At 38.7% G+C, this 144,179-nt stretch overlaps 3 protein-coding genes across 11 annotated transcripts in view; 2 read left to right on the forward strand and 1 right to left on the reverse strand.

Moving 5' to 3' along the window:
* LOC134375689 (V(D)J recombination-activating protein 1) overlaps nt 1-2,168 on the forward strand; it is a 3,132-nt gene extending 964 nt beyond the window's left edge. Inside the window, exon 1 of the mRNA XM_063094349.1 lies at nt 1-2,168. This exon is cut by the window's left edge and continues 964 nt beyond it. Coding sequence (XP_062950419.1) covers nt 1-2,168 — 2,168 coding nt within the window.
* A 12,204-nt stretch (nt 2,169-14,372) lies between these two features.
* On the reverse strand, nt 14,373-15,956 carry LOC134375673 (V(D)J recombination-activating protein 2). The gene has a single exon (XM_063094331.1). It carries the CDS (start codon nt 15,954-15,956, stop codon nt 14,373-14,375), a length of 1,584 nt encoding a protein of 527 aa, XP_062950401.1.
* Nucleotides 15,957-16,312: 356 nt separating this feature from the next.
* LOC134376958 (intraflagellar transport-associated protein-like) lies at nt 16,313-78,650 on the forward strand. 9 transcript variants are annotated; one of them, XM_063095553.1, is made up of 9 exons: nt 16,313-16,434; nt 18,041-18,136; nt 19,585-19,656; nt 31,583-31,738; nt 52,007-52,164; nt 53,287-53,358; nt 54,730-54,796; nt 67,881-68,065; nt 78,392-78,650. In XM_063095553.1, the coding sequence occupies exons 4-9, from the start codon at nt 31,606-31,608 to the stop codon at nt 78,554-78,556; spliced, it is 780 nt and encodes a 259-aa protein (XP_062951623.1). In that variant the 5' UTR covers nt 16,313-16,434; nt 18,041-18,136; nt 19,585-19,656; nt 31,583-31,605; the 3' UTR covers nt 78,557-78,650. The 9 variants fall into 9 exon arrangements, with proteins under 9 accessions (XP_062951623.1, XP_062951624.1, XP_062951618.1 ...); XM_063095548.1 differs by lacking the exon at nt 16,313-16,434 and adding an exon at nt 16,465-16,552; XM_063095552.1 differs by lacking the exon at nt 16,313-16,434 and adding an exon at nt 16,556-16,631.
* The last annotated feature ends 65,529 nt before the right edge of the window (nt 78,651-144,179 follow it).

Below are 144,179 nucleotides of genomic sequence, written 5' to 3' on the forward strand. Positions count from 1 at the left end.
AAGTCATGGGCAGCTATTGTCCCTCTTGCCAACATCCATGCTTCCCTACTGACCTGGAGAGTCCGGTGAAGTCCTTTCTGAGCATCTTGAATTCCCTGATGATAAAATGCCCAGCAAAAGAGTGCAATGAGGAGATCAGCTTGGAAAAATATAATCACCACATCTCAAGCCACAAGGAATCAAAAGAGACCTTTGTGCATATTAATAAAGGTGGCCGGCCCCGCCAGCATCTGCTGTCATTGACCCGAAGAGCTCAGAAGCACCGGCTGAGGGAGCTTAAGATGCAAGTCAAGGCATTTGCTGACAAAGAAGAAGGTGGAGATGTAAAGTCAGTGTGCCTGACCTTGTTCCTGCTGGTGCTGAGGGCGAGGAATGAGCACAGACAAGCCGACGAGCTGGAGGCCATCATGCAGGGACGGGGCTCTGACCTGCAGCCAGCTGTCTGCTTGGCCATCCGCGTCAACACATTCCTCAGCTGCAGTCAGTACCACAAGATGTACAGGACCGTGAAAGCCATCACGGGGAGGCAGATTTTTCAGCCTTTGCATGCTCTACGGAATGCTGAGAAAGTCCTTCTGCCAGGCTACCACCCCTTTGAGTGGCAGCCACCTCTGAAGAACGTGTCTTCCAGCACCGATGTTGGTATTATTGATGGACTGTCTGGACTGTCGTCCTCTGTGGATGACTACCCAGTGGGTACCATTGCAAAGAGGTTCCGTTATGATGCAGCTTTGGTGTCTGCTTTGATGGACATGGAAGAAGAGCTCTTGGAAGGCCTGAGATCCCAAGACCTTGACGACTACCTGAATGGCCCCTTCACTGTAGTGGTGAAGGAGTCTTGTGATGGAATGGGAGATGTGAGTGAGAAGCATGGCAGCGGGCCAGCAGTTCCAGAAAAGGCGGTTCGTTTTTCATTTACTGTCATGAAAATCACTATAGCGCATGGCTCACAAAATGTGAAGGTGTTTGAGGAAATCAAGCCTAATTCTGAACTGTGTTGCAAGCCACTGTGCCTTATGCTGGCAGATGAGTCTGACCATGAGACCCTGACTGCCATCCTGAGCCCTCTCATTGCCGAGAGGGAGGCCATGAAGAGCAGTGAATTAATGCTTGAGATGGGAGGTATCCTCAGGACTTTCAAGTTCATCTTCAGAGGCACGGGATATGATGAAAAGCTCGTTCGGGAAGTGGAAGGCCTTGAGGCTTCTGGCTCAGTCTACATTTGTACTCTTTGTGATGCCACCCGCCTGGAAGCCTCTCAAAATCTTGTCTTCCACTCCATAACCAGGAGCCATGCTGAGAACCTGGAACGCTATGAGGTCTGGCGTTCCAACCCGTACCACGAGTCTGTGGAAGAACTTCGTGATCGGGTGAAAGGGGTCTCAGCAAAACCTTTCATTGAGACAGTCCCTTCCATAGATGCGCTCCATTGTGACATTGGCAATGCGGCTGAGTTCTACAAGATCTTCCAGCTAGAGATAGGGGAGGTGTACAAGAATTCCAATGCTTCCAAAGAGGAAAGGAAAAGATGGCAGGCCACACTGGACAAGCATCTCCGGAAGAAGATGAACCTAAAACCAATCATGAGGATGAATGGCAACTTTGCCAGGAAGCTCATGACCAAAGAGACTGTTGATGCTGTTTGCGAGTTAATTCCTTCTGAGGAGAGGCACGAAGCTCTCAGAGAGCTGATGGACCTTTACCTGAAGATGAAGCCTGTATGGCGATCATCATGCCCTGCAAAAGAGTGCCCAGAATCTCTCTGCCAGTACAGTTTCAATTCACAGCGTTTTGCTGAGCTCCTCTCTACCAAGTTCAAGTATAGATATGAGGGCAAAATCACCAATTATTTTCACAAAACCCTGGCACACGTCCCTGAAATTATCGAGAGGGATGGCTCTATTGGGGCGTGGGCAAGTGAAGGAAATGAATCTGGCAACAAACTGTTCAGGCGCTTCCGGAAAATGAATGCCAGGCAGTCCAAGTGCTATGAAATGGAAGATGTCTTGAAACACCACTGGTTGTATACCTCCAAATATCTCCAAAAGTTTATGAATGCTCATAATGCCTTAAAAAACTCTGGGTTTACCGTGAACTCTCAGACAAGCTTAGGGGACCCATTAGGCATAGAGGACTCTCTGGAAACCCAAGATTCAATGGAATTTTAAGTAGGGAAATTGCTTATGAGTTGGTTTTTGCAAATGAGTTTTCCCCTGGGTTGTATTGAGGTCTTCTCCTAGCACCCTTCACTACTGTGTGTGGGGCTTCACCACCCAAGAGATGTTAGGTTGGAGTGAGAGGATGCAGATGCTGAAACCATGTCAGGAATGAATAGCCATGAGCTGATTGCTGGAGCTGTTCAGTGAGTTCAGAAAAGCAACAGGAAAAATCAGTTATTTGAAAGCTCAGTAACTCAGAACAGCAGTAACTGCAGGGGACCAGAGATGAACAAAGATCTGTGTGTGTGCGTGACTGAATGAGTGACGTGAAATTCAAAGCCAAGGCTGTCAAAGAACAGCCAGTGAGACCAGGAAAGGAATTTGTCTTGTGGTTTTCATTTTTCCCCTTGATTTATTATATTTTGTATTGAGATATAAATGTTTTCTATTTCATTTTTGCATCATTCTTTATTTTATAACTTTCACATATTTTGGCTTATTTTACAAGGTTCAAAAGAGCTTTTTGGACTTTTCTAATAATATGTTACATTTGTATGGCACGGTGACCTTTACAAAGTGCTCTCAATGCATTTTCTTATTTGGTACGTTTATGCAGAAATATCCTACATCAAGAAAATTTTTTGGAAAATCAGTCTTTTTCTAGGTTTCAGTGGTATATCTGTTGTAACCATCAGAGTTTAGGAAATCATCTGCTGTCATAGATTTTTCAGTATTGAAGTTAGTTATTAAATCTTCTGACAATATATGCCTACTTAGCTAGTGTAGCCAAGTATGATTCTTCATTTTTACTTTTTAATTTCAAGTAATTTAGAGTTTCCAAATGCTTTTCCATCCAACCCGAAGGCCACAGAGGCTTTAAAAAATCTGGGTTTTCTCACTGTCTAAAAGTAGATTTAATGTCTTGCTGAAAATTTTGAAACCTGGGTCAATTTTACTAAATCCAGATTTTGTAGAGTCCTCCTCTCTTCAATGTGTTATTCTATTATGATCAGTTTACTTTCAGTGTATTCAGAATTTTGTAGCAGGATAACTTTGTACTTTTCCCACCTGCTAAGTTTAAATGGAGAGTACTCCTAGTACAGTGGAAGAGTTAGCATTTGTACAGTGGGTGTTTTGTTTGTTTGTTTTGCCACATTTGGAATGTTTCGCATTCAGTTTGCCTCACAACATCTCTGTGGGGTGGGCATTGTTATTATCCCCATCGATGGAGGGTTAAATGTTTTGCCCAAAGTTACAGGGATAATAAATACCTGATCTAGAATGTGAATGCAGGCCTTTTGTTTCCAAATTTCATGGTTTTTTTTAGCATAGAAATTAATCACTGTCTTTGTTTATAAGGTAGCATAAGAATTTGTGTAGTATTCACAACTAATCACTACAGTTCATAACCTTGGGATTAAATTTTGGGGGGGCAGGAGTGGGTGAGTTTTTAAGTTATTTGTGTGTTTTGGACTTTTTGATAGAAGATAGTAATGCTAAAGCTCCAAAGAGCCCCTAAAACCTCTGGTGGTTCCAGTTATTTGAAAACTAGTCTGCACCCTTAGGAATTTGGGATTTGCCAGTTGCTGGCAATTTAGAGCAGACATGGGATTTTATATGCTAGTGAGTCATAATGATATGTTAGTGTTAATTAGTTTTTTTCTTCCTTTGATTTTATTGGCCATAATTACCACTCTTCATACACAGTATATCAAAGAGCTTTGCAATTTAGTTGTCAAATGTGCATCAGTGACATTATCCTAGATGGTATGCAGTTGGTGCTTTTACAGGGATTGAACTCAGTATTTTCCATTAAAAAATGCAGCAGTTTTCCTTGCTTTTTATATGCAGAATGTCAAAGACATTGTAATTTAGTTATCAAATACACATACATATTTTAATATTATTTTTTTCTTGAAAACTATTAGTTTTGCATTCTGGAAGCTAATGGTCTTTTAAACCACCTCTTCTCTGCGTTCCACTTAATCCTTACGGTATGTCTCTGCACTAATAAACAGCAAAATTTACATAATTATCCTCCTCCTGAAGCATGCTGGTGCTGGTTTGTAGATATTTTCCCCCATTTCTTCTTGTTACTTGATTGGTGGCACTGTAAATACTTCCTAATATTAAATTCTCCTTTTCCAGTATTGTAGAAACTATTTTGAATGCATGTGACCAAGAGCATGATTTATAGTACAACCTTCTCTCAAGTCCCTTAATCAGATCACATTTTGATAAGCCTCAGCAACATCTGGCCACAGGAATTTCAAGATGTAGAAATGCTGCCTATGGTTGTTTTTTGCTCTCATTGTTGAGATTGCAATATCCTCGACCCTGGGTTTATGCTCAAGTTTCATTTTTAACAATGCCCTTTGCCGTTTTTTCGTGACCGGCACTCAGCCAGTGAGTGCACCGGTCAGTCCTATATAGGATCCGAACCCGCGGTGGGAGCGTCGCCGCGCTCCCAGCGCAGCACTCTACCAAGTGCGCCACGGGCTCGGCCCAACAATGCCCTTTGCAAATGAAGTCACACACTCCGGGGAAATTCACCACACTGAATGGAGCATTTTTTTTGAAGGATAGACTGGGACTTCAGAAGTGCAATGCATTTTTCTCCTGTGAAACCCGATTCTACAAGTTTTCCTGCCAACCCACTAAGGTATACTGCAGAGACCGGTGATAATGGCTAGTGAAAATTGATGAATGGTTGGTGAGGTCAAAAAGAGCCTTGGGATTAATAAACATGTACTGAGAAGTGAGAGCAGGAGGAAAAGATCCCTTTTCCTTCCAGGTGAAATGGAATTTAGTTTTGCCTCAATTTGTTTTCACAAAATTTAGATGAAGATAAATATTTTTTTGGTTGGGAGTATGGGTCTTGCATTACATCAAATAGAATTCAAATTCCACATAGCTAGGAAGCAGGATTTGTAAGTGCTAGTGGTGGTTGGGAGAACAAACCTTCATTTGGATTCAAGTGATTTTCGGTTGCTGATATAAGTGTGTCTTCAGTGATTGTATGACAGATGGTCTATTCTTTCAATGTGAAGATATTTTAAATAAGAGTAGATACTTGGTGTCCATTTTACTTTTTTTCTCTTTAACTACAGTAATTTACATAAATATACCTCAGAATTCATTTTTGGTAAAATTTTCTTTTTGTACAATTGCACTTCACTTTAGTTTCTTACAAATAATATTATATTTTGTTTTACAACTTTTGAGAGATCTTTTTTTTTTTTTTTCGTGTTTTAGGGAAAGTTCAGGTTCCAGAATGCAGTGAATTTATTTGATGCAGGGGACCTGTATTTTCATGTCAAATGTTTTCAAATTAAATGAAATATGGGTATCAATACTTTTATATTTTATTAGTTTCACTCTTTAATATTATGGTGATATTAACAATGTTATGTTTAAGTATTTCAAATAAAAATTTGAGATTTGAAAATAAAGTGTATTGTGATTTATATTAAAATAATGGTATTGAGTGCAGCATTTAAAAGTTAACAACTTTTTTCTTGAGGGAAATACAAAATAAATTTGGTGATCTTTGGAATAAAGGGCAATAGTATAATTCATCCTAAAGTAGGAAGACACAGTTTGGTTCTAGATACTTAAGGTAAATAGTAAAACTTTTGTTTTTAACTTTGAGAATCTGATGAAAATAAAGACCTGTTCTCCAGAAAATTCACATATTTATAAACTAAAAATTTTAGTCATGGTTATTGACTTGTCCTGGGCCATTCAGATAATGGCAGAACTAGAGCCCAGATTCCTTTGTCCAGTGCATTTCATAAAAAAAAATATATATATATAATAATAATAATAATAATAATAATAATAATAATAATAATAATAATAGCTACCACGTACCTAACTTTTAAAAATGGTAATCACTTTGCATATATTTTCTTATTTGATCCTTTTGAAGTGGGTGCTACTATTATCTCCATGTTATGCATGAGGTCACAGAAGCTTATCTCAGCCAGAAAATAGCAGAGCCACATCTTCACAATTTTCCCTCTAGCCTTGTCCAAATTCTCTTTGCACTACTCAGCCATCACCTTACCATCCCTTTTCAAGCATCTTAGCCCTCCCTTTGCTGGAGGCTTCCCGGCTCCCTTCCATTCAGGACTGAGATTCAGTCTGGTTGTCTTTGTAAAGCCGTAACAGTTTTTGAAATATTGAAATATGTCTAAACTGGTAAGTAAATAGCCTGTGCCCAAAGGTCCAAGTGCCCTTACACTACCCTAGCAGCCCTAGCCTATTCTTTAAGAATCCTGGGTTGTTCCATAATCCAGTAGGTAACAGGTTAACTTCCAGCACAGCTGGGGACCTTCTAGACCTGACTTTTTGAATATTGCTCCTGCCTTTGAGAATGTAGCATCCCTTTTCCTTCTAAGGCACAGCTAAGGTCTGCATCCTTCCTGATGCCCTTTCTAAATACTTTAGCCTATATTTTAAATAGTTATTGACAGGGTGTGTTCTATGAGCAGGCAATGTGTGCTTGGCACTGGAGATACAGTGGTGAACAACATAAACGGTTTCTGCTCACAAAGTGTTAGAAGGATGCAAACATTAAATCAACAATATGACTACAGTATAAAATGTGTGATGACACTTTCTAGTAGATATCATGAAGGAAAAGCACTAGATGTGACCAGAGTACAATAGGTGTATCGAGAAGTATAATACAATGATACAATTTAAACTGGGGAATCAGAGAAAGCATCTAGGAAATAGGAACATTTAAGTAGAGACTGGCAGAAGGGGTGGGTGAGGTCATGTGAGTTATCCAGGGTGGCAGACCTGGAGCAGGGTTAGTCTGTGAGAAGACTCTGGAAGACTCTAGGGGGAGAGCGATCAGCTGTGTTTAGAAACTGAAGGATGGTCAGTGGAGCAGGAGCAGCCTGAGACTGAGAGAGAGGCTGCACGAATCAGGCAGAGGCTTTATCATGCAGGGTAAATAGCTGGGGTAGCAGTTTCAAGCTTTCTTTGTTTACTTCAGTGATACACTGTCTACTAATTTCTACCTCTTGCTCTCTCAAATGACTTGTCCAACTCCAGGCAGGAGGAGGTGAAGGGAGGTTCCACAGTCCTTGATAGCCTCATCTTTTTATGAAGTCAGCATTTCTCCCCTTGGCTTTTTTTTTTATTTCTCATAGAAATTTCTCCCCACCCCTTCTCCTTTATATAAGCTTTTTACCCTCCCTTCTGATGATAACAACATATCACTACTTATTTTGCATGGCACTTCAAATGGTCTTTTCTACCAAAAGAAACAGAAATATTTTAGTCCAATTTCTTAATTTTACAATATATTCCATGTTGATAGTAGCAATCTGTTATTGCATAGATAGACTGAACTACACAGTTTCAATGTCACCAATTGCTTTGAGTCTATTATTTTATTTCCTATAAGTCTCCTGCCCTGCTCTTCCTCCTTGCCTTTTCTACAGTGAGACTGAAAGTTCCCTAAAGACAGGGCTCATGTTTTATATTTCTTTTGCTGATCCCATAATATTTAATGTGCATTTTGCATTTTCAATAAATGTTTGCTGATGGGTACCCTGAATAAGCCCACTGATAGAGAAACTGAACTGTGGATTCAGGGGATCTTCATTCTTAGTCTTTAAAAAGGAGTGTTATTTATAACTTTTCCTCAATATTCTCAGAAATTATTATGATTTAAATGAATATACATTTATTGAATTGATATCTGGAGACAGGATAAAGAATTAGTTCTCCTAGAAATAAGTGTGCAATGTTAGATGTTTCCTGACAGAATTAGGTCTGGGAAAATTTGATATCATCTACGGTAAATTCCAAGTCAAAAGCAATATTCTCTGCTAAAGTTTGGGAGCATATAAATGATTTGAAATTTTTGTCACTGTGTATTGAAATGGCTGCCTATTCTAAATTTACCATGATATCCATTCCAATCCTCTGTGAACTCTTTTCAACAAAAAAGAGAATAAATTTAATACAAGATCTCATCTTCTTCTGCAAATTTTGCTGTACTTTTATTTTCCAAGTTCTGTGAGATATTTTGATTGATCAAGATATTTAGAACACAAAGAATTTATTTCCACAGCTCATCCTTCATTTATTAAAGAATCATAAAGATAATAAGACAACAACTGCAAAAGTGAATACATTGCAGTCTGTATGTAGTGAACTTAATTCAATTCAGCGAACATTCATCGAGCAACTGTAATGTACTAGGAACTGTGCTTTCATGTTAATGACACGAAGTTAAAGAAGAAACTGTTCCTTCTTTTGAGGAGCCCACCATCAAGAGAGAAGGTAGCCACATAAATAAGTGTTCTATAAGTTGATAGGTGCTGTAAAGAGAAATGGCTTGGGCAGAAAGGCGAGTATTCCCCTCTGTGTAGACTGATGGCTTCAGAGAGAACAAGATTGAACTAAATCTTGAAGGATGATAGTTATTCACCAGGGAGAAGGATTTTTCAGATAGAGGATGTCTGGCATTGATGGAGAATCAAGAACAAGGGGGGATGGGGAAGAGAAGGATGGACCTAGAGAATCATGTCGTGCCATACTGAGGCATTTGGAATGTTTTCCCCATGGGAAATAGGGGATCACTGCAGAGTTGTCATCAATGAAACATCAGATTTTTACTTTTGAATGATTGCTGTGGTCTCAGATAGTCAGAGGATTGGGCAGGGACAGGATGGAGGCAGGGAGGCCAGTTAGGAAGCTGTCTAAATGGTCTAAGCACAAGGTGAAGAGGGCAGTGGCCATGGGTACACAGAGCATGCAGTTTTCTTTCTAGTTTAACAAGCTATGCTAGTACCTTTCACTACTACTTCAAGATAAATGAGCTATTTCATCTAGATGTTTAAATACAGACTGTATCTGATGCTAGCTAGATGCTCACCACATCCGTTTCCCATTTCTGGATACACAGCTAATGGACATTTCCCAGCCCCCTTGCATCTAGGTGTGGCCATCTGACTAGTTTTTGCCCATGGAATGTCAGAGGAAACGGTGTATCTCTTGCAGACTGAAACATGTACAAGTGGGTGTGCCTTCTCCATATCCTCTGTTTCTTTGCTTTGTATCTGAAGTCTTGAGGACACATATTGGACTTAATGATGGCAGAGTTGCCAAGTAGAAAAAAGCCTGGATTTCTGAGACACATTTTGGAGGACGGCCACTCAAGTGAATAACCAGATAAGAATACCTGCACTGGACTTTGCATGAGCAAGAAGTAAACTCTAATTGTGAGAATTAAATAATATAATGTAATTATATATGTAATTTAAAAATTTTTGAACACCAGACACTCTGCTAGACACTGGGGATTCAATAGTGAACAAACAGGTAAGAAGTCTGTCATTACGGAGTTAATAGTCTAGAGGTGAAAAAATAATAAATAAGTAATTATAACAAATTTAACAAAGTGTAACCAGTGTTATGCTAGACAAAGAATAGGTCACTTTGATTACCCAGAGTGGAAAACAGGTGCGGTTCACCAAGGAATTTAATGAAACTCAGTTCCAGGACACTTCGAATACCTACAATGTGCCAGACATTATGCTAAGTACTCAGTATATGGAAATTACAAAGACATCGTTCTAGTCCTCATAGAAATCATAGTTGGTTAGAAGAGTCAGACATTAGCATCCTCAGCAACTGGTACTTCACCGGTTTGTGTGTGACAACAGAAATCACTACAATGTGGTGAAGCAGCACTGAGGTGGGTGTAATAAACTCTCCGTAGCATAATACCGTGCGAAAGTACTTGACGTGTTTTCTTCCTGGTTCTTCCTTTTATCCTGGCTTTGGGTTTCAAAAGTCTGTGCTTCATGAGGGAATGGTAAAAACTGAAAATATTCACATGAAGTTTTAAAGAATGCCTGATGAGTAAGAGCTAGTCTATTATGCTCTCATTCATTCATTCATTCATTCAATATTTATTTGCTGTTTACTATGACCAGGAACTGTTTCCATGACTAGATAAGAATTTCTGAGAAGGGAGTTAGAGAGAATTATGGAGTGAATAGACAATGTAGGTCCCAGAAAAAAGGGATCTTTGAACCCTATACTTTGGGCTGAGCTGTGGAGTTAGGAAGAGCAATGGAAACCTCAGATAAGTCTGGGGGAGTCTGGAACAGACAGAATGTGCATCTTACTTCCCTGATAGAGCCCAGGGAGCCAGTAACATCCAGAAGTGAAATGGTAATGTGGTACGTTTAACCGGTGACAGGCAGGAAGAGAGTGTAATAAAGCAAACTGTGAGAGCAGCAGGATGTGCCTAAGAATGGTACAGAAATAGACAAGTCCTAGATGGTCTCATAGAGAGACGTGTGGTGAAGCTGGGAGAAGAAGAGGAAGAATGATCTTCTCATCATGTGAGCCCACCAGTGGCCTGAAAGCCACTTTAGAGCTAGACCTAATAAAGCCTTGTGGTTAAGACTGCGGAGCAATTCAGGAATCATCTTCAAAGACCGGTAACAGTAGGCTGGATGGGAGTGTGGATGTAGAAGCAGAAGCTAAAGAGGAGGAATGAGGACCGTAAAGGCCAGATATTTCACTCCTTCTCACTCTCACTCCTGACAGCACAGAATTATATTTCTTTCTGAAATTTTGATAAAAAGTTGGGTGAAAAAAGGGAGAGCCCTAAATGTATTGAAATTATATTTTCAACTCACAGGAAATGTAATGCAAAATATAATGTGAGTTATAGGAAAAAAACCAGACAGCTTTATTTCTTGCAACGCTAAATACGTAAACTGAGATTTGTAAGCACTCTAGCTCTCCAGGAGGTAGTGGGGTTCTGAGAAGCCTTCCTTGGGGAGGAAATATCTGAACTGGGATATAAAGACTGGATAGGAATGGGCTAGATGAACTAGGGAATTAGCAGGAGTTGCAAAGGAATGGGTTGCTCAAATCCTGGATTCTGAAACACCTGGGGGTGCTCCCTAGAAGAGTTATCAGTCTGGCATTTTTGGAGATTGTGAACAGAGTGTGAAGAGAGTAGTGAAACTGAGAGGTGAGCCAGAAGGGCACAGATCAAAATGGACCATTCATACTATGCTAAATGAAGGATACATCTTTTCACCAAACATCATGTATTTTGTTTTATCCATCTATATGGTTGATGGAGTTTGGATGTATTGTCCTCCCAGAACTCATGTGGAAAGCTGATCCCCAATGTGGCAGTGTTGGGAGCTGTCTGAGGCACGGGGGAAGATCCCTCATGAATGGATTAGTGCTTGGGGAGGCGGGGTAGCAGTGAGTAAGTTCTCACTCTATTAGTTCTAGTGGTCTTCGATGACGTCTGTTCTAAATTCTGTATTTGTCACTTGGAATTTGTAATTCGTTACAAATGTTTATCATCACAAAATCTCTGGCAAATCGCAAACACCATCGTCTTAAATAATTTTTACCAGAGCATCTGAATTTATTTTACAGTGGTAGAGTGTGGTGAAATCACTTTTTGAACACACAAATAACAGAATATGTTCAGATACGACTTTTCAGTTTATAATAACTTGTTTGACCCTTACAGGTGGAGCAGGATGTGATTTTATTTTGCTGATGAAAAATTGGGGTCCCTGACCTCTGCCTTCCTCTCCAGGCACATGCTACGCACACCCTGCATGTCGACCATGTTATGACCAGACTGATCTTCTTTTAGTTCCTCAAATATTACAAGCTTCATCTTGCCCCAGGGCCTTCAGACTAACTATTCCTCTTTAATTATGCTTTCTCTTCCCCTAACACATTGAACTAACCTGTACTTGTAGATGGGTATAGTCCCTTAAAGTGATCACCTTGGGAAGCCATATATTTATTTTTTGATAATACTCTAGATATTACTCTTGCACTCTTGTGCAAACAATTTCAGGATTTACTTTTAGAACTTATTAATGAGCCATATCAGAAAATCCATTTTTTTAGCTTGTACTAGCATTTTGTTTTTTGACTTAAAGTGGTAATGTAATACGAAGAGTTATACCCTGTTAGGCTTTGAATAACTTTGTGTGCTTCCAGAAATTAAATCCATCTCTAATGGAGGAAGGGCAGCTGTTGAACGTTTTCAAAAAAGTGAACCATAGATTCTGAAAGTGATTGAAATATGAACCTCTGAAATGTTTTAGGCAAAGGAAATATCGCTGAAATAAGTGTGCACTCTTCTGATGTGGCTTATTTGAATGTTTGTGTATGTTTATTAGAAAACAGCCTCATTATCTTAAAGTTACATCTGATGGACTCATTGGTGAGATGACTTAAACAAACCTATTTTTACTCAAATACATGGTCAGTAAAACCAAACCACTTGCTCTTGAAACACCCACAAACACAACAAAAACAGCTGTGCTGGTGAGATCTAAGTTTGCCTGTAGAACTCAGTGATTCAGGCTAGAATCTCTTAGATTATTATATTGTAAGCTCATTGACTACAAAACAAATATGGGACAATTATTCTTTTGCCAATGAGTCACTGTAGATAAATCAAGATAAAGGAATACATACATTCCTTGGGGAAAATCTCTCTTTTGGATTCTGTAAAGGATATTTTAGCTCCAACTTACACTGCTTTCATTTTTTTTTTTGACCAGTAAGGGGATCGCAACCCTTGGCATGGTGTTGTCTGCACCACGCTCAACCAGTGACTGCACCGGCCATCCCTATATAGGATCCGAACCTGCGGCGTTGGCGCTACCAGCGCCGCACTCTTCCGAGTGAGCCACAGGGCCGGCCCAACTTACACTGCTTTCTACTAACAAGTAGAAAAGAAATCAAAATAGAGTGATCCTGAGAAACTCAAACAGTTCAATTTTGCTTTTATTTGGGTAAACATGAATGTTAATAATTTGAATAAATCAATATAAACAAGACATTTTTTGTATTTTATTATTCTTATATAAGTGATAGAAACAACAAAAAAATCAAAATAATGGTACAATCATTTGTTCAAAAGGAATATTCATCAAGCAACATAATTGAAACAGAGTGAACATGATTTAGTTTATCCAAGTTAACTTCAGCGTCTAGGACATTGTACTACTAGCAGAAGAACTTGTGCTCCAGAGTTTCATCTCCTATGTGGTTCATCTTTCCCCTAAACATGGTAATAGGACTTTACACACATAGACTCTGAGTGAAGAATGAAGTATAAGAGGCTATTGCTGAAACTCTCAGGGTAAGGTAAAATGCTTTCCCAGAAAAATACTCCAGGAGGGAAGACATTTGTTTCTCAGGTCATCTAGTTATAAACTGAGGTCTTGAAGCCTCAAAATGAACAGTTCTTTTAACTGCTTTCATTCTAGCAAGTGCCTAATTGGACTTTAGCAAGTTCACTGATGTTGTAATAATTCACTGGCTGCAAACTCCACGTTAACTAGACACACACACACACACGCACACATTTCTTTTTACCCCATTTAAAATTTCCTGCCTGTTAACTTCATAAGATTCTTAAAACTTTAATGATTTGGGGAAATAATATTATTATTCTCCATGAGATTTATTTGGTGGCCCTTTCTTAGCGTATTCTTACTCATCTCCTTTTTTTCCAGAGTGCTAAGTAGCAATAGGCTTCAGTTTTTCATGAAAACTTTCTCAAATAATTGGTTCAAGCGACTGACTTTGGCTCATCATTTGTGCACGATATAATGGAGAGGTGGGATCCTTGAAGAAACTATCCTAGAGATAGTTTTGTTTATATATAACTTGCTCTGATCATGGGCCTAATCCAAGGGGCTGCTTAAAGAGTCCCTTGTGTGGGATACAATTGATCTCGGTTTTAATTTTTGGCCAACTACCAAATTGTTAAACTGCACAAAATAATTAATTTAATTCATTTGGGTGTTAGTTTCTTTATTGGTTAAATCTGTCTTAACTACTCTATAGGTTATTTGTTACCAAAAATCATATTAGGGATATAATCATATCTTGACTGTTATGACTGCTTCTATATTTAAGATTTCTTGAATGAAAAAATTCAGAACAGAAATTCTCATTTAAGATATCTTTGAGTAAAATATTTTCAAAATGTATAGCTTCTAGTATTTAATATCGCATTAAAACACTTTTTCCCAGCACTCAATTCATGTAACTAAAAGAAAACATAAGTATTTCCAACAAACGAAAATAGATATATAATTCTTATCATTGTTATGATTTTAAAAAATAGGTTTAAAAATAGAATGCATTTGATTCTTAAAGGCTTTTGCAAAACTAATCAAACAATCTTCTAAGAAAGGATTTCTTGGCAGGAGTCAAGATTTTCCCAGAACCTTTTTTGCGGAGGGATTTCATTGGAGGCTTTTTTAAGGGTAGGACTCTTTTGGGAGTTTGTAGTGCTCTTGCTATTTCCACATGCTCATTGCAATAATACTTGTTGCTTCCTTCTGACAGATGGATGAGCGTGCGTTCTGCCAGATCCATGCACTGGGCATGGACCCAGTGCCCATCTCCATGAGAGCAGTAGATCATGGCAGGTTTGTTGAGCTCAGTTGAATAGAATGGTACCCAAGTGTTGATATCCACATCACAAGTAGGGCAGCAAGTAATCCAGTAGCCTGTCTCAGACTCATCTTCCTCATCATCTTCATTATAGGTGTCAAATTCATCATTGCCATCAAAACTATTTGCTTCTGTACTGAAACAAAATTCTTCTGAGTCTTCAAAGGGAGTCGAGTCCCCTGGATCATCTGTTGATGTCTGACTGTTTGTAAATGTTTTCTGATTTTCATTCACATCATCTTCAGTGCATTTCAACATATAGAAATAGAATGCTTCTGAAACAGCCTGTTTGTTGTCTCCCGGTATGCCAAGAAAAACAATTCCATTTCCCATGTTGCTTCCAAACCATATCTTGCTGTGCTTAATATCTGGGGTCCAATCTGGGGTCTCCATCTCACGGATTTCTATCTTATTGTCCTCTAAACAGATGATGTTGCAGACCATTCTTTTTTGATTTTCATGCTGATAGCCACCAACAATAACAAATTCGTCATTATTAGTTTGAGTTAGGATTCCACTAGAGACAGAGATTCCCCCTGGCAAGACAGTGCAATTCACAGCTGGGCTACCCAGGGGGAGATCAACCCTTATTCTGTATAGATTGGCAGGGCGGATGTTGTTGGCAAGTGAATGTCCTCCTAAAATATAAATGGTATCATTCCTGGCAATGGAGACATGAAAAGATAGCCCATCTTGAAGTTCTGGAAGAATGTATGACGTAGCACACCCAAATTCAAAATCCACCAGGAAAACATGAGGCAGGCAGTCAGCTACACTATTCCATTTTTCTGTGGTTCTTTGGGTAGGAGGCATGTAAGACCGTCCTCCAAAGAGAACACCCATACTTTTCCCTCGACTATACACCACATCAATGGAATGACCATATCTGGCTTCAGGAACGTCTCCTACCAAGTCTTTCTCCGTGCACTGAAAAGTAACTTTTTTGTTGTTCTTGCAAACAACAGACATGACATAAATCTTATCTGAAAGCTCATTGTTTGGTGTTTTTCCTCCATGGATGATATACTGCTGCTTATCAGACTCCAAGCTGCTTTTGAATGTACAAGTGGCTGGGTAGCGAAGAGGAGGAAGGTAACAGGAATCCTTAGAGAAAGCTGCAGGCTTCAGTCTGAGATTGTTATGCTTTACATCAAAATGAAAAACTCCAGTAGGGCAGGATCTCCTGGGCCAGCCTTTTTGGCCAAAGAAGAAAACTTGCCCATCAAAATTCATCAATGAAAAGCCCGGTTGAATTAAGGCTATGTTATTATTGACTGTTATCATCTGCAGTGACATATTTTCTGATTGTGGGTAGATCTTTTATCTGAAAGAATTACAAAATAAAATAACTTAGATTATCTCGTCATATAAATCACTGTGTTTAGGTTCCCTCACGTGTAAAAAGCATATTAAAAAGTTCTTCTAAAAGTTTGTAGTGGGACCGAATGAGCAAAAGCCAGGGAGTCTGGTAAGCAAAGAGCCACAGAACCTTCTTGTTTAATACAATACAAACCACTGGGACATGTTTTAGACACGGACTGCCCTCCCTTAGATTTCTGGGAATTGTAGTCCTTTTTTTTCCTTAAAGCCTCACCACTCGTCAGCCGAAAGAACTACATTTTCCAGGAAACCGTTCTCTATGGGGATGTGTAGCTACGATAATTTGTCTCTGTTGCGCCAGGAGAAGAAACTCCTAGGATGTCCCTCTGAAAACAGACACCAAAAGTGCGAAGTGACTAGATGGGAGCCAAGGCGGAAGACTAGGGAATGGGAGGTGAGAGATGCTGACACAGACTCAACATCCGGTTTACGGAAGGCTGCAGCTCCGGGAGGGTGTCGGGCAAACCCCTTCCCGGGTATTGCCGGAATCCCGGCCGGGGATTCTTAAACAGGTGACCTCACGGGAAGCAGCCTGCTTCTGGCCAGGGAGTGGTAACCTGGAGACCGCAGTCCGAAGACGCCACGACGGAGGTGTCTTTATGGACTCCTCCCTGGACGCTTTGGAGCTTGGCTTATAATTGCATCTCTGAGGATTCTTGGGTTGCTGTGGCAGGGGATTGAAGGGGGCACCGAGGTTACAAAAGCTGTGACTATTTTACAGAACCAAAAGATGAGTCTCTGAATACCTAGAATGCCGGGGAGAAATCGCCTGTTAGTGATTTTCACCAATTAGTATTGGAAATACAATTGTTAGACGTCAGCGAGTGCCAGTTTAAAGGCCTTTTGTTTTCTTTATTGAGCTTACTCCTGTTTTTGGGGTTCTTTTAGGGAAAAGAAAGTTCCTAAACACATTTTCCCTCTCCCCTTCTGGGAAAATAGTTAGTGGCTGTTATTTCGGATCTCTTTCCAGCTCAGTCACTTTGAGGTAATTCTTTAGTAATTCTGTAGTAGCCGGCACTAAGCAAAGAGGTACTAGAATTATTCAGGATTATGTATCTGTATTATAACAAAAAGGGTGTTTGCCAGATGAAGTAAGCTTGATACATTTTAATTTTATTATTATTATCTGCCGTAGAGAGATAGGAAATACACTCCCTGTTTTGAGAGTGAAGTTTTAGGCACCAAATGTTAAAGGAAACACAATAGTACAGATCCCTTGACTTTCAAGAGTAAATTGTTGATATACTTCTAAAGCAGTATAAAACAGTGGCTAAGAGTATAGACTCTGGCTAGATTCAAATCCTGGCTCTGTCACTTGCTAACTATATGGCTTTGGGCAAGTTATTTAACTTCTCTGTGCTTCAGTTTCCTCATCTGTAAAATGGGTTAATAATAGGTTGTCAGTTATGATTAGTAATTTAATACATGTAAAGCACCTGGAACAGGGCTTTTCACACAGTAAATGATAGTTATTATCATGAATATTCTTATACTTAGCAAAAGTAGAGTTGGTAGTACACAATAACCTGCCAGGAATGGCAGCTGATATTTATAATATTGAAGATGACTAGAAGGGCCTTTAGGATCTGAGAATCTGGTCAGAGGGTTTAGATGGAAAAACTCTGAACTAATAAAAATTGTATATATACATATATATGAAGAAGGTGCTGGTAGTAAATTTAGTGTAATTAACAGGAGATATTTTATTATTCTTGTCACCCTTCCTCTAACCCTTAGTAAATTTGCAGGCTCTAAATTTGGATTCTCTAAATCCAGGTCCAGGCTCTAACACTTAGTTGCTTTGTAACCACCTTGGGCAAGTTATTTTCTCTCTGTTCTTTTTTATCTGCAGAATGGGGATGATATTATTACCTATTCATTGGGTTGTTTTGAGAAATAAATGGGCTAACATATATAAATCGTATAATACAATGCCTGGCACATAAGTACTCAATGAATATTAGTTGATACTATAATTTGTTTTTATCACTCCTGCAAAGGTTCCTTGGACCATTTAGAATCTAATGCCACTCTGATGAGATGTTGGTGGGGTTTTTGGCCTTGAAGCACTTCTGTGGAGCAGATGTAATTAATTGGTAAATAATATCTTGTATTTATGATTTTTAGTTTTCTTGGGGAAGTTCTCAAGGTGTGATCTTTTAATAATCATCTTATATGTTATTAAAACAAGTAAGATAATGGTAACTGAAAAGGATTATTACCAAAGTTAAGAAAGCAAGCCTTTCTCTTTCTCAGACCATGGTGGTTTGTAGATTCAGCAACTTGCCTTGGTTATGAAATAACCTGGACAATTGTTTTATTTATTCATATCCTATCCAAGTATATGTAAGAGAAGGCATCTGAGCAACTAAGAATGCTATCCAAGGGAACTAAAAAGAACTATTGTTGATCCTCAGTTCAGTAAATGAAAACAATTGGTGATTACACTCAGGGTGATGAGTGATTATTCTCAGAGAGTTGTCCCATTTTGGGTGGAGGGAGCACCAAAGCCAAAGCCTGCTTACTGCAAACACCCATGAAGACTGTTTTGGGGGTATGAAGCAAGCCATACAGGGGTCATGGGTTCCAGATTCAAAGGGGTTTTCCAAGAATGCTGCTTTTAAACAGCAAGCTTTTAAAATAACGTTTTCACTGTAGCCCATTAGCTTCATCTTAAGGTTGTTATGGGGATTTTTGCTTTTCATAAGTGAAAACATGATTATTATAGATTAAACAGAAACATTTTCATGAGCAAAACATGAGGAATATTGTCCATTTTTGAATCTAAGTCCAGGTCTCTAAAGATTTTTGAAATAGGGTTTTTGACCTGTTCTCCCTTTGGTGCTATGCTCTGGGCTCACTTCATAATTTCAGGGCCCTAAAAACAGTGGTAAAGTTTATTATTACTGAGATGAGTTACCTCCTCTTGTAACACAGTCCAAATGTGTGTATCTTTAATTTTTAGATTACTCATTTTAGCCAAATGATTTATACATTTAAAGAATAAACAGGAACATTGAAAGTGTTTTTACATTATTTTGCTATATTTATTTGGTTTTCGAAATTTTGCTTTACTGACTTGAACATGCTTTTACTGGAGTAGAATATTGTATCTCCTCCATGGTTTTAATATGACTATGCTAGTCACATCTTAGTTTTTTAAAAAAATTATACCAGATCTAAAATAACCTACCGAAGTGCTTTTCTTAAAATAGGCTAGATAAAAACAGGCAGAGTAAAGAAAATGAGACATTGTTCTTCAACTGAGGGGAGTTTCAAAGTCAACATATTAAAGATTTTTTTTAAAAGACAAATACAGGACCCATAAACATATGTTTTTTCCAACCTCATATTGACAATCCTCAGCAGAGACATTTTCATTTATTCACTCTGAAGCCAGGGCATAGTTAAGTAGCAGGAGAGGCCTAATGGTGTAAGAGGTCTAATTGTGTGAGAGGTCTAATGGTGTAAGAGGTCTAATTGTGTGAGAGGTCTGGGTTTGTAGTTTCCTGTGTCTGAACTGACTTTTTTTTTCTTTCCGAAGATGCTGTTCTCTGAAGTATTAAATCTTACTGATCAGTGTTGCCCCTGTTTCTTCATTGCTCCAGAATCACAGGTAACTGCAGGCATTTAGTGCGTGAATTAATATTATCTTGCATGGTTAAAAAGATTTTAGGCATACAGTATTTGATTTTTTGCTGACAGTAAAACCAGGATTAGATCTTTCTTCCTACACTTATGCCACAGAAGATATGCTAAGTTTAATGATAGTGCTCTGAAGGCATAGGAATTAAATTCTTGCAGCAGCCAGAGAACAGAAAGCCCCACATTTTCAAAATTCTACATCATCCCTTCCCCATCTAGATACCCAGTGCACTTGTAACTGATGTGCTGCCAAAGTATGGTATCATCCAATTCCCTTAATGTTTATAAACATAGGCTCCCATCTTTTAGCTTTGGTAGAAATGAAGGTTTTGGACCTACCTGAAGGCCAGAGGGGCTTCTCACCCCTCTCTGAATCTTTGCCGCTAACCCAGGTATTAAATGTCAGCACTTGGGGAAGATTCACTGACTTCCTGCTGTGACTCTGGTAAGCAGAAGGCTGACAGTAAAGAGAGTGTGTATGTGTGCCTACAGATGTTCTAATGAACGCTGATCTAACTGGGAGTAACTGACTGTGACCTTTTTTTTCCTCTTTGCTTTAGATGGTTGAGGGAGATACCCACCAGGGGGTAATCTCAAGATTTAACTATTTCATTAGTAGCAACAATAGAAACACACAATTTACTATATATTTTTAAAGACACACAAAAAAATCTGGTTGAAACCTGATTGATTAAAATTAAAAACATTTTAGAAAAATGGAAAAGAATGAATATAATTACTATGGTTTAATTAAATACTATTGTAAATCAAGTGGGAAATTATTTGTCCTAAAGCAGAAACCACTAACATCAGTGTTAGTAATTTTAACTTTGAATTGCTCTTCTGTGGTCTCATTTTCTCTAATGCAAGGCTCAGAGGAAGTAGTTCAAGTTATTGGAGGTCCTCTACCAACTTTATGTCAGGCAGCTACTGTGTAATATTGTAATGATTAAGAAACATTAACAGTGTAATGATTAAGAAAATGGGCTTTGGGGTCAAGGTGACCTGCTTTGCTCTGCCAGCTCTGCCATTTTTCCAGGTGGAGTCATCTTAACCTTTCAGCTTTTGCTTCTCCATCTCTGAAATGGGGATAATAGAAATATTTAGTTCAAAAGATTGTTGGGAAAAGAGTAAATGAGGTAATGTATGTAAAGTCCTCAGCCAAGGAAGATATTAAAATTCCACAATGACCTTGATAGTAAAAACCACCTTTATAATTTTCAATAGTTGCATAAAATTCCATTTAGTAAATGTAATATAATTCACCTAACCTCTCACTGCTATTGGTCATTTACTCAGTATCCATGTGCTTAGATGATAGAATGTACTGATCACAGGTAGGCAATATAGGTTTGAGTCTCAGCTCCGCCACTGACTAGCTGAGAGTCCTTTTTGAGCTTCAGTTTTCTTTTCTCTAAAATGGGGATGACACTTAATGTGAGACATTGGTACGTACTTTATAATAATTTGTTAGCCTGGACATCGATGTTTTATGCACTTTTCTGTACATGTGTTATTTTCTACAATTTAAAAACTTTTAAGAATATCATAAAAAAGTACAATAAAATGGGGACAATACCTACCTTGCTGTAAGGATTAATGGATATAAAATGTCTGGTATGTAGCGTGTACACTATAAATCTTACCTAATGATGATGATGCTATAAATATATTTGTATAAGTGATTAATTTTTTTTTTGCAAAATTTTAGGATATATTTTCAGAGTTGACTTTTTTTTAAAAAACAAATGTATAGCTCAGTTGCTTGGTTGGTTCTCGTCGTTTGAAATGTTAATCCATCTTTTGAAAAAGTATCATCTCTTCCAGTTACTTCCATGATGATTTTTTGTTTGTCTGCAAAAGGATATTGGATTATTTCCCTCATCTATTTATGGTGTTATACAATGATTATAATACTTGAAATTACAGCAACGTTAATTTACAGCTCTGGTAAAGTTGATGTATTGGATATCTCCATGGTAAATACAAAATAAGAAAGGTAAAATAAGCCATGGGTAGATTTAGGTAAGGGTTTTACCAACATCAAAAGACAGGCAATTTGTAGTATAACAATTAGTTACTGATTGGGTTAGTTGTCTCCTAAAGAGAGTGGAAATTGATAATGCATTTGGAAATGGGTTCTAAAACTCTGAGTCCTTGCCACACCACTAGGAGAGCATTAGACTTGCAGTGATCCCAGCCAAGGTCCCTGATCTACCAAAGTTCTCAGCACAAAAAACTAATATAAGATAGTATATGTATGAATTCTATGCCTATCCTAATGCTGTAAAAAGTTGCCACTGACCTTATTTCAAACACTCGTTAACTCATTGAGTAACAATGTAGTTTAAATTGTTTCTCCATTTATAAAATAGAGAATTTAGAAAAAAAAAAAATCACAGACACAGGTGTTGCCCATAAAGAACATACATGCTAATAGGATAAAGCAACTTTTGATTGTGCCTTCCATTCTTCCCACATGCAACCTTTCTTAAAAGTTCTTAAAAGTTCATCAAGACATCACAATTATAAGTTACTCAGCCCATTCTTAACCCTTTAGGCAGAATCAAATTCAAACTCCTAGTAGAATATATCGATTTATCTGTTCTTAAAGAAAATACAGTAGACAATCAAAGAATACAAGATAGTGTAATTACAGAATAAAATAAGCTTTATTTCACAGGAGAGGTAAAAGACTTAGTAACATGATGTACTGACATAGTAATTGGACAGAAATGGCAACATAACTGGAAAAATGAAGATGGAAGACAACTTCAAACCTGGACCCTTTGTTTTTACATTCAAACTACTGAAGCCCAGAAAAGTTAAATAACTTGATAAGGGTAACACAGCCTTAGGAGGGGGGATGCAGAGGAGAAACACTGTTTTGTGAACTTAAGACAGTGTGTTTCAAGAAATGCAGTATACCTCTCAAGCACTTCCATCCTCATTTTATAAATGGAGAAACAACTTAAACTACATTGTCGCTCAATAAATTAACAAGTGTTTGAAATAAGATCAGTGGCAACTTTTCATAGCATTAGGATATGCATAGGTAATTATTAGTCTCTTAACAAGTGGCTGACTTTTAAAGAAATAATATAAATAGTATTGGAAAGGGAGATGTTTGGCTTGTTGAATGGATTCCACAATAGGAGCCACAACTGAAATGCAAAGAAGAGAAAAGGGGAAGGAAAAGGAAATGTATAGAAGGAAGCAATCAATCTACATTTAGTATGATGAATTGTCAGGAGAAGAATATGACAAGTGACTTTACATTTTTTATTTAAAGCAATTAATTAAATATGGCCAACTGAATTAAATAGAATTAATTGGAACTTCCTATAGAAGTTCCATGCTCTGTGATTTAAGGTGGATTGTCGGCTTTAAAAAAAAATGAAGAAAAATTTCAGAGGAGTTTTGCAATATTGTGCTCGAAAAAGTTTACTTAAAATTTTAGTTTTGGAGAAGGAGGGAATTTGTGATTCTTAATTTTTACTTTTGAGTATAGGAACCATGTTGGCAGAAGTAAATTATTTATTTGTATGTGTGTGTATATGTTATGTTCTGTACATTGAGGCAAAATTGCAAATAACGTGTTAAGAGAAATGGGAAGCTGGGAAGTCACTGTGTTATCTCTTAAAACATATTATTCCACAGTCATAGGAATTTAGAATTAAAAATAGCTGGGAAACATATCTCTAAAATCTTATTTTGTTTAAGAGAACACCAAACGAAAAGGTCGATTTTATTTGCAAGATCTTGCATTTTGAAACACTTAGAAATGAATTTCTACAGGCAGAGTTGATTTAATTCAGTTGGTCTACACCTGCTCCTAACCAGCTGTGTGGGTTTTGCTTTGAAGTAGGCTTCCTGGTATTGTAAAAGTGCTGTGTGCACTGTGCAGGTGGCTGACAGGCTCAGGAAGTTGGAGAGAAGGGGATAAGTTTAATTAAGAGTGGATGCCTTTGTGTCATAGTTCTTATACAGTACAGATAAAATAAGCATTAATGACATTGTATCTCATGTGAAGGTGGAATTACATTTGAACTAATAAATCTTTTATGATTGAAATATTATTGCATGATTATAGATTTGTAAAAGTTGACTCAGAAACCCTACTGCCTTGTGGATTCACAGCCTTATCAGGGACCTTGAAAACAACATTCACCAAAACACTCACGTTATTGTCCATAACTCAGTAATGTAGTTAATAACATTTCTGATGCTAGTCCATCAGTTCTGAACATTGTTGAAATATGTGTATGGTAAATTTTTCCTATAAATGTACTAGGCTAGAGGTTGGTTAGTGAGTTTTGTTGGGGGGTGAAGGTAGGGTGTTTACATGTGATTACACACAACTCTAAATTTTTTAGAAAAGCAGATAAAGAAACAAAATGATATTGAAGAGACAGTCTTCCTGATTTCAAAAACAATGGATTTTCTGAGATTTGTCTTATGAATATACCCTACAGATTCCATGTATACAGTTAATCTGTTTTTAAAAATGATAGGGAGTGAGTGGGAGAGGAAGTTCAAATGCTTAACTGTTTGCATTTTTATTTGTTTAATGGAATTAGTAACTATGTAATTGGAAACAGTTTAATACTTAGTTGAGTGAGTCAATGCAGACATTTCTGGATTGATTTAAATAGCTGGGAGGAAGAATATATTTTGGGGAAATAAAATTGATTTTATACAATCTGCTGATGAACAGAAAGGCTTAATTTAATTTTTTTTTTCTAAATCTCTTTTGCCTTAATTGGCTTACCTTTTTTTCTCTGCTCCCCTCTCCCCTCTATTAAATGTTTACTTTTGAAATAGTTATAGAGTCACAAGAGGTTACAAAAACATGTACAGGGAGGTCCCATGCATCCTTGGTCTAGCCTTCTTCAGTGTTAACATCTTGCATAACTATAGTATAATATAAAAATTGGTAAATTGATATTGGCACAATCCACAGAGCTTATTCAGATTTTACCAGTTATATATACACTCATTTGTGTGTATGTATAGCCCAATTATATTACATGTGTAGCCTTGCATTACCACCACCACAGTCAAGATACTCAGCTCTACCACCCCTATGAGTCTAATGTTATTCCTTGATAGCCATCCCATCCCCTTCCCCATCCCTAACATCAGCAACCATTAATCTGTTCCCTATCTCTATAATTATGTTATTTCATGAGTAAATGGAATCATGTGGTATGTATGTAGCCAAAAGGTTGGCTTTTTTCACTGAGCATAATTTCGTTGAGAGTCTTCCAAGTTACTGAATAAATCAATAGTTTGCTCCTTTTTATTGCTTAGTAGTACTCCTGGATGTGGATATACCATAGTTTGTTTAACCATTCACCAATTAAAGGACATTTAGGTTGTTTCCAATTTTTGACTTTTACGAATAAAGCTGCTATGAACATTTGTATACAAGTTCTTGCATGAAAGTAAGTCTTTATTTCTCTGGGATAATTGCCCAAGAGTACAATTGCTAGTTTGTATGGTAAGTCCATTTTTAGTTTTGAAAGGAACTACCAAGCTATTTTCCAGAGTGGCTGAATCATTTTATATGGCTACCAGCAACATATAAGTTATCTAGTTTCTCTCCATCCTTGCCAGCATTTGATGTTATCACTGTTTTTCATTTTAGCCAATCTGATGGGCGTGTAGTGGTATGTCATTGTGGTTTTAGTTTGCATTTCTCTAGTGGCTAGTGATATTGAACATCTTTTCTTGAGATTATTTGCCATTTATATATCTTCTTTGGTGAAATGTCTGCATGTCTTTCGTCCTTTTTTAATTGGAGTTTTCAATGTTGAGTTTTGAGATATATATGTTAAATTTTGTATATTCTAGATACTAGTCATTTGTTGGGTATGTGATTTATAAATATTTTCTTCCAGTCTGTAATTTTTCTTTTCATCTTCTTAACAGGGTCTTTTGCAGAAGCAAAATTTTTAATTTTTATGAGGTTCAATTTATCAATAGTACTGCCTATGGACCACGCTTTTGGTGTCAAGTCTAAGAACTCTTTGCCTAGTTTTAGGTCCTAAAGATTTTCTGTGTTTTTTATGTTTCCTTTATAAAATCTGCCATTTTGCCTTGATATATTTTTTTCTTATTCCTATTTCCTTCATTTTAACATACTTTCTCTCAATTCTATATTGCTCTAATTTAAAAATAATCATGCAGTTTTTCATCAGAGTCATTCCTCTTATAAAAATGGAGTCCTGTATAGAATATGTCAGTTATAAACCTCTTTAGGGAAGGAACTAGATCTGTGTTTGTTAAGACAGCATTTGTGATATCTATATTCATGGTAAGCATGTACTGAACTCACATTTTTAAATTACATGAAGTTTTTTGTATGGATGTGTTCTCTTTCTCTTTTCCTTAAAGTGAGATTTTGTCAAAGAAAAATGTATAACTGTTAAGACATACCTTCTTCTAAGGCCTCTATGTGGATGACAATACATTTCTCTTCTGAGGCTTTGTGGTCAACAGTAATTGCAAAGCCTTTCCACCTCCCCCCAAATACTTCCTTTAATATTCATTTCAGAGGATTGTATATAGAAATCTAGATGCTTATGCCATCAAATTTTTTGGTGGTGAGGCTTATTGGTAGAAGTTTGTAACTTGAAGTACAGTGTATTGTTTGATGCTGTTTTTATCTCATCCTGATAAAAAACAGCAGAGGAGTCAAGGTACTTATTAAGTTTTCAAGATATGTTTTATTTTATATTTCTGACTTCATCTTTATTTCTTTTGTCTCTTCCTTTGTTTTCTTGTTTGTATTGGTAGGTCTCTAAAGTAATGGCATATGTATATGCTAAGCCTCAAGGTGTTTTGTATATTATTGCGGTACAGAATGTAGTTGGAGGCATTTATACACTCATCCAGGGTGAGCCTGCTGCTATGTGATTAATTTTCTGCTGGTTTCATGCATGCCTTAAAGTTCATAATCATGTGCATCTCATTGCTGTTTATGATATGAGAACCACATATATTGTTTATCATTAGTTGACAAAAACCCCACCTGAAGTTTCTTTCCCATATTCATTCATTTATTCTCTATGATCAGACTGTAAAAACTTCAGCTTTCTCTCAGAGAGTCTGAATTTCTGTCATTGAATTTCTTTCCGTCCTCTTAATGTGATCTGAAAGACACACACACACACACAAAATTAGAGAATGCAAAATTGTTGTAGTTCAGGCAAGGAAGAAGAAACCAGTTCACACCAGGTCTTTGCTGTCATTTCTGTGCAGTCATATCAAATCTGTGCAGTTAGAGTCTAATTTTGTCTTTTGGACATTTGACCATTTGCACAAATATAAAATGACACCCATCTTGTGAAGTACCCAGGTTGATGGTTTCATTTGCTTAGGCAAGGTGAATTATTTTGATAATATCCCGTCTTACCTTTCAGCACAGTCGTAGATTCTTATTTGAGCAGAGCTTTAAAAATTTAAGAAAGTGGTTTTTGATATATCCTGCATGACTCTTTAAAAATGTGTTATTAGTTTTTTCAAGTAGAAGTGGTAAACCTCACAATTTTTTAAAAACCTGTATGTTGCAGACATATAATCTTCTGTGCTGTTAAAAAAAGCAGTCAATGCACTTTGAGAGAAGACTAGCTTATGGTGATTTGCTTCTTAAAGTTTCACCACTCTTGTCTCAGAGAATTGCATTTTGTTTGGGTAAGTTCATTAACTAGGGATCTGAAGATAAACATTAAAGATATTCTAAGTCAGTGCTGATAATTTCATATACCATATTTTATAATACTATCCTTTCAGAGAGCACATAATATCAATTAGCTTAGGTGGTGGTTAGTTTCATTATTTGATAGTAGAAAACAGGACTTCAGGGAGATGATGTGATTTTTCTGACTCTCTCTCAGTGACTCAGTAACAAGAGAATCCTGTTCTTAACCGAGCCTGTGGTCTTCGAGTGAAATTTAGTAGTCCAAGCAGAGCAATGCATGCTCCCTGCATTTCCTTCTGTAGGCTATGATTGTGAAAGTGTTACTTTGTGATATATATACATTTACATATCATCACAATATGTTCTGGGTCTTTCATGTGGAGCTCAAAGCATGAAAACATAAAAACCAAACCAAAACAAAGACTCCTGTTATCCAGGAAAGTGTCTCTCTCTCTCTTTTTCTTTCAGAAAAATACTTCATGATAAAAACAAAAGTATTTGAATAGTAACTGCAAATGCATTGCTTCCTTCTAGAAAACCACTAGGATTTGCATAAACCACTTGACTGACTGGTAAATGATTATCTGCTCTGTCAGTCTCTGGGGACTTTTAACATTAGATTATTTGTATTTTTATAGATGAAGTTGTGAATTTGAAGATGGATATTGTTAAGCTCTTCAAATAATGACAGTCTGTGAAAATGGATATTCCCAAATTTTAAAAAGTCAATAAAAACATGAGATTGTAATAACCACATGAATAAAATTAAAGGGCTTGAAGAATTTTGAATTTGTGCTGTGTAAAGCCTGTTAATTACTTGCCTTTAGTACTACTGAGATCTTTTAAGGGGAAATACTTAAAACATACCAGTTTGAGAATTGGAAAGGAAGTCTAAAGGAATCTCTATTATCACTCTTAAAGCTTCCATGAGAAAACATTTGCAGCAATAGAAACCCCAACCTGGCTGCTTCTGTTTGGTATTTGTTCACTAATATAGATTACCACAGATGGTTTGAGAAAGAGAGTGAAATAATGCATTGTTGGAATTTTGCTGGGCTCCAATTCTGGGGAAAAGCAGGTTGATGTTGAAATTCTTGTAATTAAGTACATGTTCTACTGATAGTGAAATAATAGCGACCCTTGAGTTTATTTATCATTAGTTATTATCTAGGTACTGCAAGCATAATTTACTAAGCTTTGCATTGCTGAAGCCTGGCAGTGTTATAGATAAATTTGCATAAGCCATAACTGATATCTTTTTTCATATCTAATTTTTCTGGTACAAATGGCCAGAAACAGTTTCTTTCATTTTAAATTGGTATTCAGCTACACTTTTAATTTTTACTTAGTCCTCCACAACCCCAGATAAAATGATCTGGGGTTGCGATGCATGCGGAATTATCTTGATTTATCCTTAGGTAACATAAGTAGAGTGGTCAAAGTATAACAGGTCTTTGAGTAGGCAAAGGACTTCTAAGAGTAACCCATCATCATCATCATCATCATGGCTAACATTTCTTGAGGTGCCATCTATATTCATTTAATCCTCATAGCAATCCTGTGAAGTACGTATAGCTTCGCAATTTTTTATTTAAAACGCTTGGGGTCAGATGTGTTTCAGGATTCAGAAGTTTTTGGAGTTTAGGTAATGAGTGCATATGCGATATATTACATGAAATCGCCACAATGGGTCTTGGAAAGCACCTCATATGCAAGCCTATTAGTATTTCTAAAGGGAAACATATGAATAGTAACACTGAGTAGAAGAAATAAAAGCCAGAAATACTCTCATGTTCAGGCCTTGCCATTAAATGTATTTGGGCATCATCTTATGAAAACATTTTTGTTGTTTTCTGAGCTTTTTGGTATTTTGGAATTGAGGTTAAGGAAATATAGACTTGTACTATTATAATCCCTTTTTATAGATGAGGGGAAACTGAGGTCCAGAGAGGTCAAGTAACTTGTCCCATGTTACACAGTTAGTAAGTGGCAGACCTAGGCTGTGACTGTATAGCTGTTCGAAAGAACAGGCTAGATCTGTATATACTAAAGTCATGATATGTCCATAATAACTTTTAAAATTAAAGTTACAAAGAATAACGGATACAATACAGTCCCATTTTAAAAAAAATTCTGTCATTCTCTATAAACATTATAAAGGAAGATTTAGAAATATATTTACTAAATTCTTAGCAGAGTTTACCTCTGATAGGTGGGATTGACAGGATCAGGAGATCATTGAGTGTCTTTAATTTTACATTTCTATCTTAAAACACCGTGTTATTTGTATTTTTAAAATGAATAAATGGAAAGTGGGAGAAAAAATAAGAGATAACAGATTTTTACTCTGTTTCAGAAAGATAGAAGGTAGCTTAGTGCTGTTTCTTCCTATTATACAATATTGGATGGGAATCTTTCCTTTTTATTGTTCCCCTTGTGTTACACTGGCTACTGAGGTAGTGATTACTCCTCTGTTTTCTGTTGATAGTCAGTTTTCTCAAAACTACGTAAGAAAAATATTTAATACAGATCGAATGGAGTTTAACAAGACAAAATATCATAAGGGAAGACAAAGTTCACAGTGTGCAAGGACTGAGGCGTTGTGTCTTAGCTGACAGGCAAATGCAGTGTGCTAAATAACAGTGTGAAGCAGCCACCAGCAATGCACATGTGATCTTCAGCTCTGTAGCACGAGTGCAATATTTAGAATATTTAGGCGAGAGTTAGTCAAATCTCACCCTATATGGCTGTATCTGGAGTCCTGTCTTCAGTTCTGATTGGCATATTTTAAAGAGATTTGGACAATGTGCAGTCTTTTCCAGGCAGATTTTAAGGAGTTTTAAAGGACTTGAAACCATGTTATATGAGGCACAGGTGAAGTAATTAGGTAAGTTTAGCTGAGCAGTTTGCCATCTTCTAGCAATATTTGACAGAAATATTTTAGCTCAGTATTGATTGACCAGCTCTATGTGACATCCTGAGCTATTAGGCATTTGCGATACAAAGATGAGAAGCTGTAGACTCTGCTTTTCATGGGCTCTGAGTCTAGCAGAGGACACAGAAATGTCCACACCGTTTCCACAGCGTGATAAACGTTAATGGTAGACATTTAGTACAGAGGCAGCACAGAGGAATTATGATTAACTCTTCCTGTGGTCGTGGGAGACGGGAGGGCAAAGCCTTCAGAGAGAAACTGAATTCTCAGCTGGGTTTTGAAAAAGGAATTTGTTTCAATGAATGAAATGAGAAGTTTGAGAAAGAATGTTATGCCCTTGTTCAGATATTTGAAAGGATGTCATGTAAAAGAAAGATTGAAATTATTTTGTACAACCTCAGGGGCTCAGGGACATGTTGGGATAGGGCACAGGGAGACAGATTTAGGCTCAATTTTAGTACTTTTTAATAGATCTGTCCAGAAGCTTTTCTAGAATATTCAGCATTCCCAGTTCCTGGATGTTAAAAAGCACAGGCAAGTCAGTGGTTTGCCGGCAATCGTATGGGTGGGGAGGGTTATGTCACACAGTGGGTAGAGTGAGGCATAGTAATGTGCTTAAGGACATGGGTTCTAGGATCAAACTTCTAGAACTGGCACTTCTACCTACTGGCTCTGTGACCTTAGCTAGGATTGTCATGATAATTAACAGGACATAGTGCTTAGAACAGCATCTGGGGGCGGGCCCTGTGTCTCACTTGGGAAAGTGCGGCACTGGTAGTGCTGAGGCTGCGGGTTCGGATCCTATATAAGGATGGCCGATGCGCTCACTGGCTGAGCGTGGTGCGGATGACACCGTGCCGAGGGTTGCGATCTCCTTACCGGTCAAAAAAAAAAAAAAGAACAGCATCTGGTACATAGCAAGTGCCAAATAAGTCACAAATAAACATTAGCTATAATTGTTGAACTTTGAAGTTCCTCTTGCCTTGAAAGACTTTGAATTTCTAATTGTGTAATTGGGTGATGATATTCTTGTGAATTAAGACGATGATAATGAGGAAACTGAAGCAAAAAATAAAATTGTGATAGTTAACAATTCAACAGCAAAGATATCAATAAAACTCGGATCTCTTTTGAACTAGAGTTCATTGCTCTGGTAACTATCTTGATCTGTCCTTTTGGCCATAGCCCATCCAGAGCATTTTAAGAGCGGTTGGTACTACATGACTCTTTCTAGCTGGTGTTTTCCTTGTCTCATAGGTAAAGTGACCTCGTGAATAGGAATGCTTGCCCAAATATCAGGATTGAAGATAATGGATGAAGATCGATTAATCGAAGAAGTCTTGGATAAGTTTGTTAATTGTCATGAGCAAACATATGAAGAATTTCTGGGCACTTTTACTCATCTTTCTAAAGGTAAAACGGAGGAGTAAAACTTTCTACAGCCGTAGAGATAAAGAATTTTATTATAAGTTTATGTCTTTGCTGCCTTTTCAGAAAGAATATTTAATGAACATTCATTCCATTCTTTTGATTAGGTGGTTCTTAGTAGGGCATTTACAACAGATGCATATAAATGTCAGTGCCTTTATACATCCAAGAATTGTTATGGAGTCAGGGCCTCTGAATTTGATAACAACAAATGACCTGAGAAATCATTTAATGTAATCCCTTCATATTATTTGTGAAGAAAGGCAAGTGCACAGAATGGAGGTTGTTAAAAGTATACTTAAAACTTAGGAAATTCAGCATAGTATAGGCTGTGGAGTTAACGCTGCACGCATTTGGATCCTGGCATCACCACTTACTGGCTATGTGACCTTAGGTGGGGTGTTATTGAGTAAAGGGGGGATAATAATAGTACCTTCCTCAATGGCTGAGGAAAGCTGATTGAGATAATCCATGTAAAACTCTTAGCATAGTGGCTAACACATGATACTTGCTGAGTGCTGGATATTGTTGTTGTCATGCTGCTGCTGCAGTTTCTGTAGGTTGGAAACAACCCTTTAGACATGTTGGTGAAACCAAATGTGAAATCCAGCTTGCATTTTTCGTTATGTGTTTTGTTTGCCTCATACGATGTTGTTGTTTATTAATTGAGGCAACATTTAAAGTTGGATCATTTTACATGAAAATCTTGATTTGTGTTTTTTTCCGGGTCAAGTGAGAAGATCTGTTATCTGTTATTTCCCTCATGGCAATATCCGCTAGAGCTCAGGAGCCCTTACCCTGTGAGCTCCCTAGTTTGTCATGCTCTCTGGCACTCACACAGCCTAAAAATGTGTGCATACGGTCTGCTTTATTCACTTCAGTGGCTCCTGTAGGCAGCTGGGTTTAATCTTCATCCTAGGTTCTGCTTCACATTGCCATCAGTTTGCTCTTGACCTTGGTCCTTTGTGGGTCATCGGTCCACGTTTGTGAAACAATTGGTTCTTTACCTGGCGTTAGACTCACCTGAGGAGCTTTGAGAACATATTGATATCAAAGCCCACTCCAAAGCTCAGCTGGAGCCAAGGAATTAGTATTTTTTAAAAGCTCCTTGGTGATTCTAATGTGTACCCAAGGTTGAGAACAGAGAGTTTTGTAATCACCAAGTTTATGATACTCCTGATACTCTTAAAATACACAACTTCATGATTTTAAGTCATGATTCATGTATCCTAAACAAATGTAAAAGAAAGGTAGTTATAATGAACAAAAGGAAAAGTGATTCTTACCTACTTTTATTATGCAAAATAGAATATCGTGTATATCTGTTTTGTTTACAATGAAAAATGTGGACTTTAATTTTTGTTTACACTTAAGAGAATTTGAGAATTTAGGAAATATCTAGTAAACTTTGGGGCTGTCTGTGAATGATCTCTTTATATTTTGACGTGATATGTAGATCAAATTTATCTTGATAATGGCCAGATTATATTTTGGGTTTAGGAAGATACAGGCTTTCTTTTAGCCTGATGATTTAGTTCCTGCTTTCTGGACCCAAACATGGAAGCATAAATGGCTGGGGTGGGGGTGGTGATGGTAGAAACAAGGGTAAAACTGGCAGATTTAATAAATTTTGGTATCCTGTTTGCATTTTGATAATGCAGATTATATTCGATAATGCATTTGATAATGGAGATTATTTGTAAAGTTGATTTTATTTTTGTACCCTGAAAGAGTAAAAAACTTTTTGTAGGGACTTTGATATTTTCAGAGGGTTACAAGGTATTTTGGGGTGGGCGAGGTATAAGGGGTCTATTCTGTTTTCAGATTCTAGTATAATCATTGTATGCCAAGAAAAAACACTGTTGCAGTTGCGGTGACCTCACTTTGAGTTCAGTTTTGGGCCCCAAGTTGAGCTGAAATAAATGATGACGCAAGTCGCATAAACTGCATTTCCAAGCACACCCGTTTTTTCCTTTCAAAATATCCCTAGGCACTAATTCACATTATAAACTGATGACCTGAAAAAAATCCTGTTAAAGCACAAGGAGTTGTAAATGCAAAGATGTATCTTAAACCAGTAAGTGTCTTTTTTCCCTCTGAAACATTTAAATACCTTCTGAAAAACCAAACAGGACTTAAGGACGTGCCTAAGTGTTGAGTGATAGCCAGGAGAATTGATCAAGGTGAATATGGTTAGTTCTGTTTGAGAAAAGACATTAAAAAGCTGTTTCTGCAAAGTTCCTGTTTTTTCCTCTTCTTTTCAGGCTATAATTTGTCTCAGCGTGTTTGGTTGTTTTGCTGATATGTAGTGAATCTCTACTTTGGTAAAGTGGTTATCACTATGCATACTTATGTATATTTCTTGAGTAAGTTTAGTTTCTCAAGTCTATTACCATTTGCATGGACTGACTGTTCTATTTATTTTTATAATAGTTATATGCCAGAATGCTTACGGGATTCATTTTCTTTCCAAGAGTGTTAAAAGGGTCAGTAATCCTATTAAAAATATTTCCCTGGAAAAAATTAAATTATAGCCTTATTGAAAGAAATTCACATTACTGCTTCAGACTCTCGGAAAACAGTTGGAAACTGTTAATAGTGTAGCATAGTTCTCACTATGGTACATTTATGTTGATATGCTTTGCAGTTTTTTCTTTTTTAAAGTAAATCTAAATTTTTAAGCCATGGTACATATTTGATAATAAATACAATGTTCTATCAAAATGTTTAAAGAGACATTAATTATTAGTTTTAAACAGTTATAATTCAATTCTCAGTAGTGTCATCAGTTCAAGAGAGTAAATAAAGTTGTAAGCTATGTATTTGAAAATCAGCATGCAGATTTTCTTTTTCATTATTGATAAAGACATTATTATGTTGTTGACATTATTGTGGATAAAATAATCAGCTAAGTTTCAATCTTTTGTATCTGAGTTTCTTTGTAAACATAATTAATTTATAGGACTTTCTAGAATGTTTGTCTAGAAGAAAAAAAGGCTTCTTCCTCCTTGTTGGTCATATTTCTATTTTTTTTAGGTTACAAAAACACAGATGTGAATACTTATATTTGATTTTTTGTTAGTGTGTTTATTCATTTATTCATCCATTAATTCTGTGAGTGTCCTGTTATGGTTTAGGTATTATTTTAGGTGCTGAGGATTCAGAAGTAAATATGATATAGTTCGTGTCCTCAAGCACTCATAGTCCAGTGGGAGGGAGAAATAAGCAGGAAATTATACTAATGTATGAAGAAAAGCAGAGTGCTGTGAGAGGTCACAGGACGGCCACCCAGTCTATGGCTGGAGGAAGGGTGATAAAGTCTACCTGTCCGAGAGGATGCCTAGGGTGAGTCTGGAGTAACCACTGACCCAAAATGTGTCTTGGGTCCTAAGGCATTAAGTAGAGCTCAGGGAGGGTTGACAGATAAGAGCCAAAATCAACAGATGTTAAAATGCCTCCATTGGTGATGAAGTACCCTCATCCTTCAGACAATAATTCTTCAAGATGAAGATGTAGACTTGTTTTATAGTAAGGTTTAGAGTTACTTCTAAACTGCTGAGAGCAAAAGGCAATTTCTTTTAATTTCCTTCCACATCAAGATTACCACACGATCCAATTGGGGAAGCATTTGCTTCCGCCTTTTAGAGTGGTAGCTGAGTTACTACTCATGTTGCCGTCACACAGATATTAAGATAATTAAGAATTCAGTGACTCAGAAATTGACATTAAATCTTTTCAACTCCATTTTGTTGCATATGGTAGCCTTAGGGGATTACAGTAGTTATTTCCAATTCTCAATCTCTTTCTCTCATAGCACGCGCGCACACACACACACTCCATTATTGTTTTGTTTGTGTGCTTGTGGCTAATGATTAATTTCCGTGAAAGTTGCCTATTTTACCAACTGTTCAACATGAAATAGCTTGGAAATTGAAATGAATCTACTGTGATTTTATGATTGACTCTTAGATAAGTCTGTTTTTCATTCTCTGATTTCATTTTTGAAATACCTAGGATTCAGTTGCTATATTACCATATAATAACAGATTTCTATTCACTGCCATATTTGTCTACTTTAACCTATTTTAATCTGTGTAGATCAAAGGTTTTGTTTCAGATTTAGTTATGTAATTTGTAGTTTTGTTTATGCTATTCTCACTTCACTTGCAGTACTTTGTGCTTTTAGCATTTTATTGTTCTATTAACATATCTTTGAAAAAAATTCCTGCCAACTAAACCTCCCTTTTTTTCTTCATACTTGTTAATATTTTAATTAAATTCTCCATTAGTTAGAACGTTGTGTGTCTGAATGTTTAGGACAATTGGCCAGGCCTGTGACTTTATAAACTGGTGGTGTTCTGGCCTTTTGATAGTTCTAAACTCTTGGAGTTTCAAAACCACTAAATAGATTTTAATTTTTCTTAGATTTTAACAATCTTGTATAGTTATAGAGGGTTCAATCTATATTTACTTTATTCATATGTAGTTATTTAAGGAGCTATGAACTACCACCATTACAAATTTCAGGAATGTACAGTTACCATATGATTTGTGATCGTATAAGTCCACACTGTCCGATATGGTAGCTACTAGCCATATGTGACCATTGAGTACTTGAAGTGTGGCTAGTGCTACGCAAGAACTGAGTTTTAAATTTTATTTTTAACTAATTTAAATTTAAATTTAAAAACTAATATTAAGTTCAGTTACTGGAAAATTTTTAAAAGTGTTTGGGACAACTTGGGTGCCTGAATCAATGTTTTAAAATGTTAATTTTATGAAATATCATGTATTTCTGATGAACATTTGGCATCTGAATTGTGATATGCTATAAGTATAAAATATGTGGTGAATTTTGAAGACTTAGTATAAAAAAATGTAAATGTCTTAGTTCATTTTGTGCTGCTGTAACAAAATACCTGAGACTGTGTAATTTATAAAGAATAGAAATTTATTTCTCATAGTTCTGGAGGCTGGTGAGAGCCTTCTTGCTGCATCCTCATGGTGGAAGGTGAAAGGGCAAAAGAGCATGCACGAGTGAGGAAAAGAGGGAAGGGGGCTGAACTCATCTCCTTTCATGAGGAATTCACTCCTGTGATAATGGTATTGATTCATTCATGAGTGCAGAGCCCTCATGACCTAATCGCCTTTTAAATGTCCCACCTCTCAACACTGTTGCATTGGGAATTAAGTTTCTGATCTTGGGGGACACATTCAAACCATAGCAGCAAAATTCCCACTAGGGTGGTGGAGGAGGAAAAGGGAAGCAAATGAGATGCTGCAAGCGAAGGAATGAAAGATAGCATTTAGAAACAGTTGACTGACAGAGGGTTAGGGGGAAGAAAGAGACAGGGATGAGTCACGAGTACTTTGGCTGGGAGATACTGAGGCCTACAGAGACCAAGTTACTGGTTCAAAGTTTCACAGTTCTTATTTCAGGAGTTTTAACTTTTTTTCTTATTGAGTGTATGTTCTGTCAAAAGCTTAGAATCTTGGGTTGGGATTTGGTTTATACTTCTGGACTGATAAATTTTGAGTTGTCAGTTCAGCCAAAGGAATATCACTACTCATACTTGACAACTTCTAAAAAAAGTAATTAAAAAAGAAACTGGTGACAGGACATAAAACACGTTTCCAAAGTTGACATACCATTTTGGTCCCTGGAGCGATTTTGCATTTGAGTGTTAGAAATGCATCTTTAAAATTCCGTTGTGGTACAGAGAAAGGCTTTTCCCAATCAGAAGAATGGATTTAAAATCTACTGTAGAAAAACACCACAGAGAAAAATATAGAAAGCAGCTGGCCCTCTTACCAATTTCAGAGCAGGAAAAGAATTTCAGTAGAGCACAAAAACAGCTTTCTTTCATAAAAGAAAACACAACAAGAAAAATAATCCTTGCTGTGTAGCCTTTTGCAGTTATTTTCTGTCGAGTATTAGATAGAGACCAGAGGGCTCAACATTGTTTTGATACCCTTGCAACTGGCAGATTGCCTGCCAGAGGAAGTTGGAAACAAACTGACCAGTTTTGTTCTTCCAGGTGGCACTTAAGCCACATTTTCTGCACTGTTGTTATCATTTAATTCCCTACTGAATATTGAGTGGTGTTTTTAGTTTACAGGCCATTTGCAGTGTCTTTCTGTTTCCTTTTTTTCGTTAGCCACATTAAGAAAAAAAAAAGGCAACTTGGGAAGCACTTTTGCAAATGTGAATTTAACAGGAAAGAGCACAATTGAAAATAACACAGCAAATAGCAATAAACTTAACTTTACCCCAGAACATAGTCCACTGGGATGTTAACCTCAAGGGAAATTTGCAGAAGGCATCATATGAGGACTTGCTAATAAAAGTAACTAGGCAATTTGAAAAAAAACTTAATTAATCCAGCATTCCAAAGGAGAGAGTAAAGAAGCAGTGTTATCTTAAAGCTTTATATTGATGTGTTTTTGGTATTGCTGAAAAGAATAAAAGGGTAAGGAAAAAAGTTGGTACTTTCATATCGATCATAAATTCTGTATGTGACATCTTTATCACAGCCTAACATTAAATATCACATAGAACACTGAAGGAGAAAAACAAAAGTATTGAATGAAGTGAACTAACTTTTATAGCAGAGTCCTATGGAAGAAACAGCATCAGCAGCATTATTCTGTTTTTTCTCTTTGGGGGAATATCTGCAAACTTTAATTAAGCAATTTTCATTTCTTTCTCTATTTTTTTTTTTTTGTCATCACTAAATCATTACACTTAGGGAACAAATTGACAGATTATGAAACACAGAAAACTGCTGGTTCAGTTGCAGAAGGAAATTTCCCCCCCAAATTATGACAGATTTTAAGCTGATTGAGTCATTTTGTTTTAGAGATATTAGCATAAATCTTCAGCTGAGGTTGTTACAATTCGTATTCATTCCAAACACGAATATTTGGTCCATAGATAATCATTTGTTTTTTATGTCTACTGTAGTGTAGGTGTAATTGGATAAGGAAAGAAAATGTATTTAAATTTGTATGACATTTTGAATTATAATCATTATATTTATTTTTGGCGTTGTTTTTAATGCATAGTATTTTGTTACAGTAAATATCTTTTCTAGTGTGCTTTCTTAGTGAAGTAAGATATGAGAAATTTAAAAAATATTTGGTTTGTCTATAAATAAAATAATCATTTTCTTTGATTCTTTATATCTTTTCAATTTATATATATAATATATGGTATATATTATATGACTTATAAATTAGAGAGTTGAACCTCTATAGGCAAATGGGATTCACACTTTTATTAAACAGAAGCAGAGAACTACTAATAGCCAAATAAACTTTTAAGGTGGTCATTATAAACCTTTAAATAGCCGATTTAGTCAATAGTAAGTGGGTGTACGTTTGTTTTGAATGCATTTGTCTTTAACTGGAGACGTTATTTTTACTCATTGTTGTTAAATGTACTGTTACTTGAAGGAAAGGGGTAAATTACTCCACTTGAAACTGAGGCGGTCATAAGACTGTGTCCTTTGATTCAATTGAATGGGCATGTATTCAAATCTTAATGGTTTTAGCATAATGTTTGGTCAGCCATGGAACAATAATATTTTCTTTGAAATGGTCAGCTAAACCCAAAGGGATACAAACAGGAAACTTTATTTTAACCAAACCTGCATCTTATGTGAAAATCAAACCATGATCTGTCTAGTGAGTGATTTTTAGTGTCTTTTTTTTCCTGCTTGGATTTATTCCAGATGAGATAGACAAGTGACACCAGTCAGCTCACTCTTCTTGCAGCCCATTGCTCTCTTAGCACAGGGAAGAGATACCATTTTCATCTGTTTTCCTGATTTAGATTGCCTTGCATTAGATTTTGTAGTGTAAGAGCCACTGATTCGAGAAAAGGGATTGTAGCCAGTCACCTAATTCTGAGTATTAGGTTTAATCACTAATTATAGTGTCAATACAGTTCTTGCTAATATTGAGGTCATTTCAATATTTATTATTCCTGCTGTGTTTTAGGCATTCAGCTAGAATCTGGGAATACAAAGATGAAAGAAACAGAGTCCCTGCTCTAAAAAAACTTACTGGCTGATGTATTGTTTTCATTTATTGCTATCTTTTTATAAAGGACCACGTGATTCCTAAATGCTCTAGATGTGTGAAGGCCAAATAGCAAAATATATATGTTTATAGATTGTATAGTTAAAGGTTGATTCGTAAGGCAATATTAACTACTCTGCATAGTGCTCCTAAAGTAATATCCAGAATATTTCCTTTGGTTTTGGGGTCTCAGTTTTAGATTGAATAAACACTCTATGAGTTAAGAAAAGAGCAATAAGAATGATCAGAATGGTGGATTTTCAGACTGTTTTTGTTTTTTCTTCTTTTTTGACTTCAAGCCTTTTTTTTCCTTTTTTTAAAAAAAATGAGGGCTGTCTTGGAATTACCTGAAAAAATGAGAGAATGTGAAAGACATGTATAATTTAAGTCTACTCTTGAACTGCCCTAATTCCATATTTGAGTCCTTGATTATTATACATATTTACAAAAGATGTTATTTAACCTCAGAAAGTTTGCAAACTCATAAGAAGTATTTGTAAAGAAGAAGGGAAAAATTACTCCCTGTAACTTTCTCCAATCTAGGTGAGTTAAAGAGATTGTCTTAAGTAGATGTGCCTTTGTGCAGGTAGGCAGAAGGGCATGATCTCAGAGTGAAAGAAAATCTTCTGGGTTGAAGATATTTCATTTTATGAAGAACTTACTGTTGCTTTGTCTCCCACGGATTTGTCACCCCTTTTCCCCTGGGTGATGGAGCTGCCAAAGATTACTCAAAGCCCATCTCTTCTGAGCAGTGAGAAGCCCAGAAAAAGGGGTTAATCTCCCAGAACCCTCAAGAAAGAGGCATTCCTTCCATTTGGGAAATTAACCACGAATTGGGGTTCTCTTCCTGCATTTATTCTCCAGACCAAGAAGTTACAGGAAGAGAACATAGGTGAGGTTTTTTCTAAGTACAGTTTAACAAGTTTAACAGTAGAAGCTGGTAACATTCAGTAAGGTGACATTCTGTAATGCAATTTTCAAGAAGTTAAGTCAATCCACTAACAAAAGCTTGATTTTAGCAAATATTCTCTTCTTGCAGCAATTTCCCAGTATCTTTACATATCAATCAGTAACCTGTCTGTCTTTGAGCCAGCAACCTTGCTGTGTTACAATTCCTTATCTTACAACAGAGACTATAGCCTGGGGAAAATTTCCTGTCATTTGCAAGGTCAATATTTGAAACTGCAAGGCTTTGGAAAACCAGGCCCTGTGAAGTAACTTGCTTTATGCATACTCCACAGCTTACTGTACTACCCTTATAATTAAAAAGAAGAATCGATACCTTATCTTTATTTCTCATTTTGTTGTGGGCAGTGCTAGTGTAATGGAAAGGGTACTGTTCCATCTTTGGATTCAGAAGACCTGGGCACTAGTGCAGGCATATGCTAATTCCTTCAGACCACAGGCCTGCCACTTACTCTCTGAATCTGTAAACCAGGGATAATTCTTCTTGCTTGGTATGTCTCATATGGTTGCAGTGAGAATCAGATGAAATATAGGTGAAAGTACTGGATAAGTTTTAAAGACTCAAATGTAAAGTTTTATGATTAGGAGGACTATTTATGTTATAAAAGAGAAACATCAAGGTTAAATATTAAAGAAATCTTGAATCTACAGTATAAAAAAATGTAAAATATTGTCTGGTTAGTTGTTCACACTCTATTCCTTGAAGTAGTTAAAATCTACTGTATGTAGTTTATAGTGTATAGTATATATGTATAGGGTATATTGTGTAGTGTAAGACTACACATTTCAGGGAATTATCCTACACTGGCCTCTGGTGGATGGACTAAATACATGTCTACACATAACGATCAGCCAGGGTATTTACATGCTTTGACAAAGATAAGGTATCAGATTCTTCTTTTTAATTATCAATTTTTAGATTCTACTTTATGAAATTTTTACTTGGGAATCCTACCTTATGAATATGTAAAAATCACCTGGGAGATGCTTATTAAAATGCAGATTCTCAGGGATCTGTCCCCAAATTCTGATTCGGTGGTTCTAGAGTGCAGCCCAGGAACCTTGACTTTCAGACCAGCTTTGAAAAATAAGCCCTAAATGAGATTGAGGAGAGGTTTAGGGAGACATATGAATTACTCAAAATTCTGTGCTCTCTTTTGTATATACTGCATTCCAGGAATAAGGTCTACAGCTTTCATGAAATTGTGACAGCCCTCCTCCCCAAAGGGTAAGAATGATGATTTTAATTTAAATATGACTTTTATGTCACCATTTTATATTATTTAAAAGACATTTTGACTGTGAAAAAGTGACAGGTTATAGGAATAATTTTACTGTGATCTTGCAGATCTCTGACATAGAGGCTAAGATATAATAGTTTCCAGAATTTTAGGGTGGGCTTTGGTTCAGCATGCATCTGCCCCAAGTCTGAAGGATTATAGTGCATGTGTCTGTAGGCCAAAGCTACTGCATTAGAGAGAAATGACCTTTACACTTCTGTCTATTCTTGCCAGAAGAACTGTGTACTTTGTGAGTATTTTGCTATTAGCAAGTGAGTGCACACTCAAGAAAACAAGACCACACAAACTGTGGAGGCATCTTGTTGCCTGTACTTCTAGGAAATGCCCCTCCAATAATTTTGCTGCTTCTCATACTTTTTCTCATACCTTTTCATGTATTTCATACATGAGGGCACCTGGTAAGTTTTAAAGGCTTACTCAAGAGTAGAGTTTTATGATTAGGCTAACTATTTATGATTTAAAAGAGGACATCAAAAATATTAAAAGAATTTGACTTACAATATAAAAATCTAAAATATTATATATTTATATATAATATTTTTCCTTCTCCATTAATTCGAAGAAAGAGTTTTTAAGAAGGAAGAAAATGCATATAAATATTCTCCCTAGATTGAGAAGGAGCTTGGTTGGAGAAAATGCTTTTCATCTAAACCAAAAAATAAGCTTGTTTTTAAATTTTTTTTGTTTATGGTAGAAAAATTAGAAAATACCCAGAGGCCACACACATACAGCAAAATAAAAAACACACTCTTTCTATAGCAGTAGAATTTTTAGCTACTCTATGGCCACCTAGAATAAAGATTACATTTCCCGGTCTCTCTTGCAGCTGGGTATAGCCATTTGACGAAGTTTGTGTCAGGGAGATGTGAGGGGAACTGTTAGGTGCAACTGATGGGTCATATCCTTAAGTCACGTGCCCTGGATTCTTTTTAACCTTTTCTCCCTGGCTAAAAGTTGGCAATCATTAGAGCAACTCCCTTAGACCCATACATGGAATCCATGTGCTGAGGATGGCAGAGCATGCCACCAGCTTGGATCCCTGGATCATCAAGTTAATCAGAGCCTACCCATGTGCCCTAAACTGTTACATGACAGAGAAATAAAATTATTGTTTGAGCTGCTCTATTTTGGTGTTTCCTTGATATAGTAGCTTAAATCATGCCTTAACTAATAGCAGAGAAGTGATGTATGTGCGTTCTTTTTTCCTTTCTTCATCCTTTTGCTTGGAACAAGGGTGTGGTGGTGTGCCATCCTGGACCATGCAGAGAAGGGTGGTGCCCTGGGGATGGCAGACTAGTAGAATGATAAAAGGAGCCTAGGCTCTGAGATGAGTGTGGAAAAGAACAATCATATTCACCCTGGATTGTCTATATCTATACCGTCACATGAGAGAGAAATAAACTTTCATCTTGTTTAAGCTATTGTTACTTTAGGTGTCTCTTCTATGTAGGCAAACCTATAATCAATTAAGTAATAAAACAATAATATTTTGTCTTAGAGATAAATCATGGGTGTATGCATCCTTTCTGAATTTTTCTGTTTATTAATATGTACATATGTATGCAATTACTAGTTAAGAACACAGGAGTTGGAGACAACCAGGATTTGATTCAGCTCTGCTGCTAACTAGGTGGCCTTGGGAAAATTACTTAACATCTCTGAGCTTCAGTTTTAACATCTGTAAAATGGATATAATAACTTCTACCTCATAGACTTGTTATTAGGATTAAACAATTACATATATTTAAAACACACACTTGTACATGTATACTCATATACTTATTTATTTATATTTATAGCACTTGGTTTATAAATAGTAAGGGCTTAACCTAGTATTTTCATTCATTCATATATTCAGCAGATTTATTATAATTATTTTATAAAAGTGGGATTATACTATACATACTCTTTTTGTAACTTGCTTTTTCACATAATATTATATTATGATCTTCCCATGGCAATTAATATTATTATTTAACACTGTTTTTGATGACTGCATAGTAATCAGTTGTACGAATATGCCATAATTTATTTAACCATCCTCTTTTTGTTGGACATTTGAATTATTTTCAATTTATTCAATAAATGTTTATTGTACACTATGTGCTAAGTGCTATTCACATAAGTGAACAAAGTAGACAAAGATCATTGCCTTCAGAGAATTTGCATTCTAGAAGGGGTAACAGACAATAAGAAATAAATATAATAAATAAGAAAAATATCTGTTAGAAGATAGTAATTGCTCTGGGACAGAAAAAAACACAGAATAGCGTATAGGGGCTCATGTGTGCCGGCAGGAGGGTTGAGGGTTGCAGTTTTATGTAGGGTGATCTGGTTAGGCCTCCCTGGAAAGATACAGATGGGAAGAAGATGAGGGAGTTAAGCCTGCAGATATCTGAGGCCCAGGGAACAGCTGGTGCAGAAGCCTGGTAACAGCAGTGGCTGGTCTGGTTCAGGAGCAGTGAAGAGGCCACTGTGGCTGGAGTAGCCTGAGCAAAGGTAAGGAAAGAGGGAGCTGAGGTCAAGGGCATGGAAGTGGGGCAGACCAGGTACTGATAGCCTTCTAGGTCCTTATAAGGATTTTGGCTTTTATTTTTTTATTTTTTTGCACCCTTCGTGTTTATGGCCTTTGGATACATTTTTACACATGGAAGTGCTGGTTCAAAAATATGCAAAAGTGTGTGGCCTTGATTGAGTTAAAATTTTCAAGGGAATAGATTAGACATTTTTGGCTTTGTAGTAAAATCTTTGTCCACATACTTGATTATTTCTTTTGGACAAATTCTCAGATATGGAAATGCTAGCTTGATGATATGCAAAATGTTATGCCTCTGAGTGAGTAAAAGTTTTAAGGGAATAGATTGTATGTTTTTTATAGGCAGAGGCCATGTCATCTAACTTTCTAAACTCCTCTTCTAGGCTGGAAGACTGGTGTTAAGCACAGAGTGAATACTCGGTGCAGAACTTGCCGGTTAAAGGGTTGAGTATCAATCTACGTTCCAGTTCTAATTGTTATGTGTCCTTTGGAGCGTAGAATGAGTATTTTACCTTACAGGAACTGTGAGTGAGTTCTTGATGGTGAGGACCCGCTCTCCTTTGGCTTACATTTTAGTATGAAAAGATAGGCTACGAACAATTTAGAAAGGTAATTTCAGATGACTTCATATAAATATGAAGAAAACAGGGCCCTGAGAGACTGGCCTGATGCTATGTCTGTGAGAATACTGAGGAGATAAAGTGATAGTTGTATTTAGCCACAGTGAACACATGCATTTCTTCCATTGTCTGGGCATGGAGAGAAGCTGAAACTCTACAGTTATCCTTTGGTTTGTTTTCATCATGTTGTGGCACTGCATGGAATAGAATTAACGTTGATTGTCCTCGAATCAAACTAAATATTATAATCAAGGGGGTAAAAATGTGGAAACAATCTAAACGTCCATCAACTGGTGAATGAAAAAATAAAATGTGGTCTTATTCATACAGTGAAATATTATTTGACAATAAAAAAGAGGGAATACTAATATATACCACAGCATGGAGGAACCTCAGTAATGTTATGCTAAGTGAAAGGAGTCAGGTGCTAAAGACCACCTATCATATGATACCATTTATATGGAATATCTAGAAAAGACAAATATAGAGCAATGGAAAGTAGATTAGTGGTTGCCTGTAGTTGGGGGTAGGAGCAGGGAATAACAACTGCACGTGGGCACCAGGCACCTATTTGGGGAGACAGAAATGTTCTAAAAATTGATTTGTGGTGATGGTCATACAGCTCTGATTATTTACTATAAATCATTGAATTGTAGTACACTTAAAAATGAGTGAATTTTATGGTATGTAAATTATATCTCAATAGAGCTGTGGAGAGGTGGATACTTAGATTCTTGCACTGGGTCCTTCACCAGAGGAATGTGTGGCCTTGTGTCTGGGTTTGGCTCAAGAACTAGGAGCGTCCTGCTTGTTTGTAAATATTTCCTATTAAGAAAATAAATCAATTGTGCATAGACTTATGAGTTTTAAGTAGAAAAGGATCGTGGCGCAAATACAAATGAACTTCTTGGGTGCAATAGATTCTACCTTGTGTAGACATGTTGCCGGCAGCTATCACCCTGTTAGGGATTCTGGAGCTACAGGAAGCTGTGGTCACATATGCTGCATCTTCTTCCACCCTGGGCCACCTCCTTCTGTGGCCTGGACTAAATCATTTGGGGAGGTAAGTTCATCTTATGGGTAGATACGTGTGGCCTCTCTGCAACTAACTGTAATCCACTTGACTGGTTGCAAGTATGCTGTATTATCCACTTCCACCGCCACGGAGATTGTTAAAAAAGAAAAAAAGTTATCTAGGGCATGCCAAATTAAACATAAAAGAATGGTCCAAACTGCAGTGGAAAGATAAGGTGAATATTCCGTGATATCTAGAGGGAGAAAACAACCAGTTGGAAATAAGTGTCTTTATTTCTGTTCTTGAAACACACACAAAAAAACTTACTTTGTAAGTTCTTTTTTTCTTTTCTAAATCGCTTCTGTTCTTATCACTCCCATCATAGCTGCGGTTCCCTTTACTTCTCACCTGGATTACTACTGTTGCTCTGTACTTTCTGTCTCTAGTGCCTGAACCACTCTGCTGAATTCTATCCATTTCACCTCCTTAGAGCACTGCTCTGATTGTGACTTTCCAGGACCTAGCTCAAATACAGTTTTTGTCAAGCCCTCCAAATATACCCCATCCATTCTCTGACTTTGTACCTCCTTTATATCATCTACCATAGATACCTTGTATTTTGGTGGTTTGCATACACGACTTAACTTCTTAGTTTGTCAGCTTTGTAAGGGTAGTGACTGGGTCTTACCCATCTTTGTCACTTTGCACATAGTTGATTCCCAGAATATAAATTTTAGATTAAATGAGCTGTATAACTCAACCGTTGCACACATTTTCTTCCTGAAAATAATCTTCCAGCGATGTTACCCTCTTTTGACATTTTTGTCTCTGTAAGTGCCTAATGCTGGACATTTCAGAAATTTCAACCTACTGCTATTGTGTCCCTCACATTTTTCCAGGCCAGGGTTGTGCATTTGTGCCCTGTCAGGTTGATGGCTATGACTGTGAATAATGAGTCAATTATCATTCAACTTCGGGGAAAGCACAATTATTCCTGACCAGTCAGGCTGAGGTAATCCTCTCCTCCCTGTGCCCTTTCAAATGAAGAACATAAAACAGTTGGAATTCAGAGCACTGCAAAGGGAATTTAGACAAAACATTCACCTGCTGAATTTAGCTTCTTTGGATTTATTCTGATTTATGATTGATTGGTTTTTAAATTGCTTATTTAGTCCTAATGACTATTGCTCCAGGGGAGTCCAAGATACCAAGGAGCATGTGACCAAGAAGCAGTGGAATGAAGTAGTTTGACTGGACAAATCAAGAGCAAATATTATTGTCCAGAGAAACATTGCTTTAGGCAAGAAGTATAATATGAAAATCACCCCCTGACTTTCAAAGTACCCAGCCTTGTTATAAGCATGATTGCTTATCCCCTATTCTCTTTGTAGAAGGCTTTTTTGCAATTGCCCAGTGTTGCACAGAATTCTCCCCTCGTGAAGTTTTCTTTCCTTCTAGCAATATATTCAATATCTCATCGTGACTGAGAACGTGCTCTTGATTTATATTGCTATTGACTATAGTGCAGAAGAACAGACTCTCCAAGGTTGCTGGCAGGATTTGGTCATGAATTATCATGTTGGTTGTGCTGATCTGTGAAACCTCTACCACGAATGTGATAATACTTCTTAGCACACAGACATAGTCTGTCTTTTGTTTGGATGAAACTGAATTTTTGAAAACGTTTCTTCCAAAAATTGAATTCTCCAAAAACAATCATTTTTATCTGGAAGATTTATGACCAATATGTAGTGAGTGTCTAATTGATCAAGGCATCAAAAGTTTTAACCTTTTCAAGGAGGGTAACCTTTTTCTCTGGTCTGAAATTAGACACGATAGGTGTAGTGGGGGCCTTGTAAGGGTGATCTGTTGGAAGCTTGACTAGTATAAAAATGAAATTGAAGTTCCATTGTGATGGAGTTTGGATGTGTTGTCCCCTCCAAAACTCGTGGAAATTTGATCTCTAATGTGGCAATGTTGGAAACTAATTGAGTCATGGGGGCAGATCCCTCATGAATGGATTAATGCTCTCCCTGGGGGAGGGGATTAATGAGTGAATTCTCACTCGATTAGTTCCCGCGAGAGCTCGTTGCTTAAAAAAGACCCTGGCACCTTCTCTGTCTCTCTTGCTTCCTCTTGCCATGTGATCTGCTTGTACCTGCCAGCTGCCTGCCACTTTCCCACCATGAGTAGAAGCAGCCTGAGGCCCATGCCAGATGCAGCTGTCCCAGAATCATAAGCCAAATACACCTCTTTCCTTTATAAATTACCCAGTCTCAGGTATTTCTGTTATAGCAACACAAAACGGACTAAAACATGTTGCTTCAGAATAATGAAACCTCTAAAAATCTGAAGAAAAAAACTTTTGTCTCATCTGTATTGAAGTTTTGACTCAGAAATGCCCAAGGAAACATTCTTTCAGGTCTCAATAACCTACTTGTTCTCTGAAATTTTGCTGTTTGATTTCTAAACTGTATTATGTCTGACACTTATTTCAAAGCAAGAAACTTTGGGGATGAGATGAAAAGGTGGTAAGGACTCTGATGAAAAACAGAAACAGAAGAAGAGACGAATGCTCGGGTGGCACGATTGGATCGCCACCAGGATAGCTCTGGGAAGTAGCTCTGGCTCTCTAACCAGGCTTTTGGCCACTTCGGGTCCTGGGCTGTGCCAACATCTGCCATTCTGACATTATTATACTGAAAAATAACCTTTTTCCTATCTCATTGTGCCAAAAGACTTATTATTTGCAGGTTTAAAAAAATTTAAAAGCCTTTATAAGAAGCACTTCTGGGTCTTTGGAGGGATATAGTATGTATGCTTGTGAAACTAATTTCGAAGTTTGGAAAGGAGCTTTAAACTGTGGGTTTAATCAGAGAGGGATCAAGTTCTTTTCTTCATCTTCTGGCATTTTAAAAAATGAAAACTTTATGTTTACAAAGGGAGGGCATTTTAAGAGTGGACAAGGATTTTTGTTAGATCTGAGACCCCGATAATTGTTCAACATCAGCGTCAGAAGCTGGGACTTCATTGTATTTTGCTTTTTATTTCGAAGGAGCTTTATCTGGTTACCTGTGAAGTAACCTGGGTGTTTTATTGAAAATGATAAAGTACATCGAGTGATATTAGAGCAAATAGAACTTGTTCTTGTAGAACATCTGATATCTTCAGACATCACTGTGCTTTTCAAGAACTTAAGTCAATAGACTATTACAATAATGCTGAGCTGGGTACATAGGATTTTCTTAGTCAGTACTAGATTCAGGTTGTGCTTGACTTAAAGGGTAAGGAGGGAGAACTGAAACATTCTGCCTCTTATTAGAACAATGCACTGAGGAATGGTGGTAGCTGCAGGAAGTCTTTTTCCCTTCTAACTTTGATAAAGTTTGAGAAACCCTTTCATTCTCACTTAACTCCTGTTTCCAAGCATCTCTCTGCCTATCTTGCTCTGTCTTGCTACCACTACTTATTGTTGCCCTGGGTCTGATGCAGGACATCTTTGTGGCTATAAAAGAGGAAGAAGTTGGGGAGAGTGAGTCCTAAGACCATTTCTTCCTCACTTATCTGATCCTTCATAGTGCTGGTTACCCCAGCAGTCTTCTTAGCAACCCTCGAAATACCTTACTCAGTAACCCCTCTCCCTAGTCCCTCCACTCCCAGCAGCCAAGACTGGTATTTCACACCAAAGGTTCTAAGGATTTGTTTAGGCAAAAGGCAGGGACCACTTCTCCCTGTAGTAGCTCTTTAGGAGTTATTAGCACTGGTGCAGTAGGCAGTAGTAGAGAGCTGGCCTGAGTTTGCGTTTTTTATGGATATGACCTTTTTGAAGAGAAAGTGATGCATTCAGTATTTGTGTTTTTCTTCCCTGACTTATTAATGATGTATTGTAGACTAGGTCACCTTATCTCTGTTCCCTGATGGTATTTCTGTGTTAATGTCCTGAAGATACCTCCACAAGTCTTAATTCTACCAATGACGGGGTATTTGTAAGCAAACAAGGGATTCCAACTGGACTTGCACCAGGCTGTGATCATTGCTACAACATGAATCTCACTGATTTTGATGTCGTGTAACTGACAGCTCAAGAGAAACAAACATGACCACTTTGATGGATTAGGCTATCTCATAACCTCTTCAGTTAAAAACCTGCCTAAAGAGCCCACAGATTAAACAGTCTGTGCCTCTGGAACATTTTTATGGTGGAGTTTACTAAGGAAATGGAACACGATTCCCCAACTCAACAACTTCTTTCACTTGACTTTTGAATTCCTTTATCACTCTTCTAGTGATCATTGACATAGATTCTTGTATTTGCCATTGTCATTTACAGCAAGCAATTTCCAGTTTTAGAATGTACTCTGCACTTTAAGTTCTTCTGTGACTATTGTAAGCTTTTCTTCTTTGTCTCCTTTCTTTTTTCTTCTTCTAGTTTCTTTATTTGCTATATTTTTTTCTAAGTAGCAAAGAACAGTGATTAGGAGGATAGGTTCTACAGTCAGAAGGCCTGGGTTCAGGTCTCCACTGTGCTATTTAACAGCTCTGTAACCTTGAACAGGTTACTTAATCTCACTGTCGGCCTTGGTTTTCTTATCTATAAAGTGGGGATAGTAACAGTATCTACCTCTAGGGGTGTTGTGAGGCTTAAATGAGATGATTCATGAGATGCTAATAAGGGTTTCTGATACTCAATGAATGTTAACTCTTAATAATTTTAATTGTTACTACTAATATTAAAAGTAATTTTATGGCTTAAACCATTACCTCACAATCAGATGTTAACTTAAGGTGTGATATATCTCTCCCACATTTTAGCCTACATTTGCAGCTGCCTTTGGGTCATTTCCACGATGATTTCCATTGGCACCTCAAATGCAACATGGCCAAAGCTAGATTCATTATCTCTTACCAAATTCATTTCATTTTATTTTTCCCCACAATTCTGTTAATGGCATCACGATATCATAATTTTAATTTAATCTTAATTTAGTCTTAATTTAGGATGAATCTTAGACTCTTTTGTTAGCCTAAGGAGATAATTAAGAATGTGCATGAAATTAGTAGAAAGGTATTTATTGTTTATAATTTTAAATAATTATAATAAGTCAAGAATTAGTTAAATAAACTATTTTAGATTTATATAATGGAGTTTTCTATAGTTATTAAAATTACATAGAGGAATACTCAGTACCATGAAAAGAAAATTTGCTGGCAAGCTGAGTTATAATACATTATGTACAGTATGATTCTATTTTGATATTTAGAAGCACGTGGATGCACAAAAAAGATTAAAAAGATAGCTACTATAAAAATTTTGTTGTGGGTTTTCTGGCAGGTAGGATTATGAGTGGTTGTCACATTTTTCTCTTACAAATTTTCTAAAATTTATACATTGTTTCCATATAAGGAAAAAAAATCCTCAAATTTAGAAAAGCATGGGATAGGTAATATCTGAGAGACTTGCAAATACTATATTAACCTTTTAACAATGGCTAAGAACATAGCAGGCACTCAAATATTTGTTGATTGTTGAATAAAATATTGTTATCTTTCTGTGCATTTTTAGAAATAACTTTTTGAAGAGTGGTTAATGCCTCAAGCATTCAGTTTGCAGAGTTCTTTGAAAAGTAGTCTTTTTTTTTTTTTTTTTTTTTTTTGTGAAAGTTTCTCAATAAACACAAACCAGAATGGTAGTATGGTGGATATTTTCTAATACTATATGACTTATCATTTCAGAGGATGATGTGACCAAAATGGGAGCATTTGGAACCAATTCTTCAGGAAACATATTAACTTCAGCAAAATTTACTCATAAAAATGAATCTAATGACCGTTGTCTTAGAAATAAAACCATCTTTCTTCATACTTCATCACAATGTTCGGAAAAAGAACAGGTAACACTGTGGCACATTTATAGAAATAGTCTGAGGGAAAAAAGCATTCTTCATGAATTAAAAACAGGACAGACTATAAGAAACATTGGACAGTTATTGGATTGGTAACTCCTTATTCTAGGAGGAGTGCCATTGGGGCACTTTGTTGAAAATCACCATTACATTTCGTGATTTCAGCAGCCATTGTTTATGATGGTAACTGGTTTATCTTCAATTTTTGTTAAAAGCCTCTTAAGGATCTGCCATCTATAAATTCTTTTTGAAATTATTTGTATCTTTTAACTTACCCTCTGTTTGGGACCAAAGAGTTTCTTTTTATAATTCTTTGTGTAAAATGGCACTTTTCTTTTACCTGTCCTAGATTTCTTTCAAAGTTGAAGTAGAATCTGTTATCTTGTTTTCTCTAAGGTTTGGTCAGTAAATGTTGGATACTTTCTTCCTAATCTTCAAGATCGTATAGACTCTATTCACATTCTCCTTAGCTATGGTTTTAAATTATCAAGGAATCAGAGTTGAAGCTATTCTACTTTTAAGTCATTTGAGTTAATTTCTGCCTCATCATGTCTTCCCTGCAATATTGTTAACAGAATTGTATAAGAGATTGGGGTTTTATAAAAGGGAACAAAAATCTATATGTTAGAAATGTATTTATAGTAGAGGTCTTTAACTCTTTATTTCCAGAACTTGCTTCCAGTGAACTTTATTCCTAAAGGATTCACTCTTGCTGGCAATTATTGGCCACTGAGACTAGAGGCAAAGAATTGTTGAATGAAGTTGCTTTTCAGTAACTTGAAAACGTTGTATTAACATTCTCTGATTTGTCCATCAGAGGTTCATTGGGATGGGATAGGGGGTTGGAAGTGTTCCTATTTTACATATGAGAACACTGAGGTTTAGTAATGTACTCCAGGTTATACTGTGGATGAGTCTAGGGCATAGAAGTAGAAGTCAGACCTTCTGAAACCGATTCCCTGAGCACTGCTATGGTTTAGTGAATCTGATCTATCATGCATAGCTAATTAAAAACTGGAAGGGGGGTTGTATCATCTGAAGTGCTACAAGATCAGATCCTATTTTTGGTTATTTCATTTTCTCATCAATATGTCCTCACTGTATTTTCAGATAGTGGTGAATGAAGGCCAAAAAGTGGGCAGTTCCTTTCAAGGTGATCTGAATCGGGCAGGAAAAGTGAAGGTAAAGCACAATTCAATTTTCCTTCCGTGGTGAAAAACACAAAAAGACAAAAAAAACCCACAGGACTTATTTGCTGTCCTTTATACAAAGTTGGAGAATTCAGCAGATTTTGTCCTTACAAATTTTTTTTTTTTTAAGTTGATGTTTGGATATCTTAAATTGTTCTTGCTTGGCTGAGTTCTGGATATTTTTCCCTTAAAGCTTAAGAAATGAAAGGGGTGCTTTGATAGAGAAACGTGACTCCAGTCCCCCTTTGCATAAGGCTTTAGGAAAAATAACAATATAACAGATTCTCAAATTTTAGTTCTGAAACAATCACATGGAAGATAAATTTTTGCTGTCACTTTGATGCTAAGTAATAACTGCAGTTATATTCTTATAAGCAATGGAAGCTACCATTTAAAATTCCTATGTAGTAGCCATGGTCTGGGAAGTAGAGTTGGGGCGGGAGGAAGACCCAGCCTGTCTTTTGAATTCCAGTTATGAAATATAAATTTGTAATTTTAAGGTATTTTATTATGCATATGTTTAGATCATGAGCATAAAAGGCATTGCAACCTTATGCCTTTACTCTACCAGGTCTCATTTGTGCTAGTGGTAAAAATATTTTCTTATTTACACTCTGTAATATTCACCTGAGATGAATTAGTTCATGTATGAAATGTTACCATTTTGTTCATCTAAAATGTCTCATTGTCAGCTTGCAGTGGAAAGCAATATTCCACGTGGAATAGTTTTTCATTGAAATGCTGCTATTGTGTCTGTAAAGGTTATTTGCTCTGCTTTTTACCTTTGAAGTAATTTTCAGTTTTATTTGCTTGAAGAGAGAACACTTAATTTTTAGCCCTGCTCACCTCTATTGTGATTTACCCGGGGCAGGATGATTTTGTTTGGAACGAACCTTTCTCTCCTGCTTTTAGTTTCTTCTCTCTGGCTCTTGAGAATGCTATAAAAAAGCAGGCTGTTATGATAATAGCCAGACTTATCACCACCATTTGCTTGAGAAGCCAAGGCAATAAAGCAAAAACACAAAAAAGAGAAATACTATTTTGGATTGTTATGGTGGTGGTATATATTCTGGGATAGGATCTAGAACAAAGTCTCTTTTTGAAAACTCCCAAACCATTTTTTCTCTTTCAGTATAGAGATCAGACTATGGTGCCTACAGAATCTAGACCAACTTCCAAATTTACAACTCATTTCCAATGTCTCTGAGAAAGCACAGTAAACACAAAGGCCTTTGGGACTCAAGAGTTAATGAGAAAAGTGGATTTAGCTGCTCAGTTGAGTGTTGTGGAAGTGGATTCATTGACTCTTCATTGCATTTTTACTTTGTTTAATATGCATAAAATGATGTTAATCCTCTTCTAGGTAAACAATTTCCTAGATTTAGAAGATTTGGACATGGATGAAGAGATTAAGCCCCAAATGAGCAAGGGTATGCTTTCTGTTTCTATACTGCTTGTCCTCTTTCTAGAACTACAAATAAGGCTTTAGACAGCCTATCTTTTTTTTGGCAATCCTTACCTCTACCTCCCCTAAGATAGAAAAAACTAAAGTTGGGAAATTTCTTTTTCAGTAACAAAGATTTCAGCTGAAAGGTCAAAGCCTCTTGAAGATTGTAAAACCTTTGGCCTTAAATGAAATAGAGATGGCTCCTCCCGCCTTACAATTTACCACATGATTGATTCTTGGATAATTGTCTCAAGTAGAACTCTTGTAAACTTGACCCCTTATTTCCTAGAAGCACAATCTTGTAAATTAAGATTATTTTTGAGGGATTCATAAAATATCAATTGATTGTAAAAATTATAAAAATATCGGAATTGATTGCAAAAATAGAAAGAAAAGAAAATCCAAATGTTTACTTTTAAAAATATTTATTACATATGTAAATCAAACACTTAATATATATTGTAAATGTTTCTCCTGGGGCATTTTTTTCATGTGGTCTGGACTGAAAAAGGCTTAATGCTAGTCCATTGATGTTTACGTAGATGATGACTTTTACCTTTCTTGGTTAACATTTCTGTGTAAGCCTAGGTATCCTTTGTTGTTCAAAGGACTTTTGAAATACGTTCAAAAGTAGGGTTATTTATTTTGAGAACACTCATTCCTGATTTAATATTCAAGAATATCTCAAAGTCATTGTTAAATTTTAGGGAACGGAGGGCTGGCCCTGTGGCTCACTCGGGAGAGTGCAGCGCTGGTAGCGCTGAGGCCGCAGGTTGGGATCCTATATAGGGATGGCCGGTGCGCTCACTGGCTGAGTGTGGTGCAGACCACACCGTGCCGAGGGTTGCGATCCCCTTACCAGTCAAATAAAAAAGAAAAAACCAGTTTGTGATATTGTGTGGGTTGATTATAGGTTTGTGAGGATGAATTTGGAAAAAAAAAAAATTTAGGGAACGGACAGTTTCCCTGGAGGTTTCATTGTTGATATTTAGCAGTTGTTTACAGTCTTTTGGTAGTCATAAACATGAATTATGGTCGTTATTGTTGGGGGAGGATGGCTTATTTATAATCAGGCAGGAGTTAAAGTGACTGGGTGTAGTTGGTTAGGGGATGGTGACGATCTGTAAATTTGGTTGTGTAATCCTCTGCTCTAGCTTTTTTGACTGCTCGAATTTGAGAGGCTTTGGTAATAGGAAGCGATTAACCTTTTTATTCTGCTTTCAAACATCACACTACTCCATTAGAGAGATTGTTTCTCAAGCACTCTATCAACCAGTAGACTTTGTAGATTTTTTAGTTACTTGTTTGGTTTAATTGAGATTAGAGAGCTAAAGGAATCACATCCAGGGAGAGGTTCTCTAACTTTCATACCCTGGGTGGCTCTGAATATAATAAGAGCAGCTTTGGGTTCCAGTTGGATTCAAAAGAAGAGCTGAGGACTTGTCAGGAAGCTGTGTTTGTAGAGCAAGCACACAGTTTTGGGTTTTGGGTGATTTAGGGAAGGAAACTTGTTAAAATGCAGATTCCTGGGTCCTGTTCCCAAGAGAGAGTCTAATTTAGAATGTTTTTGGTGTCTAGTGATCTGCATTTTTAACCAATACCTCAGGTAATTCTGATATAGTTAGTGTGAGGATGACACAGGAGACATGGTTCTAGTCTGCAGGTAATATAAAATCAATTTTATAGGAGGGCACAGAAGTGTGTGTATTGAACATTTTTGTGATGGTTTAAATTTCTCACTTCCTGTCAGTAATGAGAAGGTCTGTACTAACATAAACCAACATAGCTAACAAATTTGATTTTTGTTATGTCATTTAAATTAGCGTTTTAATCTTTTGCATCATTTTGTTTTCTTTAAACATTTTTTCAAGTTATGTTTTTTAATTACCAGATTTATTTCTTTATTTTAAAAAACTGGATAAAAATATCTCACTGGTATGATTTTTCTGGAAATCAGATAACAGGCAGTCTTGCATTTGTGTATAAAAGGTTACTGAGGCTGAACCAAGTCTCAGTGGACTTGAATGAAGTAGTCAAGACCTTTCCACATGTAAAATAATGTGCAAAGCCTAGGCTGAAAATCGACCCAGGCTACAGCGATCTGTTCTAATTACTGAGAAGACCACCAGGGCTTCACAATTTTCATAATGCACAATCTGGGTCACTTGAAAGGAGAAAAGAAGTTAAATAGTTTGTGCCAAGGTGAATTTAAGTTTGGGCCTAATTTGTATTACACTTCAGGAATGTGAGCAGAAGGCAAATATTTATATCAGATGGGAAATGTGACAATTTAAATAGTCAAGTTGCTTGTATGATTTTGGCAGCTGGGAGGTTTAGTGATTAGATTCTGTTGCTATTGTTTAAGCAACAGATTTGCCTGGGGGCGATGCTGAAGTGGGTTGCATAGCATATTGTTTTTCTACCACTGACTTTATTTGTCCACCTTATTCACTCTCATAAATATTCTCCAAGATTCAGGAGCATGATTCTTCTCCAGTGTTTGGTTTATCATTTGGGCAGCCCAGGTAGAGAGAGAGTGGAGAGGTTTTTTTTCAGTGGAGCAAACTGTGCAGTGGTATCAAGAAAGTTATCTAAGGGTAACGTTTGCCACAAAATTTGGTGCCCTGTGTTTATTTGACATCAAGTTAGCTACTTTCTTTTCCTTTGAATTTGAGATAAGGTAGTTAACCTGGTGACTCATGCCTCAGACCAGCTGGCTCAAACTGTCATCCAGCAACATTATTATTTGGAGTAGCTATTACTTAATATGTGGAAGCCATCAGAGTAGGAAGGATCTTCTGTTCATCTTTATATTTTTGTCTCCTCAGTTAGCCCAACCTCTTCTCTGGCTGAGTGCAGTAGGCTGAAGAGACATTTTTTAAGGCCCAGTTCCCAGAATTATACTGTCTTACATAAGTCGCTTGGCCAATAGGTGTACTTATGCTGTGGTTGGTTGTCTTGAATGAGAATGGGCACGGATTCCTTCTCAAAAATTGGCAACCTTGTTTGGTTTTTATTTTCAAGTTCTCCAGTACTTCTAGTCATTTTTAGTCAATTAATTGGTGAGTGCATACAAATAAGGGCATCAATCACCTTTTTTGTTTTTAATACTTTCCTTATCTGCAACTTTGAAGCAGTGTTAGGCAGTCTATGAATGACCAAGGACACTTATTCAACAAATATTTAACCACTATGGATGGTGCCTGGAATATAATAAAGAACAAAGCAGACCGGGTTCCTGCCTTCATACAATTCATAATTTATCAGAAGAATCAGACACTAACCACATAAATATATCATTATAAGTTGTTTTAGATCTCATGAGAGCATATGGCAGGGGAACTTAAATTTTGTCTGTGGGATCACAGAAAGCTCTCTGAGAACACGAGATCCAAAGGATGAGTAATTATTAACTAGATGAAACGGTGGGCTGAGGGTCAGGGGCAGATAGAAGAGTATAGAGACAGCATATGTAAAGGTCCAGAATGGCATATGTAAAGGTCCAGAGCTAGGAGAAAATAGCACATTTGTAGGGAAAATATAAGAAAATGGTCAGGAGTCCCTCAGATGTTTAGATTCTTGTTGAGCATTTGATGTAAATATGCACGTGCACCCAGGTTTTCCTTGGCTATTGTCTGATGTACATGCGCATGGGCACCAACGTGTTCCTGGGTTGTCTGACTTGCACCCAGGTGTCCTGGGTTGTCAGACTTAAGTATAAGTGCTCTGATGCATGGGGGCCCCTGGCCCCTGGGATGCCCCAGGCAGGGGACCATGGGGAGGCCACTTCTGCTGCTGGAGGCTGTTGCTGCCGCTGCCAAAGCCCCTGGGATGTTCTGGGAGGCTGTCGCTGCCACCGCCGCTGCCGACTATTGCTGTATGCTGCTGCTGCTGTTGCTGTTGCTGAGGAAACTGAGGACTGAGCTTGTATCATCTGCCAACAGCTCCCAGAATCATTCCCAATTACCTAGTGTGGACTTGCGTGTGAAGAGTCTGGTGACCCAGCCAGGCGTGTGAGGGGTCTGTGACCCAGTCTGTACAATGGGTTTGAAGGGTCTTTGAGCCCAAGCCCTAGCAAGACAGTTGGCTACGTCAGCAGGATTCCGACAATTGCCTTTAGTTGCCTAATCAGGCAATTAGCATAACCATACAACATTTCAGCCAACTTACAGTTTAGATGTTTTGTTTGTTTTATACTTTGGACTGTTACAAATCATTCTTTCATTGCTTCAATGATCACTAAAAACACTGAGAGGGGAAAAAAAAAATCCTTGCTTCAAAATGTTCCTCTATTCCCACTCTTCCAATTTCTATATATGCTAATTTACCCATTTACTAATGTTCAACTGGAAAGCCATGTTAACTAGAGAGGCAAAGCTACTATCCCATGCTCATGTCCTCATGATTGCAGGAGGAGATTTCTATTCCATTCTTTTTTTTTTTAAGGGCACAATCAATAATTATAATTTATTTTAAATCAAGCACTCAGAGATTAAACACACATTTTCATGATATATTTTAGCCACAAGAATTAATCTCTTTCTCTCTTTATCCCTCTCCCTTCCTTTCTCTCTCTCCTCATTTCATTTTTTTAATTGGTTATGAATATTCATGGAGTACAAAGCTGACTGTCACCACTCGAGCCCAAGATCCATTCCATTCTTGAGAAGAGAACAGAATTGGGAAGATAATTCTGCCCTTTCACAATTTACACCTATTTCTCCCCAAGGGTAAGGACAGGTTTTGTCTAATTGGGGAGACTGGGAAAAGAAACTGTGTATATATGGGTCAGTCCCTTTGTTTTTGCTTTTAGGTTCATGCCATTTGCAAGTTGTGTGTCTTCTCTTCTGGGCCTGCACTTCCTTTCTCAGAGTACACACACTTTAGATAGGGCCCAGCCCTGCCTTAATAGAGTGGTTTTCAACCTTAGGGACACATTTTAATCACCTGAGGGGCTTTAAAAGTGTACTAATGTCTGGTCCTCTTTGGTGATTCTGTTTTAGTGGTCTGATGTGTGTCCTGGGCATTGGTGATTTTGAAAGCTCCCCAAGGGATTCTAATGTTCATTTGCGGCTGAGAACCATCTCCAGAGGGAAGACTGGAGGTACTGTTCTCTGAGCCCCTACTCTAAGGGCTCTAGGGGTGCAAAGCAGTTCTCATTACACCTGCTGGATAAATGGCAGCTGTGCAGACTTTCCCTCAGCTAGGATGGTCCAACAACTAGACTTGGAAGGAAGGCTACTAAATAGGAAGCCCAGTTGTGACTGTGGGGCAAGCCCTATTTTCATATTCACCTTTACCAGTGAGATGCTCATATTTTGATTCCCATCTTTCTGACTCCTGTATACATTTCTCTTTTATTTTATTTTTTACTTGGAGAGTGATATGATTTATTGTTGCTGCCAAATGCCTCATCCATGAAGCAAGTCTTCCCTGATCTTCCTCACCTTCTCCTTGGATGAGCAGTAACCTTTCTCCTTTTGCATTTCCACTTTCATTTATTCTGCATTTTTCCTCAAAGTGCTTTTTAGTTAATGTGTCTCTTGTAAGCAGCATGTAATTTATACATATGCATTTATACAAACATACACACACCTATATACATAACATATATATGAGAGTACTTCAAAGCGGTCACGGAAAATAGAATTAAAAGATAATACAAATATTTCCATGAACTTTTTGAAGACCCTTTGTGCATATATTCTAAAACCTTTGTCTTTAATTGAAGTGTGTTAGTCTATTTATATTTAATGTGGTTGCTGATACATTTGGCTTTAAATATCTTACTATTTTGTTTTCTACTTGTTCTTATGTTATTTCTGTTCTTTTCTGGTGTTTATTGTTGAAAGCTGTTGAAAATCATATATCTATCTGGTTGTTTTTCATTTGAAGATTACATATTTTCTTCCTTATTTGGCTGCTTTTAATGTTTTCTCATTGCTTTTCAGTAATTTCTTTCTTTTTTTTTTTTTTTCTGTCTTTTTCGTGACCTGGGTACTCAGCCAGTGAGCACACCGGCCATTCCTATATAGGATCCGAACCTGCAGCGGGAGTGTCGCTGCACTCCCAGCGCCGCACTCTCCCGAGTGCGCCACGGGATTGGCCCTTCAGTAATTTCATTATGATGTGCCTTGGTGGTTTTTGTTTGCAGTTCTGTTGCTCAGGGTTTGAAAAGATTCCTGTAAGTGTTAGGGAATTCTCAGCTAATTCAACATTACCTGTGCACGGATCTTTTCACAATGCCCTATACTTGTATATTTATCTCTCTTGCTCTTTTCTGTATTTTCCATAATTTTTTATTTCCTTTCTTGCTTTAGTCTAAATATTTTCCACTGTCTATATTCTAGCCCATTGATCCTTTGACTTATATCTAATTTGCTGTTAAAGTCATCAATATTTTAGTTGTAGTTTTAAAAAGAGAGCTGGAATATCTATTTTTATAGATGTCAATTCTCTGCTGAAAATCTCCATTTTTGTAATGTATTTTAAATATATTAATCAGTTATTTTAAAGTTCATGTGTCATAACTCAAATACCTGAGATCTCCTGTGGGTCATTTCTATTTTTAGTTTTCCCTTTTAATCTGATGTCTTTGTATACCTGGTAATTTTTGTTTGAACATTGTGTGTGACATATTGTTTATGCTCCAGATGATGTGATCTTCTAACACTTTCAGTATGCTTTCTTTGTCTTTGGTTTTTGATAATTAGATTATGATGTGCCTTGGAGTGCTCTTCTTTGGATTGAATTTGACTGGCAACCAGTGATCTTCCTGTACCTGGATGCTGTCATCTTTCTCCATATTGGGACATTTTCAGCCATAATTTCCTTGCATATGCTTGCTACATCTCTTCCTTTTTTTTCTCCTTTGGGTATGCCAAACCTGTGGAGGTTATTTCACTTGAAGGAGTCCCATGTTTGCTGTATTTCTGTTTTATTTTTTCTTATTCTTTTTGCCCCTCTGATTTGATTTTACATGTTTTATCTTCAAGCCCACTAATTCTTTCCTCAGTTTGATTAAGTCTCATGTTAGAGCTTTCTATCAAGTTTCTCAATTCAGAGAATGTATTCTTGGTTTCTAGACTTTTTTTTTTCTTTCTTTTTTAGTGGCTGGCTGCTATGGGGACCTGAACCCTTGACCTCGGTGTTATAACACCATGCTCTAATCAGCTGAGAAGTAGCATTTTTTTTTTCTTTTGCTGGCTAGACAGTATGGGTGAGTTTTTTTTTTTTTTAATTGATTAGAGTTTTTTTTGTCAAGTTTCTCATTCTGTTCCTCGCTGTTTTCCAAATATCATTTAGTTTTTTATCTGTATTTTCTTATGACACTCTTTGAACATCCTTAAGAAGGTTATTTTGAATTCTCTGTCAGACATTTCGTAAATCTGTTCCTTTGGATCCATTGCTGGGTTTGTTTCCTTTAATGGTGACATATTTCTCTGTTCTTACTCAATCTTTATTCTTTACATTGATGCCTGGGCATTGGAGGAGACTGTTATGCTTCTAGGTTACATAGGTGTTCTTTAGTGATGTTAGACCTTTACGGTTAATATCAGAGCTTTGTCTCTGATCTGTGTTGTTGTTGTTTTTTTTTTTTCCCCCCAGTTCTGTGTTCAATTGTTAGTTACCACCACCACTTAAACTCTGCAGTGGAACTAATATGTTATCCTTCAGTTAATTCCAAAATTGGGGGAAGCTTCCTATGGGGACCTGTAGTTGAGCTAAATTGCTGCTTTGCTGCTAATTCTCTGAGGAAGGCTTTTTGTGCGGCTCAGATTTAATTATTGGCCTTTTAATCACTTCTGGGTCTTGTGAAGTCAGATACACCTGGGCTGTGTAGGAATTCTGGCCTGGGACTGAGTCTTTACAGCGAACTGTACCTCCTGCAGTTCTTTCTCCCTGATCAGTCTCCACTGGGTGGGCCTGTGTCAGTTGGAAGGCAGATCAGCTACCCACACTATGCCCCAATGTTCCCCCAGTGGGCCAGCCTCCCACTGCACTCCAGGCACTTCAGATGCTTCCTGTGGAGTGGGCTGTGTGCCAGCCCCTTGTGATGACTTACTGGCCTCCGAGTGGCTCCTTTCTTCAGTCGGCTGCAGCCCTCACTATATGGGTTCACAGGAACCCTGTCAGTGGTCTCACTGGCATGGGGGCTGGTATGGTGTGCTCCAAGGTGCTTTTCTCCCCTGTGGACTCCAAACAACTTTACACAAAGGGCACAGCTGTGGCTCCTCTAGTCTCCTGCTCTGTGTGTGCTGCAGCTTCTTCCTGCCCCTTGCTGGGGCTGGTCCCTCTTTCTCTTGCTGTGGCTTTTCCTGCCTTCACAAACTCAGGGGGTCTCTCTTCCTCTTTGCCCAAGCTCCAGTGGTCCAAGGTTGGCAGTCTTTGCTTTTTAATAATTGTAGATTGATCAATTGTGGGAGAGACTGATGCTGGGTACTCTCTATTCTGCCATCTTGAGGATGTTCCCTAAGTAGTTGATTTTGTAATTTATCCAGCTTTTCTAGTTGTTCTTGGTTGGAGGGTTAGACTGTAATTAGCTAGACCAGCAGACTCCTGAGGATGCAGTCTGGAAACCCCTGGGAAGCCCTGAGGTCTGCAGGTCAAGTGTGTTGATGTGTGCACCGATGTTGCAAAGGCAGTGAGGGGTGAGGATGCTGGCACCTTAGTGTGAACCAAGGTAGTGGTACCAAACTATGCTAGTAGTTGCGATCTTCACTGTCATGAATTTATAGTCAAAACAATTGCCAGTTTTCATTAAAAATGTCCTTGAGGAAGTAGTTAAAATTATTAATTTTATTAAACCTGATCCTTGAATATACCTCTTTTTAATAATTTGCGCGCTGAAATAGTAAGTATTGATAAAGCGCTTCAGTTGCATGCTGAAATACAATGGCTGTCTTGTGGAAAAACACTTGGGCAATTGTTTGAGTATATGCTGAAGTAGTTTATTTTTCTTTCATGGATACCATTTTTACTTGAAATAATGACAGACAAACTGTAGTTCTCAAATGACAGACAAACTGTAGTTCTCAAAAATGAATGAAGTGACTGTGTCTCCTCGAGGCAGAAAACTGATAATATTCATTGCCAGTGATAAAGTTGGAAATGGATCAAGTGAAAATTAGATTTTTAGAAAACTTGTATCCAGTACTATGAGCTTGACAGCTTCTGAAAATTTAAAGGCTTTTCTGGTAAAATTGGTGATATTAACTAATGTGATTTATATACTGTATAATTAAATATGTCAGTGTTTGGAAGATCTGCATAACAAAGTGAACCAGTATTTTCCAAATGACACCAATTCATGGTGTTACAAAATTATGCATAGGAGAAAGATCCATTGAATGTGCAAGACAGACCAATGGATTTTAAATAACAGTATGAGAAATTCACTGATATGGTTTCAGATTGCTCATCGAAACTAACCTTTAAAAAACTTTATTATTTGTCAGGTTCTGGTGTAGTATCAAAGAAGGATATCCAGAATGAAATAAAAAGACTATTAAAATATTCCTCCCTTTTCCCACTACATATCTGTGTGAGACTAGATCTTCTTTATTCAATTGAAACAGCATATTTGAAAAATTGAATGCAGAAGAAAATATAGAATCCAGCTTTCTTCTATTAAGTCAGGCATTAAAACAGATTCAAAAAAATGTAAAACAATGGTTCTCACTATTTTCTTTGTTTTTAGAAAATAGACTTTTTATAAAAATATTTTAATAAGTAATGAGATTATTTTTAATGATTCAATAAATAAATATTGGAGTATTTGTCAGTTTTAATTTCTAACATGGTGAGTGTTGACAGCTATAGCCTTTATAAACAAAAGCTCTTTGGGGTATTGAATAATTTTTTTTTTTTTTAAGATGACCGGTAAGGGGATCTTAACCCTTGACTTGGTGTTGTCAGCACCACGCTCTCCCAAGTGAACCAACTGGCCATCCCTATATAGAGATCCGAACCCGTGGCCTTGGTGTTATCAGCACCACACTCTCCCAAGTGAGCCACGGGTCGGCCCGGTATTCAATAACTTTTAAAAACAAGAACCACTGACCTATACTATCATAGGTGGAAACTATGTATAGAAGAGGCCTGGATGGCTAAAGCATTTATCTATATCCTTTTTGGATGTAGATGCCCAAACTTTCAGAGAATTTTGGCCATTTTACATGGCAACATACGTTAATTTTATCAATATGCCAGGCAGATTAAATATTATTGTAGTCTGAATTACCAGATGTCAGGTAGAGTGTGTTCACTTTTTGATGTTGTATTAAATTGTATGGTTATAGCCTTTGACTTGCTGATCATTGACTAAATACAGAAAGACAAATGGCATGAGCTGATAGTTTATAAATATCAGAAATTCTTAACATGTAGTTGAGAAAGAGGAGATTAGAATGTTTCAACCAGTCTTGTCATACAGCCTCAAGATTCAGTTGCCCTAACTCTACAATCCACACCAGCCAGGATGGTGGCACTTAGTTACAATAAAAACAAGGCCTTTGGTTGTTTTAGAAACAATGGTTAATCAGATCAGATTAAGTCTCTTAAAACATTTCTGTTTTAGAAAGTTTTACAAAGAACTTCAGAAATTTCATTCCTCACCATCAGTGTGAATCCATTTCTCCCCCAAGAGAATATGAGTATATAAACAACCCACCCATGGTTGTAAATGGCTGAAAGATAGCAAGAGTCTTCTTCATACCATGTGCCTTACGAGGCTCTTCCCATCCATATTGGTTTCACTCTTTTATAAATCTGTTATCTTCAGAGTTAGAGCCATATAATTTTATTGTTCATTTTTCTCTGATTGATTTTATATGCGAAAGTCTTATCCCTGTAACTACATTTAATTTCTGAGGGTAAGGACTATACTTATTTTACATCACCACAATGTCCTATTGAGAGGTAGACTCTTGATACTTGCTGTTCATTTTAAAAGCTGAGGTGCAGGAAATTCATTTTCTAGCTCCATGTACTTGTTGAGAATTCGTTATATATAAGATACTGTGTTAGGCATCAGTAGATATTCATTGGTGCATTTTGCATTTACACTGAGGTAACAAAGGACAAGAAATTACGGTGTGGAGGATACTGAGTCTTGCTTTGAAAGAATTTTTTCCCTTAGCAGGAGAACGGTTATGAAAGAAACCACTTTTGTTGAAAATCTTATTCTCTTTGCCAACAGATTAGGGAATTGAAGAATTTCAGTAAAGTAATGGCAGAATTGTCCTTCTCGCTGCACAGTACTGTCAGTTAGAACTGACGTAGTCCTGAAAATTAGTCCTGAAAGCAGAACTGATTTTGATTTCACATTTGAACTGATATTTGCACTGGCAGCCAATGGGTCTGGTAGATGCTGGTTTTCACATTGAGAAGCCTAAAACTTTTCTCTTCTTGTTGCTGGCAGGTTCCTAACCCAGCTTGTACTAGTCCTAGGCTGTTATACTAGGGAGCTCAGTGAGGGATTTGGCTTTGAACTCTTAAATAGGTACATTAGAAAGCCAGTCTTTCCACCAACTGTACTGAGTTTAGAAATACTACTACTCTGGCTATAAAATGTTTGGGAAGTACATGCAATGCTGCCTAACCATACTAATGTGCTATAGTAGTAATGTTTCTTGGCCTTGAGTTTGTATGTATAATCTGATCAAGTTAATAAAATATGTAATGAAAATGCTTATTTAAGAGAAGGTCATAATGTGACATTGTGAGCTAAGAGCAGGGCCTTTAGACAGACTAACTGGCTCTGCCATTTCTAACTGTGGGATCTTGAAGGAGGTTGTTGTCAGTGTTTAGAACTCATGGCCTGTGAAATGGGAAATAATACAGCTCTTGGAAGAATTAACTGAGTTAATGCATATAAAATGCCGGGCACGTTAAATGTTGGCTGTTATTGCTTTTATATCTGTTAATTAATGAGATCGCATTCTAAGATTTTAATAATTATTCATAGGAGAACTACCTTCTTAATCATCTCCCTGCTTCAGTTCTCAGTTTTCAGGCTATGTTCTGTGTTGCTGGAGTCTTAAGATTTTCGTAGTTATATCCTTTGTGAAGGTGATAACTACAGTGGTGAGAGATGCATTTCAAATATGTTTCAGTCTTTGAATATCAATACTTGCTCAATTATCTCCCTATATATGCTGCCATTGGCAATAGCCAAGGCATGCCTGTTGTTAATTAATCACTTCCACTGGGAACTTAATTAGTGGCTTAATTAGGATCATCCTTGAGTAGCAGGCAGTCACCCTGAGCCAGCTCCAAGTTATTGGCTAGCTCTAGCAAGCCCTTCTGGTCATACGAAGACTTAGACAGAGGAGGAAACCTGCTGTGCTTCCATTTCATTTTTTTCCTCCTTAAAGAAGCCTGTGTAAGATCATCAGTTGTCTATGATGCATCCATGTACTATAATACATGCGAAAACAAGGGAACATATCCCTTATTTACTTATAATGGGTCGATCAGAAAACCAAAATTGGTTATTAAATTCTTATGGTTGTGCTAAACAAGCAGAAAACATGTTATTGTTGAAAATTAGAGCATGCATTCTGAATTTGACAGAGTATTTCATTTTTCTGCTGAAAGTTACTTTCCTTCTGGCATCATTGTTTTTTAATATGTTTTTTTTTGAAATATTGCCATATTGTTGTAGGACAAAATCATCACTCCATTTTCTTCCTCTTTACCCCCTCAGGAAAATATGGGAAAGTGAAGCAAAAGTAGCATCTTCTTGCCTTACTTTCGTATAAAAGTAGAAACGCTGGGGGTGAGAGGCCCAATCAAGTTACTGCAAAAACAGTATTTCCCCCAGACTTTTTGGATGGACTGTAACTTTGCAACAATAAGATAAAAATAAATGCACCGATAGCTTCTGTTTTATAGAAAGGGGAATCCGTTGAGTCAAATCCCCGAATGAGGACAGACATCTTGAAATGGACCTACTTTACCTGAGCATATTTGCTTAATTCTTTTGATTATTATAGGCTTTTAGAGGATTTAGGTTAATTGTGAACTTGGGGAAAGGGTCAGTTAAAATATTTTGTCTGCAACAGATTTGCTGCTGCTTCCAGGAGAAGTGGAACAGGACGTAAGCACCAGTGTTCCTTCTTATTTTCCTTCCATGGGCCAGCCTCTCGCCCCTGAAATGAAGCCAAAGCCCGCTGTAAAAGGAATGAACAAACCAATGGAAGAGGTCCTGCACTGGGAATTCAATCAGTCTCGACACTGCCTGGATTTGGTAATTTGTTCATTCAGAGAAATGCTACTATACCCGTGTGCTTTTGTATTTTTCTCAGATTTGGGAAAATTTAGAATTCAGGTTGATTAACTGGTCCCACTCACTGCCATCTATCTCTAATGTGTCTATTTCTTTTTAAACACATAGAGCAATTATGTTTTTATGGGGAAATTTTTTTGTTCTATAATGTATGAGTGCTATAGGACAATGCTACCTAGGGACTGTGGACAGTTTTCTTATCTCTTTTAATCTGGCCATTCTTCTTTTTATTATTGTTTGTAAGGTCCTATAAACCTTTTGTATTAGTTCAGGTAAAGCCACACTACTAAAACAGAGAATCCCAATAATAGTTCAGTGACGGAAAGGACATAGAAGTTTCTCTTTTTTAACAGTCTGTAGAAAGCCCTTAAAGTGAGCAGGAGGCTGTTCCCTGGGGTCATCAGGGATCCAGGTTCCTCCTCTCTGGATGTCTATTATCCTTAAGGGCATTGTCCTCATTTGCATGTTCCAAGTGAGATCACCATCATACCTGGAGGGGCAGGGGAGAGAGCTTGGGGGCAGCATGTTTCTCCAAGGCTTAGGACTCAGGGCCCTTCATTTCTGATCACATTCTATTGACAATCATTTAGTCACATGTTCATATCTAGCCATAAGGGAGGCTGGAAAATGTCACCTAGTCATGTACTTCAAAAGCAGGGCAAAGTGAAATCTCTGCCACACCTTTACTCTCCCAGACATATAACTTGAACGTCACCTTTTGCTATCACTTTGCAACTCTTCTACGTATACTTAACAAATGTTTACAATAGAGGCTGTTGGTAGTGTTGGGTAGTGACCTTTCTCAGATCAGGCACAAGAAGTTGTTAAGGGCTCTTTATTATTGCTTCCTAATAAAATCCCCAGGGTCCTTCTTGATCAATTGTTCAGGTCTTGTCATTTAATTGTTTAGGACTTGTCATTGGAAAAAAATTCTGTTATGGAATCAGTCTTTCAATCACAAATAATCCACACATCTTAATTCTAAATTGCCCTTTTCTCATGGTACTTTTATTTACTGACATGACAAAAGTATATCCAGGATGCTTGCAGGCTTATATTTAACCCCTAAATTGGTTATCAAATGAACTAGAAGGAACGGCTACTTTTCAATATGATTTTTAGTTATAGATTGCTTTCTCTGAGTTGTAAGAAGCTAAAATTGCAAGGTTATTTCTAACAGAAATCTGTTCCTTTTTAAGATTTGTTGATGTTCTGGACTTCAGTTGTGATCATACAAATTATTGAACCAGTCAGTGGGCACAGTGCCTAGTACCTTTATAGAAATAAAATTATGTTTCAATACAATTATAGAATATATATATTCTAATACAATTATAGGAATTGTTATGAAGTGGTTTTAGTTAATGGGTTTAAAAAAAGCTGGTATCTATCAAACAGCCAGTAAAATGCAAGTTAAAACTTCATATATGATTATACCTTTAAAAATAATATAAATTTCATACCAGAAAATATGAACATCTTTTAATGTAGCAATCAAAATGATTTAAACAGTTTTTGTGTTGGCAAATGCATGAGCCATGGATGAATAACTTTTGCTATTTTTTGAATATCCAGAGTAATATCTTGGTTGGGATTTTTATTTCTAACCACTCTTTGTTAGAGAAGCTTTTCAGGATTGTCTAGAATCACAATATTGCACCAACTCTGCCTCAGTTTCATAGTGTTAATCTTATTTTAAAGCATCCAATGCCAGTAAAAGAAAATAATCATCAATTTCTAGCAAATATGTCCTGTAAGCACATACCAAGAGGCAATTTTGGGGCTAGAGATGGTGGTTTCTTTCTGTGACTTAAATCTGAAAAGATGAAAATATATTCTGTATGTCCTGACTTCCACTTAATTGCCTATTAAGAATCCACCAACTTTCTGAATATGGAATGGACCAATTTAATTTTTTTCGCTAATTTTATCACTGATTTTATACATGTGCATTTTTCCCTTAGAATCAAACGGTTTCCAAGAACCTTCCACATTCTGTTTGTGAATAACTTCTTGCCTTGGTTATTCTATTTTTATGAATTTTGGAAGTTTTGAACAGCTTTGTAGAGCAAAAAGCGTTCACATTAGGAAGATGAAAAATTGTGGTTCCTCTGCCTCCTCCCTCCCCCCGACCCTAGAAGAAGTCATAAAAGAAACTTCTGTGGTATTTTAATAGGAGATACCCTGTTTTTCCTATTCATAATAGGACTCTAAAAATTTTCACCTATAAAGACAGTTTATTTACTGAATTACTTTGTATGATAGCCTATAGCTAAATGCTGCCATTATGGATTTGAGCAATAGTTTTGTTTTCCTAGGGCCGGCCCGTGGCTCACTTGGGAGAGTGTGGTGCTGATAACACCAAGGCCACGGGTTCGGATCCCTATATAGTAATGGCTGGTTAGCTCACTGGGTGAGCGTGGTGCTGACAACACCAAGTCAAGGGTTAAGATTCCCTTACCAGTCATCTTTTAAAAAAATAACAAAAAACGAAAAAAATGACTGAGCTACTGCTGGAAGCCCCCTTGTCTCCCCTTCAGGAATGAGGGGGGTGTCATGGGTCTAACCCTGCCCTCTCTCCCTCCTTCTCCCACCATATTTTCTTCCCCCTTTTTCTTTCCCCCTCCCCGCCAACTGCTCCGCAACATCTTAGAATGTAAAAAAAATACTATTATTAATAAATAAATAAAACTTAAAAAAAAAAGGTTAACCTATGAGCTAAGTTTTGAATCATGATGGGAAGGAGTCTTCTATGTATGAATGAGAGAATATTCCATGCAGTAAAAAGCAACAGCTTATATATAAGGGCAGAGACTAATGAAAAAAACACGACATAGCTTTATTTGGCTGGAACAGGGGTCCACAAATTATAGTTTGCCAAATCTGGCCTAGCCTATTTTTGTATGGCCCACAGCAAAGAATGTTCTTTTCATTTTTAAAGGGCTGGCCTGTGGCTCACTTGGGAGAGTGTGGTGCTGATAACACCAAGGCCATGGGTTCGGATCCCTATATAGGGATGGCCGGTTGGCTCACTTGGGAGAGCGTGGTGCTGACAACACTGAGTCAAGGGTTAAAATCCCCTTATTTAAAAAAAAAAAAATTATTTTCTTTATTTTTCCTATATGGTACTGTGAATGAAAATTATTCCTCCTTTAACAGTGTCTCTGTTAGAATAAGTCACATGAGCAATTTAAAGGAAACTAGAAGGGCCGACCCCGTGGCTCACTCAGGAGAGTGTGGCACTGGGAGCACAGCGGCGCTCCCGCCGCAGGTTCGGATCCTATATAGGGATGGCTGGTGTGCTCACTGGCTGAGCGCAGTGCGGACGACACCAAGCCAAGGGTTGCGATCCCCTTACCGGTCACCAAAAAAAAAAAAAAAAAGGAAACTAGAAGTTTTCTAATAGTGTACAAATTTTATTCTCTGAGAGGCTACAAAAAGATTTCAATTAGATTTGAAATTAGACACCTGAAATCCACATATTTCTCTCAGCTTCTTAGGCAAAAATAACAAGTTAATAACTTAATTCACAGTTGTTTTTTGTTTAACAGCAGGGGATTTGAAGTTCCCTTGCACAGATTCTTTTCTGGAATAAATCAGAATTTCAGTTTGCATTCTTAAAACCTTGGAGTCTTATAGCTTAGAACCCTAAAATGAACCTAACTTGAAAGAAGAAAATTCCCAAAGTGTGCCACAATAGCCAATAGCTTAAATACATACATAGAAATGCAGCCTTACTATTATATTTTAAAAGCTGTCATTTGGAAGATCACAGTGATGTCTTCTGAATTGCAGTGTACACCTAGCTTCACTTTGAATTTCTTATGTGTGCCTTGTCTTAGAAGACTCTAAATTCCCTCATGCATATCTTCATAAGCTTACTTAATTAAAATGCAGAAAGTCAGAACTAGTGCCAAGCTCAGTGCCATGCATATAGTAGATATACAATAAATACTATTGAATGAACAAATAAATAAAGACTTTACCACTTATTGGGAGTGATTTTTCTAATACAGTAACATGGTTGGGGTCCTCTTCTTCTCTCTTTTTTTAAAAAAATGTTTTGTTTTTATTGGTTATGAATATTCATGGATGCAAAGCAAATTGTCACTACTCATGCCTAAGATGTGATTGCCAGATCCATACTGGCAGCATGTCCATTACCACAAATTGTGATTGTACCCTGTGTCCCCCACCCAATTATCCTCTTCATTATCCCTGACCTTCCTCCCTATCTCCCTTTCCCCACTCCACTTTGTATCCCTAGGTATGTTCTCCCTCTGCAAGTCCAATGCACTACTGTGGTCTTTCTTTCCTTTCTTCTTTCTCTCTTAGCTCCCACATATGAGTGAGCACATACGGTATTTATCCCTCTGTGCTTTGCTTATTTCACTCAACATAAGTTTCTACAAGTTCATCCATGTTGTTGCAAGTAGGAGAATTTCATTCTTTTTTTATGGCAGAGTAGTATTCCATGGTGTATGTATACCACAGTTTCCTTATCCAGCCATCCATTGATGGACATTTAGGTTAGTTCCATATCTTGGCTATTGTAAACAGAGCTGTGATGAACATCAGAGTGCAGGTATCCCTTCGACATGATGTTTTCCATTCCTTTGGGTATATACCCAGAAGTGTAATCACTGGATCATATAGAAGATCTATCTGTATTTGTTTGAGAAACCTCCATACTGTTTTCCATAATGGTTGTACTAATTTACAGTCCCACCAACAGTGTAGGAGCATTCCCTTCTCTCCACATCCTCACCGGCATTTGTTATTCTTTTTGATTATAGCCAGTCTAATTGGGGTGAGATGATATCTCAGTGTGGTTTTAATTTGCATTTCCCTGATGACTAGTGATGTTGAGCATTTTTTCAAGTACTTATTGGCCATTTGTATGTCTTCCTTTGAAAAATGTCTATTCAGCTCCTTTGCCCATTTTTTAATTGGGTCATTTGTTTTTTTACCGTATAATTGCTTGAGTTCCTTGTATATTATGTATATTAATCCCTTTTCAGATGCATAGTTAGCAAAAATTTTCTCCCACTCTGTCCATTCCCTTCAACATATAAATATGTTCAAGTCTCTCCCATCCTTCACAAAATGAAACAAGCAAGGGAAAACAACCTGCCCTTCACCTTGGACCCCTCTCTGGCGACTGTCTATTCTTTTTCTTCTCCAGAATTCAGAAACCATTAGACTCAACTCTACTAGTTGACTCTGCTTCCTTTTCCTTCATTCCTCACTCAGTATACTGCAAAATGCCCTTGTCTCCAATCACCAGCCTGAATGTCTTCAGAATAAAGGCACCAGTTATTTTATAACTGCCAAATCCTGTGGACACTTTTCATTCTTTATTAATGGACCTCTCTACTGTGTTTGACACCACTGATCTTCCCCTGACACTCTTACTCCACTGGTTCTCACTATGCTGTTCTCTGCTGATTCTTTGTGTATTTCTCTAATTGTTCTTTCCCTGCCTTCTTTGGGGTTTTTCCCTCCATCCATCTTTTATGAGTTGGTGTCCCTTAGGGTTTCATGCTTAAACTATGGTTCTTCCCACCTTACATACTTGGATCCATTTTCATCTTTAAGTTACTACCTTTTATGATTATGTTTCCAAATTGGTATCTAGCTTCAGAGCCTTTTTTCTGAGCTTTAGTTTTGTATATTCAGTTGCCTGTTGATTTCTCCACCTGGATTCTTTCAAGTACCTTCAAATTCAACGTGTTAAAGGCTAAGCTTTTTTCTTTTTTTTAACCTGCTTCCCTTCCTTCATTCTCCCTCCTCTTCCCATTCCATATCCAATCAGCTGTTGAGCACTGCTGATTTTGTTTCCAAATTTTTTCAGATCTCTGTCACCACTGCCCTGTTCTCATTATCTCTCACCTGGACTGCTTCAGCAGGATACTGAATAGTCTTCTGACTCCAGGCTGATCCCCGTCAAATCCACCCTCTATTTAATCTTCAAAGTGACCTATCTAAATGTAATTTCCAAGAGGGCAGGGCATCCTTCTTTTTTTGCTCTAGCACCTGTTTCATTATTGAAGTGCTCAGTAAAAATTTCAGTGAATGAAGGAATTTATCTGAAATGCTTAGATGACCAAGCGTCTACTCTATTAAAAAAAAAATTCTTCGGTGATTATTCATCATCTCCAGGATGATTTGGGACCATCCTGGTCTCTAGTCCCTCTCTACCTTACACTTTATGGGCTGGCAATGCTGAGTTACTTTTAACTCACAAATGTGAAAATCTGTGTCTTAATTCTATGGCCTGCCCATGCAAACTCCCCCGGACTGCAAAGCTCTTCTTCCCTCAACCTTGTTAACTAATATTCACCGTTTAAAATTCTGGTTAAATATCATCTCTTCCAGGAAGCCTTCTCATTTTTTTTTTTTTCCCCAATCCCCTCCAACCTGGTCTGGGTTAGGTATCCCTTCCTTGTTCCTATCACCCCCTGACTATACTATTTATCCTTACCAGTTTTACTATAATGATTTGTTGGTGAGTTCATCTCATTTGTCTGTGATTTCATAGAGGTCTTTATCTTTGTATCCCCAGCAGCTAACACAATGCCTAGAATTTGATAGGAACCTAGAGTGGAAAGAATGGAAAATATTTGAATGATTGCATGAGGCTATTTCTCTGACATTTTGACTCAGGGATGTAATGGCCACATCGAACTATATTACCCAAATGGTTTTGTGTCCTCAGTATCATAATTTGGCATTGCAAATACTAAATTATTGTTATTCTTGGTTTCTTGCTTTTCTATTTCAGCATTTAACTGATTGCCTAGGAAATTAATCTAACAATAGCTGCTGTTAATAACTCTTAGTTTCTAAGTGAAGAAATTTATATCTTTAAGTATATTTTTATAACTTTAAATATATTATGAATTAATAATCCTTGTGTTGGCATTATATTTATTGACTTGCTGAAAACTTTAATCCTTACTATTATTTTGGTTAATGTCAAGTGACTGATAAAGAAAAGCATGCTCCATAACAAAGAAGAATTTAAACGTATGGAAAAAAAAAGTTATAGGAAAATAAGATTTTTCCTTTCAAGAACAAATTTGTGTATATCTAGTACTGTAACATTGGATATTATAGCCATAATGTATACTGGGACCTCAGGGAAGGGAGAGGAGTAATAATGCAATGGTTTGAGCCATATCTGGGAGAGCTAACTTGGCTGTGGGAGTTAGCCCTGATTGTCGAGTTTAGAACTCCAAAATGTAAGCCTTACTTTATCTGGGTTGTAAGACAAGGTGAGTAATAATGAAATGATGTGTGGGGAGGGTAGTAGGATTTTCTGGAGCATGGCAGTACTTGGGAGTAAGTTAAGCTTCTGCACTTTCCCCTCTATGCTTCTGCTTCCCTTTTTTGCATGCCTCTATTCAAGAGCATGGCCCTTGATACTTAAATCGTTCATTTACTTCTGTCTTCTCCTTGAAGTTGTGAAACCTTGTGGACACAGATTTTACAACATTCGTTTTGTGTTCCCAGTATTGAATACATAAGTGTTTACTGAATGAACAAGCAAAGGGGAGGGAGGTGGGAATGTGGAGGTTGTTTGTGTTGTGTAGAGGGAGGTGGGGCACAGTATGGTGTTGCTGGGATTTGAGCACAGCAGAGGGATTTGTCTAATTTGAAATTGCATTCTAGCCTCCCTGGGAGACAGGTGAAGGAAAAGCGACTGCATCTAGTGAGGATGGCTAGTAAGGTCTAGGCAGGTTTTAGAGGGCTCAGGGTGGGGCTCAAAGTCCTAGTGCAGTGAGCGCATTCAAGTGTGGGTGGCCTGAAGCTTGATGGACATGTGATGACAGGCCTTTAACCAGGCATAAAAGGGCAGCAAACATCGCACTGGACTGAATGCAGTGGTGGAGATGGGGGCCCCACCTCATACTCTGCCAGGATGGGTTAGAATCAGCTCAGCGTGGAGTCATGGCCAAGCCTGCTGGCCTCAGTACTTACTGCTGAGTAGAGATGGAGAGAGCAAGAGTGCTTATATTCCAGAAGTGAACATCTTATGTCATTGTCATTCATTTGAGCTGGTTTTAGCAATATTGCCCCTCTGTTACTTTGGCTGTGGTGATGATAAATTTAATCTCAGAAAGTGATCAAAATGAGCTGATCAGTCACTCTGCAGGCTGGTTTACTTCCTGTGTGCAGCTGCTCTTTCAGAGACAGTCATGGTCTTACTGTATCTTTGAGTACACTTTTTATGATAGGCTGTGGGAATTGTTCAGCTTATTCAGAAAAGGTCTTTTCTCCCATAGAGCTATGACTTGGTTTTGTGAAAGTTGTCAGAATCAAAATAGAGTCACATGTGTGAAACACCCTGACAAATAGTGCTGGGGAGGGCCATATACAAATGCCAGATCATTAGAACTACCAGAAAAGAATGCAAAAACCACAACCTTACACCAAGAAATACTTCTGCAAGGACATCTGCCCAGCAACTGCCTATCCAACCTTGGACTGGTGTCATGCAGTCCAAGAATAATTATCTCAAAACAATTATGTAATCATCCTCATTTTTCCTTTAAAAACCTTTCTCTTCCTTTACCTCCCTAAATCCACCCATAGTTTACTATGATACGTGTATTTCCATTGCAAGGCCCATTCACAAATAAATATCATTTTCTTTTAGAGAGCCCCTCTGTTATTTAGGTTGACAAATTAGTGAAAACTTCACAGGTGATTTTTGCTGGTGTTTTTGTTGAGCAAATGAAGCTTTGTCTGAAGCAGATTGCACTGGATTCAAATGTTAATTGTGTAGCCTTGGGCAAATTTCTTAACCTTTCAGAGCTTCATAAGATTGGGGGTAACAATGACTACTGGCAGGATTGCTTGAAGATTACTGCTAATGCCCACATCATTCCTGGGGCTGGCACATATGGGAATTCACTCAGGGCAGCTCTTATTGTGACCTGTGTCAGGAAATAATGCAGGTACTTTCTAATAAAGAGGAAATAAAAGAGTCTCTGGAATTTGTTCTTTGCTGGTTTTACTAAGAACTGATAATAAATGGCTGGGTGTTTGCTGTTAGCACTACACACCTAACTATGAGGCATATGGTACCAAACAGATAGGAGATAGCTACGTTTCATGATTTCTTTTCACCTTTAGTAACAGCACATAGTTTCTGAGCTGTATGCTCCATTTTTACGAACATTGCAAAAACCATTCAACGAGATTATCTGCCGTGCAAGAATATTTAAAGTTGGCTATAGCTTCAGGGCATTTTTTTCGTTTTTGCATAAACCATAGTTTTCAATTATTTCAGCATCATCGTACATATTATAGAGCTACACAGAGATGCTGAATGGTTTCATTGTATCACACACCATTTACTTTTGGAGAGGCTTTTTAGGGGATGATACAATGAGATTTAAGCCATTCTCTTTTTTTTTATTGGAAAATATGCTATTTATTGGAAAATAGGCTTCCTTTAGGAAGTCTTTAAAACTCACAAATTATGAATTGATACAAAATTATTACATCTCTTTGCAGCTACTGTTACTTATAAATAAAATTATAATATTTTAAAACTTCTTGGTAGAAAAAAGAGATCCTAGACTTTTTAAGATGATACTATTTGTTTTAATTCCTACTGTTATTGGCCAGAAGTTATTGGTATTATCTGAAGAAGTATATTAAGTGTAGGTATTTTTATCTTTGAAAATTATGTTTTATTAATATAGATCTTTTGTAGTAAATGGTGAAAATGGATTTAAGGTTGATCAAAATCTTAAGGTATCTTTTCTCACATTTTAATATAACTCTTAGTTTTCCCATATGTTCTAGCCCTGACACTACAAATGGTAAGAAATGTAATGAAAATGTGCAAGGGAGCCACAATTATTTGAAGTTGATACAACAAGCAAACAGAAAGGACATTGTTGGGGGGGGGGAGGGAGAAGGGAGGGAAGTTTTGGTGATGGGGAGCAATAATCAGCCACAATGTATATCGACAAAATAAAATTTAAAAAAAAAAAAATGTGCAAGGGAGACTTTCTGATTTTTGCTTTGGGTGGAATTAGTTAATGATATTCATTCAGATACAGCATGGTACAAATGGGGCGTATTAAGAGGCTTAAATTAGGTCAAATTGAGTAATTGAATTTACTCCTTTACTTAAAAACAGCTTAATCAGCTGAGTGTGCTGAAGTCTAAAATAGTTTAATTAAATATTAATCAGGAGTTTATGTTTTCAACTTCATCTTCATTTACAATGATTGTATATGTTTTTTCCTCTTTTTTTACCTTTTATAGATACCCAGAGATGAAGTTCAACCCTTCTCACTTGATGAAGAATTTGATTATGACAATGTGGCACTAACCCCCAAATTCACTGCTGCAGAGATAGAGACCATCAAAGAGCTTTGCAAGCAAGAAAGAAAGAACACCAACACAGATGTAGAGGAGCCCTGTGACTGATTTGCTAAGGCATCTCTGTGTTTATTTTTATTTTGCTCTTATTCAAGCAACATTAGAATAAAAGATTAACCTACTATAAGTCCCTTTATGGAAATGTGCGTATGTGCATTCATTTGTTGGAGTTGTCTGTCATTAGGGAGATAGAGCAACAAACAAGACTGAAGAGGCCATGGCCCTTACAGAACTCTCTCCCATCACGTTGTTGCTGCATCCTATGACTGGCTGGGGAGATGGGAGTGGGAAATGGTGACAGGAGGTCCCCCTACAGAAGGGTTCATTTTGATGAGAACACTGCACCAGGTGATGTAGGGTATTGGTAACAGATTGGAAACATGATCCCACCTTCTTACGGTGAAGGACAATTGAAACATGTAAAAGACGTAGCACATAGAGAAAAATTGCTTATGTGAGTAGGTCGCTGGTCCCAGCTATCCAGAGACAGTGGTATCAGCATGAGAGTTGAGAGATTAGGCTGCTGGGATTGATTGGGAAGGGCTTCACTGAAAAAGAAGGCATCCAAGAATTGATTATATGTCATCTATTGAATTCTTGCATTTTGGTGTTACCATTAAACCGTGATGATAGTTCTAAAGTACAAGGTATGATGTCTATCTCCAGAAGCTTAAAATTTGAAAAGAAAAGACAGCTAGAGAATGTAAAAACATATTATGGAGTGCTAATTTTGTAGAACACCCATAAATGCAATGAGGGAAGGAGAAAAGAGGGGTAAAGGCACAGAAAAAGGGGGAGTAATATGTACGAAGCAATTTATATCATTGAAGAAATCAGTAGCAAATCAAATGTATTCATTCTTAATAGCTTTTTTCCTTTTTTTCTTTTAAATAGACTATTTTTTAGATCTTAGGTTCACAGCAAAATTGAGGAAGAGGAAAGAGACTTCCCATATACTTCCTGCCTCCTCCCCCCAGACTCTCCTACTAGCAACATCCTACACCAAAGTAGTACAATTGGTTTTTTTTGTTTTGTTTTTTTGCTATCCTCTCTCTCTCTTTTTTTAATGTAAGAACACTTAACTAGATCTACCCTCTTAAATTTTTAAGTGCACAATGCAATATTGTTAATTATATGCACAATGGTGTACAGCAGATCTCTAGAACGTATTCATGTATAACTAAAGCTTTATACCCATTGAACAGTAACTCCCCATTTTCCTCTCTGTCCATCCCCTGGCAACCACTATTCTACTCTCTGCTGCTATGACTTTGACTCTCATAGATACCTTTTATAAGTGGACATCTAGTATTTCTCCTTCTGTCATTGGGTTATTTTACTTAGCATAATGTCCTCCAGGTTCATCTATGTTGTTGCATGTGGCAGGATTTCCACACTTGCATATGCCACATTTTCTTTATTCATCCTTCAATGGACATTTAGGTTGTTTCTATATCTTGGCTATTGTGAATAATTCTGCAGTCTTGTGCTTGTGATGGTGTGTGTATGAAGGATCTTGTGTGAGGGTGTGTATAAGTATTCATAAAAATACCATTTATATTCTTCATAAAAGAATGCTCTTGATTTGATGTTGCAGTAAAGTGATTTCTACATTTATTTTTATTCAACAAACTTTCATTAAACACTACTTATGTGTTAAGCTTTATGCTAGGTAATGGGAAGGATACAAATATATTAGAGATGGTTTAATTTAGTGGGGAAGAGAGATGTGTACACAAATAATTACAGAGAGGTGCACTGTCCAATATAATAGCCACAAGCCATGTTCTAGTGCACTAGAGCACATGAAATGTAGCCAGGATGAGTGAGGAAGTGATTTTTAAATGTTATTTACTTCTTAAAAATATATAAAATAAAAACTGATTTTTGATTCAGTTATTAGAAAACTTTCAAGTACAGGGTACTTCAAAAAGTTCATGGAAAAATACAATTAAAAGATAGTGCAAATCTTTCCATGAACTTTTTGAAGGCCCCTCGTACATTTAGAACAACTTGGGTATGTGAATTTACTTTTTAAACTAAATTCAGTTAAATGTAAACACAGTTCAATTATTTCTGATGACAGCTTCATGCCTAAATCTAAAATATGCTGTAAGTATATAATACACATTGGATTTTGAAGAGTTAATATGAAAAATGGTAAATATCTTGTTATATTTTTTGTATTGGCTACATGTTGTAATGATACTATTTTGGATTTACCTAGTTAAATAAAATATATTATTAAAATCCACCAATTTCTTTTTACCTTTTTATGAGGCTCCTAGGAAATTGAAATTTACATGTGTGGCATGCATCTTTTTGTTTGACAGCAGTGCAGGAGAGGGTAATCTATTGTAAGAGTGGTGTGTACCAAGAGCTCCTGGGACAAAGCAAATTGGAGTTATTTAATTATGCCTTGGAGAGCTTGGAAATCTTCACAGAGGAGGTGACAGTTGAGCTTGGTCATAAAGAATCAGTAGGAGTTTTTGAGGCAGAGAAAGGGGCAAAACATAATCAGAGGGACTAGCATGCAGAAGGCATAATGGCATATGATAAACTATGGCTTGTTTGAAGTAAAACCACGTTTTCTGTGGAATGTGTATGGGATCAACGGAATAACTGCCAGAGAGGAAGTTGGGAATGTAGACTGGGGCAAGATTTTGAAGTCCTTATGTGCTGTAGACTCCGTTCTCTAATTGATGGGGAGCTATTTAAGGTTGTTTAGCAGAGGAATCACAATATCTGAAGAGTGTTTTGGAAAGACACCTCTAGTGTGAGTGTGAAGAGTGATACTACACTCACACTAGAGGTGTGGAGGTGATACTACATCAAGTGGACAAGTTTAGAGGCCATTAGGATAGTTTGTGTGGGAGATGATCACAGCCTGGAGTAAGGCAGTGTGGGTGGAAGTGGAAGGCATGGATTTGATTAGAGATTTGGGAGCAGAACTAGCAATGATTGTTGGTTGATGCAAGGTGGGTATGAGAGAGCAATTGTGAGGTTAAGGCAAGATTTTAGTGTGCAATATGTGTACATGCTGACTTGAGAAAACCTTTTAATAGTTCACAGGATGGGGGACTCTCTTTTGACTCAATATATATAGCATTTTGGAACTTTAAATAAAGAAAATACTTCATTTAAAGACATCCCATGTTATAAACTTAGATAGTTTTATAGTAGAAGGAACAAAACCATGTTTTTAAGTGCTTTAAAAGAACTATATTTCAGTAGAGTCATCATTTAACCAGGCAGGGAAGATGGCAGGTGTATGTTACTATGGAACGTTCTATCTGTAGGGTTGGTATACTATGTTTTGGCTTCATTCCTCTTGGCAATTTTTGATCCCTGCATTATTTGGGACAATTATGCATTACAGCAATGGTGACACTGGAAGATGGGTTCCTCTTAAAACCTTTGAATGAGGTCATTTTGTCCCCTTCGTACCATTACATTTGCCCTACCTAGTAAATATTTTTCCATGACTGCCTTTCAGTTTTAGAGATCCCTTGTATGGATGGAAAGGGTGTGTTTGACATTGGCTGGCAAACCCTAACCAAGTAAGCCTGTGCTTGTATTGATGGATAATGGTTACCTGGCAGTGTCAACAGAAGTAAGACTTAATAAAGAGCAGAATATAAGGAGATGCCTCTAGGTGTGTACTCCAAAAAGAGAGGAAAGAACATGGACATTCTAAAAGTATCTTGAGATAATGTGACGGTTGCAACATACACTAGCTTGAAATGAAGATGTCACTTCAAGTCTGCAACACCAGTCTTAGCTTGTTTAGTGTGGTGGCACACTGAGTGATCTTACTATTTTCAGGATCCATCTCGTGTGTTGAAACACAAGAAAGAGAAAAAACATCCAGCTCTGATATTGAATTTCCTTGATTCCTTGGTTAAGAATCCTCTTTTCCCACAAATGAGATACAACTGCATCCTCATTTTAAACAAGAATTTTCTCCTATGTGTTAGGTGAGTGTATGGTTGGATTAAAATATGAAGAAGACAGTTAAAGAAAAAAATTTTCATTTCATTTGCTTGTTTTTTGGAAGTTGATTGTAAGTAGCATGGGAAGTGACATAAAAAAGAAAACCTTACTGAGAATTTTCTAGAAAGATATTTCTTCATATGTGGAAGAGTAATCCATACTCCTTTCCCTGGCTTAGCTTGCTTTTACATCATATGGCCCCTCTTATCTCTCTGATCCCATCTAGTACCATCTTAATTATTTCTTATTGTGTTCTGGCCAGTTCGTATTCTTTTTGGTTTTTTAAACACTCCACCTTTATATTACCTTTAGGGCCTTTACTGTTCTTCCTTCTAACTGGTCTTCCCTGGTCTTCATATGACTGGATTCTCCTCATTATTCTGGCTTCAGGTGAAATGTATCTTCCCAGAGTCTATCTCTGACAGCCCTATTTAAACTAATCTTTTTCTCAGAAAATTCTATTCCTGTCACTGTGCATCCTGTTACCCTACCTGATCTTGTTTATTGTTTGACTCTCTCTTACGTTAGAGTGTAAGCTACAAGAGGATATGGACTCAATCTGCCTTTTCATTTGCTGCATCTCCAACACCTGAAAAGAGTAAATGCCTGGAGTAAAGTAGATGTTAAATAAGTATTTGCTAAATGAATCAAAATTAAAAGTATAAGCTTATTAGTTTGAAGAACTTGAAGGTCTATTTCATCAGTTCAATTTGGTTAAACATATATTGAGCACTTTTTCTATTCAGGGCATATATAAGTTCTTATTTCCTAGACTGATGGTAATCTCACAGTCAATGCAAATTTGGGAAGCCTAGCTTGGTTGGATGAAATTATTCCACATTCAACAAGTTCCTTTTTTTCCTCACCTGACCCCACGGAGAATTGAGATTGTTGGTCTTGTGAGAACTTTACCCACTTCTCAATTGCTCTTTTGAAAACTTGGTATGACTCCTTACATTAAAAATCCTGTTTAAGAGCAATTCCTGGGATACAATACTGATGTTACCAGGATTCTGCATTAAATAAAGATCCTGTTAAATAAAAATCCTGTTTAAGAGCAATTCCTGGGATAAAATACTGATGTTACCAGCATTCTGCATTAAATAAAGAGTATTAACTGATGAAAAGAGAAAAACCAGAGAGGGAAAAGAAAACAATACATGAAGAGTGAAGCAGGCAGGAGGAAGAAAAATTCCATTTTGGTAGCTGTCTGTAAAGCAGAATCCTTTATCCATTCATTAAAAAATGTTAATGCTCATAAGAGTCATCAAACTTAAGAGGTGAACTTAAAGCTGAATTCCCCTGTTTTCTTTATATTTTATTTATTCTGAGTGCAGTGTAAGCCATGGGAGGATTTTAACAGAGGAGGGACGTGGTCTGACTTATATCTGAGGGGCGGTGGGTGGAAAGCGAGCAGGGCTATGCTGTACTGGGAGGAGGTGAAACGGGAGGGTGTGCAGGGCTAGACTGTGAAGGGCCTTTTTGTTTTTCCTCTCTGTAATTTTATATGATCTTCTTGTTATCGCCAGTATTTGGAAAATCTATGATGATATGTGTTGGTATACATCTATTTTCATCCTTCGTGCTGGGTACTCAGTAACCTTTTGTTCTGCAAACTTATGCTTTTCAATTTTGGAAAATTTTCTTGAACTTTTTTGATGTTTTTCTTCCTTCTGTTTCCTTTTTACTGTCTTTCCAGAATGTCTACGTTTTGGTTGTTGAATTCCTTGGATTACTACCCTAATGTTTTTGTGCTCTCTTCTCTCCTATTTTTGTCTCCATTTCGTCTATTTTCTGAGGGGTGTTCTTAACTTTATCTTCCACATTTTTATAGCATTGTGTGTATTATTTTTTAAATGTCTTATTTTTAAATTCACAAAAGAGTAAAGCCATTTTTACTTTAAAGAAGGAAAACAGCAAGAAAACACATCTCTGCCAGAGTCGCATCAGGACTAGAACATCAGAACTATGAGGGTGAACACAGCATCTGTCTCATCCTTTGTAATGCTGAGCACTGTGCCTCTGGATGCCCAACACCTGTGTTTACTGTGCTGAACAAATGAGCAATTGAAGTAGAGTGAGCTGAGAAAAGGGTCTAGGAGATTCTTACCGTGGTGGAGAAAGCCTTACGTGTGACCAAATTGTAGCTAGGTAGGTTCTAGGATCCCTGACACTGAGAAAAGGGATCCATGCATTATGGTGGTGAGTCATCTCTGGATAGGGTCACCTTTGGTATGTACAAGGCATTCATGTGATAGGAATACCATCCTTAAAGCAGCTCTTCTCTCTCTTCCTGATGCTCCTTTTTCTATTTATGACACCACATTGATTGCCAGAGTCTATTATTTTTGCCTCTGCTCTACGTCTTGATTCCTCTACCTCTGTATTCCTCCTGCCATTATTCAGGCCTTCATTTTTACTTATCTCCTTCTGGAAACCATCTTAATTTCCAATCAGTCTCTAAATGCCTCTATTCTCTCAATTCTAGCTTGTTTTACACATTGCTTCCATACTAATCTTCATGTTGCTATCATGTTTCAAAACTACCACTATTTGCTCAATGACTATTGAATTACAAAAAAGTTCCAAATCAGCATTCAAGGACTTTTTCTCATGCACCACACGATACAGACCAAACTGACTACATGTGGCTCCTGAGTGTTTCCTTCTACCTCCATGCTTTTGTTCTTAGTGTTCTTTCTTTCTGGATGGTCACCCCCTCAGTTCTGCCCAGTGAATTTCTAGTCGTCCCCTGAGATGCATCCCAGGAATCACCTCCTTCATGAAGCCTTTTCAGTTCTCCCAACCAGCTATAATTTCATCTTCCCCAGAAACCTGATGTGATTTTGTAACACTTGGTACTTGTCACATTCTGCTTTGTATTACAGTTATTTGTGTGCATGTTTTCCCCCAACCCCAAGAACAAGGACCAAATCTCATTCGTCTTTCATCTTTAGTGAGCACTATCCCTTGCACATTATGGTTCTCATCACTGACTTCATCTACTTATAAAATGCAAGTCGAGTGCCACAAAGATGGGTCACGTTGAGATTTATTCATTCAACAAACATTTATCTGATGTCCGGTTTCCTTGTTACATTTTGTTATAGAGACAAATAAGGTCATGATTTATTAATCCATTGAATATATGGTAACAAACTAATGAAAAATGTCTGCACAATCTGTACCAGAATGTTGATTTATTGAGATAACAATCAGAAAAAGTTATTCTATCTAGTACAAAAATGGGAGGAGAAAAAGACTCAACAGTATAATTCTAATGTAAGTACATTTTTCATGAAGGAATATAGGAAGACATTTTAGTAGCAAAATAATGGCAAGTCTGTAATAAAGATTATAGTACATGATATGTAATTATAATACTTTTTGTGTCTACAAAAATGTGCTGTGCATTCTTTCTAAAAGAGTTTTTTGTTGGTTCCACTTCAGATGGTAGTGGATTGTTATCTCTGTAGTGCACACTTAGAATATTGATATCCCCGTTAAGATTAAAAAAATAAATCCAATAACTCCAAATTGTGTTAATATTGGCTCTATTCTCGGAAAGAAATTAGCGTCAATTTTTATTTACATTGAAAGGTATTTTCCAAAGACAGTTTATGTGCAAGTGGCGGTAATGGTGCTTGAAGTAATTAGTGTGTTTAACAACCAGGCAGAAAAACCCCTTTAATTATTCAATTATTCTCATCTTCTCCCTGCCTCCCTCCCTTCCACCCCCTCTCTCCCCCAAGGACGAGAAAAACTGGAAAGGATTCAAATCATATACAGATTGTACAGATTGGGACTTTTTTATTTTTTAAATCACATTATCAGGTATCTTGGCAAAAATGGTTTCCTAAGTCCTTTGTGTTTAAGAGGGTCAGTGTCCCCGACTTGTAGAGGACTTTGCTTTGGAAAATTAAGGTCAACTGGTTTCTGCAGAGCCTTTAGTTTCTAAAGATATTTTATGCCTTTCTTTAAATATTTTGGTTATAGTGTCATCCTGTTATTGATGCATTGACTCTAATGAGTTTTGGTGACTCAGTGTTTTTGTATATATATATAATGTTTCTATTTTTTCCAGTCAATCCAACTTATTTTCAAATGTTTATAAATTCCACAGATTAGTCTGTGTAGCTTTTTTGTTTTTCTGAAATTGGCTTTGCTGACCTTTCTTAGGGATAAACATGCAGCATTTGTCTTTATTCAGCTCTTTCTTCCTTTTTCTTGTTCTGGCCTGTGGGCTTTGTCTGTAGCATCTGGGTTCTGCTTCCCCAAATATACCGAGTATACGTGTAGCACAGCATCTCTGTGTGTGTTGGTTGTTTTGTGTTTAAACAGCTGAACACCTGGCTGCTCATGTGCAGGTGCACAGAACTCAGAAGAAGGGGTTTTAATTTAAAACAAACAAAAATAAGAATATATGCAAGTTGCAGATGAGGGCTTGGGTGTTGGACTTAAGAAGCTTCTGAGATGAAAAACAAGCAAGGACAAGTGAGTCCCTTATGCGTCAGGAACAAAGTGCTTTTGTAGTATGTGTTTTCTGAAAAATGTCTTCACTGACATAATGGCTTCTGTATTCGTCCTCGTGAACAAATCTATTATATCTTATTTAGTATTGTCTTCAAGTTGCAAGGACCACAAAGAGTTTTACACAGATGGTACCCAAAGTGATCACTTCTCATTGTGCTGAAATTAAGCTCTAATATACTATACATCAAATAAATAACCTTTTCAATGCCATCATAAGAGTTTAGAATGAGATGAAATAAATTTTGCAAAATGTGTGCCCACATGTTTATTTTTTCCCAAATAGGACTGTCATTATATTTTAATACAATAATTGATCAAAATAGAAATTATTAAGAACATACTAAGTATAAATTGAATGTCTACCACATGTTCAGCATCCTCTTAGGTGAGATGTGGGAGGATAAAAGGAATGAGTAAATACTACATGACATCACAGAGAGGCAAATTTTGGTAAAGGAAAGAGAAGTTAATGCCAAATATCCCAAGAAACTTGGTGGCGAACTAGGAATACACTGGCTTGACCTACTGCTTCAAATAAAGTCTTCACTTTTTTAGCTAAAAGGAGAAGTAAATAGACTCTAGACTTTCTAAAAGTTGAGCTCAATGTTCCTTTGGAGAGAGATGGCTTGTTTTGATGAAGTCGCATCACTGGCCAGTCCCTATGTATGTGTGTATTTCCTAGGCCTGTCCTGCTCCCCTGTCAGACGCTTTGCTGAGCCACAGATGGCACAAGTTCATCTTGCGGTGGTGAAGGGTTGACATCAAAGGCAAAGAAACCCTTGGAACCCATCCCGCTCAGCCCACAAGAGCAGCTTCTCTCTGCCACGTTGATGAGAGCTGGAGATAACAGGGGCATTCCCACCGCCGCTCTCTCTTGTGGGCACCTGACAGTTAACGCAGGTGGGCGTAAGGTGCTGCCCGCCTTTTGAAGGCTGTCTGTTGAAGGGGAATGTCACCTCTCTGGGATCGCTCCTCTGCTCTGCCCTGTGGAGCTGCTTCTGAGAAGCAACCAGGTGATGAATACCTGCCCGGCTTTTCAGAAAATCAGAGGTGGCTGTCGAAAGACCCACTAGTGTTCAAAGGCTGCCGGGTAAGATAGTGGTGAGGTTTTGCGATATGTGGCCATTTGAGGGTCCGCCTTGATTCTTGTTTTCTTCAGAGGCCAAATGAGATTGCTGAGCAGCTGGGTCATCTATCTCCTCCCGTAAGCTAGAGGGGAGGGAGGCAGGGTCTGTTCGACTTGGGGTGTGCACAGCTAAATGCACAGGAAGAGAAGTGAATGTTAAATAAGTCTGCTATTCACCGAGCAAACATTATTCTGTTTAAATTACACCGTGCTATTTTATCTTGACCCACAACCAAATGAAACTCATCGTAATACTTTATCACATACAAGACAGTTGGTTCATTAATAAAACCCTAGGAAGGAGACGGGGGTAAACAATGAGAACTCCCACACACTAGCACCATAATGCCCTACGATATTTTTCCTTCTTTTCATCAAAATTCTCCATGGAACTAAACCTGCAGTAAGACAGCAAACAAATCCTCAGCTTTTTTCATTGTATTATTTTTTGAAGTGAATTAATTATTTTTCATCCTGCTAAGTAGCAACCAAGCACAAATTCCTGGGCAGTGCTGGGAGTTTTTCTTATAGACAGTAAATATTTATTGAATGCTAATGATATGCTGGGCACTGGCACTCAGGAGTTTCAGCAGTGAATGAGACAGAACACATCAGTGATAAATGCTACGATGAACATCAATCTGAGCAAAGTGAAAGAGCATTTGTGTTGATAAAGGAAAGCCTCATGAAGAAGATTACAGGTAAACTGAGACCAGAATGACAAGATAAAACCCTGCAATGACTTGGGGAAAGAATGTCCCTATTTGAGACAGAAGCTAGATTAGAGACCCTGCAGTGGGAACAAGTATGGTGGTCAGAGGATCATGAGGAAGCCCTGTGTGGCTGGAGTGTAATGACAAAAGACAAAGGTTATTGGAGACTAGGTTAGACAGGAGGAGGGTAGGTCCAGAGACTGTATGACATTGTAGACCATGGGAGAAAGTTGGATTTTAATCTCAGTGCCATGGGAAGCCATTGCATTGTTTTTCAAGCATTTGATGTGCTTTATGTTTTAAGAGACCACCTCTGCTTCATGGGGTTAAGTTGGAGTCAAGAGAGGAAGGAGGGAGACCAGCTCAGAGGCTGGCATTGCAGCACCAGGTATGAGAGGATGGGGCTTGGGTTGGATGTTAATGGTGCAGGTGGAGAGAAGTGGTTGGATTCCGGACTTGCCCTGGACATAGAGCCGATGGGACTTAGCAAAGGGTTGGATGTGGGGAGGGTGAGTTGATGAGAGGAGGTGTGGCTGAATCCCAGGCTTCTGTTTTACAGGCTTCTCTTCCAACCTCCAAGGGTTAAAGGCAGGGTAAAGACAAACAAAACAAAACAACAAAGAAAACATGTTGATATGGGATTGGGATTTGTCTGAAACTTCCAAAAATAGCACTGTTGATGACCTATGAGGTTTCCTTCTCTGTTAAACATCATATTCTCTGACTTGGATGTTACGCCTCTCAAGCCAGGTACCACAATCTTCCCTCTTTCCAAGTTAAAGTCTGTGGATTATTTAATAATGCTATTACTTTGCAATAGCCTGGCTTCATTCTCATTCATCTCAGCATCCGAAAGAGGTTTTGAGCCAGTCACGTAAATATCATCATCTATAGACATAGAGATTGCCTAATAAATGTCTGGAAATTAAACTGAATAGGGATTTAGGGCAATAGTACTCAAGGTGGTCTGCAGTCCTGTGTGGTTCTGTGAACTCTTTCTTATGAACTGGTTCTTGCTGGTCCAAGGCAAGAGAACTTTGGAGATGAAGAGCAAGCGTTTAGAAACTTTATAGCAATTTGAAATTGCTGTGACATCCAAGCAGCATTTCATTTTTCCAGTAATTTACTTTTATTGTATTTAATGAAATATCTGTCTGAGACGGACTGGACATTAAAAACAACACAAAACAAACGGATCTTTTACCCCAAATAGTCTGAGAAGCACTTGTTGAGCACAGTAGACAATGTTATCGCCTTTCTAGGTGAGAAAGGTGTGTGTGGTGGCATCCCATGACAGGTCAAAGGCATTTGGGGGAAATCGAGCTGGTTCTTTCTCATTGCTTCTTTGGCTTGTTCCAAATATGAGGTGGTCATGAGGAATCTAGGGCTGTCCTGGCATGTGTCACCTCTGTGGGTATCTGAAGAGTGGAAATGAGAAGCGAGTGGAGGAATTGCAGGAGTCCACACTATGAAAAAGGACACAACTGAGCTCGAACAGGCAACAGAAGACATGTGTGGAGAGAACCAATGCTGTCTATGTCTCCTTCCCAGGAATATAAGCTGCTCCCAAATGGTGATTTGGAATTGTTTTGCCATTTCAGGAAGCCAAACAATTTGAAGTTGGAAGGCACTTCTGAAACTTTCGTTTCATTCCCTCATTTTACAGACAAAGTCACCGATAACCAAAAGATAGCCTTTGAGAGGACAAAGTCCCATAGGGTCCATAAGCTCAGGATAAAGGGCACTTGCTGATGACTTTTTTCCACTAACAAAACCAGCTGAAGTCATGGGTGTTTTTTTTCAGTGCTGTGATTTTGATCAACTTTCTTCATAATTCCACATCTCTGTGAAATTGGAGTTTGTGAACCCATTTTTTAGCATCTTGTTTTAACGTAAACTGAAGTCCTGTTTAGTTGCATAGGCTGGACAAATATAATTGTACGCTATAGCTACTTTCCTCAGTTTGCACATCTGTCACTGGAAATATTTGCCAAGAAACCTCCGTGCAGTGCCTTTCCTGAGGAGAGCAGGCAACAAGTGTGACTGGTCTGCACCCCCCTCTTTATTCACTTCCATAAGGATTTTGTGAGCATTTAATTGTTTTATTGAGAGTTTTCAGGGCTTAGTAAGAGGATGAGTTTTTTTTTTTTGGCTCCAGATTTTGTTAATTTTTAATTTTCGATTAGATTTGTCTTAAAGACATATATACAGTAATCCTAAATTCATACCATATGCTCAATGTCATTTGAAGCAGTTTTTCCAAAGGCAGCTTAATGAGAAGAAATATTTAACTTTCCCCTTCCTTCCTTCCTTCCTTCCTTCCTTTTCTTTATTATATTTTATTTTGTCAATATACAATGTGGTTGATTATTGTGGCCCATTACCGAAACCTCCCTCCCTCCTCCCTCTCCTCCTTTCCTCCCAACAATGTCCTTTCTGTTTGCTTGTCATATCAACTTCAAGGAATTGTAATTGTTATGTCCTCTTCCCTCCCCCCCCCAGTTTCTTTGTGTATTTATTAATTTATTTTTAGCTCCCACCAATAAGTGAGAACATGTAGTATTTCTCTTTCTGTGCCTGACTCATTTCACTTAATATAATTCTCTCTAGGTCCATCCATGTCATAGCAAATGGCAGTATTTCATTCTTTTTTATAGCAGAGTAGTATTCCATTGTGTAGATATACCACATTCTCTGTATTCAGTCATCTGATGATGGACATTTGCGCTGGTTCCAACCCTTAGCTATTGTAAAGAGTGCTGCAATGAACAATGCAGAACAGGTATACCTTCGACTTGATGATTTCCATTCATCTGAGTATATTCCCAGCCGTGGGATAGCTGGGTCATGTGGTAGGTCTATCTGCAATTGTTTGAGGAACCTCCATACCATTTTCCATAGAGGTTGCACCATTTTTCAGTCCCACCAACAATGTATGAGACTTCCTTTTTCTCTGCAACCAAGCCAGCATTTATCATTCACAGTCTTTTGGATATTAGCCATCCTAACTGGGGTGAGATGGTATCTCAGTGTGGTTTTGATTTGAATTTCCCAAATGCTGAGTGATGTTGAGCATTTTTTCATGTGTCTGTTGGCCATTCATAGATTTTCCTTTGAGAAATGCCTGTTTAGCTCCTTTGCTCATTTTTCAATTGGGTTACTTTTTTTTTGTTTTAAAGTTGCTTGAGTTCCTTGTATATTCTGGATATTACACCTTTGTCAGATGTATATTTTGCAAATATTTTTTGCCACTCTGTTGATTGTCTTTTAACTCTGTTAATTGTTTCTTTTGCTGTACAGAAGCTTTTTAGTTTGATATAATCCCATTAGTTTATTTTTCCTTTGGTTGCCTGTGCTTTTGGGGTCGTATTCATGAAGTCTGTGCCCAGTCCTACTTCCTGAAGTGTTTCTCCTATGTTTTCTTTAAGAAGTTTTATTGTTTCAGGGTGTATATTTAATTCTTTAATCCATTTTGAGTTGACTTTGGTATATGGTGAGAGGTATGGATCTAGTTTCATTCTCCTACATATGGATATCCAGTTATCCCAGTACCATTTGCTGAAGAGGCAGTCTCTTCCCCAGTGTACAGGCTTGGTGCCTTTGTCAAAGATCAGATGACTGTAGGTGTGTGGGTTGATTTCTGGGTTCTCTATTCTATTCCATTGATCAGTGTGTCTGTTTTTATGCCAGTACCATGCTGTTTTGGTTATTATAGCTTTGTAGTATAGTTTAAAGTCAGGTAGTGTTACGCCTCCATCTTTATTTTTTTTGCTCAGAATTGCTTTGGCTATTTGTGGTCTTTTGTTATTCCATATAAATGTCTGGATAGTTCTTTCCATTTCTGAGAAAAATGTCAGTGGAATTTTGATGGGGATTGCATTAAATTTGTATATCACTTTAGGTAGTATGGACATTTTCACAATGTTGATTCTTCCAATCCAAGAGCATGGGATATCTTTCCATCTTCTTGTGTCCTCTTTAATTTCTCTCAGCAGTGGCTTGTCATTCTTGTAGAGATTTTTCACATCCTTGGTTAACTCAATTCCTAAGTATTTTATTTTTTTGGTTGTTATTTAAATGTGCAAGCTTTCTTGATTTCTCATTCTGCATGTTCACTATTGGAGAAAAGAAATGCTACTGATTTTTGTGTGTTGATTTTGTATCCTGCAATTTTGCTGAAATCATTTATCAACTCCAAGAGTTTTTTGTACAGGCTTTAGGCTGTTGGATTTATAGGATCATGTCATCTGCAAAGAGGAAGAGTTTGACTTCATCTTTTCCAATCTGGATGCCCTTTATTTCCTTCTCTTCTCTGATTGCTCTGGCTAGTACTTCCAACACTATGTTGAATAGGAGTGGTGAGAGTGGGCATCCTTGTCTAGTTCCTGTTCTTACAGGAAAAGCTTTCAGCTTTTCCCCATTCAGGATGATATTGACAGTGGGTTTATCATATATGGCTTTAATAATATTGAGACACTTTCCATCTATACCTAACTTGTAGAGAGTCTTTATCATGAATGGGTGTTGAATTTTATCAAATGCTTTTTCAGCATCTATAGAGATGATCATATGGTCCTTGTGTTTGATTTTATTGAGATGGTGTATCACATTTATTGATTTGCATACATTGAACCAACCTTGCATCCCCAGGATGAATCTCATTTGATCATGGTGTATAATTTTGCATATATGTTGCTGTATTCTGTTAGTTGGTATTTTATTGAGGATTTTTGCATCTATATTCATCAAGAATATTGGCCTGTAGTTTTCTTTTTTAGTTGTATCTTTACCTGGTTTTGGTATCAGGGTGATGTTTGCTTCATAGAATAAGTTTGGGAGAATTGCCTCTGTTTCAATCTTTTGGAATAGTTTGTAGAGAATTGGTGTCAATTCCTCTTTGAATGTTTGGTAAAATTCTGCTGTGAATCCATCTGATCCTGGGCTTTTCTTTGTTGGGAGCCTTCTGATGACAGCTTCAGTCTCTTTTATTGTTATTGGCCTGTTCAGATTTTCTACATCTTCTTGGCTCAGTTTTGTTAGCTTGTGTGTCCAGAAATTTATCCATTTCCTCCAGATTTTCAAATTTGTTAGCATATTGTTGTTTATAGTAGTCTCAAATGATTCCTTGTATTTCAGAGGTAATATCAGTTGTAATATCACCTTTTTCATTTCTAATTTTTGGTATTTGGTTCTTCTCTCTTCCTTTTTTAGTTAGCCATGCTAATGGTTTGTCAATTTTATTTATCTTTTCAAAAAAACAACTTTTTGATTCATTGATCTTTTGTATCATTTTTTGGGTTTCAATTTCATTAATCTCTGCTCTGATCTTAATGATTTCTTTTCATCTGCTAACTTTGGGTTTGGATTGTTCTTGTTTTTCTAGTTCTTTAAAGTGAAGTATTAGGTTGTTCAATTGCCATGTTTTCATTCTTCTGAAGTAAGCATTTAATGTGATAAATTTCCCCCTTAGTACTGCTTTTGCAGTATCCCACAGGTTTTGGTATGATGTATCATTGTTTTCATTAGTTTCAGGAAATTTTTTGATTTCCTGTTTGATTTCTTCTTGGACCCATATGTTATTAAGTGGAATGCTGTTTAATTTCCATGTGTTTGTATAGTTCCCAGAATTTCGTTTGTTATTGATTTCTAATTTTATTCCATTGTGGTCTGAAAAAATACATGGGATAATTCCAATTTTTTTGAATTTGTTGAGACTTGGTTTGTGACCTAATATGTGATCTATCCTGGAGAATAATCCATGTGCTGATGAGAAGAATGAATATTCTGAGGTTGTTGGATGGAGTGTTCTGTAGATATCTGCCAAGTCCAATTGGTCTGGAGTGTTGTTTAGACCTTGGGTTTCTCTGCTTATTCTTTGCCTAGATGATCTGTCCAATATTGATAGTGGGGTGTTCAGGTCCCCTGCTATTATGGTATTAGTGTCTATTTCCTTCTTTAGGTCTAATAGAGTTTTCTTTATAAATCTGGCTCCTCCAACATTGGGTGCATATATATTTATGATTGTTATGTCTTCTTGATGGGTCAATCCTTTTATCATTATGTAGTGGCCTTCCTTATCTCTTTTTATGGTTTTTAGTTTAAATTCTATTTTATCAGATATAAGAATAGCTACTCCAGCTCATTTTTCATTTCTGTTTGCATGGTAAATCTTTTTCCATCCTTTTACTCTTAGTCTATGTGAGTCTTTATAGGTGAGGTGGGTCTCTTGAAGGCAGCATATAGTTGGGTCCTCCTTTTTAATCCAGTCAGTCAGTCTGTGTCTTTTGATTGGGAAATTTAATCTTTTTACATTAAGAGTTGTTATTAAAAAGTGTTGATTTACTCCTAGCATTTTATTGATTTTTGTTTGGATGTCTTAAGTGTCTTTTGATTTACTGTTTGTCTTCTGTATTTGTTGGTTCCTTGGGTTGTAGATAAACTTTTTTTTCCCTCTTCATTGTTGGTATTTTTATTTTACTAGTGGGTTTTGATTTTTTTTGAGTTTTTATGGCAGTGGTAGTTATTTTTCAGGTACCAAATCCAGTACTCCCTTGAGAATTTCTTGTAAGCGTGGTCATGTGGAAGTGAACTCCCACAGTTTTTGTTTATCTGAGAAATATACTATTTGCCCTTCATTTTGGAAGGATAGCCTTGTGGGGTAGAGTATTCTTGGCTGGCAATCTGTCTTTTAGTGTTTTGAATATGTCATTCTATTCCTTTCTGGCTTTTAGGGTTTGTGATGAAAAGTCTGATGTTAGGTGATTTGATGCTTCTCTCTTGAAGCTTTTAAGATTCTCTCTTTGTCTTTGAGTTTTGCCAATTTAACTCTAACATGTCTTGGAGGAGATCTTTTTGGGTTGAATACGTTTGGGGATCTTTGAGCTTCCTAAATCTGAAGATCTGTGTCTTTTCCTATACCTGGGAACTTTTCTGCCACTATTTTGTTGAATATGTTTTCAATGCAATCTCCTTTTTCCTCCCCTTCTGGAATACCTACGACTCGGATATTTGAGTGCTTAAGGTTATCTGATATCTCTCTTAGATTTTCTTCAATGTTTTTAATTCTATTTTCTTTTTTAATGTCTGCCTGTGTTATTTCAAACAGACCATCTTCAAGGTCAGAAATTCTCTCTTCTGTTTCTGCAAGCCTTCTGGTTAAACTCTCTGTTGTGTTTTTTATTTCATTGAATGAATTCTTCAGCTCGGCAAGCTCTGCTACATTCTTTTTCAGGGCATTGATTTCCTTGTACATTTCTTGTTTCAGGTCCTGTATACTTTTCCTTGTTTCATCATGTTGTCTAGCTGAGTTTTCTTGTATCTCATTTAGTTTCCTTAGAATTATCACTTGAAATTCCTTGTCAGGCATTTCAGGGATTCTTGTTCTATAGGATCTAGAGCTTGAGGGTTATTACCCTTTGGTGGTGTACTTTTTTGGTTTTTCATATTTCTGGTATCTTTCCTTTGATGTTTAGTCATTGTGGCAGTGGATTTCAACATCCACTGGTTTGACACTATTGTCTGGCTAGGATGCTGCTGGGGCTGCCAATTTGGCACAGCTGCCTCAGTTTCTGCTCAGCTGCCCACTGGTACCTTGGGTGCATGATCACCTTGGGTCCTGGGCCTCTCCGGGGAGGTGCCTCTCTGGTCAGTGCGCACTCAGCTGGGCTGGGGATGGAGTCAGGCGGTGGCAGCGAAGCCTACCTGCTGTGTTGCATGCGGGCACCACAGGGCGTGTGGTCTCTGCAGATCTTGGGCCTCTCTGGCTGGATGCCTCTCTGATTGGCACACACTCAGCCAGGCTGGGGATGGAGTCAAGAGCATGGTTTTGAGCAAATTTCTTAGCCTCTCCATGTCTCACTTTTCTAAGGTGTAAATTAGGTTAATTCCTACCTTGCAGGACTGTGGTAAAGGTAAGATAAAGTGCGTATTCAGTGTCTAGCACAGTGTCTGGTACATGTGCTAGATGGTAGAAATATTAGTGGCTCTTTTTACTTATCAGTGCCTCTTCTGGTTCCTAAGGGATACAAAGTCCCTTGAGGTTGAGTAGTCCAGAGAGATGTAGGCATGACAGTCCATTCAAAGCTCAAGTAAATAGAATGGTTTACGTAGATCAGCATTTCCAGAGGTGAGTTTAGAAAAGTAAGGCCTTGAGATGCTCTAGAATAAAAAGCCACTATGATCAAACATTTGAAATATCTCCTTTTGGAATTTCAAAGTACATATTAGAACATTAAAGCTTCTGAGAAGTCCTGTAGTAAAGAAAGATCTTTTTGCTTAACTTAGTATGGAGCATTCTCCAAACTCACAGTCTCTCTTTAGTTTTCTTTTTCATTCCCTCCTTCCTCCTTCCCTCCCTCCCTTCCTTTCTTCCTTTTTTCTGTTCCCAGAACACCCTAAGATTTTGCTGGTTTTGACTAAGGGACACTAAGGCCTACTTTGAATGTCTGAATAATCCAACCCAGGAACTCATCTAATAAAATCCCCATAGTTCTCCAACATACTTAAGTGGAAAAAAAATGCCTAGAGAATGTTCAGTCTTACTCTTTGTCAATTTTTCTGAAAGATAGCTTTCTCTTCTGTGGCATAGCTCCAACTTGATTGGATTTTCTGGAGTAGAGTTTCTTAGACTTTAATATGCATGCAAATCCCCTAGGGAACTTGTTAAAATACAGATTCTGATCCAGCAGTTCTGGGGTGGGACCTGAGATTACTCTAACAAGTTCCTTCATGATGTCTGTCAGAAAAGGAGGCTCTCAGACCTCACCCTAGATCTACCAAGTCAAAATGTACACTTCAACAGGATCCCCCAGGTGGTTTGTATGCACATGAAAGTTTGAGAAGCACTGGTTAGATGGGGGTTCCTCAGACTCAGCTCCTTGACGTTTGGCCTGATAACTCATTGTGGGGCTGTCCTGTGCTCTGTAGGATGTTAAACAGCATCTCCGGATTCTTACTCACTAGATGTCAGTAGCATCCCCTTTCCAGTTGTGACAAACAAAAATCTATCCAGAAATCGACAAGTGTGCCTTGGGGGGAGGGGCAAAATTGACCCCAGTTGAGAACCACTGGTCTAGATCCATCAAACTATCTCCTCTTTCTTTTCTTGGGTCATTCAGAGATATTTTAAACGAGATAACCAATTGACTATTGCCCATCCATAGCTCCCAAAGCTGTTGTGCATCAGAATCATCTGGGGAGATTTGCAGATTGCGGCTCACTAGGTTTGGGGAGAAGCTTAGGAAACTGTATTTTTTTTTTAATAAAGGTAATAATAACAATCTGTGTCAGGCACTGTTCTAGGAGCTTAACATACATTAACTCATTTAATTCTCATGAAACCCTGTAAGGTAGGTACAGGTATTATTTCTATTTCGTAGATTAAGAAATTGAGCCACAGAGCTACTTCTTAAGATTACAGAACCACTACTGGAAACTGGCTTGGGGAAGGAGGCACCTGTCTTCAGAGCTACAACATGGGAACAGTGTCACAGTGTTGGAGGCCTGAAGGGTGGACGGGATGGGGACATATAGCCCCACTCTCTCATCCTCTGGATAACTATCCATTTCAGCACTCAGAAAGATGGGGCTACTGTCATTTTCAGAATTGTGTCCTTAGGCCAAGATTATTGCATTCTTCATTTCATCTGGGCATAGGGATATATTTTGCCATTTAGGGCATTTTGACCTATTCCCTCCAGAAATCTGATAGAATTTGATTGACTTCTTTTAACCCTATATTACCCCCCACTTTCAAAAGTGTTTGGTTTCTATTAGATAAAAACTCATATCTTGAGTTTCCAAATAAAATGGGGGAAGTTTCCAAATAAAATGGAAACAATATTTACTTCCTAGTGATACTTTATGAATGAAGAAACAGTCATTTAAAAAGATCTAGGGTTTAAATGATCATCATTAGTGTTACTAACGTCTTTAGTCTATTATGGATAATTATTTATTTTCACCTAGCCTGGTACAGAATGATAGTGTTAAAAGCTATGATTAATTACAGTGATGAGAGCTGAATTGTGGGCCACATGAAAACAAGATAAAATTTTAAAAGGCATTAGTGCAAGATCCCTCACTTAAGTTCAGAACATCCAGGGACACCAGGAATATTTCCTGGAATTATTTCCAGGATTAAAGCTGTTAAAAATAATAAGAGCTAGCATAAATAAACATTAACTATATTTCAATCATTGATATAAGGTTTTTAGATTTTTTTTTTTTTTTGGCAGCTAGCTGCTATGGGGATTCAAACCCTTGACCTTGGTGTTATCAGCACCACACTCTCCCAAGTGAGCTAACCAGCCAACCCCTCTTTAGTTAGATACACTAACTCACTTAGTCCCTCCAACAACCTGATGGGATAGTAGTATTATTACTAGTATCTTAACATATGAGAAAACTGAAGCACAGGAAGGTTTTGTGACTTGTCCAAAGTCACACAGCCATCAAGTGGCAGAGCTGGGATTCCAACCCAGGTGTTCTGGTTCTGGAGATGAGGCTCTGAGCCACTCTTACTAGTTTTTGGTTGGGATTATATCAATTCACTCTAGTGATGTCTGTGCTGACATTTTCTATGTCCTACATTAATGTTTAAAATGTGGAACAAAGGAGTGATAATAATCATCATTTGTTTTATTGACAAAATCTTTCAACACACTGGTTCATGGAGGTGTGGGGAAGCGAATGACAAAAGGGACCCTTAATTGTGAAGATATCAGGCAAATGTGAGTAACGACTGCTCGTGGCACGGTAACGTTGCTCTCCTGCAGTACCTCCACGTCAGAGGGGGGATTCACAGGAGTGAGGCAGGAGCACATTTTAGGGGTCATAGAAGTGCTGGAGCAGAGATTTGGGAGCAGGGAACCCCTTTTATCATCCCTGTTTGCAACAGTCTATCTATTGTCTAAATAAGGCTCTTATTTGGCTCTCAAAAGAGGGTACCGATCCTTGTCGTGGAGGTAAATATCGCCAGTGAATGCCTTTGGTTTGAGATAGTCGGAAATGAACAAACATCACTAGCAGGTTTCCCTTTCTACTGCTTTCTCGTTCTAAGGACTGCTAATAATCTTGTCCCTACCTGAACTATTGAAATGCATGACTCCGAGATGTACTTAAAGAAAGAACATGTCCTCGTCATTCTTTTTGCCCTCTTCTGAGTATTCAGAAGGCGCTCTGGCCAAGGATTCCAGGAACTCTGAATGTAGCTGCTGGCAGCCCTATAATAAATTCACTACCTAAGTGCCCCTAAGTTTTCCATAGCCTGAGAGCTTTTTTGATGGAAAGTGTGATCTCCACTGGAGAATTATTTCAAAACTCTGCTGAGTTGAGATATTTTGGAAAATCCAGTCTTTTAAAATCCTCATTTAAAACCTAAAAAAAGATACAAAAATCAATTAACTTCACACATGAAAAAATTCCTCATATGGTTAATCTTCCTTTATATAATTTCTTGATTATGTTTGGAAGTAAATTGCCTTGATTATACCTTGGATGGAAAGGAATGTCTTTTAATTAATTTGAAACATGCTGTAGTGATGCTGATTTGTACCATAGAATGATAAATTGGATTGAGAGCAATAAGTCTCTCTGATAGAAATGAGCTGCAGTTAAATTTTTATTTTATTTTTGGCTGAGTGATGGATTCAGAACTCTGCTTTCTTAAAGGGACGAACCAAAGAATTTGTGCCTTATTTGAAAGTCAGGCTGGGTTATATTGGCTTTTGGTTACATGATAATGTTAGGGTGCAGAAAGATGTTTCCCCAAAATATGGTGCTTTGACATGCTGGAATAAAGAAGCAGCTTCCAGGTCTCTCTGATTGCCCCACCCCCACTTCTCTGTCACTCTCAAAGCACAGGATGAAGCTGTTCCCTTATCTGCCTGAAGTCCAGACCCAACAAGGAAGATGACGATTACCTCTGGTTCTTTATCTGAATTTTCATTACCTTCACTCCTACCGCAGGAAGGAAGACTGGAGTCTGTCTATGCACCAGGACCAGCCTTGGTCACAGACCATTGCCTTTTATTCCAGCACCATTCAGTATTTTGAAGAGAATCATTTATCAGTCATTGTCTGCTCTAGGTTGTAAGTAGACTTTGTCCCAGACCATGGTATGTTCTCCAAGCCCACTGAACCCCCCTAAAAATCATTTATTCCTACATCCTACACCCCTACACATCTCTCCTTTTTTCTATGAAGAGGAGTATGTAAGCTTTGTACCCCACTGGAAAATTGGGAAATTATTCTTTTGTGATTTCCCCATGCATTGCCCCATCTCTGCACATTAAAGTAATAAAATTTGTTATGCTTTTTCTTCATATTAATCTCTGTTTACTTGATTTTTCAGATCCCCTTCAGGGAATTGAAGAGGAAGTTTTCCCTTGGTCTCTGCAATAATTTGTGAGATCATTTTACTAGCTTTTCCCATTTTCTTTTCTTTCTTTCTTTTCTCCTTCCTTCCTTCCTTCCTTCCTTCCTTCCTTCCTTCCTTCCTTCCTTCCTTCCTTCCTTCCTTCCTTCCTTCCTTCCTTCCTTCCTTCCTTCCTTCCTTCCTTCCTTCCTTCCTTCCTTCCTTCCTTCCTTCCTTCCTTCCTTCCTTCCTTCCTACTTTCCTTACTCACTGCCTCCCTGCCTCCCTCCCTCTTTCCTTCCTTCTATCTTTTTACGACAGTCATAAGCTGAGGCACTGGCATGCATATACAAAACTAAGAACTCTGATATATTTTTTTATTTCTGATTTGTATTTGTCCTTACACCAGCAGCATCAGCATCATCTAGGAACTTTAGGTAGACAAGCAACTTCTCAGATCTTAACCCAGACTTACTGAAGCAGAAACTGAGGACAGGGCCCAGCAATCTGTGTGTTAGTAAGCTTCCCAGGTGATGCTGATGCTCCTGAAAGTTCTGGAATCCTTGCAGAGGACCATTTATAGCAGGCCATGTGAAAGGAACACAGGAAGGCAAGGTTTTTATCTTACTCGAATTAAAAGTTATCTGTAGTTTGCATTAGATAGGTAGTCAGGAGTTCTGCTAGTACATGTTACCCTCAATTAATTGGCAGGAAATTAAGATACGTGACATAAAGATATCAGATAAGCTTCAGTTTAGCCCAGATAGTAAAATCTTAATGACATGAATAATAGAAGGAAACAAAAGCAAGAGTATTATATATATGTGTGTGTGTGTATATATATATATATATAAATAACATTTATGTTCATTTCTCTCTGGGGTGCATTCTCTAATATATGAGGACTTGCCTGGCTTTCTGGCAAATCACAAAACACCCAAATTTATTAAAGCTATAAAAGCCAAACTCGAGAGAAAGGAGACGTAGTGCAATTTGCCTGTGTGACCCGCTTCTTATGCTGGCCTCTACGGGACCAACTTTATTTTTTTGTCAGTGCTTTGCAATTTTGGATGCAAATTGGAATTACCTGAGGATATATTAAAGCGATATCTATTGCGACAGAGACTTGGAGACCAGCAGGTGTGAGTTCACCTGAGAGTCTGCACTGTGAGCCAGTGGCTCCCCACTCTTCAGCAGGGGCCAGAATCTGCCATGGACCCCAAAGGGGAGAGAGCTTCAGAGATCTAGCTGATGTTTTAGTCATGGGGATTCTAGGTGGATTATTTGAAGCAGTTTGGAACTTTCTCATTTAGGAAGTCTTCCCTAAGTTTTTAAAAAAAATATATAAATATTTTAAAATTTTGACCCTTACTTGTACATATTTTTAGGGTACAGCGTGTTGTTTCAATACATGCATATATGCACAAGGATTCACTTAGGGTAGACAGCATAGTTTTGTGCCCTTTAGTCCACCACTTCTCCTCCCCCCAACCTCCTCCTCTCCTGGCCTCTAGTAATCATTGTTCTACTCTCTACTTCTATGAGAACCACTTTTTTTTTTTTAGATTCCACATGAATGAGTGAGACCATGTAGTATTTGTCTTCCTGTGCCTGACTTACTTTGCATAACATGATCATTTCCAGTTCCATACTTGTTGCTGCAAATGATGGAATATCATTTCTGTTTATAGCTGAATAATATTCCATTGTGTATATAAACCACAGTTTTTGTTATCCATTTATCTGTTGATGGGCATTTAGGTTGATTCCATCTCTTGGCTATTGTGAATAGCGTAGCAAATATACCTTAAATTTGGCCCGTTCCTGAAAGACAGCTCTAATAAGTTGGTTCCCCTGGTTACTGAGACAAACAGCATTTGTGATGCAAATAAGCCTCCCTCTGGAAGTCTGCCTGAAAAGAAGCTGGTGGAATTTGATTTCTTAAGGGCTCTAATTCTTTCTGGGGTGGGCCCTTCCTGATGTCTTCTGGGGCCAAGAGCCCATCTCTGCTCATTGTCCCTCCCCAGGAGGACTTGCTGCCGTACAGTCAGAAGGACCAAGTCAAGCAAAGCAAGAAACCGGACTAGAAAAGCAAGTTTGAGGAGCTCCAGGTGAAATGCCTGGCAATGGGGAAAATCATGGGTGCTGTTAAAGAGATCATAACGCAGGCTCAGAAACAGAAGGAGCTTGACAGAGTTGAAATTACCTGGGGCAGATTCTGAAAGAAAAAGATCAACTTCTTACAGACCTGCACTCCATGAACAAATCTGTCTTTGATCTTTTCAAGGAATTTGAGCAATAGAAGGTAATTAAGGGCTATGGAGTTCAAGAGGAATCACTGAGGCGGTGTGTTGAGGATTACAGATGGAGGATCTAAGAGGAAGGCCGAGATGCCAAGTACTGAATATCTGCACAGAGGAGAAACTCAATCTAGCAAGGGAGAAAGTGGCAGAGGTCGGAGGGAGGCCTGGGTGGAGGCAGTGCCTTCCAGGGCAGCCTGCTCAAGGAGCAGTACTGGATCCGTTCGCTGGAGAAGGCCATCGAGCAGAAAACTAAAGAAAACCACGACAGTCTGTGATGACCTGATTTCAGAGGTGGAAAAACTTTGTGAAGTCACTGACCAGTGACCTTCTCTCCCTCCTCCTCTCTGTCCATCTGTTCACCTGACCCTGTCTGCGAGGAGATCTCTTGTATTTTCTTCTCTCTTTTATTTTCTTTTGGTGGAAATCTAAGTGATCATCAAAAAGACGAGATCTATAGAAAATTAAGTATAACATTTTGATTTCGTGATCTATTTGGCTTATTCTATGTTGATGCCAATCTTTTTTTTCTTTTAAAAAGCACAATGGAAAAAAGACACAGAATCCAGAATAACACTGGCAACGTTTAGTCCTGTGTCCTCTAAGTCTCTGTATGTAAGAAGACTTTTTGTTCTTAAATTAACATCTACCACTCTCTTAAGGACATGTAATTAAAACAGACATGTAAAAATCATTTGAAGTAAGATTTATTTTTTAGTACAATATACTTCATATACACATTCCTTGCTCAGGAACAAGACATTTTGCATACAATTTAATTAGAGGGTGTTTGCTTGGTAAAGCCTTAGGTGACCCATGAAGTAATCAAAATAATTATGAGCACAAATTGCAGATGCAAATTGAGACCCGGTAGGTGTCCTCCTCCACTCTGCTGATACCCCAGGGAATTGCTGGTTCCTGACAATAGGTTGTCTGCGGCCATGAGTGCCACGGGGGTGCAGCGGTCGCTTGCTTTCTCTTTGCTTCAGTGCTTTCTTTTCAAGCAGCAGAGACTAAAAAAATAAAGAACTACACAATAGCAGAGGAGGAAGGGAAATCAGGAGTCAGCGGAGTGCCTTTTGAACTACCAGCTGGAGCATTTATTGCCATCACCCCTCATTTGTGCAAGTCAGATCTTGCCCATTATTATTCAAGAATAGTCTCTCTTCCCATCAGACTGGAGTTACTCAAGGCCACAAACCAAGTCCCATCTCTCCTGCACCTCCTGTAGTACTCCGATGTTGAGCATGTGGTGAGTACTCGTGAGGATCTAGATTATTTCATGGAGGAGCTGTGATAGTACAACAGGGTGATATTTTTGAAAAAAAATTTTTTTTTTTTGCACTTTCCTACATATCATCTTCTCTCTAGTTGACTTGAAGCATCCTCCTACCTGTTAGGATGGTTACAAGAGGGATGCAAAGAGAAAGTTAACATCCCGGTTTTGATATTTAAAGTAGTGCTTTTGATTCTGAAGTAAGACTAAAGTTCCTTATCAAGAGAGAAAAGGGTGACCCTTTCCTTTTACTGTCCCCTTTCTTTATCATAGCAAGAAGTAGGTCTCAGTGGATTAAAGTATAAAGATTTTCCACACATGGTAGCTGCTCCCCCTGCTGGGGACAGGTAGGGCACATAACTTGATGCCCAGGAGGAGGAGAACTTGCAGAGGAAGCAGCAAAGCCAGTCTACCCCTTCTGGCACGGGGGGATTGGGAGAAGAAGAGGGAGCAGGGAGGTGAGGAAGGGGTGAGACTCGTGGGTTTTGATTTTTTTTTTCCTGGGCCTGAACCCCGGAGATGGGCAGTGTGCGTGTGTGCGTGCGTGCACGCTCATGTGTGCGTAACACCAGCAGCACATCTAGGATTCTGGGTGTGGATTTGTTTCACAGGTTGCCCTTGTAGCATCCCGTGGGCAGCTTCATCAAAAGACACTGGTTAGCACAGCCTGCTTAGGCCCAGGAGGGCCTGGGTTTGGCTTTCCTAAATCTCCCTTAATTCTCAAGTGACTGAAAGGGACCCAGGAGTTCCTCCTGTCCCCAGGGCCAGCTGCTGAATTTTGCAGAGCCAGACTGAGGAACCGGGCAGAAAGGGGTTGCTTCAGTGGGCAAAGGAGCCATGTTGCTGAGGACAGCAGGGCAGGGATTCCTGGCCAGGCCTTGGGTATGTCCACTTTGCCAGAAAGAGTTGAGGTTGGGCTAGTCTCACATACCCTGAGTTACACCAGCCACAGGTTTTACAGAGGCACCAGGATACACAGTCATGTCTTGGTGGCCTCCAGGGGTCAGCCTGGCCCGGGTCCTCTGCAGCCAGAAATCCCCTCTGCCCTCCTGAGGTCACATGAGCCACACCCTTCCTCCTGTACTCCAAGGTGCCATCGTAGCAGGAGCAGGAGGAGGGGGACTCATTTCTGAAACATCGTACATTTATCCAGGTCATCCAAGCAGAGTGTGATACCCACCAAGACTAAATTACTAGGCTGGACAAACATTTCTCTTTTTTCTCCTGCCATCAACTGGGTGAAAGCCTTTGAGGAAGACCAGATCAATCACAGAAGGATAAAAAGGCTATTTGTTTTTGTACATCTGAGTACAGTGTAAGTGAATATTGATCCTGCTGCAGTGTGTGTGCTTTTCATGTTTCTTAAAATTCTCTAGGAATGAACATTTCCTAGCCTTCTCTGCAAGCTCCAAAGTTAGACCCCAGTTTATAAAGGCATCAGCAGAAGGCAGTGCCTTCCATGGTGGAGGGAATGTGGGAGAAAAGCTCTTTCCTGGCTGATCCAGAGGAGCTGAAAAGGGAGCATGAGAGAATTGGCATGATGGTTTGACCGAAGCTGCTAGCAAGTAGATTCACACAAACGAACGTACTTATTCTCTTAGAAAATCTCCTACTGTGCCTTCGAATGGTCAGCCCAAATGTTTACACAAAGTGCCAGCTTGTCTCCAGGGATGAGGACAAAAGCCGTTTTGAATTGAACTTCTTAATTAGGAAAGACCAAAGCTGTCATCTATATACTACGGAAGTAAAAGAGGGTCTCCATCTCCTGCTGCAAATAATGAGCTTTTGCAGACACTTAGAGTGTGTGTGCATTTAGCTTTGAAATGCAGCATTAAAAAAAGCAGTGTTTTGAAAATTAGAAAGAGCATAGACATATAGACATAGAGGATATAGCCAAGCCCTGTCATGCCGAAGGGCCAAATATGGGGATAACTATAAAAAATAGGGTAACTAGATTTTTCTTGGATGGATATTAAATCCAGTTTTCAGTCTTAAAGCATACAACAGCTGTCAGGTAAAGTTGTGTGAGGGGAGCTATCATATGACTAGTCATTAGAAGCATGCTGGTTGAAGGGTGGGGTAGTTGTGATTGCATTTATTATTCTGTGACAGGAACTTGCATGTCTTTTCATGCAATTGTGGGGTATACTAACATTTATAAAGCAAATGTATTTCACAGGGCCTAGTTTCCAAAGCCATGTAGTTTCAAGTATAACCTAATTTTAAAAAATTACATATAGAAACATTAAGCTTGCAAAAGACAGGAAACTTTCCCCAGGCTAAAGTCTCTGTTGTAGATAAGAATTGTAACACAGCAAAATTGCTGGCTTCAAGGATAGATGCCCTTGGTGCAATTAAACCTAATGACTGTTGCCATGACAATTATCTTACTGTTCTTTTTGTAACCACCTATGTTCCTTTTCTGTAATTTTCTGGCCTGGAGAATAAATACTGAGAGAAGACCCCAGTCTTGGTTAATTTTGCAAGGAATGCCTCTCTCTTGAGGGTTCGTGGAAATTAACCCCTTTGGGGCTTCTCACTGCTCAGAAGAAATGGGCTTTGAGTAATCCTTTTTGCATCTCCATCACCCTGGGGGAGAGGTGACACCATGCAATAGCACATTTAATCCTCTTAATATCCTCACGAAGTAGAGAATTATGAATGGGTTCTATTTATAAGAAAACTCAGTCTCCAAGAGTTTAACTGACCTGCCCATGTCCCCAGCCGGTAGGTAGGAAGGTCAGAATTCAAACCTATATCTGATTGAAGACCCATACTCTTCCTGCCATACCACACTGCTGCCTCTAGGAGAGCCGAGGAGATCTCCCAGAAAAATCCAACAGTCGCACTTTGTACTTATCCTCTGTAGAACAGATCTTGTTCATAAATATATTTTTAAATTAAACATCCATCTTCCCTCCTGGACAGTGACCAACATGGCAACTGGGACTGTGTTTTATTATCTTATCTAAAACACACGGCACAATGCTTGGCACGTAGCACATGCTCACGTTATTCTCTGGCTGATGTAACTAACCATAGGCTACGGGAACCCAGAAGGTACACTAATGCAAGTTTTGAGGATTGTTTTTTGCAGATCAATATGTTTACTCATATGTCTTTGATTCATTTAGAATTTTTCTTACCCTCAGGTTATAGATGGCTTGTGATATTCTTTGATATTTACAGTAACTAACAACTCCCACATGAGTGATAAAGAGGGAGGAGATGTTAAAGAGCAGGAGCATCAACTCCTGGAGTGAAAATTGTTAGATTTTTCTGCATTTCTCATTCTTTTTTTTTTCTCTTAAAGACCAGGATAAGATTTGGTTCCTAATGGTTGGGCATGGGCTTTGTGAAACTGGGAGAATCCGAATAGAAGCAGAATCTATGATTGAAATTTCTAGGCCACACTTAAATGGCCAGCAGATGAGATTGAGGAATGACATGGAGGTTAAGGAAGGAACAGTGTGGAGAGAGAACAGAATGAATTTCAGGAGGGTAACCTGATTACCCAGCTATGTTGTGTGCTCTGTGTCCATCTGGAAATAGGCCTTGCCCCATCTGTAGATAGACCTTGTCTCTTCTCTACTGGCTAATTTCCAAGCTGAAAAGGCTTAGAAGTAGCTTAGAAGTCAAAAGTTAAACATGTGGGGGGGCCTGGGAAGAAGTGCGTCCTATTGTAAGGGGGTGGGTTTTATTTCTGCCTCAGCCATTTCCAGCCTGGAACCACATGGGGGCACTGTTGCATCATTCCCTGCAAGATCTTTTCGCACGCCCGATTCCAGGTAAATCAATTGCGAAGCAATAAATTGGGAGATGCAGAATCCTGTTGGTTTAACCAGCGAACATTATACTTGTATTTGGTACCACTGATTGTGTTTTACATGATAAAATATAGCATACTCCAGGAAAAGTAATACATTTTCACCCCTTGTTAAAACACTCGTGTAATTCAAGCAAATAACAAACACAGACGCTGTCTGAATTTTAGTCTCATAGGCCTGGTTTTCTCCAACACCAGACTAATTAGTTTTATTCTATCCAGCCAACACCTGCTTGAGAAGAACATTTAGTGTCATAAAACAAACCACCCACCAAGAAATAAGGAAACAGAAAAGCCCACACAGCAACATGATGTTGCCAAGCTCAGCTCTAAAACAAAGCCTTACAACCTACTCTGGTGGATTCTCTTGGAGAAAACTTTATTTTCTAATATAAACTTCTCCATAAAAAAATTTCTGTTTGGAGCATAAAATTTTCCTACGCAAATGATATTGTTGGGAATCTTTCCCCTTTTTATTAGGAGTCCATCTCTGAGCACATGCTCAGCCTTGAGTTCTTTCAGGAAACTCTCGAGTTCTTTGCTTTCCAATTGTGTTTGGGGAAAAGAGACTAAAATAAAACTTGGTGGTTGGGCGGGTAAGGGGTCGAATGCTGCAGGGTTTGGTGCCTTCCCCAGTACAATGGGCTTAGATCAAGTACTAAATACCTTTCTGTAGGTGTTTTTTGTTTTTGTTTTTTGGTGGCTGGCTGGTATGGAGATGTTTCTGTGGTTTTTAACGTGAGGTTACAGGTGTTAGAATTGTTCTCTCTAGAAAACGTTCAGGTGTGAATGAATTGCTTTCATGCAGGGGGCTGAGGGAAAGAATGCTGCTGTATCAGTGGTTCTTAAATTTTAGCAGGCATCAGAATCACCTGGAGGAGTTGTTAAAACACAGATTGTGGAGCCCCAACCCTGAGTTTCTGATTCTGTAGGTCTGGGTGGAGCCTGAGAATTGCATTTCTAACAAATAACCAAACGATGGGAATGCTGTTGGTCCAGGGACCACACTTTCAGAACCCTTACTCTAGACCTGTGTCCCAAAGCTTGGGCAGCTGGGTGACTCTCATGTGGGTGCTTTGCATAAGAATGTTGTGAAATACGACTCAGTGGCATGGACAGCTTGCTTTAGGATCTAAAGGTGCGAATTCAAACACATGTGCCAAAATTTAGGAGCTGGATTTATGAGGCCAGTGACTTAAACTCCTAGGACCTTGTGAGGAAAATAGAGTTAGTTTAGTCAGCCTTTCTCACCTCATACCTGGCTGGGTATGATTCAGCATGTCCGTTGTAAACAAGTTACGTAAGAGTAGCATTAGTGCACATGTGCACCCACATACCCCTTGGCTTGTTGCTGCTGTCGTGTACTTTGGTATATAAGACAAGGGCTTCCAACTGCTGGCGGCAGAGCGCTTGTCTGAAATAAACCATGTCCACTTTGCCAGTGGCTACTCAGTTTTTCTTTTGCTTCCCTGACTCACAAGCTGTGCAGGACTGGGTAGTGGGGTCTGTGACCCAGCCCGACAAACCTCAATTTGTCATCTAGAAAGTAAGATTATAGTCAGATATCAAGATGTGAATCCTGGCTTTTCTAATTACTATGTGACCTTGTACAAATTGCTAAGCCATTCTGATTCCTCCTGGGTAAAAAGAGAGGTCTTTATGTTGAAGTTGTTTTGGAAATAAATTATTTAATATGAAGATGCCTCTTGTAGGATTTGCTGCTCTCCCCTACTTTTCCCCCTCAATTTATATATGCACTGAAATAACATTATAAAATATAAAACACCATAGAAATGTTAGAGTCAGACTGGGTCACAGACCCCTCATATGCAGACTGGGTCACAAACTCCTCATTTGCAGGTCATGAGTTAGGTAGTTGGAAAAAGATCCTGGGAGCCATTAGCAAGGTGACATGCTTTATTCAGATGTGAGCTCAGCCCCCAGTGGATCAGAGCTGTTGTCTTTTATACTAGAGTCAGATAACCAAGGAACACATGAGCACGAGTCAGATAGACAAGGAACACCTGGGTGCACACGCACAGTTAACATGTTTACAACAGACAGGCTGAGTCATTGTGAGGAAAATGGAGTAGTTTGGTCAGGCCCCCTTGCCTAGGATCCGGTTGGGTGTGGTGCAGTGCATCCTTTGTAAACAAGGTGTGTGGGAGTAGAGTTAGTGCACATGTACTCTTCTGGCTTTTTGCTATTTTTGTGTGCTCCTTCGGGTGTGAGGCAGTAGCTCTGAACTGCTGGTTGGCAGAGCTCACGTCTAAAAATAAACCCTATTGTTTCTTTACTCATGGCTCTAAGAACCTTTTCATGTTACCTAGCTCATAGAGCTGTGTGTGAAGGGTTTGTGGCCCAGTCTGGGCACCGGGCTCGAGGGGTCTGTGAGATCCAGCCCTAGCTCAACAGTCATGCTCAGCCAGATGTGAAGTGAGGGAGCCTGACCATTCTGTCTCCATTTTGCTCACAGTTAATATTTTACTTGTTAAGGACAAGCCTTCCTGGACCCTTTAGATGGTCCATTTTCATTGACCAGCTTAGTCACTTCAGATAAATTGGTTATTTTCTTTTCATAATCTCATAATTGTTTGATCAAAATCACTAGAAAAACCAGAAGTTTGCACAATATGGTCCAAAACTTCCCCTTCAATCCCCTAAAGATTTTCTGAAAAATCTACCAATAAACATATTAATATGAAAAAAAGTCACAACAAATTTTATTATGTCATAGTTTTACATGATACAGGAGCCTTCAGAATGAAGACTCAAAGGTATAGAGAATACTGTCCATATTTATGCTTAGGTTCTATGCAGCAGGGAGAGCTGCGTAGAACTGTGATTGGACCAGAAAAGTATGATTTAATGCTAATAGACTGAGCGTGGAAACCAGCAAGGCCCTGATAGTTCCTGGAATCTTCTCCAGATTGGGTTGGTCAACTCTGTTTTCCTTCTTCAGCTTTCATTTTTAAAGGTATAAATAAAGAGCCAGAAGGTGGATGATTAAATGTAATTTGACTCGGAGAACAGGGGTCAGCTGGGTCATCAGATCCCTTCTGGATCCCTTTCCAGATCCCAGGTTGGTGCCCAAGCAGAATTGACTGACCGGTTTCCCCATTATGGAAAGTGTCTACTTGACATCAGTACAACTTGTTATAAAATGACAAAATAATTGGTCATATAACCATTGGTTTAAAGACTTTAAAGATGTAATTCTGTTTCTGCCAGTAACTCCTTGTACAACCTTGGGTTAATCATTTCCCTTCACTGAACTTCAGTTCCCCCATCTACAAAATGAGGGGTTTGCATGAGACCAGGCTTCTTAAGTAGCAGTCTGTAATGGCCTTCATGGATCACCTAAGACTCCAAATCTTGCAATGGTGCATTTTTATGCAGGGAGGACCCATAGCTCTAACTAGATTCTTAAAGAGGTCTGTGGCACTAGAACGTTTAACCTCAGGTGTTACTGAAGATCGTACTCAAATCTAAGCTTGCATCTCAGTCATGCTAAATAATTTTGACTAGGTTTTCACTGGACAAGTAAGATAAATCGCCTAGCTCTTTGGTTGTATAGATACTGCTTATGAGTTATACCATTAAAGGAAATTAACCTTGTAAACAATAGTGAAAGTTTGAAAAAAAGATCAATGGCCAAAGAAAGGATGAAACCGTAGAACAGCTTCCTGGTAATATGCAGTAGTAGCTTGGTGAATGTATCACTGCCTATGGGCTACAGAAACTGGGCTTTATCAGTATACCTAGAATTGACCAGATTTAAGGTGATGGGTACTCACTAACTCAGTTCACGTGAAATTGATGGATAAGCTGGAAATCGAATGTGATTATTTGCCATGAGAAAGAATTCCTGTCTGTGTCTGGATGGCCCCCTTTCCAGGCTTTGAGCTTCATCATTAATGAGTAGATTGTTGAGTAAGGATTCAGAGAAAAAGGATGCAGATAGCTTTAAAGAATATTTCCTTTGGTTCGGGGTGAGGTCCCCGTTTGCCAACGTCATTGATTATGTTTCAGTGCAGAACTGGGTAGACTATCTATTTCCTCCTAGTCAGTGTTGATCTATTTGATTTGGCTGTCAGTGGGAATCCCTGTTTCCCAGTTCTTTGGGGGCCATGATTTACTTTGCCCGCACATACCACCTACACCAGCCAATTATTTTTGTTAGTGAAAATATTTTTAACCATCATTGTGTGCAAACCCAGTTCAATTGATGAGAAATAAAGCATGCTTTTCTAACCACAACACCTTTTAGTTTGTTAATCCATGCTGGAAGCAACTTGAGTGTCTAACTTCATATAACATAGTAACACACATTATTCTTGAGTTTCTTTGAACTATTTCAATGAAACTGAGAGGCTTTTGTTCAAATACACTTTTTATCAGTTGTTCTCACTATTAAGAGTCTGTAGATATAAAAAGTCTCTTATCTAATTCCTGGGGTCTCTTCTATTTCCCATGAGAGGAGACTGACTACTTGTTCCTCTACTAACTTGTCAGATGAGCAAATCTCTTACTCTTACCAGTTTGGGGATGAAATATTTTCCCCGTGCATCCCATATAGGCATATTGAAATGGTCAGGACATTTCTGTAGAAACTTGCCCACCCGAGCAGGCACTTTGTAAATTAAATCAGGAGCTGTCATAGAGTTCTAAGTATTCTGCCCTTGAGAGAGAGAGATGCAACACACCCTCTAAATGAATCTCTTGGCAAGCAAGCCTGGTGTATAATAGCATGCATTTACACAAAATACTCAAGACATTTTCACTGTTCAAGATGATCTCACCAATTCTCACCTGGCGAACCTATATTATGATTTGATTTACAAAAAAATTATTTACTCAGAGCTTGTCAGAAACATACACACTTTATAAAGTGAAACAGCAAGCTGGAATTCATGCTGCCTCATTCTTGGGATACAAGTGATGCAAAATCCGAGGAAGAAAATGTCAGTCACTCAGTCCTGCAAAGGAGGATGCTAAATATAGTCAGACACCTCAACTTCTGATTTCCATGCACTTCTCCACTGTTTTACCAAAGTCAGGCAGGAAGCTCAGACACGAACCAGGTGAGGATTGCTTTCTCAGGCCCTCAGTCCTCTTTTCCATCCTTGTTTTCCATCCTTGATGGTGGACCTGCCCCAACCACTCAGGTCATTGCCTCTAGGTACTCTCTTTCAACTCCCTGTAAACACCAGTGCCCTAGAAAAATGGCTTAATTTATTCATTCTAAGGCATAAATAATCGACCATGGTTTGAAATATGATCTGTTCTATCTGGTGTTTTTATTTAAACAGAAAAAAAAATCGAATACATTTCTGGTTCTGGAATTTCATGCCATAGCAAAATGGTACAGAGAGAGTGGGGTCTGGGAGGATGTGCTTGCTCTGCCCCATTATATCAGACTTTATCTCACATTTCTAGGCCTGAATTCTCTGCATTTGCTTCTAACTGTGCAACTGATAAAAATAACATAATGGTTACTACCACTCCTCTGTGATCAAGTGTGCATTAACCTGTGGGCTTGCTTTATAGTAATTAAGTGATAAAACCTCTGAGATTGGTGTGTGTATTGAAGGTTTTTGTAGTTGATTAGTAGGGGAGTGAACCAGAGGAGTTTAATCAGCCACTGAAGTTGTTAGGTTTATGTTTATACCAGCACCACATTTGCTATTCTGCATTGAATGAAGGAAGAAGGGAAAGAAGAAAGGGAGGGACGAAAAAAGGAAGGAAGGGAAATTTTCATTCATAGACATGTGGTACACATACTATTTTAGTTTCATTGAAGGTTGGAGAAGATTTGTCTTTACACTTAATCCTAATGCCAGGCTGTGCTGCGAGGGCCTGGGCTCAGCTGGGAGTGAGTGATGCTCATGAGGAGGCTAAGGTCAGAATTTCCCTCAGGGTTAGGGCCAGTTGCTTAGGCAGAGACAGCTGAATGCCCTCACTCAGTCGTACTGGAATCATTGGCCCCAGGGAATAAGGATGAGAGGATGTGGATAGGTTCATATAATCCATCCCAATGTTGGGAAACATATGCAAAGGTATGGTCCATTGTTTGGGTGGCAGTGATATCACCTTTGTATGTAAAGAATAGCACCTTCTTCCTCCCTAATTCACTCACTCATCAAATACTTATTATAGCTCATTGTATTAGTCCATCTCTGTTGCTTATAACAAAATATCTGAACCTGGGTAATTTATAAAGAAATAGAATATTTATTGCTTACAGTTCAGAGGCTTGGAAGTCCAATGTCCAAGGAACACTGGTGGTGAGGGCTTTCTTTGGTGGTGACTTTAGTGACGCAGGACATCATATTGCAAGATGGCAGAGCAAGAGAGAGACTCTCACATCCTCTCCTTTTAAAGCCAACAGACCCACGTCCATGACCACCATTAAATGATCGATGGATTAATCCATTTACCAGGGCACAGTCCTCACAACCTAATCATCTTTTCAAGGCCCCGCCCTTTGACTACTGTAATAGGGTTTCCCAGCCTCTTAACACTGTCACGGTGGGGACCAAGACTCCAAATCATTAAACTTTGGGGGACACAATTCAATCTGTAATACTCATACTCTATACTGGGTACTGGGCTTCATGCTGAAGGAAATACTAAGATTGATAAGAAGTGGATTCTGGCCTCAAAGAGATTACAGTAAAGTGAGGGGCAGACAAACAAATATTTAGAGTACTTTGCCATATATTGATTAAATACAGTAGAGGGAGTAACTGATTATTTCTGGGGGGTAACATAGATGGCTTTTAGAGGAAGTGTCTACTGAGTTGGATCTTCAAAAATGGGTAGAAGCTAGTGAGGTGGAGGGGCAGAAGACTGGGATATTCCAGCTGGAAGAAACAGCCCAATATACAGAAACCTTGGGACAGAATGGCAATGGCCTGTGTTTTTCCATGGCTAGAGGCAGGGCGATGGTGTAAGTGGGGTGGGAGGAGATGAGATGGGAAAAGTAGGGAACAAAAGGGGGTTTCTGGAAGAATTTTGGAATATACCTTTTAGGCAATAGGGATCCATCAAGTATTTTTTATCTGAAAGGGGGTATGGTTTGTGATCCAATTAAATATTTAGAAAGAGCCTATGTCAGCACTATGGACAGTGGAGGAGGCTGATGTCATGGTCCAGGTGAGGGAAGAGGGGATCCGAACTCAGTTACAGCGAGTATGGCATTCAGGGAAAGCTTTAGGAGATGCTTAGTACAATTGGCATGACCAGTTGTATGGATGGCTGTAGACAGGTGGGGTATTATGGCAGAAAAGTATTAAAAAATTCCTAAAAAAGGAAAGAGAAGATATTGGGGATATTTTTCTCAAAGAAAGAGGAATTTGTTTAAATAAAGGTCTGTATTAAGTGTTCTAAGTTGTTTTCTTATCTCTGAACTCCTACAACACTGATTTGAAACCATGTTAACTTAGCATCGAATTGCAATTTCCAGTGTCCTGGACAGTGGGAATACAAAGATGAATAAAACAGAGTCCTTGATCTCAAGGAGCTCACAGTCTGTTCAGGGAGTCAGGTAAACATAAAATTGCAACAGAGTGCGGCATGCTGTCGCCCAGGTGTGTGTAAAGAGACAGAGGACTGACACGGCACGGTAGGATGTGTTCAGAGCATTGCATTAAGGGTGTGGTGTGGGGAGTGACACAATTAGATCTGGTTTTACAAAGATCAGGGCAGGCTGGAGGGTGGATTGGAGTGAGGCCCGTCTAGAGCTGGAAGACCAGTGAGGGGACATATGCTGAATTTGAGCTGCAAGGCTGGCTCTGCAGCATTGTGGAAAGGAACTGTGCCTTCTGAGTTCTGGACATCTTGCTAAATCCTAGTATTGCCTAGGAGACCAGTCTCATTATTTAACCTTGGCCTTCCTTTTGGCGATTTAGGGATCCTGAGGAGTTCTGTCTTCTTCTCACTCCTATTGGTAATGACAGCATTGGCAATAAAGGCTGGACATTGGCCCTGCTGTGAGAAGACAGAATAAGGATGAGGATGAGTGAAAAGTGGAAGACAAGGTCCGGAGGGTGAAAGACTGGAAGACAAGGTCTTGGCAGTGTGTTCAGGTTGGGTGCTGCTGGGGCAAGTTTGCATGAGGCCGCCAAATGCCTGGGAGGTGGGAGGATGCGATAAAAGCCTGGATGGCCTTGAAGGGTGGATGGAGAGGAACGTCCCTATATTTTGCCATGGTCCAGCCCTAGGTGGCCCTTCACATCAGATTTTATATTATAACAGTAGTAATACTAACAGCCACAAATTATATAGTCTAAGCATTTTAGGTTATTAGCTCATTTGATCACTGTAACAACTCTATGAGGAAACTGCAGCTCAGAGAGGCTAATAACGTGCTGAAGGTAGAGTGAGTAAATGGTAGAGCTGGGCTTTCGAGTTTGGCAGCCTGGCTCCGGGATCTACGTGCTTAATCACCCAGCTGTCTCCCAAATGCTATTGGTAAAGAAAGACATGAGCCCTTAAATCCCTGGATTATGTCTGTTTCTTTATCCCAGTAATTCTAAAGTAAGTCATTCCAATGCTATGTTTGGTTTAAAATAGAGAAGAAGAGGGAAGGGTATTATCCTCCTGTCTATGAATTCCAGGTGAGAGCGGATGAGGGTGGAGGGAGATCACTGGGAGCAGAAGGATTCTGGGGTGTCTAACACGCTGGTGGACTTTTGGGGATGAACTGACTGCTGTCTGAGGAAATCCTGTCTTATTAGATCTAAAGGTGGTGTTATTGAACCTGTGTCTTTCCTTATCAGCCTGCTACTGGAAATGGTGGGCAGCTGAAGCTGAGATAACAAAGGAGAGGATTAGAGGCCCCTGGGACCTAACCAAGTCATGGACCTGGAAGATGAAAAGGTGAGTCTTGTTTGAGATTGCATCTCCTGGGTGCACTTCAATGCCTGAGCTTTCAGACAGAATTTTGGTGCACACACATTTCTTTATTTTTAAAAGGTAAAACATTGATTGTTCTGGAGACAAGAAACTCTCACCTTACCTGTGAACTAATGCCTCAGTCGAATGTAGGGATCAGTCTCTCCATGACTTTCTAACCCCTGGGCAATGTTTTATAGCAATTACCTGTACAACCAGTTGCTATAGTTACCTATTGTCTCTGCTTCAAGAGGAGAAATATCTAACTCAACTAGGTAGCAGGAGAAATAGGTGCTGAGATTTGACAAGAAAGAGTAGGACATGCAGAAAAATATCTTTATCTACATAATGACAAGTTTTAGTGCATCTAGCCTATTCACAGGATAGTGATCATGTGTCTCTACTCCTTTTTTTTTATGTGAATCACCCCATTTCACAGGGGAGAGCCCAAACAGCCATTTAAAAATAGGTGACCATATTGCCATGGTTGTAACTGACTGGACCAGGGTGAACACCTGACCCAGTCTGGGACATCAGATTGTGTTCCTTGGAAATTGGGACTGAAGATTTTCTGCCCAGTTGGGTGGATAATTGGCAGGACCTGTCCTATGTAGGCTTGGAAGTCTGTGATCATTTTCTATCTAATGAGGAGAAGAGGAAGCACATGTGTGGAGAGAGAATAAGCCTATTTCCACAGGGAGCAAAGGGGAAAAGAAATATGTCTTAAGAGATACTCAGTTCCTGGTTCTTGGTCCTTCCTGAGGCAAGACTGCATTTCTGCCTTAGAGCTTCTTTCTTTCTTTTGATGATGATGATGATGATGATGATGATGATTAATTTTTTGTTCTCACTAGTATGAGTTAGTTTCTGTCATTTCTTCACTAAAACTCATCCTCTACTCCGTTGTAGGTCATCCTCAAGACTGCTGTTATGGGTTAAATTGTGTTCTCCCCAAATTCCTACGTTGGAGTCCTAACTCCCAGTACTTCAGACTGTGACTGTATTTGAGACAGTCTTTAAAGAGATAATTAAGTTAAGATGAGGTCATTGGGGTGGTCCCTAGTCCAGTACAACTGGTGTCCTTATAGAAAGAGGAGATTAAGATGTAGATATGCAGAGAGGGATGACCACGTGAAGACACAGGGGGAAGATGTTTATTTACAAGCCAAGGAGAGAGGCCTCAGAAGGAACCAAACCTGCCCACACCTTGATCTCAGACCTCTAGCCTCCAGAATTATAAGAAAATAAACTGCTATTGTTTAAGCCACTCCATCTGTGACTTATGACAGCCCTAGTAAGCTAATACAACCACTTTCCAAGACATGAGACTGTAATTTCTCCTCACTGTGCTCCCAACAAGAAAGAGTTGATAATGGAGTAACTGCTGTTTTTTGTTTTTTTGGTCTGTTTTCTTAATGATGATCCATAAAGACAACAGCAAAAAGGTCTTTCACTCTGGCTAAAAAGTAAGCCAATAACTGGTATTCAAGGCCCCTGAAGGAGGGCAGCTCTGGAGGAATACATCTTCTTAATGCTCTTAGTTGACTTAAATTAAAAGTGTTCAGCTTCATGCCTTCCCAAGGAAAGGTGCTAAACTTTAAATATACATGGGAAAATGATTGCTTTTTTACTCACTGGAATGAACAAGAACTCTTTCTTCAATTCATTTAAACTTAGGTGAAAACAAAATGAGTCACTTTGCAGGAAGTACAGGGGCCTGCAGATTCTTCTGACTGCCCTTGAGTTCTGGGGTCAGTGTATGAAAAGGCTTTTCCATCAATTATTGTCACATCAGAGAATTCTGTAAAGTGTTCAGACCTTACTTTTAACCAGGGCGAGGTATTTAGGGAAATGCTGTTGATTTCCAAAAAAGTTGAGAGGAGAGCTGAAGGCCAGGAGTGAACGAACAAAGAAGATGTTGATTTAACTGAACCACGGAGGTGTTTGAAAGGTCGCTGCGCAGAGACAAGGTACAAAGGAAATAGGAATGGTTTGTAGACTCAGACATCAACACCATGTGCAAACAGAAGCAGTCACTGGAAGGATCCTGCATTTGTATGTGTGCCCCAAGGCAGTTTTTTTCTTGAAAGGAGGAAAGGAGAAGGACTTTATTTGGGATATTTTCTGAGGTTCTCATGCTCCTGAGAAGGGGTAGCATTAGTTACCATGAGCACAGACAGGCAAATAAGTTTCAACTCATATGCTCTGAATATTTGGGACATTATCTTCCTGGAAGATTGTGTTGAGATAGATTCTGAGGGTGCATTCAGATTTAGTATGAAGGAGTATCAATGAAAAATGATTAATGAATGAATACATGAATGTTGTATATATGCCACTCATGAGACAAAAGTCACAAATTGATAGCCCCTGGTGCAAGTGGGGCCTGTGAGAGGTTTTGTTTGGCCCAGGTGATCTTCTAAAAAAAAAAAAAAAAAGTAGAGAGATTTCATACATATTCTTTAAAAAAACCGTAAATGTCCACAATGAACCTTCTCCCCTCCCCACCAGATCTGGTCCTCTCCGGTGTCTTTATCTCAGGGAAGAGCAGCTGCTTCCGTTCACCTGTAGAAAACAGGAGCCTCTTGCTCAGTGCCAGCCTCTTTCTCATGCTTTATCCAGCCATGTCCATGCTGCCTCTAAATATGTGTTGAATCTGCTACTCCTCTCTGGCTCTACTGCTCTCATAGACCCCACCACTCCCATTGCTTTTCATCAGAACAGTGACAGAGGCATCCTAACTGTCCTCTCATGTCCCTCTGTCCCACTCCAAACTTTTCTTCACACAGCAGCCACAGGCATCTTTTTATAAAACCGCAAACCGGTCATGACTCCTCCCTGCTTCAAACAGTTCAGCAGCCTCCTCTTGCTCAGAGATTCAAGCCCCGCGTTGCATTGCCCACACTTGCACCCTCCCAGACTTGGAATGTGCTCTCCACATGCATTGCAAAGCTAGTCACCTCCTCTTCCACCTTTGCAAGTCCATCTTCATAGGAAAGCAAATCACTCCAGTTCCCAGCCAAAAGAATGACGGGGGAGATGTTTCTGTAAGGCATAAAGAATAGAGACAAATTATTCTGCTTTTCTTCGGGTGAGACTTGATTTTTAAATTTTTCTTTCAGTACTTGCTGCGATTGTAGCAGTAAATTCTGATTCTTCCTGCTGCTTAATGTCAGCAGCCTATCTTTACTTACAATGGATGGAAGAAATTGTTTCATGTATTTGAACTGAATATGTGTAAGTGGCCCAGGGCCAATCTGAGGGTCAGCCTTCTACTTCTAAAAGCACATTTTATTCCTAAGGGGCAACAATAATCAACCACAATGTATATCGACAAAATAAAAGTTAAAAAAAAAATAAAATAAAATAAAACAGAAAAAAAAAATAAAAGCACATTTTAGAAACATCTGGTTTGGGACTATCAGTCATCTTACATTCAGAGGACTGGCTCCCTGCGAGTTTACTTTTTTTGGTTGTCTTTTTTTTTGTTCAGGTCAGATCCTGTACCCTGAGTGAAAATTCTTCACTGATTAATAGAAGTAGATGATAGTCTATAAAGGTGTGCTGTCCAGTGTGGTAGTTACTAGCTATATGTGGTTATTTAAATTTGTTAAAATGAAATAAAAAATTTAGTTTCTCAGTTGCAGTAGGTATTTTCCAAAGTATGCACACATGGTAGTGGCTACCATATTGAACAGTGAAGGCAAAGAATATAATCACAGAAAGTTCTATTGGACAACACTGCTATAGAGCTTCCCACAGCAGGGATCTTTGCTTGACATATATGATATGCCTATAGTAACATGTGTTCTTTCAATTAAAAATAACCAATCTCCTCCTGTTTTAAGTGAGAGTTGCTGTCACTTGCTTTCAGTAAAACCATAAGGAAGGAAAGTCAATCCATGTGGTCTGGAGGGAAGGAAGTAGGTCATATGGTAAAACTTGGAAGGCAGTTGAGTTTGAATAAAGACCCCCTTTAGTGGTTCCAGAAATATAGTGTGAGAGAGCTGGGTTTGGGTGGTTTTTCTCCCATACCTTGCCGGCTCCTGTGTGAACACGGGATTATCATGTGATTTATGATCAATGAAAAACGCAGTCAAGGGCCCTTTTCACTTTTCCATAGGATTGGACCAGTCATTACGGAGAAGATGAGCAGCCCTCACATTGTGGGGAGTAGGACAACTAGACGCAGGTGACGTGCATCCTGCAAAAACATCCTGCCTCCTGCACACACTGCTGCCCATTCCCAAGCGTCTTTTAAGTCAGGTGCCTTCAAAGCTGCCCACTCGTCGTGTTGCCACTTGTTTTTCCCTCTGTTTTCCTTCCGTGGCCATGGATGGTTCTATTTTGGTGCCTGGCATAGTTAGATGAATAGATTATTTTATAGTTCAGCTGAACTATCGTTATTGTTCTCCTAAATAATGATAATGAGAAGAGTCACAGCCAATGTTTATTAATGATTTACTATGTTCCTGCCTTTGCATGGAAGGCTGTTTATGCTTGATCTCATTGAACACTTGTGAAAGTCTCTGAGGTGGTTTACATTGCGGTTGGGAGTGCAGGTGCCCATCCTGGCCCTACCATCTGCTAGCTGTGCCTCTGTCTCCTAATAAAAAGCAGTTCATGGTATTTACTTCACTCTTTGTTAGGATTAAATGAATTACATGGAAACTACTTAGAATAGTATTTGCATATAAGAAGCACTCAATAATTATTCTTACTACTGTTATCCCTATTTTTACTGATGTGGAAACTGGGTTTGTGGAAGCTTAAGGAGGTTAATAGTGTTCCCAAGGCCAAATATTTAACATATGGAGGACTAGGGCAGGAACCCTAGCCATTCTGATGCCAAAGTCATATCCTTAACTCCAGCTGACTCCTTGCTAATGCATGACTATATCCAGCTATGCCAATATGTTACCAAGTACGATCATATATATGGAAGTGACTTAGAAATTATTTAGTCAAGGTGAGATTAACATCCTTATTATCATCAACAAAAATGACTATGTGTTAACTTCATTTGTTTCAGATTTATAGTACCAGTAGTTTTTTGTTTGATTGTTTAGTTTCTCTTAAGTAGATTTATTTTCTTTATTTCCTTAAAAAAGGAGGTTTTCATGTCTGTGACTCTTAGCAGAGGTGCTGGAGGGTTTCCAAATTATACTAAAAATTACACATTTGGGGATAAGTCCTGAAGACCAGAAATCTAGGCTTTATGGAAGTAAGGATACCAAACAATCCTAGGTACTTATTGGTGATTATTCTCAGCAAAGATTTGTTGATGCTGATGGTGTCAGGAATTGAATTGGGTACCAGGTATACAAAAACAGTTTAGATATGGTTCCTAACCATATGGCACAGAATTTAGTGGAGGAGAAAATCTATGAGCAATGTTTTATAAGTTGTTTGGGGAATTTAGGTTCATAGCAGAAATGACACAATCTTGGTCTTGATGGTGAGTCGTTTCTGAGGAGAGAACAAAAGGTGTTCTAAATAGAAGAAAGAGAAAGAATGAATTTCAGGGGCCTAAAGGAGTTCATTTTGATTAAACAATTAATGGTTAGAGCTTAGGACACACAAAGACAAGTTCTGGAGATGAACTTAGGTGGGTAGAGTTTTGAGAATCATGTTAGGAAATTTGGACCCTATTTCAGACACTAGCGAGCTATCGAAGGTATTAGACAAGGGGGTAACTATTTAGAAAGGTAATTTGACCCCTGTGTGAAGGGTAGATAGGGAAAAGGGGTGAGCCTGGAGTCAGATCAGTTAACAGAAGATTTCAGATGTCCAAGTAAGAGTGACAAGGGTCTGAACATTAAGGGAGAGGATGTATTCAAGAGATGAAATGGGCAGGATTTGGTGACCAAAAATAGCTAGGGAAGAGGAAGAGTTCAAATATCCCTTTATTTAGTGCTTACTATATGCCAGCACCGTGCTGAGCTCTAGCGATACAAAAACAATTAAGGAATAGTTCCTGTGTTTCAACAGCTGAAAAGAGAGAAAAGTGTGAAAATAAATACATGCCATGCAATACTATGTGTGCAATGACAGACATGTGTACAGAAGTAATACCTAGGAGGCTGCCAAGAACAATTCTAAGTTTTGTAGCTCCAGGAATTTGGTGGATATTGGTGTCTTCGAATAAGAGAGGAGAAATGGAAGAGGAGTAGGTTTCCGGAGGTTTTTAGTGCATTTGTTCTGATGTCCACAAGGCAGTTGGAACTTAAGATATTCTAGCCATATTCAGCCACAATCAAGCTTTTCCTGAATTTGCAAGAGTTCCAGAAAAAGAAAAACATTCTCTTCTTTGAAAAACCCTGCTGGCATGATATCTACTTTCAGATATTTTTGTTATGAATGTAAAGAGAGAGGGACTATTAAATGCCTCTTTACCTCCTACAGCCCTGACTTGGGTTTTAAAAATTCTTTCTATACTAATTATGAGGGTTCTGCCTATTTATCCTGAAAACATCTGGTTCAATTATTATTAGTTTTTTTTAAAAAAAATAGAAATAGCACTGAATGCTAAACTTGTTTTTATTTTGCAGGCAAGAGGATACTATGCTAAGAGGGTCTCATAATTAGCATTGCCTTCTAAAGGTCAAATAACCTGTACCTTTACAGTGACCTATACCTAATATGGGTTAAACAGTAATTTATATGTAAGTGGAGAATTATATAAAATAGTTCATAATTTGCAAAGATTAATGAAAGAGCAGAGTGCAAATACATGAACTATCTGGAAAGCAAATGCTGAAAATAAGTATAATATCAAAATTAGCTTAGAAACTGTTCCAAACTCTGTATTATTATTCTTTTTTTAAATAGAAAATATTTTCTAGGGAGTTCAAATAATTTGGTCATTACTCAGTTCCAGCACTCATTTGGAGCCTCAAACATGCTAGTTCATTAAAGAACAATTATAAACCTGATGTTAAGAATCAAGGATGACATATGATTATTGGTTTTCCATACGATAGTAGAAGAGAAGCTTTATGCATCACTGTGTTGAGGAGAGAAGAGACTATAACTTAGAAATGAGCATAAACAGATCTAGGACAACACTTTAAATGAGCATAAAGAAGGCATTTGAGGCCAGCTGTATTAGTGCGGACAGGTGGTTCTCAGCCTTTTGGATTCCATGGTAAATAAAGGCAAGTAACCTTTTATTTTGTCAATATAAAAATGCACCATCTACTATTACCCTAATGATGAATGGACATTTTAACACCCAAATGTAGCAAGGATGTTGTGTGGCAGTGATTGCTGTGCATTCAACAAAAGCCACTGCCAGACTACAGTCCCCAGCTTCCGCTGCAGCACAGAGCTGAAACTCAGACCTCTGAGGATGGGACATTGGCCAGAAGTGCTGATATCTCTGGGAGCTTGATGAGGCTCATTCTGGGAATGAGGGAAAAAACTGGAAATTGGAGCCAACTGTTTTTAGAAGCAGCTGCTGTCGCCAGGAAAGAAGTGGTACTCAGGTGACATTGACAGGTATAGAAAAACAAAACAAAACCACAACCATAAAGCCCACAAAAATAAAAAGACAAATAAGCCAATGAGCATGTCCCTTCCATTTTTACCATCTCCTTCAAGCGCCCCCTACTGGCAGAAAACAGAAAACAGCTGTCAAAGCAGAATGTTTGCAGAATCCAGCCCTAGCAACGTAAGGCTGGGTATAGAAAGGTTTTGAGAAGAGACAATAGTACCAGCACAATGCGCAATGCACTTTTATTGCATTAAACCACTAAGATATTTGGTATTTTTACAGCAGTTACTCAAAATGGATCTCAAAACTAAAGTTAAGTGGAATAAATTTAGTTTTATGAAAACCCACTACCATTTCTTTATTCTTTTTTGTTATTTCATTAAGGACTTGGTGAAAATTCACCTCCTGGCACTCTTTATTGGGAAATGTGTGGAAACTACTGGTGTGGATAATCCCACCCTCTCCTCCAAGTACTTGTTTGTAGTCTCAGATGTTCACAGAGTTCTGTGTCTGTGTGGGTATATGTGTAGGGGTTGGGGGCGGCTGGATCCACAAAAAGCTGCATTGGGGACCAGGCGACAAGGAGTGGCACAGAGACAGGGAAGAATTTATATTCTCTGCTCTTTTTCATGGGCCCTGGCAGTACTTTGGCAATCCAAGAATTGAGGGATTTGAGTGCATCCCCTGAAGACACATGAGCTCGCCCACTGGCCTCCACTCCTTGTCTTCTTTCCCTCTGTCACTGCTTCAACTACGCTGGTGTCCTGGCTGGTTGTGGGACAGGCTTACGCCTACCTCAGGACCTTTGTACTCGCTCCTCGCTCTGCCTGGGAAGTCTGCCCTCAGATTTCATTAGCAAGTCCTTCTCTTAGCACTCTGAGTAACCCCCACCCATTCACACTCATCCTGGATTCTCTAATTGCCATCTGACATGTTCTGTATTTTTTTATTTATGGTCCGCATCTCCATGCTAGAATATAGGTTCTATGAAGGCAGGTTTTTTTTTTTTTTTTTTTTTCCCATCTCTTTTGTTCATTTTATTCCCAGTGCTTAGAACAAGTCCTGGCCCATAGTAGTTCCTTGATACATATTAGTTGAATTGATGTTGTTGTTGTTGTTGAAGGGACCCCTGACATGGACATGCTACTCACTCCCCATGACCTTTCTGAAACATACCCCCTATTCTGTAAGTCCCCTGTTTAAAATTCTTCAAGTGGTATCTCTTTGCTCTAGAAATAAATGATAAATGCATACATGGCCTGCAAGGCCTCCTCCACCTGTCTCCATTAATATTTCCAGCCGTGCTCTTGTTACTCATCTGCTTCCACTCATTCTCCTGCCAGACTGAAATACTTGCGGTACCCGTGGGAGCCGTGGTCTCGCTTAGCTTCTGGGTTTTGCACACGACCACTCCTCCTTTAAAGATGCTTTTCACCCTTTTCCTCCTTTAGGATCCGGCTTCAGACATCATCTTTTCTGGGAAGACCTTTTACCCCAAGGCTGGGTTAATGCGATAGTATCCAATGTCTCCTTCATCGTAGCACCCACTGTGGTGTATTTTGACGTTCTACTTTATTATAATTTAAAACAAGACTGTCTTAGTATGCTTGGGCTGCCATAGCAAAATAGCATAGGATGGATGGCTTAAACAACAGAAATTTATTTTCTCACAGTTTTGAAGGCTGGAAGTCCAAGATCTGGGAGCCAGCATGGTCAGGTTCTGGTGAGGGCCCTCTGCCTGGCTTGTAGATGGGCGTCTTCCTGCTGTGTCTGCACATGGCCTTTCCTTGGTGCATGCATATGGAGTAAGAGAGAGAGATCTCTCTCTTTTCCTTTTCCTAAAAGGCCAGCAATCCTATCAGCCCACCTTTATGACCTCACTTAACCTTAATTACCTCCTAAAAGCCCTACCTCCAGATATAATCACATTGCGAATTAGGGTGTCATCATATGAATTTTGGGGGAAATAATTCAGTCCATAACAAAAATCCTACTTTGAATTCTATTAGTTAAAACAATAGTTATCAAACATCTGTCCAACAGGGACTAACATAAGTGTTTCCAGAAGAAGGCAATTGGGGATGAAATGGGAAAGAAAGGATGAAGCTGAGTTATCAGGTGGCCAGGGGAGAAAGGGAAGGTTCTGTCTGGACATATCTGCTCACTGGAATGCTGGGGTCTTATGGGAACTCTCTACCAAGGTCACACCTAGTGAGGATAAGGCTCAGTGTGCAAAGGCTGTGGCCGTCTTTGGCAAGTTTCAAGTAGTGTTTGGTGAGAAGATGAGTCTAGGACGGCGGTATTACAGGATACGATCAATTAGAAAACAAACAAATATGAGCTCATAGAAGCAGAGAGTAGAATGGAGGTTACTAGAGGCTGGGAAGTATCGGGGACAGGTGGGAATAGGGACAGGTTGGTAAACAGATCCGCACTTAACAGCTAGATAGAAAGAATAAGATCTAGTGTTCTACAGTAGTGCTAGGTGTCTATGATTAATAATTCATGGTATCCTTTCAAATGGTAGAAGAGAGGAGTTCAAATGTTCTCAACACAAAGAAATGAATGTTTGCGGTGATGAATATGCTAATTAGCCCGATTAGATCATCACACATTGAGTACTGCATTGAAATATCACTCTGTACCCCCCAAATATGTACAATTATTATGTGTTAATTATAAAAAAAAAGAAATAAAAAAGAAGGAAAAAACAAACAAGACTGGGGGTCCGTCAGTTATTGGAGATTTACAAGCAGGGACCAGATCCAGCTCTCAGAGGCTGGAACCAGGTGGGGTCAAAACAAAGCTTATACTAAGGGTGTTTGGCGGGTAACAGGGAATTCAGGTTACTGTCCCAAATACTTTGTTTCAAGGGTACTTGTTATGGTAATGGGGAATCTAAGGAGAAGCTCAGCCAGGAAGGGCCCTGGAGTGCTGTGTGTTTGGGTTAGGAGGACACACCTGGGAACTTGTCAGTGGGGGGCCTGACACAGCTCCACGGGCTCTGGCTGGATCTGGATCCCAGGCTTGGAAACCTTACGTAACTCCTCACGATGATTCCTCTAGTCCCATGAGCCTTTTCCTCATAGTTATAGCTTCTTGGAGTTTCCACAGTAACCTACAAAATGCAAAAAAAAAAAAAAAAAAAAAAAACCAAGAAAACAAAAAACATAGCCATTTCATATTAACTGGCAATTTTATTATTATCAGGATGTCAAGATCCTCTGTGAGGAGAGAAGTATAATGTGTCAAGCTTTGGTCTCTAGAGATCACAGGAGTCTCTTTTCCCCAGGAGGAGTCCTCTCCTCTAAAAGGAGAGAAGAATTTTCATGTTAAAACTCATGTCAGCCAAGACAAATAGTACTTCCAGACTCCTACTGTCTCCGGTCTTCTATAGTCAGACCCTCATTAGGCTTTGAATATGCAAATTGTCTACCTTTTTCCATACCATAGGGGAAATGGAGATTGTCAGGATGCCTTAACAGAATTATCTGGTATTAGTGGAAAGAATAAAGCATTTATTTGCAGATTTGTAGGGCAATGAAATAAATCTGCTTCATAACTACCAAATCTCAGGCAGTGGAAGGAATATGGATGAGATTTCAGAATTGTTCCAAAATTGCCTTATGGCTTAAATTGTTCCTGCTCACTTGACGATTTCCACCATTCTGATTTGCTCTTCAGTCCTCACACACCCGAAATGCCTGTAAACCACGACCAACTTACCTTATTCTGCTGGAAGCAGGATGGCAGAAAGGTTAGGAGTCCAAAGTGACATTCGGGCTTATGCTCTTTAAACCTCAACTTTCTTACATGGAAAATGTACAATAAGCATCTGGCTTTTATAGGGTTGTTGCTGTGGATTGAATGTTCCCCCAAAGCTCACTGAAACTTAATCCCCACTGTGACAGTGTTAAGAGGTTAGGAAATCCTATTATAGTAAATGAAAAATGGAGCCTTTAAGAGGTGATTAGATTGTGAGGACTATATCTTTGTGAATGGATCAATCCATTCATGGAGTAATGGGCATGTTTCTGATGGCTTTAAAAGGGGAGCAAGTGGGGAGGTTGGCTCTCTCTTGCTCAGCTATTTAGCCATGTGATACCCTGTGTCACTGTAGAGCCACAACCAAGAACAAGGCCCTCACCACGTGTGTTCCCTGGAGTTTGGACTTTCCAGCCTCTGAAACTGTAAGAAGTAAATTTTGTTTTCTTATAAATTACCCAGTTCCAGGTATTATGTTATAAGCAACAGAAACTGACTAATACAGTTGTAAATGAAAATGCATGTAAACTGCCACGTAGTAAGCATCCGGTAAATAAGAGCTGCTATTACCACATTCACATGTCCCGTATTGGAGTATCCACGCCAAGAGGACAAGAGATAATCTTATTTAACTCTGGGCAATCACCTAGTCTGTAGCACATAATAAATAGTCACTGATTATTCAACAAATCAGGAACTAGACAAGCTATTGCTCCAGCATGACCACCTCAGGCCACACCTGTCCCTTAGCTCTCTACTAAAAGTTGGGGATTTTGAAGCCTAATTTCAATGAAAATAACAAGCATTATAAAATATCTTATAGTACGTTGTGTAAGTGCAACCTAAAATACTAGTACAACATAATTTTTCATAACATATGCCACTAGTACATGTACACTGAACTATTGTATTCAATGATATCAAAAGTTTTTTAATGTTAGCAATAATATAACTGTTTTAACTTGTATTGGCAAGAATCATCTGACATGCTTGTCAAAATGCAGAATCCTGAGTCCCATTTCTAGAGATTTTGATTCAGTAGATCTGAAAAGAAGCTCAGGAATTTGTATTTTAAAAAGGCTCCTTAGGTATGATGTAAGAGGGTTTGGATTAAACTTGGAGAAATATTACCAGGTTCACTGACTTACAAGTTGAACCATGGATGGGAAAACCTATTTCTATATATCAGTTGATGTCCAGGGACGACAACAGAGCCATTAAAAGTACTGTGGGAACAAGGAGTTGACCGTAGAAATTCAAACTTATACAGAGTGGGGTGGGAGGAACTAAGGAAGTGAAAGTCTGGGAAGGATGGTTGGAGAACCAGAGAAATCGTCCCTACACATGATCGTCCTGGTGCAGGCGGGCAGGTCACGGCTTGCAGGAAATCCCTACAACTTGCACATGTCTGGCTGCTGAACTGGAACTACAAAAAAGGCCGATAGGGAGATCTGGGGAAGGTGCTGCTGCCCCTTGAGGTTGTCTTAGGGCTGCTCTTATTTGGTGGGGCCAGTGTTAGAAGGAGGAGGTGGACCCTGCCAGCCATGTCTGTATCTGTCTGTCACCATGTCTGCCCACTGTGACCTTCTGAGAATAATAAATTATTCATTTCTTTTGCAGGTTCCTGTTTTGGACACATCTAACCCAGATCAATACAGGGAAGATGCTTCTAGATAACACGGTTTCCAGTTTTAGTCGAATGGACATAGCACACTCTGATACATCTTAGTGCACTAAAAATTATATGTTTGACAGTCTTCCCATCCTGCTGCTTGAGACCTGAGAGACCTGAGTGCTGGGCATTCACTTCTCTTGAGTTTCTGTGTATTTCATGAACGTGTTAGAGAAAATTCCAATGTCTTTATTAGTGAGAAGGTTGCAACTTTTTGCAAACCTGAGCCTATTTGGCATGTTGGAAAAACATGCACATTGAGCTGCATCTTTGAGCCAGCCTGCCAGCAATAAGTAACTAAAAGACAACAGATGTAGATATGACATGAGTGGAATATGTTTAGAGTCACATCATTAGGAAAATTGGCATTTTAGTATTCAGTCAATTGCAAACAGAGAAACATATGTGTTAGGTGTATCCTCAAGATGGGCATGACTAAGCAGCCTCAAAAATTGCCTTTGTGAATGAACAGCTCCAGGGATGGTGGAATTCTGCTTGCCAGGCAAAGGTGGAGGATGCCTGTAGTGGACTGCATAATGGCCCTCTAAGATATTAGTTCTTAATCCCTGGAACCTGTAAATGTTACCTTGTGGTTACAGAGGAAATAGGAGTATGCTACAACATTCTTAAATTATTTTATGTTTGTCAAATACATTACAAATGGAAAAAGGGTCTTTGCAGGTGTCATAAAGTTAAGGGTCTTGAGAGGAAGAGATTATTCTGGATTATTGAATGCGCTATAAATGCCATCATAAGTGTCCTTACAAGACAGAGTCAGAAGAAGATTAGACAGAGACAGAAGGGGAGGAGGCAGTGTGCCCAGAGATGCGGAAATTGTAGTGAGGTGGCCACAGTCAAGAAATGGCAGCAGCCACCATAAAGTGGAAGGGGCAAGGAATGGGTCCCCTCAAGAGCCTCTAGAGGGAGCATTGTTCTGCCTATGCTTTGACTTCCCAAGGATACTGATTTTTGGACTTTTGGCCTCCAGAACTGTGAGAGAATAAATTTCTGTTGTTTTGAGGCACCAAGGATGTAGTAATTTGTTACAGCAGCCACAGAACACCAATGTACAAGTCCCTTTTCCATCACCAGCTTTGCCTTCATCTCCACTCTGGAGTGGAGCTCTCTGTTTGCTGCAGTAGCGGCACTGGTGGTGGCAGGGTGAGAGCCAGACACACTCAGCCACAGCAGGGGACAGCTGGGTTTCTGGCACTGTACAGCCCAGGGTGGAACGTCAAACTTATTTCCTTTGTAGGAGCAAGTGTCATTGTCAGAGTCCTCCATATTGGAAAAAACCATTTTGTTCCATATTTAGCCCAGTGTCCTCAAGCCCTTCATTTCTAGGCTCACTGTTTCCTTATTAGACAAATAAAATAACTCAAGCCCCAATCATGCATAACTGTTGGACTTGGTGCCATCTGACATTTTGGGAAGTGGTTCCATGTTTTGTTTGCTTCTTGTCTCTTCCACTCTGGAAGATCAGTCTAGATGGCTCTGCTGGCCCTTTTGCTGTCTAGTAGCACCTTCTGCTGCTGGCTGCTGTCTTCTCCTGTGCTTCTAGGTAGGAACCACAACCCTCTCTTCATTCTCAAGGCATATGACGGAGTGAGGTGAGGTCCATGCAGCTTGAGAGTGTTACTGCCTATCTCCTGGGACCTTGTATCAATTAGCTAGGACTGCCAGAACTAAGTACTACAGACTGGGTGGCTTAAATAATAGGAATTTATTTTCTTACAATTCTGGAGGCTAGAAGTTTGAGATCAAGGTGTGGGCAGGGTTGGTTTCTTCTGAGACCTCTCTCCTTGGCGTGTGGATGGCCGCCTTCTGCCTGTGTCATCACCTGTGTCCTAATTTCCTCTTCTTATGTTAATCACATTCCGGTGTACTGGAGGTTAGAACTTGAACATATGAATTTGGAGGTGAGGGGCGTTCAGCATAGCAGACCTCACCTCAACTTCTTGTACTGAGGAAATTCTCGTGAAGGGCTTAGTACAGTGTTGGGCACATAGTAAGCAATATATAAACAATGACTGAATCAAGTGTAGCACAGTTATGTCTGTTTTCTCATATAGCTATAAAACTACCACATTTAGAAATACATTATATATCTAATTCTATTATAAATGTATAAATAGAAATATATATGAGGATATTTCAAGACATTTGTAGAAAAATAGAATTAATAGATAATACAAATCTTTCCATGAGTTTTTTGAAGTAGATATTTTTATGGCACTTTCCTTGGTAAAAATTTCAGTGATTTTATTCAGGTAATATATCTCAGTGGCTTGTTTTCTGTTCCTCAAAACCCTTGGGGATATCCAAAACATAAGGCAAACATTTTTAATTTTCATTCATTCATTGAACAAATATTTATTGAGGGTGCTGTGCTAGCCTCTGGGGTCACAGTGTTGACTAAGACTGGGCACTTACAACTCAGTTTAAATGTCCTGGTGCAGCAAGTGTGGTGTGCCAGTGGAGGGTGTAGGAAAGGCCCTGTAATGGAATAAGCTTGCTCACAAATTCTTTGACACTCCCCTCCATTGAGAGGAGGTACCTGTCTTCCCTTCCCTTGAATCTGGGCTGATTTAGACTGTGTTGACCAGTAGAATATGGCAGAAGTGATGCTTTGCCCAGGATTTAAAGAAGTAGCAGCATCCTCTTTAGGAACACTTGCCCTAGAGAAAGCCAGCTGCCATATCAGAGGTCTGACTGTCCTGAGAGCCATCTCCAACTTTCCCAGCCATCCCATCCCATCACCATCCCAGCTCAGGTGGGATGTCATAACTTGCAAAACTGTGAGCTTCATAAAATGGTGGTTGGTTTGTTCTACTAAGTTTTGGAGTGATTAGTGACATAGCAATAGGATCCTAATTCAGACTTGGAAGATAATTAAGAAATTCTATATGCCGCATTTCCGACTTTAAAGCTCAGAATGCATGTAGACACAGAATTCTTGGACAATGCCTGTCTGCATTCTTTTCTTTCTCATGTAAAGGATAAAGGTAAGTGCCTCTTCAGGCCTCAGGTCTTACAGTCCCTGCTCTGCTGATGAACTCTGTGGAAAGTGCTGATTTTGAACCTTATATGAAACTGCTACCTGTGTGAGGCCTGTTGGTCTCCTGGGGGCTGGTAGTGCAATTTGCTCTGGTGGCCGCCCTCCAATTGCTCCTCGGGTCATTACTGCAGGCTGCTTATGCAGCCTTTCCTCCACTCATGGTTCCATGCCACAGAATGCTACCTAATTCTGCTACCTAATCTGCTTTGCTAGAGGTCCCGCCCTTCTCTCTTGTTAATTATTTTTCTCTGTCCAAACCTACTTATTTTGCATTACTGGGTCCAAAGATCCCTCGGAACATTATTCCTCCAACTCTCCTTCATGATACGTTGCAGAAAAGCAGCTAATAGAGAAATTCAGGGTATGGGGCCTGAAGTTAGACTGTCTGGATTTGTCAGCACCACGCTCTCCCAAGTGAGCTAACCGGCCATCCCTATATAGGGATCCGAACCTGTGGCCTTGGTGTTATCAGCACCACACTCTCCCAAGTGAGCCACAGGCTGGCCCTATAGACTGTCTGGATTTGAAGCTTGATTCTGCCTCTTACTCACAGCATGGCCTTGGAGCCTCCGGGCTTTACTTTCCTTAACTACAAAGTAAGGAAAATGGCAGTGTCTGCCTCACAGGGTCTGTGTGAGGATAAAAGAGATCATTCAGACAGAATGCAAAGAATAGTGCCTTGCATGTAGCAAGTGTCCAATAACTGTTATCGACTTTGATTATTCGTATCATGCATCTGCAGCATGATAATAATCTGCCTATTTATCGGTCTGCTCACTAGGTTCTAAATTCTTCGAGGACAGACAGTGTCCTGAGTACTATCACCTCCCTAAGTGCCCTGTACAATGTACAACATACTTAAGGCTCTCGGTAACTGCTTTTTGAGTGAATGAATGTTACAAAAACCACTTAAGACTGTGGTTTGTCAGTGGAGGGTCAGTGATATCTTCATAAGAGAAAGGTAACAAAAGTTGAATAGCAGCTTTATTTTGTAGAATATACTTTATATTAGTCTAAGAATCAAAAGATCAGAATGTTGATTGAGAGGATAAGTATAAAACAACTGTATTCTTATATATGGTTCTCATATATGGTTTACTGCTATTAATGTGTGCTGAAGATACTTGATAATGTAAAACAGTAATGATAAGCTTCCTGAAGAAGCTGGGGTGTAGGGACCTTGAACCTGAAACACCTTGATTTTTCATGCTGCATACATGAAAGAAGAGCTATTTATTTGTGCATAGGGCTGTGCACCTTGCTGAAGAAAAGATTTAAAGTGACATACGGAGAATCATATGACAATTCCTTCTAATAAAATAAAATGAAGGGAGGTAGTTGATTCCTAAAATGTAAGTTAAAAAGTTAGATGAAGATAGGAGTGAAGTCTGTTTCCAAAATGCTTTCAGTGCAATCTTACACATTTTCCAGAGGTGGGTCACAAATTTAAAGTTGAACTTCCTACCAGTTTTTATGTGAAAAGCATAAAATAACAAGTCACACTTTGGAATAATAATGCCAACAGCTAGCATTTATCATGTGTTTACCTGGTGCCAGCCATGGCTCTAAGTGCTTCGTGTACATTAACTGTTAATCTTTACATTGGCCATAGGTTGATACTTGGCCCAGGTAATGTGGCTGGTACACAATTTAAAAACAGGCAGACCAAGATTTAAAACCAGGCACCTTGGCTCCATGCTTTACAAATCTACCAGTTGTTTAAAACAAGAACAACTAGATCTCATATTAAGAACTTGGAAGAAATTTTTCTTGTTGGTTCTTGAACTTTCCCAGGAATCTCATCTGAGAAATATAGGAGAACCTCCAATCAGAAAAAGAAATTGGGTACTTGCTTGTCTAAGACAATTCTTAAAGTGGATCCTAGACTAGCAGCATCAGCTGTACCTGGACACTTGTTAGAAAAGCAATTTCTTGGTCCTCTTCCCAGGGCCACTGCCTCAGAAGCCCTGGGGGTGGGGCCCAGCAGTGTGCATTTTAACAAGTCTCCGGGTGATCCTGATGTCTGCTCAAATTTGAGAACTACTGCTTCAAAGAGAAAGAGGCTTCTGATGCAGGAGATGTCTGACTCCTCCTGACTTTGGTTGGAGCTTTAGGAGGTAGACAGCTCATGAAGTCATGGTGCCAGCTTCAGAGACCAGAGAAACTGAACTCATACTCACTACCCTAGCAAACCAGGAGATGCTATAAAAACTAGTGACTATGTTTCCAACCAACCCATCAAGTCACAGGGGAGAGTGCAACAATAATAGTGATGCCTTCTCCCATGAATGAGTAGCAAAGGGTTTGACAAAGTGCTTTCACTTATGTTTTCTTATAAGACTTCTACAACACCAGTGAGAACTAGAACTTTCCAGCAGAAAAAACAGAGGCTCATAGAGTTTGACTTGCCTGAGGTCATACAACTGGTACATCTCAGAGCCGGAACTTGGGTTCTATCTCTTCTACCTTGTTTCTCTACACTTTCCTCTCCTCTCCACCTCCAGCCAGCTACCTCGGTCCAGACCCACAGTCTTTCACCTGGATTATTGCAGTGGCTTCCTTACCTCTCTGCCTGTGTTTGCTCTTGTCCCTCTCTCATCATTCTACTAAGTCATGCATTCAACTTTTTTTTTTTTTTTAATGCCTGCTATGTGCCAGGTACTATTCTCAGTGCTGAATTATAGCTGTGAACAAAGTTATAGAGCTGGTACTCACAGAGATGGCATAGCAGCAAGAGGGATCTCCTTAAGATTTTAATACAGATCATGTTGCTTTTAGGTCCAAAACTGTCACGGGCTTACAACTGTACTTAGAATACAATTCACACACCTTGCCTTGTCTGTCTGGTCCCTGTTTCTTTTGACAATCTAATCTTCTGCTCTCTCCCTTACTCCTTATGTTATGGCCACACTGGTTGACACTTGTCTCCTTGTGGGACCCAAGAACTTCCCCAAGTTTGGTTCTATGAACATCCCACTCCACTGACTGGAATGCTCTTTCACTTTGTCCTTGTATGCCAAAATCCTTCTCTTCCTTTGGGTCTCAGACTAATTGCTACCTGCTGAGAGAGGCCTTCCCCATCCAATATAAAATATCTGGGATAGCTGTCTCACTCAGATGTTGTCACCTGGCTGGAATGGCTGGAATAGAAAGAACTCCCTGGGCCTCTTCACAGCTGGCTTGGGTTTCCTTACAGCATGGTGGTCTCAGGACAATCATATCTATTACATGGCAGCTGGCTTCCCTTAAAGCAAGTTTTTCAGGAGAGGATACTGCTACTTCTTTAAAGCCTGGGCAAAGCATCACTTCTGCCATAGTAGAGTCATAAACGGTCAGCCCAGTGTCAGAACCACCCCAGACTCAAGGGGAGGAGACACACAGACATTCTTTCAATGTAGGGGTATGTCAAAGAATTTGTGGGCAAGTTATTTTATCACAGACTCTTTCCTACAGCCTCTACTGGCACCCTGTACTTACCAAGCCATTTAAACTGAATTGTGACTGCTCAGTCTTAGTCAACATTGTAAGTCCAGAGGCTAACACAGCACCCTCAATAAATATTTGTTCAATGAATGAATAAAAATTAAGAAGGTTTGCCTTATATTTTAGATATCCCCAAGGGTTTTGGGAAACAGGAAACATGCCGCAAAGCTCCATGAGAAACCAAATCTGTCTTGTTCACTGTTGCTTCATCTGTAGTTGGTTCAGTACCTGGCACATGCACTTACATTAGGTCCTCAGTAGCTATCCATTGAATGAATGAATGAGTGAATAAATGCATGCACGTGGATCCTAGTTCCACTGCCCTTTCAATGGTACCAAAGCCGACTGTATGTGAATCTCAAGCCTTTTTTCTGTACCAGCTGCAGAGCCATCTGCATCTCTGCACTTCCTGTTTTTCTTACACCGCAGCCCCAGGGAACTTGTGGGAACCATACCCCGGCACTTAACACCATACTTCACACTTGTCTTCTCAGATACTTGAAGCAGGGGTAGGAGTGGAACATTGTGTGTTTTAAAATTCATTCAGCTCAGAAAAAAACATGTCTTCTAAGCTAAGAAGTCTCTCAGCTGTAATATTTAGACTTCTGGAGCTTATTCAGCTTTTTCTTGTAGGGGCACATTGGAAATTGGACAAGGACTTGGAGAAGGATGTGGTAAAAGCCCCAAATACATGGAGATCATTTCTCTGTGTCCAGAGGAGAGGCAAAGGGGGACTCTGTGAATATTGCTAGGGATTACTGAGAGAATTATAGTCAATTCGATAATGGCATTTTGCTTTTCAGCTCTAGAAGATGATTTCTTCTGGGGGCTTTTTACTCTGGTGAGTTTACTTTTGAGTACTTTGGATTCAGGCTTTGCTTACAAGGGACCAGAACTATTGCTTATAAAGAAAGGGATTCCTGTGAATCTTTATCTTTGATTTAAACTTTCCTCCTGAGCTGTAGGCCCTTATATCAGACTGTATACCACAGATCTCACCTGGATATCCCACAGCTATTTCAAACTGCACTTACCCAAAATAGAATTTATTCTGTGTCCCCAGAAATGAGTCCTTTCTTATACAGTTCCTATTGGGATTAAAGGCACCACCTTCTATGCAGTTACTTGAGCAGGAGCACGGACATCATTCTCCAAGCTTCCCCAATACTGATGGTAGTAGATCACGTTTACTGATAGCATCCTGTGTGCCAGGTATTGTGCAAATTGCTTTATGTGCATTACCTCCTTAGTCATTGCTGTAGCCATGAGTGAGATGATGTAGTTATCTCCATTTTACAGATGAGGAAACTGAGGTGATTGCAAAAGCATCCTGACATGTCTGCCTGCAGTCCCTCTCCGATCTATCCACCGCATTGCACCTGACTCGTCTTTTAAATATGCAGAATGGCATATGTTAACCCCTTCCTTAGGAAGCTTTACTGACTCCCATTGTCCTTAGAATATAGCTCAAACTCTTACCCAGGAGTACAGAACCCACTATGACCTTGTTGCTGAGCATCTGTCCAACCTCCTTTCTAGCTGCTCTTACCTCCCCACTGCCCCTGCAATGTACTAGCCATGTTGGATATTTACAACCTCTTGAAATACCCATATGTTCCCCAGCTCATTCAATTCTTTACTCCTTCCACAAATGTATTTGGGGAGCCCACCTTGTGCCAGGCACTGTTCTAGGCACTGGTGATATATCTGTGAACAAAACAGATCAAAGCCCTGCCCTCATGGCACTTACATCTTGGTGGGCAAGTCAGACAATACACAGACAATTAGCTACGTATAGAATGTAATGTCATAGTCCTGAGCACTGTGTGGAGAAATGAAGGGTAAGGGGGCAGAAAGTGGCAGGGGGTTCTATTTCATATGAGATGGTCAGAGAAGGAACTCTGCAAAGGCCCTAAGATAACCTGCCTGGAATGTTTAAAGAACATCAGGGAGGCCAGTGTGACTGAAGTGGTGAGTAGGGGAAGGTGGAATGAAGGGAAATCTCCAATACACCAAGGAATCCACCATGTGTGGTCTTGAGGCCATGGCAAAGACTTTGTATTTTATTCCAGGTGGGACAGGCAGTTAATGAAAGTTTGAGGTCAGGGAGGGGTGGAATCTGATTGACATTTGAATAGGCTCATGCCAACAGCTGTATGGCTGTGGAATAGACCACAGTCGGGCCAGAGTGGGAGCAGGGAGGCCAGGCAGGAGGCTCCTGTGCAGCTCTTGTTTCCACATCAGGAACGGCCATTCTCCACCCCTCCTTCACCTTTGCCTGGTGGCCGCTACCCCACTTTCTACACCCAGCTCAAGAGTATCTTTATTCAAAACATTTCTCGATCCTCTTCTCCCTCCTCTTGACACAGAATTGTATATCTATTTCACAGTACTTAATCTCATGATTTTGCAGTTGTTTTTGTATATGTTCTACTTTCCTAATTGACTGTGAACTTCTTAAGGGCGGGATCTGTTTCTTACTTTTCTTTGTGTTTTTAGCTCCCTGGCATGGCACCTGATACTTGATGGCACTGAGTGAGGGTTTGATAAATATGTGAATGAATGAACGAACAAATGAACAGCTTGTCTGGCTAACGCTAAACATTCAAATGCTTATTTTGATTGAAGCAAAGGAGACTTTAAATAATTCCACTTAGTCAAAATGGGATATGTACTTATATATAAAGGCCAACTTTAGAATATAATTTGCAGATGTAAAGACAGCAGCCTGGGGAATCAGCATAGTTAAGCAATGCAGCCAACATCTGCTAAATGGAAGTGGAAATCACACCAGTTTGTTTCAGGACATCAGGGATTGCTACAAAACTCACTTCATCTTCATAAGGGTCGAGGATGACTTATGGCTTCTCGGGTTACTCATTTGTTGAAGCACCTTCAATTGGTTTTCTACATGTCAATGCCTCACTAAAAAACCCGATCGAAGCAAATCTTTATTTTTTTAAGAAAAAAAAAACAAAACCCAAATGACTGAAAGGTGATTTATTTGATGAATGAGTTAAAGCATTATAGGATTCCTTTAACAAGTTTCTCAAATGCATTTAAAATGATGCAATTTTTTAAGCAAAAACATTAAAATGCAACTTCTGAGGGTCCATAAGCAATTAGATTTGAGCAGTTCTAACTTGGACAGTTGCCATCAACAATACTTATTGGGCATCCATACTAGGCAAGCTCTGCTGGTGCTGTGGGGAGGCACAAAAGAGTCAAAGAGACCAGATTCTACCTCTCAGTCTAGACCTGCTCTGTCCAAAATGTAGCCTCTAGTCATATGTGGCTATCAAGCCCTTGAAGTGTGGCTAAGGGAACAGAAGAACTAATTTGTTAATTTAATTTAATTATAATTAGTTTAAATTTAAAAACTGACAGTTGATTCTGTTATTGGAAAACTTATAAGTGTGTTTGGAACAACTTGGGTATACAAGCCTACTTTTTCAGCTACGAATTTTATTAATGTTAAATACAGATCGACTATTCTGAAGAAAATTCAGTATACCAATTGAGACGTACCGTCAGTATAAAATCCACACTGATTTTGAAGACTTTAGTACAAAAGGATGTAAAATATCTAATTAGTGCTTTTCGTACTGATTACATGTTGAAATAATAACATTTTGGATGTATTTGGGTAAAATATATTGACAAAATTAATTTTACCGGTTTATGTTGACTTTTTAAATGTGACTATTAAAAATTAAAAATTACATACATGCTTATTATATTTCTACTGAAAGTGCTGGTGGTTTGTGCTGGGTGTACCTATCCTCTCTTCATTACTCATACCCTGTTTTAGGTGGAATCACACAGCCCAAAGCACCGATAACCCTGGCCCTGTGATTTATCTAATTAGACCAGGGTTGAGAACCAGTGTTATATTTGGTAACTTGCTTGGTCCCTGAGGTAGACTCTGTCTCTGTGGTTATAAATAAAACATCAGAAGAGCTTCACCATCCTTCCCCAAAACTTCTTCAAGCTGGCCAATCAAATATTCTCACCTAGGATTTTGGAATCAAGACACAAGACTTGCTAGTAAGTAGTTGGGCATGAATGTGATGCACGAGAGACAGCCTCACGGAAGTGCAAAGCCTTGCTTGCAGGAGTAAGAGCTTTTCAGAGAACACCAGTGTACAGAGTGGAAAGTGGGTCCATGTGCAGAGCTCTGGGGAGCCTGGGAAGAAATATGTGGGGGAACTGGCTGTACCTCCTACGTGGGGCTTTGTGAGATTCTCTCATATTCTTACCATAAATCTCTCTTTGCTTAATGTAGCTTGAGTGGATTATATTTTTTAAGGCTAATGGTTTTTACAAATACATGATTAGGGAAAACAAGTTAAACATTTGCAGCAATAAAAAAGGCATCAAAATATACAAACACTAGAATTAGAGAAATGAGCTTGTATGTAATGGTGAAGGGCATGTGGTATGAGAAATGAACTAGCCTCAAAGTGTGGTCTGGGGACCATTGGTGGACCCTGAGCCCCTTTCAAGGGGATCTCCATAAGGTCAAAATCATTTTTCTAATTATATTAAGCCACTATTTGCCTTTCTTGCTGTCATTCTCTCATGTGCATATAGTGTGTTCTCCAGAGACAACATGATATGTCATAAGAGGGGTCTTCAAAAAGTTCATGGAAAGATTTGTATATCTTTTAGTTCTATTTTTCCATGATGGATTAAATGTGAAAGCAAATATAAGAACTCAGCTGTCTTCTATTGAACCATACATTTAAAGGGATTTATAAAAATGTAAGGCGATATCACTCTTCTCACTAAATTTTTTGGAAAATGTAGTTATTTTTCAAGAAACTATGTTAAGTGTAAAGGGTTTAGTATATATGTTAAAGTTTCTCCATTTTAATTACTAACATGGTAAACATCGATAGATATAACCCACATAAACAAAAGCTCTATGGGGTACTCGATAAACTCTAAGAGTGTAAATGGTCCTGAGCAGATAAAAGTAAGATAAATCAGCAAAGAGTTCATGGAGGGAGAACTGGTTGAAAGTTTCTCTGAGGTCTTATTTTCTGTTCAAATGCTCTCGTCTAAATAGGGGCCAGGCAAGGGTATCAATGCAATGGTTCTTAACTCTAACATCAAAATCAACCTGAAAGACTAAAAATAAGCACAGATTCCCAAGCTTCTGCCCCCAGGTATTTGTATTATAAGGTCTGAGAGGAGATCTGGGAATCTGTATATTTAAAGTTCTTCAGGAGTTTCTTTGCACAACATGCAAAGAGGAACAGAGAAAAGACACCATCTTTTGAATTACAAAGATGGGCTGCACATGATGAGAAACAGATGAGGTGCCTGTTCGTGCTGGGCTGCTGGCCTTACTCTGGTGTGGGTGAACTAGGGGGCATGAGGCTGGCTGTTTAGGTCAAAGAGAACTGCATGCACCGGGTGGCCTGTACTCACCTAGCTGCTTCCCTGATGGCCTGTCGGTGCAGTCCCTGAGCTGGTGGCATGGATTCATTTACAGGTTCTCAAGGGCACACCCTGAAACCTAAGAACCCACCAGAGTTGAGAACTGGAAAAGATATGATGCTGCAAACATTGTACCTTATTTCTAAGCTTTAGCTCTTTAAAAAATGTTCTCAGGACTGAAAATGGCTTCTAAGGTGGAGGCTAGTCGTATTTAAAGAGGTAGTCTAAAATTTGTCATTTGCAAGCAAACAGAAAGGACATTGTTGGGGGGGATGGGGGGAGGGAGAAGGGAGGGAGGTTTTGGTGATGGGGAGCAATAATCAGCCACAATGTATATCGACAAAATAAAATTAAAAATAAAAAAATAAAAAAAAAATAAAATCATGTTATCTGCAAAAAAAAAAAAAATAAAAAAAAAAATAAAATTTGTCATTTGTACAGCAAGGCAGCAGCACATTTTCCTGGTGTGTGTGTGTGTGTGTGTGTGTGTGTGTGTGTGTGTGTGTGTGTGTGTGTGTGTGTGTGTGTGTGTGTGTGTTTGTTTCCTTAATAAAAAGGAGCCCCCCCAATACCTTGCAGACACATACTGATTTCTTCTGAGGGCTTAAAGAGTGCTGTGTTTACCCCCCTTTTATCCCCACCCCCTGCACAGGAAAGCATAGGGAGGTTTGGTGCAGACTTTTCATTTCTTCTCATTCTGAGTTGATACCTTGAGATGGATTATGGGTTTATTTTGGAACCTGCTCTTCTAGACACAGGTATAATAAATGATACAGGACTGTCCATTCATAATATCCTATCCTTGGTAACAGGGCCACCATGCAGCACAGAGGTGAGTACCTCCAAACACCTCCACCAACATAGACTTCAATGTGAATGGTGCCCCCTGGTGTGGATGACAGGACAGCCAGGCCTTGGAAATTGAGTGGTGGGCATGAGATGTTGCAGGACCAATCAGACTCTATTGCTTGAGTTAATCAGTAAAATTTGGGTCTTTTCCCTCTGATGCCATAATGCAAACAGATCCCTCTTGGGTTCTCTGCTGGGGAACTCTCTGGGCTGCCACCTGGACGGTGACTGTTTTAAGTACATTTGGTCCCTCTGGCTTTGGCAAGGAGGTGAGAGATGACATACTGCTACCTAGTGCCGGAGTGTCAGTAATGCCCAGGACCATTAGAAATCTTGATTTGTAACACATTACCGTGTGGAGTCGTAGAATAACTGTGAGGTTAGGGAGTGAAATTATTATGAGTTTTGTTATTTCTATGTTACAGATCAAGAAATGGGCCCTAAAAGCCACACAGTGAGTCAGTGAATAGCTGAGCCTGGAAACTGGCCCCACCTACTTCACCGTATCGTGGTTTATGTCCTCCTGTAGTATAGTGTAGCCACCAGCTCTGCATGTGCACACCCCTTCTACCTATCCCATTGCTGGAGTTCCTCAAAGTGTGCGCATCTGTGTGTGTGTGTGTTAGCAGAGAATGAGAAATAGTGGGCGAGTGCAAGCTGGGTCTGGAGCTATAAAATGAATGAAAATCATGAATATAATAAATAGAAATGGTATTATGGCATATGAACACCCATCATTCTCAGGTGATTCACCTATACCAGTGTAATAATTGGATGCTTCAATAAGGTACTCAAGATCATTTCAATGCTAGTAGTCCAAACAAGAATGTCAACAGATTCTAAATGTCTACACTGATTGTTGTTGCTTCTGGGGTCTCGTTTCC

Source organism: Cynocephalus volans, chromosome 4 (assembly GCF_027409185.1).
Source record: "Cynocephalus volans isolate mCynVol1 chromosome 4, mCynVol1.pri, whole genome shotgun sequence".
Taxonomy (NCBI): domain Eukaryota; kingdom Metazoa; phylum Chordata; class Mammalia; order Dermoptera; family Cynocephalidae; genus Cynocephalus; species Cynocephalus volans.

Coding starts and splice junctions, on each gene's coding strand:
- LOC134375673 (XM_063094331.1), bottom strand. CDS start 15,956: ATGTCACTGCAGATGATAACAGTCAATAATAACATAGCCTTAATTCAA.
- LOC134376958 (XM_063095553.1), top strand. CDS start 31,606: ATGCTTGCCCAAATATCAGGATTGAAGATAATGGATGAAGATCGATTA. Junction 31,739..52,006: donor TTTTACTCATCTTTCTAAAG/GTAAAACGGAGG, acceptor TTATCATTTCAG/AGGATGATGTGACCAAAATG. Junction 52,165..53,286: donor AATGTTCGGAAAAAGAACAG/GTAACACTGTGG, acceptor CTGTATTTTCAG/ATAGTGGTGAATGAAGGCCA.